The 127,207-nt window shown below is 42.4% G+C and overlaps 1 protein-coding gene and 1 non-coding gene across 2 annotated transcripts; one reads left to right on the plus strand and one right to left on the minus strand.

Annotated features, from left to right (window-relative positions):
* Positions 1–27,802: 27,802 nt before the first annotated feature.
* Positions 27,803–27,886, minus strand: Trnas-gga (transfer RNA serine (anticodon GGA)). The gene is given in 2 exon segments: positions 27,803–27,837; positions 27,847–27,886. It is a non-coding gene; the product is annotated as a tRNA-Ser (tRNA).
* Positions 27,887–30,310: 2,424 nt separating this feature from the next.
* On the plus strand, positions 30,311–121,057 carry LOC126242201 (uncharacterized). The gene is made up of 3 exons (XM_049948069.1): positions 30,311–30,440; positions 107,616–107,768; positions 117,577–121,057. The coding sequence occupies exons 1-3, from the start codon at positions 30,380–30,382 to the stop codon at positions 117,873–117,875; spliced, it is 513 nt and encodes a 170-aa protein (XP_049804026.1). The 5' UTR covers positions 30,311–30,379; the 3' UTR covers positions 117,876–121,057.
* The last annotated feature ends 6,150 nt before the right edge of the window (positions 121,058–127,207 follow it).

Here is a 127,207-nt window from a genome sequence, read left to right on the forward strand (position 1 = left end):
CAGTGGTGGCTGTTGAGTATAGACCGCCATTCCTGTGCATATCGTGTGATGCCACATGATCTAGCAATTTGGTATCTGGATCAACTCTAGGCGATGGATGCTGGAGGCTACCACGATGGTTAATGTCCAGCATGGTCAGGCTCTGAGTATGAGGGTCTTTATGAGGTTTTCTGGATAGTAGCAAACAGATTATCTGCAGTAAGACGCCTGTGGTTATGCATTTATTAGCTGCATTTTTATCCAGTTACTTAAGGTGGTAACCCTTAATTTGGGCTTGCCATTTGGTAATGGTTGTCACTACAAGGCACTGTAGCTCATTTTGGGAAACACGAATGAAATTTGAGAAAAATTGTCTTTAACAATACACTTGGGATCCTTCAATGACTAATATCTTGCCAAGAATGTTAACTGTGGCTTGGGCTGTTTTAGAAGTCATACTAATAACAGAGGAACAGTTTCACAAAGCATCAAATACTGTTAATCAGTGGCATCTATTAAAGTGTGGGTGGATGGATTTAAAATTGTTGGGAACTAAACAGTGTGGTCATCAATGCCCTTTTACAAGTTTGTGCTATTAGCCCATGAAAGTATGTGTGATATCAGGACGCACTCAGTCTTAAGATTGATGAGAGTGGAGTGAGTGGATTTCATGGGTAGAACTTCTTGGTGTTGGATTCAGCTGTCCCACTTGTGCACTGTTGTCTGCCCAATATCATTGCTGATCCCTAGCTAGTACGTATGTAGTCATGGTAGTACTGTCATACAACCTATTCCACAATGGCCCCTGTGAAGGAGGTTTTGGGATCTCATAGTAAAAGGAGTAATACATCTGTCATCACTGTTTTCTGCATGCAACTGGAAAAAATTTATCCATCAACAATGAACAATGGCACAAAGAAAATTATCTGTGGGCATTAGTTTATGTGTTCAAAGGCACACAATGGGACCCACTCTGTTCACTATAACTTCTTACTTTTTGTGTTACACAACACATGTTAGTGACTTAAGTGATACTTTGAAATGTAATAGAAAACAACTGTGTGATGTGGTATGGTTGACAGAACTCCTTCTCAATCTGAGAAATAGTTCTTTTTTGTTATTGACAGTCTTTTATGTAAAAGTTATCTTTTCCTCTGTCCCATCGAGATGTCTACGTGCTTCAACTCCATCATGCTATATTGGGAGTTTCTAGAGGTCAAAACTACAGATATGAACAATAATAATGTAGCTAAACATCAGTGCTATAACCCCATACATCATACTTGCATACACACTGCAGGCGTGATCACCGGTGTGCTACATCCAAACACTCTGCCATCAGCATCTGCAAGGGCCAGCCATCAGAGCCCACCCACCCCACCATCCACCCGAGCTTTTCCTTATAAAAGGCCAGTGAGGCAGGCGAGTGTCTACATATGTGTTCTGCTATTGATTGTACTGTTTCTACGTTTGTTTGTACTTGAATGTGGATTAATGAACTCTTGTTCTACATGCCCACACTATTAGTTGTGTCTTACCTTATGACACAATAGGCAACGGATGTGGTGTTCAGTTCAATGTGCTCAGTTTCTTTGGTTGTTCCCCTATTTCTCATGTCTATGAAATCAGTGCTCAGATCTCTCCTTGAGTAGCAACAGGCTCTTATGGTTACTATTACAAATTTGTTGGCCATGTTGACTGTGCAGGATTCTACACCATCGGTGAACCTGCCACACTTTCACCCTTACGATGATTCCAAACACTAGAAAGCTTATGAGAAGTGGCTTCGGCAACACTTGCTCACTTCACTGAAGCTAACATGTGTAAGGTTTTATTTCCTTCTTGGATTTCTCCTCAGATTTACAAATTGTTGTGTCAGTTAGCCCCAGTCCAGGCACCAGTGTTACTTTTGTTCACTGAAGTGTGTAAGTTGTTGTCTAATTATCACTGCAAATGCACTCGTGTCACAGTGGCGCATTTTTGAGTTGTATCATTATCATAAATGGCCCCATAAGTCTTACCAGTCTTAGGCAACCGAACTCCATGGTCTCAGTCACAGATGTCCGTTTGTTATCAATGCCCATCATGGTTCATATGCTGATTCTATGGTCCTTGCCACCATCATTCAGTTGGGTCCCAACGATTATGTGCATCAATGCGCCCTACAACATGAAAATCCGTCATTGGTTGAAGTGTTAAATATTGCCCAATCTTTTGAGTTGACACATGGTGCTGGTGATCAGATTCAGGCTTGGTGTGATATCACCATGGTGGCTTCTGTTCCTGGTCATCAGGTGTCATTTAGTTCTTAGGGGGAGGGGGGGAGATGACATGGTGGTAGTAAAAACATGGGCTCTCTGCTGTGCTGAACAGCAATGTGCCAAATGACAACAAAAACAACAACGACAACCACAGCAGTGGCAGCACTCGGCCCTCCCATCTTGCCCTTACTGTTTTGTGCAACGTGACAGAATCTGTGCTCTAAGTGCAGGGTGACCTACAACAACTGTAGGAAATAAAGACATACACCATATGTGTGTCATTCCCAGCTGTCTCTTGCAGATATGGACAGGGATGTTAATTGTGTCTCCAGTGCTTACACATACTAAGAAACTATTTATTGAAGTGTGAGTGATGGACTAAGTGCTCTGGCTACAAGTGGACAGTGGTGCAGTCGTGACATTGCTGAACTCACAAACCTATGTAGATTTAGAATCTCTGGTGCTGCTCCTTCTCTCAACAGTTGGTGAGTTACAACAAGCATTATATTCAAATTTTTGGGCAAGTTACAGCTCCCAGTGCCAACGGCCTTGCTGCAGTGGTAACCGGTTCTTTGTCACTGAAGTTAAGCACTCTTGGGCTGGGCTAGCACTTGGATGGGTGACCACCCGGTCTGCCTAGTGCTGTTGGCAAGCGGGGTGCATTCAGCGTTTGTGAGGCAAAGTGAGGAGCTACTTGACAGAGAAGTAACGGCTCTCGTCTTGTAGACTGACATATGGCTGGGATAGCAGTGTGCTGACCACATGCCCCTCCATTCCACATCCAGTGACGTCTGTTGGCCGAAGATGACGCGGCAGCCGGTCAGTACTGTTGGGCTTACAGGCCTCTTTGGACAGAGTTTAGCTTTTACAGTTCCCAGTGTTTCATTCCTTGACTTTTTTGGTGGTAGATGATGCTGGCACTGACAATTCGTTTGGTCAGGATGCTTTCAATGCTTTTGGTTTTTATATCGCAGATGCCGTGCACCTCATTTCTGAATAGATTAGAGATTATATTAGATTAGATTAGTACTTGTTCCATAGATCATGAATATGACACTTCGTAATGATGTGGAACGTGTCAGGTTAATAAAAGGTGTCTATACAAGATATTACATTACACAAAATATTACATGACACTCAATTTTTTTTTTTTTTGTGGTTGCGAAATTACCCACTTACTATATCCAAAAATTCATCTCATCAGTAGAAGGAGTTGCCATTAAGAAATTCTTTTAATTTCCTTTTAAATGCTATATGGCTATCTGTCAGACTTTTGATGCTACTAGACAAGTGACCAAAGACTTTCGTGGCAGCCTAATTTACCCCCTTCTGAGCCAAAGTTATATTTAACCTTGAGTAGTGAAGATCATCCTTTCTCCTAGTGTTGCAGCCATGTACACTGCTATTACTTTGAATTCGTTCGGATTGTTAATAACAAATTTCATAAGTAAATATATATATTTTGAGGTTACAGTGAAGATCTCTAGCTCTTTAAATAAGTGTCTGCAAGATGATCTTGGATGAGCTCCAGCAATTATTCTGATTACACGCTTTTGTGCAATGAACACTCTTTTACTCAATGATGAGTTACCCCAGAATACGATGCCATACGAAAGCAGAGAATGAAAATAGGTGTGATAAGCTAATTTACTGAGATGTATATCGCCAAAATTAGCAATGACCCTAATAGCATAAGTAGCTGAACTCACAAATTTCAACCCCTCATCAATGCATGCACCTAGAAATTTTGAATATTCTACCTTAGCTACCGATTTCTGATCAAAGTCTATATTTATTAATGGTGTCATTCCATTTACTGTGAGGAACTGTATATACTGTGTTTTGTCCAAGTTTAATGAGAGCCCATTTGCAGAAAACCACTTAATGGTTTCTGAAAAACGTCGTTTACAATTTCACCAATTAATTCTTGTCTGTTGGGTGTGATAGCTATACTTGTACCATCGGCAAAAAGTACGAGCTTTGCAACTTCGTGAATATAGAATGGTAAGTCATTAATAATATTAAGAACAGCAGAGGACCCAAGACCAAACCTTGCAGCACCCCATTCCTTATTGTTCCCCAGTTTGAGAAATCGCCAGTTTTTTTGCATATTAGGTGAACTGCTTATTTCAACTTTCTGCACTCTTCCAGTTAGGTATGATTTAAACCATTTGAGCACTGTCCTATTCACACCACAGTACGTGAGCTTATCTAGAAGTATTCCATGATTTACACAAGCAAAAGCCTTTGAGAGATCACAAAAAATCCCAACGGGTGACTTCCGGTTACTCAGAGCATTTAGTATTTCATTAGTGAAAGTATATATAGCATTTTCCGTTGAAACCCCTTCTGGAAAACAAACTGGCATTTTGTTAAAACTTTATTTTTACAAAGGTGTGAAGCTACTCTACAATACATTACTTTTTCAAGAATTTTGGATAAGGCAGTCAGAAGAGAGATTGGACGGTAGTTGTTGACATCAGACGTATCCCCTTTTTTATGCAGTGGTTTAACAATGGCATACTTCAGTCTATCGGGGAAAATACCCTGCTTCAGAGAGCTATTACATATGTGACTAAGAATCCCACTTATTTCTTGGGAACAAGCTTTTATTATCCTGCTGGAAATGCCATCAATTCCATGTGAGATTTTATTCTTGAGAGAGTTTATTATCTTCCTAATTTCAAAAGGAGAGGTGGGTGGAATTTCAATTGTATCAAATGGTGTGGGTAAGGCCTCTTCCATTAACTGCCTTGCTTCTTCTAATAAACATGTAGATCCTATTTTCTCCACAATATTTAAAAAAATGATTATTCAAAATGTTTCTGACTTCTGGCTTGTTGTTTATCAAGTTTCCATTCGCTTTGATGGTGATGCCATCATCCTGTACTCTTTTTTTTTTTTTTTTTTTGGTTTGGTTTTAGGGCGCAAAACTGCTATGGTCATTAGCGCCCAACTATCCTGTACTCTTGGTTGCCCTGTCTCCCTTGTAATAATATTCCAAATTGTTTAGATTTTGTTATCAGAGGTATTAATCAGGTTCCTTACCAGCAGCTAGATTCTCTATGTTCTGAATTCTTGTCTCTTTTTTTGGATGGGATAGGTTGTGCCATTAATTTTACACCCCCTTTACTCTGAAACCTAAAGTGTGGCTGCATTTCTTCCACGCATGCCCTATTCTAGAGGATTGCGTGATCAAGTGAAATCTAAGTTGGACAGATTAATGTTGCTGGGCGTCTCCAGCCTATTATGTCAAGTGAGTGGTCTCCCGCATCATGACTGTCAAAAACCAAATCGTCAGCTTCACATCTGTGATGACTTTGAAGTGTCCTTTAATGCGCAGTCTATCATTGGCACCTAGCGTTTACCCTGTTAGAATTTGTTGGCCAAACTTGCTGAGGGCCTATTTTTAAATTTATATATATGCTGCCTGTTTGCAGGTTCCATCAAATGAACCCCCAAAACGGCTTTGTGTGATTAACATGCCCTTCAGGTTGTGCCAATACCAGCACCTTCTGTTCGGCGTGGCTAGCACCTCTGTGATTTTTCAGCAGTTTTTGGAACATTTGATGATGACTATTCTGGGAGGCATAAAGTATCTCGACATCACCGTGATGGGTGCATCTGCCATGTCATACAGTTATCAAAGAACTCTACGAGTTTTTGGGAAAAATTGCCTATTATTATAAAGGCATTCCAGGTGTTGCTATGTTGGCCCATCCTCTCCACAAATTACTCCACAAGGACATTCCTTTTCATTGGACACCAACCTGCAAGTGTGCGTTCAGCCTTTTGAAATCTAAATTACATTCTGCACCCTGTTTGACTACCTTCCATCATGGTCACCACCTGGTCTTGGCTATAGATGCCTCTAAGCAAGGCCTCGGGATTGTTCTTGCACATCGCTATGAGGATGGTTTCAAACACTCGATAGCTTATGCATCAAAAACGCTTAACTCTGCTTAGCAGTGATATTGCCATGTTAAAAAAGGAGCACTTGCTAACGTCTATACCTTCAAAAAGTTTCAATTATATTGTATGTTTAATCCTTTTGCTTTGTTGCTTGACAAGGCAGCACTTCATCTCCAGCTTCCAGCCTTGTTTCTGTCTCGCTGGAACTATGAAATACATTCTCAGCCTGCTGCACAAATATCAATTCCCGATTTCTAGTGGGGTTGGATCCTACTTTTGATCAGGAAGAGCTTCTTTGCTTTCACTTAGACACTGAGGTGCAATGTAGAGAGGAAGGCTTTCCTAGTATGAGCCTCCGGGCAGTGCTTCTGATACTTTACGTAACTGTTTTACCCTCCATCCTATCAGTGTTTGAGGGTGATGCTCTCTTAGCTGCAGACAAGCTGTCACCCAGGGTTGTGATCCCAGCCACCCTCTGGGAGGACATACTTCAGCTCTCTCATCAGAGATGTAGGGGGAGTCTCCACACCAAGTCATTGACCCACCGGCCCGTGTTTTGGTCCAACATTGATGGTGATATGTGGCTTGTTGTGGCTTGCTCTCAGTGTGCTGCACAATAGGTGGGGCCACGGGCATTGCTGTCTCCGAGGCCTATACCGCGGCGACCATGTGAACATGACCATGTTGATTTCATGGGGCCTTTCCTTACTTCTTGTTGGTTGTTGATGATTTCTCTAAATTTTGATACGTCGTCTATTGTGTCTTGATGTTAGCTGCAGCTACAGTTCAGGCCCTTTCTAAAATTTTTCTATTGAAGGATTGCTGCATACAATTGTTACAGGTAACAGTCCACAGTTTGTGTGTCAGACCTTCCATGATTTCTGCACCCATCAAGGCATTTGCCATGTGGCTGCTGCTTTTTCGGCCCTCAGTTAAATAGCAAGGTTCAAATGAAGTAGAACATTGCTGACTCTTCCACAGACGATACCTTGACAAACTTTTTGAGTTCCTACACGTTCATACCAGTCCATCTGATATGCCCCATGGTCGCCAACTCTGCACCCTCCTTCACGTGCTCATGTTGTCCCACGAATGGATTCCAGTCATGGTCCACAGCTGCTGTGGCTGCTGCCTCTGTATGGTGCACCCCGGTGATAGGCAGGTGGTGCACCACCACGATCAGCTGCATCTTCACACCAAGGAAAGGTCCGTGGGTGCGCCACTGCCTCCACCTCCTCCCTCAGTGCCTATCCAGGTCTCGTTGACGTTCCTGGTGCAGTGTCAAACACACCCTACTTGTGGACGTTGTCAGCTTCTGCCTGTCCTCTGGGGTCTGACACCATGATGCCTGTTGTAAGCCCTTCCGTGTAAGGCTTTACCACCTTCTGCACTTCCGTCACTGGCTGGTTGGTGCTGTCAGGTCCTTCAACACCAACATCCTTGGTGCCCCCACCCAAGCAGCCAGTGCCTTAACCATCGGCATAGTTTCACTTTGTCGAGAATCTGGATGTCGAGATGTTTCCTGCACCTTCGTCACCTGTCTTTTCGTCTGGTACTTTACGGAGGGGTGTGGCTGCCACACAAGTGTCCAACGTCATGCCACTTCCACCCCTGCTCTCCAGGTCTGGCCCAAATCCCTTTCTGCTGCCACTGCCATCACCTGCAGCGCCCGCTGCAGATGTCATGAATGTATCAGCTAATATCCCGATGCCTGCATTGGAAGAGCGTCCTTTCCCTAAGAGGGAGATGTCCTATATAGCTGTACGTCATACTCTGATACGCACTGCTGGCATGTCCACTGGCGAGCTACATTCAAACAGTCCACCATCGGCAACTGCATGGGCCAGCCACGAGAGGCTGCCCACGACTTGTGCACGCAGCAAGGCATGCATTGTGCTGTTTGATGGAGCTTTTCCTTGTACAATGACGAAAAAAATTGCAACACAAAAAATAATTAATGTAGAGTAATTAAATTTCAGGAATATATTTGTCTAGGTAACATAGTTAAGTTATTAACATTGCAAGATCACATGTAAATGTAAGCATGACATAAGCGAATGCAAATGTGAAATGCTGGTACATTAATACCTGATGTAACAGCCAGAGTATTTAATGGAAGTAGGCAAACATGCTTTCACTGTTGTACAGGTGCTGGGATGAAGTTCCATGGCTATTGCACTTGGTTGGTTCATACAGGGATGGTTAACGCTGTTTGTGGATGATGCTGGAGTTGTGCGATGATGTCCCACGTGTGCTCGATTGGAGACAGATCTGGTGATCAAGCAGACCAAGGCGACATGTCGACACTCTGTAGAGCGTGTTGGCTTCCAACAGCGGTATGTGGACGAGCTTTATCCTGTTGGAAAGCACCCCCTGCACTGCTGTTTATAAATGCCAGCACAACAGGTCAAATCACCAGAGTGGCAAACAAATTTGCAGTCAATGCTGAACTCTCCCCCTGGCACTTTCACCTGCCTGAAGTGTCTCCTGACATCAGTCCTGTCTGTGTTGCTGTCTTCTCTGCTTGCCGTCCCCCATTCTTCCTCGCCGCCAGAGGCGTCACCCCGTACACTCATATTCTTGCCACACTTCCTGCTCCTCCTGCTTCTCTGTGTTGTGAATGTTTGTAAAAAAAATTCCTCTTCGTCGTCGCTGGTCTTCTTGTGAATAGGTTCTGCCTATTGAGATGTTGGATGCAATGTTTTTCCTGACTGTATTGCGTGCTAGATCTGGTAGTGGGTGCTGTATTTTAAATTCTGGTGTTGACTGTGTCTTCTCTTGTGCCACACGTTAATTGCTAATATCTAATTTGATGTGTGCATACTGCCTGTGCAGTAGGGCTATGGTCCACTTGAATCAGTCTGTGTCTTCACTGTGGTTCCCTAAACGCTGTATGAGAGCATTCAGTGAATGTCCCGTCTTACTGTAAAACTGTTCTGTGTGCTCCTTGAATCTCTGGATCACTTGTTTCTCGCCTGCAGCTTCGGAAAGATACCATGCCGGGAAATTACTGGGACATGGTACGTGTGCCAGAGCGCTTTATATTCTGGATGTGTTGGACTTTATCAGTACGAGTTTCAGTTGCAGTTGCTCCTACAGGACAGGCATAGCTATGATTGATCATATCGTCCCTCAGAAGTTCCTTAGTCTGCTGTCTTCAGAGAGGATAGATCTCTCATTAAGCCACTGGTAGAGGGCTGCTAAGATGCCATAATTTTTCTTCTAGTACCCTCGATGTGGTGTTCCCACGTGAGTTGGAGATAAAGCATGACCCAAAATATTTTACTGTCGATGTCCACGGTATGAGCAGGTCGAAGAGAGTAATGTCTCCTATAGGTCTGAGCCTCCGCTTGGTGAGGAATGTTGCTTGGTTCTTAGCAGCATTAAACTTGATGAGCCAGTTTTATGCCCATGCTTCGATGTCTCTGCAGGCGTCCTGTAGCCAGTTGTGTATAACATCTGGTCGTCAGTGTGGATGTATTTACTAACGTGGTGGCGATGGAAGTCTGCTGTCTTGTCGCTGTATGAGACAGGGCCCAGCACCGAGCCTTGTGGCACTCCAGCAGGTACATTTCTGCGCAATGAAGTTGTGTCTCTGGCCTTAACGACGAAGGAGCGGCCGTCTAGACACCGTGTCTTGTCTATTAAACTGACAGTGTTCCGAGTGCTGAAACATCGTAGGTATGTTTATGGAGTATGCTAAAAAAAAAGATAGTTCCACTTTTTGCCAACAGATGAAAATATGGCACTGTAAGCACTTGTAACGTGAAATGTTTCCTGTTTTGACGTCAGTATGCTGTTCGTCGCTTTGTGACGAATGTTGATTTCTTTTGTGACGTGACTGTTGGGCGTAAAGGGTTCAGAAGGTTGAATTTTCCCGTACGAAATGAAATGGCTATTGAGAATGAAAGACCGTGCACCACTGGTAAAGTTGTTTTATCGGAACGGCAGCAATAGCATCGATGCATTGCGGGAATATCGCCGACAGAAACAGCAAGAAACAGGTGAATCAATTGGTCCTGCAGAGAGAGGAGGGGCGTCTCATCCCCAGGGCGGTTGTTGATGAAGACCGCGCAGCACATGCCTCAAGTTCTGCATCCAGTGCTCGAACTGTGTCATGAGAATTATCTCTCCTCTGGTCAACAGTTCAAAAGATTTTGCGACGCATTTTGCACTGGTATCCCTACAAGATTCAGATGTGCACCAAATGAGCCCCCAAGAAAGGCTATAACATCATGACTTTGCCTTTCCTATTTGCCGCACACGGAAATGGCGGACATGTGGCTGGAAAATATTCTTTGGATGGACAAGGCACATTTTGCTCCGTAGCACTGGCTTTGGTGAAGTATAGTGGCGGAGCAAGTTCCAGATGCAGACAGCAGTTCCGCCTCCAGCTGTAGGGCGGTCGGTGCGGTAGCACACATAATTCGCAACATTGGTTCGTAGTACCGGTTTTAAGCGAGTCTCCGACACTAAACAGATGTCAGCATTCTCGTCCTGCAGGAATTGCGGGAATTTCAGAAGGCGTTGGCGTTCCAAGTTGCAAAAGCGACATTCTCAATGTTTCTATTTCTGAGCAGGTCTGATCTCGGTCGTTCCACTGGTGATAAGCTACATGCTTCTGACCTCTTCTTGTACGGCCACAACGGTGATTGGTGGTAGGGTGGCAAGGGTTTCCTTAATTTCAGTAATAGTCTGACTTGCTGCATGTACCAGTTTAGAAACTTTGCAATGCTCTGCCGTGGTCCGTGGCACGACATGAGGTTGATGTCTTGACAGTTGCTCCAGGCTGATTCTCAGTTCTGTTTAGTCGCAATGATTGCAGCTCGGATAACATCAGACTCATTTTAGCTGATCCAGTCTGATCTGTGCAGAGTGTCACCCCATAAGTGGAGGCTGTGGCTGCTGGATGCTACTTTACTGTCTCGGTGGCGCGATGATGATTTAAAGCTACTGATTGTTATTGTTGAATGTTGTCTTCTGGGCAATGTCTTTGGACTTGAGTGGCTCAAGACCCATCTGTCTCGTCTGGCGTTTTGTATTTTATGCAGCCCCTGTAATTCGCTGGGTGGTTGCTTTTCCAGTTGCATCACACCGCTGGAGATTCCCGTTTTAGTGAAAATTGTTTTCTGTTGTGTCCTTGGACACATTTCACACGTCTTGTCGGTATTACAGAATGACGCGTCACATGATGAAGCTCTTGGGAGTTGTAGTGGGCCTATGCTAGAACGTAATTTTTCACAGTTTTTTACGTTGTAAAATCTTTCCACGTGGAAAAATTGTCTTTGCTTCTATTTATCCGGGAGGACAACAACTCTCATCAGCAAAGTCTTCTGTTAGCCTGGAATTTTGAGCCAATTGACGACTGTGGCGGCGTGTCCCACTTGCTCCAGGTCTGCTTTTACGTTGTCGTGAGGGACAGACGTGGGGACGCCTCTGAGGACAGCGTTCATTCATTTTGGCTTCACTGTTGGGAACTTTTAACATGGAATCCCTTCAGCTCCGAGAGTATCTATTATTTTGGCGTAATCAGCAGCGCTAGAAAGGGGAAGCTTCACTTCATTCCCGCCAGTCTGCTTGGCGGTAAAATGTCCTGTGCAGTTCTCCTCTAGCCGAATATTCAGCTTCCTGTAGTTGTCCGAGTATTGCTGCACTATAGCCAGCATCTTCTGCCGCTGGCGTTGCTGACGTTGTTGCTGCTGCTGTAGCTGGTATATCCAAAGCTGTATTCTTGTTGAGGTGGTTCTTCGTCTAGTAGGGCGCTGAATGAATTATTTGCTTCTAGCGCAGGTGATGCCATCGCTTTCGTCAGTCTCATTTGCTTCTCCCTAGGTGGCTTCATGTAGCGTTCATCGCTGACGCCTGATGCTACCGGTGCGACACCCGTGGCGGCTACTTCGGAATGTTTCCTCTCGGAGTCGTAAGTGAGTTGTCCCACCTGCGTCTTTCCTTCGGTGACAGAGTCAGTTTCAGATAACCTCCCACAGTCTTGTTCCGTATTCCGTTTCTTCGTAGCTGGAGTGACCGATGGGGCTGCCGATATAGTAAACCACGCCATTCGGCGATCAGCCGACTCCTGCGCGGTTGAGGCAGCTGCCTCGGCCGCGCACGTAAACAGCACATCCGTTTGTCTCGACATCGCGACAACTACTGCTCTGCTGAGCTTTGCTCTGCGTCTGTCACTGGAGTTGTGATATTCATATCGTTGCCCTTGCTGCTTACATCTAGTTGGTCCTGACTGGCATTTCACGTGTTTGCTGACCTTCATTGACTGTGTCAAATGGGACAAACTGATGGAAATCCTAAGGAAACATGGAGGTGACTGGAGGGATAGACGGCTAATTAGAAATTTATATTTGAACCAGAGAGCAAGAGTAAGAATAGCAGGTATGATGAGCGAAGAAATAGAACTGGGAAGAGATGTAAGACAAGGTTGTTGTTTATCACCATCACTGTGCAATATGAATCTGGAGGAAATTATTAGTGAAAGTTTTGATGGAAGGAGAGGAGCTTTTATAGGGGGTCGGAGAGTGGAGTATTTAAGATTTACAGACGACATGATTGTGATGGCAGAGAGTGCAAGAGAGCTGGAACAAGTGTTAAATGATCTAAACACAAAATTAGAAGAATATGGAATGAAGATTAACAAGAAGAAAACGAAAAGCATGGTAATTGGAGGAAAGGGGAGAAAATGACGTATGGCTCTGAGCACTATGGGACTTAACATCGGAGGTCATCAGTCCCCCAGAACTTAGAACTACGTAAACCTAGCTAACCTAAGGACATCACACACATCCATGCCCGAGGCAGGATTCGAACCTGCGACCGTATCGGTCGCGCGGTTCCAGACTGTAGCGCCTAGAAAGGCTCGGCCACTCCAGCCGGCCGCTGTGATCGAGTGGTTCTAAGCGCTTCAGACCGGAACCACGCGGCTGCTACGGTCGCAGGTTCGAATCCTGCCTCGGGCATGGACGTGTGTGATGTTCTTAGGTTAGTTAGGTTTAAGTAGTTCTAAGTCTAGGGCACTGATTACCTGAGATGTTAAGTCCCATAATGCTTAGAGCCATTTGAACTATTTGAATAACTTCAGTTACTTGGGAAGTTTAATAATGGATGATATGTATTGCTCAACAGAAATTGGGAAAAGAATTGCAGTGGCAAAAGAAGGATTCAAGAGGAAATAGAAATTGCCTTGTGGACCACTAAACAAAGATATGAGGAAAAGACTTACCAAATGTTACATCTGGAGCGTGGCACTATATGGTACGGAGACCTGGACATTGAGGAAGGAAGATGAAAGAAGATTGTAGGCACTAGAGATGTGGATAAGGTTGTTGTTGTTGTGGTCTTCAGTCCTGAGACTGGTTTGATGCAGCTCTCCATGCTACTCTATCCTGTGCAAGCTTCTTCATCTCCCAGTACCTACTGCAACCTACATCCTTCTGAATCTGCTTAGTGTATTCATCTCTTGGTCTCCCCCTACGATTTTTGCCCTCCACGCTGCCCTCCAATACTAAATTGGTGATCCCTTGATGCCTCAGAACATGTCCTACCAACCGATCCCTTCTTCTGGTCAAGTTGTGCCACAAACTCCTCTTCTCCCCAATCCTATTCAGTACCTCCTCATTAGTTATGTGATCTACCCATCTAATCTTCAGCATTCTTCTGTAGCACCATATTTCGAAAGCTTCTATTCTCTTCTTGTCCAAACTATTTACCGTCCATATTTCACTTCCATACATGGCTACACTCATTACAAATACTTTCAGAATAAACTTCCTGACACTTAAATCTATACCTGATGTTTACAAATTTTTCTTCTTCAGAAACCTTTTTTTCTTTTTTGCCAAAGCCAGTCTACATTTTATATCCTCGCTACTTCGACCATCAACAGTTATTTTGCTCCCCAAATAGCAAAACTCCTTTACTACTTTAAGTGTCTCATTTCCTAATCGAATACCCTCAACATCACCCGACTTAATTCGACTACATTCCATTATCCTCGTTTTGCTTTTGTTGATGTTCATCTTATATCCTCCCTTCAAGACACTATCCATTCCGTTCAACTGCTCTTCCAAGTCCTTTGCTGTCTCTGACAGAATTACAATGTCATCGGCGAACCTCAAAGTTTTTATTTCTTCTCCATGGATTTTAATACCTACTACGAATTTTTCTTTTGTTTCCTTTACTGCTTGCTCAATATACAGGTTGAATAACATCGGGGACAGGATACAACCCTGTCTCACTCCCTTCCCAACCACTGCTTCCCTTTCATGTCCCTCGACTCTTATAACTGCCATCTGGTTTCTGTACAAATTGCAAATAGCCTTTCGCTCCCTTTATTTTACCCCTGCCACCTTCAGAATTTGAAAGAGAGTATTCCAGTCAACATTGTCAAAAGCTTTCTCTAAGTCTACAAATGCTAGAAACGTAGGTTTGCCTTTCCTTAATCTTTCTTCTAAGATAAGTCGTAAGGTCAGTATTGCCTCACGTGTTCCAGTATTTCTACGGAATCCAAACTGATCTTCCCCGAGGTCGGCTTCTACTAGTTTTTCCATTCGTCTGTAAAGAATTCGTGTTAGTATTTTGCAGCTGTGGCTTATTAAACTGATTGTTCGGTAATTCTCACATCTGGCAACACCTGCTTTCTTTGGGATTGGAATTATTATATTCTTCTTGAAGTCTTGAGGGTATTTCGCCTGTTTCATACATCTTGCTCACCAGATGGTAGAGTTTTGTCAGGACTGGCTCTCCCAAGGCCGTCAGTAGTTCCAATGGAATATTGTCTACTCCGGGGGCCTTGTTTCGACTCAGGTGTTTCAGTGCTCTGTCAAACTCTTCACGCAGTATCGTATCTCCCATTTCATCTTCATCTACATCCTCTTCCATTTCCATAATATCGCCCTTGTATAGACCCTCTATATACTCCTTCTGCTTTCCCTTCTTTGCTTAGAACTGGGTTGCCATCTGAGCTCTTGATGTTCATACAAGTGGTTCTCTTATCTCCAAAGGTCTCTTTAATTTTCCTGTAGGCAGTATCTATCTTACCCCTAGTGAGATAAGCCCCTACATCCTTACATTTGTCCTCTAGCCATCCCTGCTTAGCCATTTTGCACTTCCTGTCGACCTCATTTTTGAGACGTTTGTATTCCTTTTTGCCTGGTTCATTTACTGCATTTTTATATTTTCTCCTTTCATCAATTAAATTCAATATTTCTTCTGTTACCCAAGGATTCCTACTAGCCCTCGTCTTTTTACCTACTTGATCCTCTGCTGCCTTCACTACTTCATCCCTCAAAGCTACCCATTCTTCTTCTACTGTATTTCTTTCCCCCATTCCTGTCAATTGTTCCCTTATGCTCTCCCTGAAACTCTGTACAACTTCTGGTTTAGTCAGTTTATCCAGGTCCCATCTCCTTAAATTTCCACCTTTTTGCAGTTTCTTCAGTTTTAATATACAGGTCATAACCAATAGATTGTGGTCGGAGTCCACATCTGCCCCTGGAATGTCTTACAATTTAAAACCTGGTTCCTAAATCTCTGTCTTACCATTATATAATCTATCTGATACCTTTTAGTATCTCCAGGGTTCTTCCATGTATACAACCTTCTATCATGATTCTTAAACCAAGTGTTAGCTATGATTAAGTTGTGCTCTGTGCAAAATTCTACCAGGCGGTTTCCTCTTTCATTTCTTAGCCCCAATCCATATTCACCTACTACGTTTCCTTCTCTCCCTTTTCCTACACTCGAATTCCAGTCACCCATGACTATTAAATTTTCGTCTCCCTTCACTATCTGAATAATTTCTTTTATTTCATCATACATTTCTTCAATTTCTTCGTCATCTGCAGAGCTAGTTGGCATATAAACTTGTACTACCGTAGTAGGTGTGGGCTTCGTATCTATCTTGGCCACAATAATGCGTGCACTAAGCTGTTTGTAGTAGCTTACCCGCGTTCCTATTTTCCTATTCATTATTAAACCTACTCCTGCATTACCCCTATTTGACTTTGTGTTTATAACCCTGTAGTCACCTGACCAGAAGTCTTGTTCCTCCTGCCACCGAACTTCACTAATTCCCACTATATCTAACTTTAACCTATCCATTTCCCTTTTTAAATTTTGTAACCTACCTGCCCGATTAAGGGACCTGACATTCCACGCTCCGATCCGTAGAACGCCAGTTTTCTTTCTCCTGATAACGACATCCTCTTGAGTAGTCCCCGCCCGGAGATCCGAATGGGGGACTATTTTACCTCCGGAATATTTTACCCAAGAGGACGCCATCATCATTTAATCATACAGTAAAGCTGCATGCCCTCGGGAAAAATTGCGGCCGTAGTTTCCCCTTGCTTTCAGCCGTTCGCGGTACCAGCACAGCAAGGCCGTTTTGGTTATTGTTACAAGGCCACATCAGTCAATCATCCAGACTGTTGCCCTTGCAACTACTGAAAAGGCTGCTGCCCCTCTTCAGGAACCACACGTTTGTCTGGCCTCTCAACAGATACCCCTCCGTTGTGGTTGTACCTACGGTACGGCTATCTGTATCGCTGAGGCACGCAAGCCTCCCCACCAACGGCAAGGTCCATGGTTCATGGGGGGGGGGGGGGGGGGGGTGGATAAGGTGAAGAATGGAAAAGTGAAATGTAAAGACCGAGTAAGGAATGAAGAAGTAATTAAGAAGAGTCGGAGACGAAAGAAACATGCTGAAAGTTATCAGAAAGAGAAAAAGGAACTGGATTGGACATTGTTTGAGGAGGGACTGTTTATTGAAGGAAGGAATAGAAGGAATGGTGGAGGGAAAAAGGGGAAGAGTAAAAAGAAGATATCAAATGCTGGACAGTATAAAAGGAGACAAATATTCAGAAATGAAAAGACTGGCTATGGACAGACAACAGTGGAAGAGGCTTAACCCATGACAAGACCTGCCGTAAGGCAGAGTACTATACTACTACTACTACTACCACTGCTACCCACACGTTATCCAGTTTTCCTATTCACTTGTGTTCAGACCTCTTGCCCTCTCGTCCTTTTCTTCCGTTGTTGCCTCCGTGGCCTGATCTCTCTCAGACGCTTTAGCCTCGATCACCCCATTCACTGTAACTGCTTTTTCTCGTCGTGCCATTCATATAGTTCATGTGTGGTTTTGAAACTGCCTGGTTGTTGAGGTGTCACTCCACCCACTGTATTTTCCTCAGAAAACTTTGTCCTTCCACGACCCACTTTCAAATATATTTTGGACTGACATTGGCAGTTTCTTCCATAAAGCTGAAATCTGTAGTTCATCACTACCATACGTGTCAGTGTAACGTAATGCTCTAAGCATGTTTTCACAATATGCACACACTTCCCCTACTGTAACCTCGACCCAATGTGAGCTCCATAAATACATTAGCTTGAATTTCTCACAAAATTAAACTCTTCGAACGTTTGACAATAGTTTCTTATTTCGTTTTACAATAGTTTCTTACTTCGTACACCCACTGTCGACTATCGTCCGAATGAAACTTCAAGCCTCATCTGTTTTCTTCGGTTCGTCCCAATATGTAGGTATGTTCCTCCGTAGTCTGTCCACAAAGTCTGTGAGATGCATAGACCCTCCTTTTCTAAATTGCTGAGTTTCACTTTCTCGCAATTCCACTCGAAATCCTGGTGGTGCAGAGCCCCGTACATCACATTTCAGGGACCTTCTTATATTTCCTCACCTGTTTTGCTTGTATACTGTTCGAGAGCAGTAACCCGTTACTGTAGCTTGCCTGCCATAGTCCTGGCTGCTTCATGTTTTTATGCTTTCTCACACTACCTTCCAGTGAGTTGTTCAGTGACCTTCGTTTGCACTTTTCCTGCAACATTTTCCGTTTTGTTACTTAACAGTCCCGATTTCTGATCAAACTCGTGTCTTAAAATTTTAAAGTTCGTTCTTCAGTCCCACCTCAACCACGGCTATAAGAACATCTACTTTAGTCTGGCCTGGTGGGATCTTGTGTTCAAGTTAGCTTTGAACAGTTCTTATTTTTGTTACTGTTGTATCAAGCTTCTCTAATTTACTTTGACCCGCTTGCACTCCACGTATTTTTATTTTCTCTTCGGCTTTCAGAGTGTCAAACATCCTTCGATTTGCTTTCATCATATTGAATAACTGAATTGTATTTCATTAGACCTCACTTTGCGCTGCCCCCGCCCCACTGATGAGTTTTATTATTTGCGTAGTTCGGCTCTGTCTTAATGTTGACTAAATTCGTCGAGTGAAAGAGGGGACGGCGCAGCTGATGAAGAAAATGTCGCCTATGGCGATCATTCACCAGTAACTGACGCTGTCTGACTGCTTCTCGTAATAACTCTTATTCAGAACTCCTTTTTTACAATAGTTACAGCGATTTATTTCTGATACCTATGTACAGTCGGTTCTGCGTTACCGGCCGTTAAATTGCTTCTTACTTATTTCGCTGTTATACACAAAGTTCCTCATTGTACATTCTTCGTTTTTTTTGTTTTCTCCGAAGTGCAACAACCGCCTCGGAGTATCCCGCCGCCGCGACTCTGGACCTCCATGGAGCGACGTCATCAGCCTCACTGTGTTTGCTCCATGGCGACCCGCTACTTGCCGCGTCAACGAAAGTCCGCGCCGTTTGCTGGCTCGGTGTTTGAATTATCTGCACATATAAAAACCAAATACTTCCGCAGTATTTATGCACATAACTAACAAATCCTAGCCCGCAATTCAATTTTATTATTTAATTAGAATTTGTGCTAGGCCAGGGGCGATAGATGGCGCATGCAACAGACCACTTGTCGTCTGTTACACCACAACTTGTCCTGAAGAACCAGCTTCTACCACAGTGCCTATAGCTGTTGATTGTGTTTCTGATTCGGTTTTTTTTTTTTTTTTGCCATCCTGCCCTCTACTTGTGCAGTGCTGTTTCTCACAACGTGCTCAATTAATAGCGTGCCTCGCGTGTTCCGCCGAGCTCTTGTTTCAGTTTTCTGCAGAATACGACGACTTCAGGTGCTGCGAGTTTTGCTGATATGCGCGCTCGCTGCCTGGACACCAACCAGACTGTGAACTACTGGTGGTCTCATGCCGTTATTTACAGCCGTGTTATTCCCGACGCCCACTATGTCCTTTGATGGTCTTTTGTTTCTCAGAGCTCGCACTGGTATTGCGTGAAAAGAAAATTCTTTCAGTGTTTTCCTACTTTGATGGATGTAGATTTTAATAAATTGACTGCCGGATCTCAGGCATTATTTAAATTGAAAGCTCCAGCCTATTTATTATGTTTTCTGACAGTTGTATTTCGATAGACTCCTTAATCATGCAGCCCTAGAAACTAGGCGTTTGCACCACTATACTGGTCTCAGCTCTAAACGTAGAAAAATGTAAGTTAATGCAGATGAGTGGGCAAAACAAATCCGTAATGTTCGATTGCAGCATTAGTAGTGAGCTGCTTGACACAGTCACGTCGATTAAATATCTAGGCGTGACGTTATAAAGCGATATTCAATGGAACGAGGGAATTGTTGTTAGAGATGGGTCGAACTCGTTCATTCCCGTGAACTACTTCATTTCACTCTTTGCCGTGAAGCGTTCAAATGAAGTAGTTCATTCATGAAGTACGGAAGCCTGGCAAAGTTGCCCAGTTCACCGCTCAGCCGCGGCTACGCTCGCTTCGCTTCGCTCGTACAATAAAGCTTCGTAATACTTCATAATTTTACCAACAGATGGCCGAACTATGCAGTAACGTGCACGCAACGTTTTACGCTCTTACAGCGTCTGACAATGAGCTAACTTAAATAGGGCATGGTCGAAGGGGACAAAGGAAAGATAAACAGAGAAGCCTGTCACATATAAAGAAGATATTACATTTAATCTTGCTCGACATTTTCTCATGAAGCGCCCAAAAAAGTCTTTATCTGCCAAGTGAAACATCATTTGTTATATTCATGGACTGAAAACTAGGGCTACCAACGAAATGCAGTCCAATTTTATGTTCCTTTTAAAATTTAATTCAAAATAGAATGAGTATGTTAACCACTGTCACCAAGTCTATATATCTACGTTAAGTAATTATTCAGAAGTTTTCCTGTGGATTTTATTCTTGTTGAGAATAATAACCCTCCAGATTCAAAACGTAAACTGTCACCTGTAGTCATTGGTACGATTTCAGGTAAAATCCCACTTTCAGTGTTATTAACAAACCTTTTATTTTCATGTTGGCTGTGCGTGCTCAAACAGTCAGCCTCTTCGTTTGTATCTGTAATATTCATTTGTCCGCAAGCGCTGCCAACGGTAGGCTACCGGTAGACGCGAAGTATAACTGAACTGCATAAATAGTCACGGGTAAGATGTCAGCACTGCAGGAAGCAGCTGACGCTGCCTTCCCGTCACCCTCTCCACCACAACCCATCGCAAACCTACCGTTTCCCACAAACGGCGCGCGATTCGTCGACAGGCAGTAGAGGGGGGACTGAAGTGAAGGGAGAATGAGTGACGTAGCACCGATGTAATGGATGAGGGAGAGGGGAAGGGAGTGAGTGAACTAGAAAGAAGTCTGGAGTGTGCTATCTGTGAAGATTTTGAAGTACCAGTTCATTGAAATTGAGTGGTTAGTTCACACTTCACTGGAGTGAAGCGTTCATTTGAACGACTCGTTCACGAGCTCCCCATCACTAATTGTTGTAGGGAAGGCGAATGGTCGACTTCAGTTTATTGGGACAATTTTAGGAAAGTGTACTTCATCTGTAAAGGAGACCGCATGTGGGACACTAGTGCTCGAGTGTTTGGGATCCGCACCAGGTCAGATTAAAGGAAGACATCGAAGCAGTTCAGAGGCGGGCTGCTGGATTTGTTACCGGTCTCTTTTTTTAGGAATGCTGTTGAGAATCAGCTTTTGAAGGTGACTGCAGAATGATTCAACTGCCGCTAACGTATATTTCGCGTAAGGACTACAAAGGTAAAAGAAATTATGAGGCATATACAAGTTTTGTTCAATGTGCTGGGGCGAAAAGAGTTTGGCATACCTGCACACGCCTGTGTTTAACGTGTAACTAATGGAAGTTTCATTGTTGTATGTCAGTTATTGTTCAGCGCTGTACTGAGTAAACCGTTGTGTAGCACAGTTTGCGAATTTCGAGATGGCCGAATTAGAGGAGCAACGCGTCTGCATTCAGTTTTGCATGAAACTCGAGAAAACCTTAACAGAGGCACACCAAATGATGCAGGAAGCCTACGGTGATGAGTGCTTAAGCCGTACTCGGTGTTACGAAGGAACAGGAAAAGAAATTACTAGTAGTGATACACGATACCCTCCGCCACCACCGTACGGTGGCTTGCGGAGTATCTACATAGTGACAATTATAGAACCATATTGAATAAAATCGTCATAACTTCAGACCAGTTTGCGTTAGGACATTGAAACTGCAGGGTTCGTCGCGGGGCGTGACGAGAATTTGTACGCGTGTGTATGTTTTGGTTTAGCGACGAAGCCCACTTTCATTTGGATGGGTTCGTCAATAAGCAAAATTGGCGCATTGGGGGGACTGAGAACCCGAATTTCGCGATCAAGTAGTCTCTTTATCTCCAACGGGTAACTGTGTGGTGTGCAATGACCAGTCACAGAATAATCAGTGTGACATTCCTTGATGGCACGGTGACTACCGAACAGTATGCGAAAGTTTTGGAAGATGATTTCATCGCCATTATCCAAAGTGAACCTGATTTCGACAAGATGTGGTTCATGCAAGACGGAGCTCGACCCCATCGAAGCAGGAGAGTGTTTGATGTCTTAAAGGAGCACTTTGGGGACCGCATTCCGGGTCTGGTGTACCTAGGGGCCACTGGCATGGGCCTCGATTGGCCGCCATATTTTCCGACTGTGAACACGTTGGACTCCTTCTTGTGGGGCTATATTAAAGACAAGGTGTACAGCAATAACCCCAAAACCATTGCTCAGCTGAAAACAACCATTCAGGAGGTCATCGACAGCATCGATGTTCTGACACTGCAGCGCGTCATGCAAAATTTCGCTATTCGTCTGCGCCACATCATCGTCAATGATGACAGGCTTATCGAACGTGTTTTAACCTAAATCAGAATATCTGTAAGACGTTTATTTGTTGAAGAAAGTGTATGCACGCCGTAGTTTGTAACTAATTTATGTTTTCCTCATATAGTTCAATAGTCACCCTGTATGTAGATGTTGATATAGACCGCATTCCATTCAAAGACCATATTCGAGGCAGTGCTCGACGACAGCTGATTTGCTTTGTTGATTTAGTCAGGTGTGTCGCTCATATTTCTTGCATTTCTTCTCGACTGTTCTGATAGTCTGGCCCACGTAAGACACGGCACATTCGCAAGGAATGCGGTACACCCCCCCCCCCCCCTGTCGGAGACCAAATTCGACTACAGCATTGCAAAGAATAATTTTTATTGTAATCGAATTATGTGGGAGTCTACCGGTTTTTTCGAATATTGAGCCAGCATAAGATAGATAAGCGATGTTTGGCTTCAGTCTCAACCTCCTCCTCAGGCGTTCTTGATTTTGACTGCATAGTCCGTTCAATTTGATGGTCTTGAGTACCCAATCGTTCGGAACACTATTCATAGTTGTTGTAATTCTTCAGTGAGGCTGGCTTTTGTTTTGCGCATCAGAAGTGCCAACACTGTGCGAGCAGGCAATTTCACCGTACACCAGTGTGCAGTGAGGGCGGCAGCAGTACAGGCTGATAGCTGCGAAAAGCCAGCTACTGTAAGTCAGACTATAGTTTGTTGCATATTTGAACAGTTGTAGAAACATCAGGCGATAAAGTTTCTGGACCCCCAAGGCCGCAATATAACTGGAATAAATTAATAATTGGTTCCTTTTACCGATCTCCTGACTCAGATGATAGTTGCTCAATAGTTCAAAGAAATTTGGAAATTTGTGGTAAGTTGCTATGGGACCAAACTGCTGAGGTCATCGGTCCCCAGGGCTTACACACTACTTAATCTATCTTAAACTAAATGACGCTAAGGACAACACACACACACACACCCATACCCAAGGGAGGACTCGAATCTCCGACGGGGGAAGCCGCGCGAACCGTTGCAAGGCGCCTTAGACCGCGCGGCTAGTCCGTGCGGCAGTTTCACAGGACATCTTACCACGCTCACCACTAACAATACAGTAATTTTTCTTATTAATTGTTGGATGATTTAAGTGTCCACCGAGATTACTCTATGACTGAGGAACTTACGTACAAGCGAACTGAGATTTTCTGTCAAGTTTTCGGTCACATCAGGAGATGAGTCTGGTGGGCGATAGAAGGATCCAATAATCATTTTATGCCCAACCCTGACACTCAGTCTTGCCCAAACAATCTCACATGTAGATTCAATTTCAACCTCAGTCGATTTTAGTTTCTTGTCTACTGCGACAAATCCACCACCTCCATTTCCCATTTGCCTATTCTTTCGATATACACTTAAATTTTCCCCGAAAATCTCACAGTCATCAATTTCAGGTTTCAACGAGCTTTTGTACCCAGTGAGCTTCACTGCTTTTCAAGAGTAGTTCAAACTCTGGCACTTTGTTGCGAATGCTTCGGGATTTTCCCATTAGAATTTTAATACTATCAACCATGAGAGGCATTTCTTTCGATCTTACATTGATACTTCTGTGTTTCCTACAGCTATCGTTATATGGATTGTATGGAGAGTCGCCTAATCTAAAAAACCCTTGTGTGCACCCAACACACAGTCAGCTACCTGGGTAGCAGCCTCTGATGTGTAGTGCACACCTGACCTATTCAGGGAAAACCTAATGTTCTCAACCCTACGGCGCAAGTCCAGGAAATCGCAGCCTAGCTTGTCACAGAACCTTCGAAGTCTCTGGTTCAGAACCAAATGGGCACGATTAGTTCTGGGGACAATTGTGCAAATTTTGAGCTTCGTTGAAACTCCACACCCAAGGCTGGTCTTCCCATCTTTCTCTGCCAGTCGCTGGAATGACCCAAGACTGACGTCGGAGCCCAGACGACAGCCACCATTTGTTCCAACGTGCGCCACAATCTGCAGTTAGTTGCACCCTGTCCCTCAGTGGCTGCCGGAATAGCCTCCTCAACACGTTGAATGAGGCCCCCAGTCATACACACTGAGAGCAATTTCCTGTCCCTTGCTGCCATTTCCCTAAGGGGGTACCAATATTCGCCGTATGTAACTGCCAACGATTAATAGAGCCCTACTCTTTTGTGTTTGCTTCCGCCTGACACTGGACAAAACAGGTTTCCCCAAAACAGATGGAGTGAGTCCCACTGGCTCAGTTTTAGTTTCAGTGAAGGATAGCACCTCAGACTTGTTGGTTAGGGGGACTGATACAACACCCTGAGTCCTCCCCGGTCCCCGTCCACGCTGTACAGGAAGTCTAGATGTACCATTGACACACCACTCGCCGTCAAATTGTCGAGTAATGACAGATGGCGTACTTTATGCGGAGGAGACAGGAGCCACAGGAGATGGTAGTACTTGAGGTACCTCTGGTACAGGTATCACAGGTACACGACTCTCGGGAGCTCTTCCAACATATACTGATTCGAAGCAGCTGCCAGTCATTTAACAGTAGTCAGCACGATTTCCAGCTGCTTACGAACGTCAACCAATTCATCCTGTGTTTGAGAACAGCATTCACAGTGCGGCTGCATTTTGGCTGGTGCAATGTACGAGTGTTACAAGGCAGTGAACAACAGATACACGAAAACGACATTTCTATTAAGGCAACACAAAAACCTGTAGTAAAAATTACTAGTTTTCTAAAACGTTTTGATGTTAAATATGGTCGTTAGCAAAATCGAAAACAGAGTTAATTTACGACAAATGCAGATAATATATAGGGCTACTCCTCTTTAAGGATAAACTAGATGTCACACAATATGTTAGTTAATCTGCTGCAATAACTAAATCACAAATACCTATTTGCTATAAACTGCTCGTAGATTATGCAAAGGAGAATGGTAGCTTCCGAAAAATCTCAAAAACACTCACTTATTTTCGTTGATATACAATGAAATTCACGGATGATGTATTCTTCGGCTAAGTCTAAACCACAAACGCTGGTTTGCTACGAAATAAATTACGTATCCAAAACACCCCTACCGGTAACGTACGAATATATAGTTTTGTAGGCATCCGCAAATCCTCAAACTACCCTATTTCTCAGGGAAATGTACAATTAAATAAGAGAACGATTGTCTTGAACGAAGACAGGCCTACTGTTCTGAAAATTTTTTAAAGAGCGCATTTTAGTTTAGGTCTACAATTGACGTTAACAATACTAGTTTATCACGGCACTCGCAAATGTTAGAAATTTCACAATATATCACAATACAGACGGGTATTGATACAACCAATGAAAGTGCCGCAGAAGCGACGTGAACAGTAAAATATGCGAATCTAGAACTTTAAATCGGCACACGATCTTGTACACGCGGTCTCACACAGGGGTAAATTCCTAAGTCGGTTGTTATAAATAAATAAACGTGCGTATTGCACGGATTCTTCACTTAGCTGATTCTTATATAGCGGAAATCAGCACTAAGATTTGCCAAGAATAATTTTGTTGTGCTTTGGGTCGTACTTCATGACTGATAGTCAACAATCTAGATATGAGATACGGACTCATTTGCAAAAGTTCCCCAATTCCTTAGTTTTGGACAAGTTTAAATGATGTTGCAAGGAGCAGGGAAAAGAATGTCCGCCCTTGCACGTGACCGCTTTAAATGACTGGAGCATAAAGTCATGAATTTGCGTAAGGTTTCCACTGTCAGTGTTCGCAAAATTCCTTTCTATTCTTGCTTCAAAGCTGTAAATGCGCTTTACATCACTAAATAGGTAAACTATTTGCAGGAAGAGTACGTAAAAACCTAGCAACTTCAGCTAACAGTCCTGTAACACACGTATAGCTTCGTCTTAACTTCTACTCTGTGATGTCATCAGAGCTTCAGCCAATAACAGAGCGTTTTCGCTCACCTGACCAAATCTTGATATTTAATGATTTTTAAGTTTTAATCAAATAAAAATAAGTGATATTTTCTGAGAAAATTGACCGTAAATGTGATCTGAATGTTATAACCACTCCAAATAACAATAATCCGAACCATACTTTTAACATAGGAAAATAGAACTAATATCTGGTGTTCCCCAAGGTAGTGTTACAGTCCGTCTGCTGTTCCTGATCTACATAAAGCATTTAGGAGACAATCTGCGCATCCCTCTTAGGTTACACTGTACGAAATACAGTAAGCAGCCACAGTCGCCACTTGTGGATGGTTGCCGTATTTCATACAGTGTAATTCTCGAAAACAGTTGTGGTGTTCTCCAATAAAAATGGATAAAATAACCTCTTAGATTGTTTGCACGTGATTCTGCCATTTCTTGTCTTATAAAGTCATCAGGCGATCAAAACACATTGCATGACGATTTAGACGAGATATCTGTATGGTGCGAAAAGTGGCAACTGCAGTTGCCTTTAAATAATGGGAAGTGTGAAGCCATCCACATGAGTATCAAAAGGAAATAGGGGGGAGACTGCCACGGGTATGAAACGTGAATTTGGGGATAGTCATTAAAACAAAAGCGTTTTTCGCTGCGGCAGAACCTTCTCATGAAATTTCAATCATCACTTTCTCTTCATAGCGTGAAAATATTTTGTTGGCGCCCATCTACATAGTGAGAAATGATCAGCATAATGAAACGAGAGAAATCAGAGCTCGCGCGGAAAGATTTAAGTGTCAGTTTTTCTCGCGCGCTGTTCGAGAGCGAATCGGTAGAGAAATACACTGAAGAGCCAAAGAAACTGGTACACCTGCCCAGCATTGTGCGAGCACGCCGAAGTGCCGCTACACGACCTGGCACGGACTCGACTAATGCCTGAAGTAGTGCTGGAGGGAACAGACACCACGAATCCTGCAAAGCTGTCTGTGGAGTAAGAGTACGAGGGAGTGGAGATCTCTTCTGAACAGCACGTTGCAAGGGATGCCAGATATGCCCAAAATGTTCATGTCTGGGGAGTTTGGTGGCCAGTGGTAGTGTTGAAACTCAGAAGGGTGTTCCTGGAGCCACTCTGTAGCAATTCTGGACATGTGGTATGTGGCATTGTCCAGCTGGAATTGTCCAATCCGTCGGAATACACGATGGACATGAATGGATGCAGGTAATCAGACAGGATGCTTACGTACGTATCACCTGTCAGAGTAGTATCTAGATGTATCAGAGGACCCATATAACTCCAACAGCACACGCCCCACGCCATTACAGAGCCCCATCAACTTGAACTGTTCCCTGATAACATGCAGGTTCCTTGGATACATGAGGTTGTCTCCATACCCGTACGCGTCCATCCGATCGATACAATATGAAAAGAGACTCGTCCCCGACCAGGCAACATGTTTCCAGTTATCAACAGTCCAGTGTCGGTGTTGACGGGCCTAGACGAGGCGTAAAGCTTGTGTCGTGCAGTCATAAAGGGTACACGAGTGAGCCTTCGGCTCCGAAAGCCATATCCATGATGTTTGGCTGGCTCTGAGCATTATGGGACTTAACTGCTGTGGTCATCAGTCCCCTAGAACTTAGAACTACTTAAACCTAACTAACCTAAGGACATCACAAACACCCATGCCCGAGGCAGGATTCGAACCTGCCACCGCAGCGGTCCCGCGGTTCCAGACTGTAGCGCCTTGAACCGCTCGGCCACTCGGGCCGGCATGATGTTTCGTTGAATGGTTCGCCCGGTGACACTTGTTGATGGCCCAACATGAATCCTGCAGCAATTTACAGAAGGGTTGCACTTCTGTCACGTTGAACAGTCGTCGTTGGTCCCGTTCTTGCAGGATCTTTTTCCGGCTGCACCTATGTCGGAGATTTGCTGTTTTACCGGATTCGTGAAATTTAGGGTACACTCGTCAAATGGTCATACGGGAATATCCCCACTTCATCGCTACCTCGGAGATGCTGGGTCCCATCGCTCGTGCGCCGACCACAACACCACGTTCAAATCTGCCATTGTAGCAGCAGTAACTGATCTAACAACTGCGCCAGAGACTTGTCGTCTTATAAAAGGTGTTACAAAAAGGTACGGCCAAACTTTCAGGAAACATTCCTCACACACAAATAAAGAAAAGATGTTATGTGGACATGTGTCCGGAAACGCTTAATTTCCATGTTAGAGCTCATTTTAGTTTCGTCAGTATGTACTGTACTTCCTCGATTCACCGCCAGTTGGCCCAATTGAAGGAAGGTAATGTTGACTGCGGTGCTTGTGTTGACATGCGACTCATTGCTCTACAGTACTAGCATAAAGCACATCAGTACGTAGCATCAACAGGTTAGTGTTCATCACGAACGTGGTTTTGCAGTCAGTGCAATGTTTACAAATGCGGAGTTGGCAGATGCCCATTTGATGTATGGATTAGCACGGGGCAATAGCCGTGGCACGGTACGTTTGTATCGAGACAGATTTCCAGAACGAAGGTGTCCCGACAGGAAGACGTTCGAAGCAATTGATCGGCGTCTTAGGGAGCACGGAACATTCCAGCCTATGACTCGCGACTGGGGAAGACCTAGAACGACGAGGACACCCGCAATGGACGAGGCAATTCTTCGTGCAGTTGACGATAACCCGAATGTCAGCGTCAGAGAAGTTGCTGCTGTACAAGGTAACGTTGACCACGTCACTGTATGGAGAGTGCTACGGGAGAACCAGTTGTTTCCGTACCATGTACAGCGTGTGCAGGCACTATCAGCAGTTGATTGGCCTCCACGGGTACACTTCTACGAATGGTTCATCCAACAATGTGTCAATCCTCATTTCAGTGCAAATGTTCTCTTTACGGATGAGGCTTCATTCCAACGTGATCAAATTGTAAATTTTCACAATCAACATGTGTGGGTTGACGAGAATTCGCACGCAATTGTGCAATCACGTCATCAACACAGATTTTCTGTGTACGTTTGGGCAGGCATTGTTGGTGATGTCTTGATTGGGCCTCATGTTCTTCCACCTACTCTCAATGTAGCACGTTATCATGATTTAATATGGGATACTCTACCTGTGCTGCTAGAACATGTGCCTTTACAAGTACGACACAACAGGTGGTTCATGCACGATGGAGCTTCTGCACATTTCAGTCGAAGTGTTCGTACGCTTCTCAACAACAGATTCGGTGACCGATGGATTGGTAGAGGCGGACCAATTCCATGGCCTCCACGCTCTCCTGACCTCAATCCTCTTGACTTTCATTTATGGGGGCATTTGAAAGCTCTTGTCTACGCAACCCCGGTACCAAATGTAGAGACTCTTCGTGCTCGTATTGTGGACGGCTGTGATACAATACGCCATTCTCGTTCCCGGGTTCGATTCCCGGCGGGGTCAGGGATTTTCTCTGCCTCGTGATGGCTGGGTGTTGTGTGATGTCCTTAGGTTAGTTAGGTTTAAGTAGTTCTAAGTTCTAGGGGACTGATGACCATAGATGTTAAGTCCCATAATGCTCAGAGCCATTTGAACCATTTTTTTGAACCAATACGCCATTCTCCAGGGCTGCATCAGTGCATCAGGGATTCCATGCGACGGAGGGTGGATGCATGTATCCTCGCTAACGGGGGACATTTTGAACATTTCCTGTAACAAAGTGTTTGAAGTCAGGCTGGTACGTTCTGTTGCTGTGTGTTTCCATTCCATGATCAATGTGATTTGAAGAGAAGTAATAAAATGAGCTCTAACATGGAAAGTAAGCGTTTCCGGACACATGTCCACATAACATATTTTCTTTCTTTGTGTGTGAGGAATGTTTCCTGAAAGTCTGGCCGTACCTTTTTGTAACACCCTGTATAGGAGTTGCCGACCGCAGCGCCGTATTCTGCCTGTTTACGTGTCTCCATATTTGAATACGCGTGCCTATACCATTTTCTTTGGCGCTTCAGTGTAGCTTGAAGGTGGTTTGATGAAATCTTTGCCAGGCACTTAGCTCGAATCGCAGAGTAGTCACGTAGATGTAGAAATGCGACGCTGCCTGCCGTACCTGCTCATCAGAGGCGCCGCCCACAGTACGTCTATCGCTGGCGCTATCGTGTCGTATCGCGCCATCAGCTGCCTCCAACACGGGTCGCGATAAGGCTGAGAAGGTCCCCGGCGCAGTCGGGCGTGCAGGAAAGAGCGGGCGCTGACCGTCGGCTGTGGCAGCGTTACGTACTGCTGATGGCGCGTGCGGCTCTGCTGTGTCTGCTGCTGGTTGCAGCTTCGCTGCCCTTCTCACAAGGTTCGTTGCTCTGTGCTCTGCTCCGTGTATTGTAACGCTGCAACTTCTCGAACGCTGTATGCGAGTAGTACTTATTTCAGTTTTGGGCCAGCAGCGTATTTACGTCACCCGTGGCACGATTATTTCGGTTTTGTTTGTCTTAATTGTTGGTCACCATGGTTCTTGCGGCGGCTTTACTCAAACAGATGCAAGATGATGTTATCTCCCAAGTTTTCTCGGCGTGATTGGTTATACTTCCTGAAGTTCAGCCAAGCTGGAGTCCAGGCAGCGAGCACACAACAACAGCACATGAACAACACGACAGGGTTAGTCGTGGAAATTTTGTGGATAAAGTGGAAACATTAACTCGGTTGTACACCTGAAAGCCCCCGTAGATGCAACACGTACTTTGTCACTGTTAACTCTCTTAACCAATGGGCGTCACACGACTGGCAGAAATGGTTAAAACAGTTTTTAATTAAAATAATGACTTGCATTCCGAGCACTTACTGAGTTGTGAGAAACGTATGAAAGCTTCGCACCTGCACATGAGACCGTTTGTTACTTTGTGTGTGAGTTGCGTTTGGCTGTCTGTGTGTTTGCCGTCTAATTCTGACGAAGGCCTTACTGACCGAAAGCTAATTTGTGACAGTTCTTGTTGTGCCTTTCTGCGACTCAGCATCTCCGCTATATGGTGAGTAACAACTTTCCTTTTCACAATATAGTTACATTTCATCCTGGAGTTTCCATTGTTTGATGTTTTTTACTAACTAGCCTTTTACCCGTGGCTTCCCCCCGTGTACGCGTGTGCCTCATTTATAGCTAACAAATATGTCTGACCTTCTGCTGTTTTACACCATACGGCACCCAGGGAGGATGCTAAAATATATCTGTGATATTCAGCCATGTGGCACAATACTAGTTCCCGAAACACGTCGACAAAATTATTGGCTGCTCGCTGTAGTGTTCATTCTCGCGATCTAGTTAACAAATTGAACAGACTAAAATAAGAGATAAACTGCGCTTGATACCTTTAAAGTATTCCAAGTCAACTAAATACAGAAACGAAACAACCAACAGGTAGTTTTAGGACATTTCTTATCCCCATCCTCATCCCTTGAATTAGTAGGAATATCAAACTCACACAGTACTTTCATTTATTTATTTTATTTTTTTACAGCTTATTTGGACTGATCATATTAAGACCTTAAGGTCCTCTCTTACATTTAACGTGCAAAAAACACATATACAAAAGATTACATAAGTCACAATAATAATGATTTGCATTATTAATAAAAATAATAATTCGCAATACTACTACTACTACTACTACTAATAATAATAATAATAATAATAGTTACCCTAATAATGATGACAAAATAATGGAAGAATTAACAATGATACTAATTAGTTACTACATAAAACTCAATAATAATAAATTCCAATATTAACAAAAGTAATGATTTGCAATAATAACAATAATAGTAAGAATAATAATAATAAAATAACGGATGAATTAAGAATGATATTGATTAGTTTAGCACTTTTGAAGCCTTGTTTAGTATTAGAAGAAGTGAAGTGGATAACGAAAGAGGAGAGGATTGAAATGAAAGTGATAACGGTTGCTAGGAAAGAAGAGAATTTCAATAGAGAACTCTGCAGGCAATGGGAAGGAAAAGTTGGGGGGGGGGGGAGGGAGAATTGGTAAGAGTGAGTTGCATGAGGAGATAGCTATTGTGATGGAAGAGAGGCCATTAGCAATCTTCTGAAGTTTCAAACAGTTTTAATTTCTCTAATATTTTGAGGAAGATTGTTACAAAGTCGGATTCCTGATACCGAAAATGATTTAGAGAACATGCAAGTGTTCGTAGTGATACAGAGATTATTTTACTTTGTTGTGAACGAGTGTTTCTGCTGTGTTCAGATAGTAGTGTAAGGGTTGCACAGGATGGAGTAGCGTGGAGAGCTGCATCAAACCGGTCTCTGGACTGAAGACCACAACAACAACATGGGTTACAAAAGTGCAACATAATTTTATGTGAACACTTATAGATTGTCGATGTCGGTGAAACGATAGCATCGGCGTCTGCGAGAATGCTCCATTAGTTTCATTTATTACGAGAAAACTGTGGTTAATTTCAGTCGATTTAGGCTCAGAAAGTTGATGCAATTTGGAGCGTAATTCTTCTCCCCACATACGTCTCTTACATGGACATAATTCTCATCTTGCACAAGATCCACTCTGTAAGGAGTGCCCATCGCGTAGACCCTGGCGTAACAAGTTTACTTTCCGACAAACATAAAAAACAATTAACTTCCCCTAACATTTCTCTGCTGAGAGTGGCCCATTACAAAGAATGTTAAAATTCACTTCACAAATTGCATATCAGTTACGAAACACATACAAGGTTTCACTCACAAGTGAAATTTCGAAGTTATAGAAAAACCAATGAAATGAAAATGATCGTATGGCATTGTTCCCCGGGAAGCCCCTTGAGGGGGAGTTCGGCCGCCGTATTGCAAGTCCTTTTTAGTTGACGCCACTTCGGCGACTTGCGGGTCAATGATGATGAAAGACACACAACACCCATCCCCTGCCAGGAATCGAACACGGGCCCCTTACGTGGTACGTGGAAACGCTACCCCTACGCTACGGAGGCGGACAGAAAAACCAATGTTTTTGGTAGTACAAAATTAGACTGCTAATGGTTTGATATTAATTTGGAATAAGGCACCGAATCCGGTGTTAAAGCATTACCCGGAAGAAGTCAGGTGCTGTCGTAACTTAATCGTCATTGTGCAATTTATTTCGCGCAATAACGATCGGCAGAAATAAAAAATGTACCAAATAATACGGAAACTAGTGAAATTTTGGTCCGAAATGATGAGTTAATTTTGACACTGTTTGGAAATTACTTTAAATGAACGGTTGCCAGCTCACTTGGTGTGAGCGAAATCAATTACAACTCTTGACTTTGATGTTAAATTACGTTACTATTGTAACATACTGGCAAGCATGGACAGTCGCAAAGTCACTGACTCGCATTCATTATCAAAACACAATGATCACCCAGAAAAACTTTCAATCATGGACAAAAGCAAACTTGTAACTACTTCATGAAATTAATTCCTAGTTCCTTACACTACCAGTTCAGTAACAACTGAACCACGTTTTTCTCTGTAATGCTAACTGATTGTGGCTATTACGTGTCATAGGGTGGTAATAATACACTTTAGACATCGAATATACATTTATTTAGCACAGAAGCAAGCGAGTACTACATGGCAGTACAAACGTAGCGCTCCGAGAGAACAGAGACAAAGGTAAATCAAAGATGATCGAGTCCAAAGATGGCGCTTTACACCAGAGGCGCCAGATGCTATTAAACTGTTTTGCAAAAGGTAAACTTTTCGAAAAGAATAATTTTAGTATTTAAATTTACTGTTTTGCAATAATAACTGGTTTTTAAAATGATTTCGGAGTTCGCTACTTCGAATTATTGTTACGTAAATTACTTCTCATACAGAATTGTATGAACACGAAGTATTGTGAAATAAACTGCTTTGTCAGATAACTTGTCAATAAACAGCACTTAATTAGTAAGTCCAAAAAAAACTAACTTTTTGTTACGTAAATTACTTCTCACAGAAAATTGTCCGAACATGAAATATTGTTAACTATACTGCTTTGTCAAATTACTTGTCACTAATCAGCACTTAATTATAAAGTGAAAAAATAAACTTTTAGTTCACTTTCATAAAACTATTAATCAATTCGATAAACTTTCACTCTTCGTATCATTTACATTCACTTCATTAATGACACTCGGGTAATTATGGGTACGGAGAGGATCCTGTCAGGTTGTTGTTACTGAGGATTACACAGTTTCACGCACGCAAGTTGCTAACGTATTTATTATTGTACGATTCGCAACTGACACTGGCAAGCCTTTTACAATTCTAAGTGATAAACTCGTCGGGTCTTACTTCGTAGCGGTGCAGTCGGTGCGGCGAAGTCTGTAATACCACGACAATGTAAGGCCACAGGCTGTTCACCACGCTGAACTTCGGGCCCCTCAGCGCTCTTCTTAAGCACTGGTTAACCTTGATGCTTTGCGCTGTGCCCAATTACTTCTCCACATTATGCCTGGCCACACCGTACGCGGGATCTTGCGTCCTCTCGCAGCAGAATTCCTCCTTTGCGTCCAACCCACTCACTCGCAACTAACCGACTGTCCATACCACCTGACAGACACTGCCCGACTGACCGCGCTGCTGCGCTCGGGGACAGTACGACAGTAACTATAATCTCTTTGGTTTACATTACGGTATTCCCTGACTTGGCCAATACGTCTACTACAATTCCTTACATTATATTTCAGTGGTTATTTGCACACAGAAAATTATTAAAACATATGTATACCACAATAATATTCACAATATATTTATACACTTCATTTAAATGTACATAGTTAGTAACGCAGGAAAATAATTATATGCGGGCACTGTGTTGTGTTGCAAGATGAGCTCAGTGACTTCGAACGTGGACTGGACATTGAAACGTCCGTGATGAACTTTTTTTTTTGCTCAGACGACATCCAACCATTCTAAAGCTGCCGAAGTCGATTGTTGGTGATGTGATTGTGAAGTGGAAGCGCGGAGGAACCGCCAAAACTGAACTAAGAACAGGCAGACCTGCGTTCCTATGGAATATCGCCTCAATTGTGCGACTGAATTCGTAATTCCCTGTCAGAAAGGACACAGTTCGTAGTAATATACGTAAAGTCATCGAGTGAAACAGAAGTAATATCCGGCGTTCCCCAAGGAAGTGTTACAGGCCCACTCTTGTTCCTGATATACAGGGTGGTGGTCCATTGATAGTGACCGGGCCAAATATCTCAAAAAATAAGCATCAAACGAAAAAACTACAAAGAACGAAACTCGTTAGCTTGAAGGGGGAAACCAGATGGCGCTATAGTTGGCCCGCTAGATGGCGCTGCCATACGTCAAACGGATATCAACTCCGTTTTTTAAAATAGGAACCCCCATTTTTTATTACATATTCGTGTAGTACGTAAAGAAATATGAATGTTTTAGTTGGACCAATTTATTCGCTTTGTGATAGATGGCACTGTAAGAGTCACAAACGTATAAGTACGTTGTTGGTTGGTTGGTTTGGGGGATTAAAGGGGCCAGACTATAAGTACGTGGTATCACGTAACATTCCGCCAGTGGGGACGGTATTTGCTTCGTGATACATTACACGTGTTAAAATGAACCGTTTACCAATTTCGGAAAAGGTCGATATTGTGTTGATGTATGGCTATTGTGATCAAAATGCCCAACGGGCATATGCTATGTTTGCTGCTCGGTATCCTGGACGACATCATCCAAGTGTCTGGACCGTTCGCCGGATAGTTACGTTATTTAAGGAAACAGGAAGTGTTCAGCCACATGTGAAACGTCAACCACGACCAGCAACAAATGATGATGCCCAATTAGGTGTTTTAGCTGCTGTCACGACTAATCCGCACATCAGTAGCAGACAAATTGCGCGAGAATCGGGAATCTCAAAAATGAGAATGCTACATCAACATAGATTGCACCCGTGCCATATTTCTGCGCACCAGAAATTGCATGGTGACGACTTCGAACGTCTTGTACAGTTCTGCCACTGGGCACAAGAGAAATTACGGGACGATGACAGACTTTTTGCACGCGTTCTATTTAGCGACGAAGCGTCATTCGCCAACAGCGGTAACGTAAACCGGCATAATATGCACAATTGGGCAAAGGAAAATCCACGATGGCTGCGACAAGTGGAACATCAGCGACCTTGGCGGGTTAATGTATGGTGCGGCATTATAAGAGGCAGGATAATTGGCCCCCATTTTATCGATGGCAATCTAAATGGTGCAATGTATGCTGATTTCCTACGTAATGTTCTACCGATGTTACTACAAGATGTTACACTGCATGACAGAATGGCGATGTACTTCCAACATGATGGATGTCCGGCACATAGCTCGGGTGCGGTTGAAGCGGTATGAATAGCATATTTCATGACAGGTGGATTGGTCGTCGAAGCGCCATACCATGGCCCGCACGTTCACCGGATCTGACGTCCCCGGATTTCTTTCCGTGGGGAAAGTTGAAGAATACTTGCTATTGTGATCATCCGACAACGCCTGACAACATGCGTCAGCGCATTGTCAATGCATGTGCGAACATTACGGAAGGCGAACTACTCGCTGTTGAGAGGAATGTCGTTACACGTATTGCCAAATGGACTGAGGTTGACGGACATCATTTTGAGCATTTATTACATTAATGTGGTATTTACAGGTAATCACGCTGTAACAGCATGCGTTCTCAGAAATGATAAGTTCACAAATGTACAAGTATCACATTGGAACAACCGAAATAAAATGTTCAAACGTACCTATGTTCTGTATTTCAATTTAAAAAACCTACCTGTTACCAACTGTTCGTCTAAAATTGTGAGCCATATGTTTGGGACTATTACAGCGCCATCTATCACAAAGTGAAAAAGTGGTCCAACTAAAACATTCATATTTCTTTAAGTACTACACGAATATGTAATAAAAAATGGGGGTTCCTATTTTAAAAAACGCATTTGATATCTGTTTGATCTATGGCAGCGCCATCTAGCGGGCCAACCATAGCGCCATCTGGTTTCCCTCTTCAAGCTAGACAAGTTTGGTTCTTTGTAGTTTTTTCGATTGACACTTATTTCGTGAGATATTTGATCCGGTCACGATCAATGGACCACCCTGTACATTAGCGACATAGGAGACAACTGAGTAGCCCTCTTAGATTGGTTCAAATGGCTCTGAGCACTATGGGACTTAACATCTGAGGTCATTAGTCCCCCAGAACGTAGAACTACTTAGACCCAAGGCAGGATTCAAACCTGCGACCGTAGCAGTCGCGCGGTTCCAGACTGAAGCACCTAAAACCGCTCGGCCACCAGCGACCAGCTCTTAGATTGTTTGCAGATGATTTACCACCTCGTCAAGTCATCAGATGACCAAATCGAATTGCAAAGTGGTTTAGATAAGATATATTTATGGTGTGAAAAGTGACAATTGACCCTGAATGAAGAAAAGTGTGAAGATATTCACATGATTACTGAAAGAAATCCGCTAAATTTCGATTAGGCGATAAGTCACACAAATCTGAATGCTGTAAATTCAACTAAATACTTGGGGATTACAATTAAAAATAACCTAAATTCGAACAATCACATAGATAATGTGAGCAGAGCAAACCAAAGAGTGCGATTCATTGGCAGAACACTTAGACGGTGCAACAGGTCAACTAAAGAGACTGCTTACACTACACTTGTCCGCCCTGTTCTGGAGTATTCCTGTGCGGTGTGGGATCCTCATCTGTTGGGACTGACGGATGACATCAAAAAAGTTCAAAGAAGGGCAGCTCGTATTGTATTATCGCGAAATAGGGGAGATACGCGAATTGGAGTGGCAGTTAATAAAACTAAGGCGTTTTTCGTTGCGACGGGATCTCCTCACGAAATTTCGATTACCAGTTTTCTCCTCCGATTGCAAAAACATTATGCTGGCACCCACCTACATAGGGAGAAATGATCATCACGATAAAATAAGAGAAATTAGGGCTCGCACAGAAAAATTTAAGCGCTAGATTTTCCCGCGCGCCTTTTGAGAGACAGCTTGAAGGTGGTTCATTAAACCCTCTGGCAGACACTTTACTGTGAATAGCAGAGTAATCACGTAGATGTAATCTACAAAATGATGGCCAGGTCCTGCAAAAAGTGTCATCACTTCTGTCTCTATGCTGTTCATTTTTGGAACACAACCTACGACCAGCTTAGAGACAGAACTGATGACACTTTTTGCAGGACCTGACCATAATTTTGCAGAACAATGCTCAAGCAGGTACAATGCAAGCTGTTACTAATTTGTTTGACTGGTGGGGCTGCTAAGTGCTATACCACCTCTTGCACTCTCCTGACTTAAGCGCTCGTGAGTTCAACTCGGTTTCTAAATTGAAGGAAACACTTCACGGCATTCGCTTCAGAACTGCTACAAATTCGTCCGGCAAGAGACCGCGCCGCTCGAACTGTCAACACAACTGGCACTGCTAATCCTACGACATCCACATCGCTGGCAACGGGTTATACACAATGCTGGTGACTGCTTTAAAGGTTAGTAAAACTTTGAAACATGTATCCATTTTGTACGAGCTGTAGATAGTTGCCACTATAAAGTTCCAACTCTCGTACAACCGCTCGCTCGTAGAAAGGCCCATACCCGAAGACTGGAAAATTGCACAAGTCACACCTATACCTAATAGAAAGGAAATAGGATTCAGAGAAAATAGTTCTTGTGCAACGTAATTACCTCTTTTAATAATGAGTGCTATCGACAGGGGACGTCAAATTAATACTATATTTTTAGATTTCCAGAGGGCTTTTGACATCGTTCCTCACAAGCGGCTTCTAATTAAATTACGTGCCTCAGTTGCGTGACTGGGTCCGTGGTTTTCCGTCCGAAAGCTCACAGTCCGTAACAATTGACGGAATGTCATCGAGTGGAAATGGAAATGCCGTGTGGCTAGGGCCTCCCGTCGGGTAGACCGTTCGCCTGGTGCAAGTCTTTCGAGTTGACGCCACTTCGGCGACTTGCGTGTCGATGGGGATGAAATGATGATGAAAGACACACACAACACCCAGTCATCACGAGGCAGAGAAAATCCCTGGCCCCGCCGGGAATCGAACCCGGGACCCCGTGCGCGGGAAGCGAGAACGCTACCGCAAGACCACGAGCTGCAGCAATATCTGGCGTTCCCCAAGGAAGTGTTCTGTTGTTCCATCTATGTAAAACATTTAGGAGACAATCTGGGCAGTCCTTTTATACAGTTCGCAGATGATGCTGTCATTTACCGCCATGTAAAGTCGTCAGGTGATCAAAACAAATTGGAAAATGATTTAGACGACGTATCTGTATGGTGCAAAAAGTGGCAGTTGACTCTAAATCATTAGAAGTGTAAAGTCATCCACATGAACATCAAAAAGACTTTTCTTTTACACGGTAAGTCACACAATTCTAAAAGCTGTAAACTCACCTAAATTCTTTAGGACTACAATTACGAATAATTTAAATTGGAACGATCACATAGATAATGTTGTAGAGAAAGACTGCGATTTGTTGGCAGAACACTTAGAAAATGTAACAGGTCTACTAAGGAGACTTTATACACCGCACCTGTTCATCCTCTTTTAGAATACTGCTGTGCGGTGTGGGATCCTTACCAGATAGGATTGACGGGGTACATCGAAAAAGTTCAAAGAAGGGCAGCACGTTTTGTATTATCGCGAAATAGGGGAGAGAGTGTCACTGAAAAGATGCAGGATTTGGGGTGGACATCATTAAAACAAAGGCGTTTTTCGTTGAGGCGGAATCTTCTCACGAAATTTCAATTTTCTCCTCAGAGTGTGAAAATATTTTGTTGGCACCCACCTACATAGGGAGAGATGATCATTATAAGGGAAGGTTTAAGTGTTCGTTTTTCCCACATCATCTTCTTGTTGAAGATATGCCAGTATCTCAGGGATAACAACCTGTGCAATGTAGTCGGCACTGGTTACCTTGTCTTGCAGAAACACAAATTGTGAGCCCGAATTGTAGCTGATGGCCTCTCAAACCGTGAAGCCTGAGACGGGAGTTATGTGTCGTAGCCAAATGCACTCGAAAAGAGGCCGTTCACCAGGGCTACGCTGTACACATGTACGTCCATCAGTCATATACAGACTGAACTTACTGTCATCATTGAAGACAACAGAGCGAGATTCCGCAGTAGCTGAGCTTGGTGGTATCTCGGTGTCAGTGGTAGCCTGGCCAGAAGCTTCCCTGATCTTAGTCCTGCTACAAGCAAACTGTTCCAAATCGTCGTTGGCGACAAAGCAGGTGCAACACGTGCCTGGATTTCGTCCCTGGATGATGTTCATTTGGGCATGCTGCTCGCACAATTTGTCGATCTGGATGTGCGTCTGTAGTAAAAGTCTGCGCGGGGTGCAGTGGCCGATGCGTAATGACTAGTTTTCGTCCAAAGCGCTGGGAGAGTTCATTCGTTTGTTTGGAAGGGGAGGCCAGTCGGCGATGATAGAATCTAGGCGCACGTGCCGTACTTTTTCTCAAACGATTTTACTGCAACAATTAGGTAAAAAAAATCATTTCTGCTTTACTTGTAGCTTCATATGTCAGGTTCATTATGATGTGCTCATCATTTCGTTAATGGTCACAGTTATTGTGATATTTACGTGGAAGTAAGACATTGCGCGAAATTCGAAAAAGTTTCAGTGAAAAATAGGGGTCGCTATGATTTTGCGTTGGTGCATATTAAAATGTTGAATATTTCTTTGGACTTGGTGGAGGTCTCTATCTGTCACCAGTCTCAAGAAAACTGATCCGACGTAGCACACTCACGTACGACCGCGCTGCGGCTGCGATAAAGCCAGAGTGAAATATCCACAACATTCCTCATAGTTCTTAAATGGTATGAGATAGCGAAATGTCAGTTTGTCAAATGATAGCACACAATGAGGAGAGTATTTTGCCATATGGGTATTATTCAAAACTTCATTATCTACAGTATTATTCCACTAACTACAGACTTTTTTGACGAAAGAATGTAATTTTGTAGGGCCATCGATAGCTGGTGAAACGAGAAATGCTACAGGTCTTGGAACAACGTAAGTGAAGACATTACATATGTATTTTTTAGTGAGGACGTGTTTGTTCATAAAATACTGACCTTACTTTTCCTCAGCTCCTCACTTAATACACTCATTAAACTACCGTTTCGGAATTCTCTTGCAATTGTGTCAGCACGACATACTAGCGAGGTGAGACAGTGTAAATTTCGCTATGTTTTGGCAAAAGACGCAAATTTTAGCATGGCAGCAACAGAAATGCGTATGTTTTACTGAAAAGTCGCCATTCATGACACTTCCTGAAAGTTGCAAATGGCTAACAAGCCAGGTGAAAATAAGTCGCTGCATTTTTGGCGAAATTCTTTTTAGATACTAACACGTGCACGGAGGGGGCCACTTAATATTTACGAAAAAATGTGAGCGTAGGCTTCAGTTTAGAATGGCACTTCCCCTCCGCTCTTGAGCTCTTGGCATTTCTCTTATAGCCCCCACCAGTACGGCTCTCCCCCCACATGCCCTGCCGTCCGTGCATTTGCCGACCACGGCATACTGAGCTGACTGTACACGGACGTCCAGAACCTAGACAATGGGTGCGAGAATGTTCCACAGACCGCAGCTGAAAGCACCATCGCCCGCATCTCGTGGTCGTGCGGTAGCGTTCTCGCTTCCCACGCCCGGGTTCCCGGGTTCGATTCCCAGCGGGGTCAGGGATTTTCTCTGCCTCGTGATGGCTGGGTGTTGTGTGCTGTCCTTAGGTTAGTTAGGTTTAAGTAGTTCTAAGTTCTAGATGTTAAGTCCCATAGTGCTCAGAGCCATTTGAACCAGTTTTTTGAAAGCACCACCACTCCACAGATGCGTTGTGCCCAACATGTACAGCAGTCCCTCGATACATCAATCCAGCTTATTGCATGTCCACAATGTGGCTCCATTCAAATGGCTGAAGTTGTTCAGCAGGAGTACGTACTCGTCGCTGGGGGATGGTAGTACCCTAGAATGAATGCTGTAACACTGTTAACCTCTAAACTCAGTACAGTTACAGCCTGCAGAGTCAAACAGAGGGCTCACCGAGAGGTCTACTGAGCGCCATCCGATACCCGATGACTGAAACAAATCACTAACACTACAACTCCATAATATGCACATGTTACGAGTATATCCTGGTGCCACAGAACATAGTCCATGAGGCTGTTGTAGTTTATCTTTCCGGCAGCATATAACTGAAAAATAAAAGATCAAAAAATGACTTCCATTATGTTAAGTAATGCTCTTTCACTACCACACACATTTTAAATTTACCTATTTTGAAACTCACTGAAGAGTCACACATGGTTCCATGAACCTAAAAAGATCCTCCTTGTTTTCGCGTGAACCTGACATATTGAAAGCTAAATTTCTGTTTGAAGAGTTATTTTATCAGGATGGCAAATATGGAGAAAAACGTAACAAATTGGTATTAGAAACATTTATTCTCATGACAACGAAAAACATGAAGTATTGCACACGAATTTTCAACATAAAATTTCAAGATAGTTTTGATATTCATAATCCAATGTTTTCTAAATAATGTGAACTTTGCTAGGGCATAAACGTTCCACTACAGAATTATTGAGAGTTGTAGTAATGTTACAAAATAATTTATGTGATGCATAAGGAAACACAATTAGTTACTTCTGCTGCTCTTGGAACGGAGAAGAAGGTGATTTGGTCGGTAGCATTTTTCTCCGAGTTCCGGAAGCATCTCGCTATTCGGTAACACTAAAAAGGAGACTAGAATGGTGGCCTGAAAAAAGTAATTTGTTGCCTCGAAGTCAATACGGCTTCAGAAAAGGCAAAGGGATCATGGATAACCTGTTTTTGTTTAATATGGGTATCACGTCAGCCTTTCAAACGAAAGAGACAGTAGTGGCAGCTTTTCTTGACGTCAAGGGTGCATATGATCACGTACAAATACCGATACTCTTGGACAAGCTGGCAGGATTCGGAATTCCTTCACGGATGATCTACGGTATCAGTACTCTGATTACTCAAAGAACGATCTACGTCCGTTTCAAAGGTACCATGATCGGACCTTTTTATGTCTCCCAGGGCTTGCCGCAAGGTGCAATTTTAAGTCCTCTCCTGTATACTCTATATACGCACGACCTAGAACGCATAATTACTCCCCCCACAAAAATCCTGCAGTATGGTGATGATATATGTGTTTATTCTACTGCTGCTTCATATCTTCAGGCCAAAACGGCATTAACCACAACCATCGCACACATCGATGAGTGGCTCTCTATCAATGGGCTGGAGATCTCGGCTGAGAAATCAGCAGTCGTTCCCTTCTCCAAGTCGACGACAGCTCGCACTGAAGATCACATTACCTGTGGCAAGTACACCTTCCAAATAAAATCTCACGTTCGATTTCTGGGGATGATTTATGGCTCTCGGTTAAGCTGGGCGCCCCACATCCGATCCACCGTTACCAAGTGTGAAGAAGGTTTAAATGTAATCAGATCACTCACTCGTATCTGGTGCGGAGCGCACCAGAGTGTTTTACTCACCATGTACCGACGGATAATTCGATCTCGATTAGACTATGGCTGTCAATTCTACCACACTGCGTCAAAGATTCATCTCTCCAAATGAGAGACTCTTCAATACAGAGCCATTCGTACCTGTCTTGGAGCCATGCGATCGACGCCCACCAACGCCCTTTTAATAGAAGAAGGGGAGATGCCCTTGAGCATTAGGCGCCAAATGTTATCGGACAAATTCTACATTCATGGCATGGCCATTATGGACAGTTCCGTCTATCAAAGTAGAGACTGCATTTATCGACTGTGGACTGCATCCCACAGAAGGAATAAAGTGCCAGCCGTTTGTGCCAGCTTTGACACTTGGTCATCCGCCCCGGTAGCTGAGTGGTCAGCGTGACGGACTGTCTATCCTAAGGGCCCGGGTTCGATTCCCGGCTGGGTCGGAAATTTTCTTCGCTCAGGGACTGGGTGTTGTGTTGTCCTAATCATCATCATTTCATCCCCATCGACGCGCAGGTCGCCGAAGTGGCGTCAAATCCAAAGACCTGCACCAGGCGAACGGTCTACCCGACGGGAGGCCCTAGCCACACGACATTTACATTTACTACCTGTCATACATTCTATACGACGTTCAGCGCATCTACCTGTTTTTGAATATGATCTTCAAACGCTCTGCTCCCAGATCCCAGTCCATAATTTAAGTACGACCTAGCTGGACAGTACTAATGTCAACGTTGTCTTCAATCGTCTCGCTCAAGCACAATGGCCGGGATTTCTCTGTGTATATACCGATGGCTCCAAAATTCCGCAAGAAGAGTGTACAGGATGCGCTTTTTTCTGCCCTCAGATCCAGATCCGCAAAACCTTCAAACTGCTTACGAGCACTTCTATTTTTACGGCGGAGACAGTGGCAGTTTTGGAAGCACTTAAGTTTGTCTATAGCACTTACTTCCCCAAGATATTGATAGTATCTGACTCGCAAAGCGTTCTTAAAAACATTCAGTACAGTCGATGGATCAAAACAACCAACAGTTATATCTTGGATGTGATATCTGAATATATTCGCAGCACACGCACGGGCCGGACGATCCATTTGTTGCGGGTACCAGCCCATTCTGGTATCCTCTATAATGATGAAGTTGATGCACTAGCCAAACAAGCGGCAACCTTAGGCACCGTTCTGGATCTGCACCTTCCTTACACAAACTACTTACGTGAAGTCAAGGATCACGCAAGATAACAATGGCAGGAAATGTGGAACGTTTCTCAACAGACAAAAGGCGGTTATTACGCAGTGCTACAACCTCGGATTTGTTCACAGCCGTGGTTCATGAGGACACATCTGGACCGATCCACGATTTCTACCACCATAAGACTTCGCTTCAATCATGCCTCTTTCCCACAACATCTACATCGGATCAACGTTTACAGTTCACCAGCATGTGAGTGTGATCCTGAGTCGGAAGCTGATGTTAACCACATCTTATTTATGTGCCCCAAATTTGACCGTGAACGGTTGGTCTTTCTGAAGACATTGCTGAGTATGGGCTACCATCTTCCTCAATCAGCTTCTTCTCTTTTGTGTACTAAAGACGTTCGTCTATATAAAGTGATAGTTAACTTCATCAAGAGTACTGGTCACAATCTGTAGGTTTTAATGGTGTACGTAAATTATAAATATGTCTTGCTGATGAAGATATTTCAGAATTGGTGTGAATTGTAAGCCAAGGCACTTTTAATTATTTTCCAATTCAATTCAATTCAATTTTTAAAACGTTATGTACAAACCTGCAACAGTTAAACTTTTTATTCTTGTAAATATGCATTTCTGTATTTGTTTATTCAATTATGTGTACAATGTCACTATATGTTGCCGATGGCTAAATTGAGTACGCACTCAAAGGCCAAATAAAAAAACAAAAATAAAAAAAAACACTAAAAAAATATGGGATATAGACGTCTCAACGCTCAAGACTGCTTATAACGATTAGTAGCAAGGATTTATAGAATAAAAATCCGCTTCAGTTGCCAGCAATTTTCTTAATGTATTCCATGACGGGTTTAGAAGCTTAAAGCTTGAGATGAGTGTGATCCAACGTGACTGATTGACCAGAGTTTCACATATTTATGTTCTCATAATTATTAGGTGGCACCTGTAGATGAAGCTTGAAGCTTCGAAAATCATTGTGCAATAAATTAAGAAAATTACTGGCAACTAAAGCATACTTTCCTCCGTTGCAGATGTTCGCCTGATCGAATACTTTGTAGTAGCAAGGACAATATGTTACTATATTTAAACAATAAAATTTTAATAGCAATATTCGGTCTTTCTTTAAGCAGTTCTCGTAACTACTATTTTTCCTATTTCACGCCAGTCTTAAAGAAACGTAAATATGTTAATGTAAACTATTAGTATTCAGTATTTCACTGTTACGGCTTGTGTTGTCACTGTGCGCAAGTGAAGTTGGTTACTATTCAATGTTTTTTTAATCAGTATAAATTTTTAGAGTGGATGATTACGAGTGTCATTTTTTTGTTTTTGTATAAGCGGTTATTTCTCGTGTATGTAATTCGTCATACTCGTAGTGTTTTGATTCGGTGTTTTGTTTTTCATTACGGCAAAAAAATGTAACTCTCTTTTCTTGAAGTAATATCTGCAACAGTCCCCGTGATTTATCACGTCTAGGGATGAGCCGTTGTTTACATTTTGTGCTGTTTACCGCCATGACGTTTGCAAACGACGTAGTGGATAAAGCTATGTTTCAAACCATGTGGATACAAGAAAAAAAAACAGCAAGAAAAAGTTAAATGTGTGAATAACAATAAAAAATGAAATGAAACTCATGAGGTGATAAATTCTGATTTCCGTTTTACATCGTTTACTTTACAACACAATTTGCCAAAAAGCTGCGCTGACCATGCGAATCACCTGTTCAGATTAGGTGAATTTTACAGATTCCTTTAATGACATAGTTTCCCCAAAAAAAGTGCAATGCCAGTTAATACGGAACATACGGAGATATGTGTGAAATCTTATGAGGCGAAAGTAGGTGCTACGGTCGCGAGCGTATGTTTACAATTTTCCTGTGTTTGTCGCGGACTACATGGCGGATATCGTTTTGCAGCAATACAGTTTTACAATTAAAACCGAAAAACATCCCAGCATAGTAGCGATTACCTGGGCTACGCTGCTGATAGTGGGTACGGAATTAAAGTTCTGGGTAGTTCTAGCCGTTTCATTTATGTTTTCATATCCTTTATATAGTTTTGTGACGTCGTAGGGAAAGACTCACATCAGTTGTCTCGGACAGTACTTAAAATGAGCCGCTGTTCTTGACCATTTGAACCTCTTGATTTTTGAAACTGGATCTCCTGATTTTTTGTTTTTAATGGTTGGCAGTTATGATAAAACTACTTTTATTATGAAGAATCTTGTGATTTAATTTTTCTGAGACTGAGGAATTGCTGCTGACTTAGGACACTGGAAATATTCAAGTTATAGCAGAAATTCATAAGGCAAAATTTCTGCCTTAGGTTAGGTAAAATGGCGTCAAAGACCTCATGTTTTTCAGAAAACTTTCCTTTAGCTTTCAGACAACTGCTCTTTTCAAAAAGACAGAGCAAGGTACCATGGTGTAAAAAATAGCTTTTAAAATTATTGAACAACCATTTATTCTAAGTTGTTCAACGCTTGTGCAAATCATTTAAGAGGGATGTCGCAGTTTCTGCTATTTTCGAGAAGCTGAAAATGAAGAAATCGGTTAAGTTTCGAATAACTTCCCTGTACACTTTGCGGACCAAGCTATAATCAACGAACAGCGTGACTGATCCAGACTCAGTAAGAACTGCGTTTAGTAAAAGGAGTTAATAGTAAAAGTGGATGACCTAAAATAGTAACTATAGGGGTTGGACAAAAATATGGAAATACCGAGGGAAATGCATGCCTGAAAATAAATGCAGGTGCTAACCAAGCCTGCAGGTTGCGCTGCTGTATTTGACGTCCAGATTCGCCTGTGCATTGTCGTCAGTACGTTGCAGCTGTCCGTCTTGGTCAGAAAAGCAGTCTGTGTAGTTGCTTGTGCATTATGTCGGAGCTTCGTAAATTCGAACGTGGGCAAATTGTTGGCACTCGTGTGTGGATGCCATAAAGCCTGGAGTATGCAGCAATGGAAGCATGTCATTGTCCAATGAGTCTTTTTCACGTTGTTTGCCGGCCGGAGTGACCGAGCGGTTCTAGGCGCTACAGTCTGGAACTGCGCGACCGCTACGTCGCAGGTTCGAATCGTGCCTCGGGCATGGATGTGTGTGATGTCATTAGGTTAGTTAGGTTTAAGTAGTTCTAAGTTCTAGGGGACTGATGACCTCAGAGGTTAAGTTCCATAGTGCTCAGAGCCATTTGAACCATTTGAAGGCTTTTCGCACACTGTCCCCAGTTGTCACTATCGTCGGAAGAGACGTTAATTTTTACATTTTTGAGAATGAAGAAAGAGTGTGGTGGACTTAAGCTTAAGCATCATTTTGTGAGATTCATTCATTCCGTCACTTATAACTCTGTGGGCAAAAGGTAGAGATCAGGGTCGGTTCCTGATTCGACATACATTTACTCCTTCAAAGACAAGTTAAAATTCTTTTCTACCTGCTGTACACCCACCTCGCCTCTTATTGTCTGTTTCTCCTCTCCCCATCTTACACCTTTCTGGGCGTACTGATGCCAGAAATAGGGGGAAGGCATTGTCCGAAGCTTTAGTCTCACTGCTCATCTCAAAGCAGCCGATATGTCAAAATGAAAAGGAACGCCCATTAGCCAGCAAGATATTTTCTTTGTAAGCGTACAAGACATTAAGCGTTCTGCGTCAATGCACGACCGACGTAATTTCTTGTCACTCACGTTGTCAAATCTTATCTCGATAGGCTTCAGCTGTCCACAGCCGTATCTTGATGCAGCAAGCCAGCAAACTGGGAGAAAATAAAACTGTTCTTAGTTCTTCTTTTAACGGCTGCTCGTACAAGAAAACAGATACATTTGACGCACGTCATTGAGAATGATGCAATATTTCCTCCAAGTAAAAGGAGAGCAGTCATTAACCTGCGGTTGTATTTGAAACCATTATGTTTCAGTAGGTGATGTCCAACTATAATCAATATGTCTCGACCTCAGAACCGTTTGAATTAAGTAGTTACAAGGGGATATAAACTTCATTGTGAAAGGCGCAATTTATCGTTGGCTAGATTCTTCACTTAATGGATGATTAATGTTGTTGGCTGTATGGAAAACAAGGTGCTTATCACGAAATTGCGTAACACTGTATCAGTTTTGTGACTTGGTTTGTTAACAAACGTATTTGTTTTCTTAAATGCTTTATAAACACATTGCGATAGGTCTTAACGTTGTTTCATTCTCTCGTCTCAAGAAGCCAGATCTAAAGCCACCTTTCACGGGACGCGGCATTAAACGTGCTAACGTTGATATGGTCTGCACCATACGGCACGCACAACGCGATGTGATCATATGCTATCGCAGCAATTCCAGCCGACGCGTGCGATTTACGCGAAATGGACAAGTGTAAGCTAGCTTTCCGCTTTGTCAAAGATACAGCATTGAGCCTCTGCGCGACAGTGGTAATTTGTACTTTTGACGTTGTACGGGAACCGCTCTTCTTGAAACGCATCAATCGATACACACAATTCTTCCCTTGTGCAAGCAGCCATGATGCTCTCTATGTCCCGAAACGAGAAGCATTTCGCGCTCTTCCATTTCAATGGTTTACATTCGCATACTCGTTCAGAATGTCTGACATGCTAGGTATTGCCCTGCACGTTCGTAGAGACTCAGCGACATGAATTTTCCCAAACTGTTACTCCTAAACTAGTCATTTAGCACTTTGACATTGCCTTGTGAAGACGGCATAACATATGCAGTACTGTAGGTACTCGACGTCAATTCGCGAGGTCTTCCCTTGCGCACTTCGTTTACACATAATTACTCATCTCCTTGTCAATAACTGATTGTTTCTTGACTACTATTCTATGATAATCGATTGGATGGATTTGATTAAGCGCAACTGACTGGAATGTAACTATTAGTTTGTTATATCCTTTATGGAACCGATTATTGAACTGTAGTAACAAAATTATGCCATTATATTCACATAAAACTTTAAGTTCCATGAATGCTTCAATCTTCGACGACATTTGCTACTTGCGAATTACTGTTCTGTATCATTATTGTATTTCACACGGGATGCGACTGTAAAAATCAGTGCACTTCTCTGATACCATTCAACTGCTCCTCTGAGAGACAGTTTACTACCCGCCACATCTGATGACTCTGCTCTAACGACTTTCGAGCTAATGCGCTGAAAACAAGCAACCGCTTAACGTATCGTTGAGACCAGAGATGCGTAACCACAAGTTGCGGTACCTCCCACAGGTGCTATCTGTTCTCGTATCGATCGACATGCACCATTGGTGAACCCACAAATTCCATGTCCTTAGCGCCATTTTGTCAACATTTAGCTTCCTGAGTGTTGTAACTATAGCTGAACAACAGCAGCTGACGTCAGGTAGCCGGTTGCTAGTCATGCGGAACAAGTTGACGTGAGCTGTCACAGAAGCGTGCGCACATTCGCTAGGGAGGCATGCAGTGTGACCTTGCAGAAACAGAGTTGCCTACGAGTGCTAGCTGTGTAACACCAAGGACTCTTGTTATTACGTCGTGCAGTAATGTGATATAAACGCAAGAGTAAACAAATAGAACAACGATTGACACGTAGAGCCACTTTGCTTTGAGTTTCAAGGCACTTTGTCCGATTCCAGAAAGTGTGACATAAACACCCCACACATACAGTGGTGGAAATATTTATTGCATCACCTCTTACAATTGACAATTTTTGTTACAATCATTGAATAACTGAGCTAAATCTGCCTGGTTTCTCTTGATTTCTATCAGAAATCAATATACACAATATTTTTTTTTCAATTTCTTTTTATTCTTAATTTCTGTTTCTATAAAAATGTTTGTTTTTTTATAATGTAACACTTTCTTGAAAAATGAGTGTAAGTGGATATGTGAGCTATTGTGTTTGCTATTGCCCGCATCTCGTGGTCGTGCGGTAGCGTTCTCGCTTCCCACGCCCGGGTTCCCGGGTTCGATTCCCGGCGGGGTCAGGGATTTTCTCTGCCTCGTGATGGCTGGGTGTTGTGTGATGTCCTTAGGTTAGTTAGGTTTAAGTAGTTCTAAGTTCTAGGGGACTGATGACCATAGATGTTAAGTCCCATAGTGCTCAGAGCCATTTGAACCATTTTGTTTGCTATTCTGAAATATGAATGCTGATGTTGAAAGAAACACTCCATATTAATGTTGTAACATAACACTGATGGATTTTAGTGTTTGTATTGCCTCATATGAAAACACTGTTGCATTTAATACTTTGTTGCTCCACCACGCGCCTTAATCACCGCATGGCATCGTGAACGCATTCAAAGAATTAACTCAATTCATGAAACCACACAAGCAGAAGGGTCTCCAACAGCTCCCGTTTATTCTGTGGCTTCTTTTTGGTGATAGAATTTCCCATAACTTTCCAACAGTTCTCAATAGGATTGAGATCAGGGTTGTTTCCAGGCCACTCTAATACTCGAACCCCATTTTGGCGAAGGAAAGATTTTACCTGAAATGTAGAAGTACGTGATAATTAACCACGAAAGTAATCTGCTTCGTGTTTGGTACAAATATTAATCTCAGGACTCACCTTCAAAGCTCTATGGCAAGGAGCGGAGTCATCCTGAAAAATGCAATTGGAAACCTCTCCAAACTGGTCTCTAATGGTTGTCATAAGCTTCCTTTCAAGGATGCCTATGTAGGCATCTGCGTTGAGAGTGCCATTGATGAAGTCCAGACGACCTACTCCGTGACTGGAAATGCACCCCCAGACCATCTGTCCTTGTGAGTGTTTGACTGTAAGTGTTAAGCATGATGGCAAAAATTCTTCACCTTTTGTTCCACGCACGAACACCTTTCCATCTGAGCCAAGCAGATTAAATTTGGACTCGTCTGAAAAGATAACTTTGTTCCACATCTCTGGTGTCCATGTCGCATGTGCCTTTGCCCATTGTAGTCGCTGTTGTCGCATTATCTTGGTCAATAAAGGCTTCCTTCTAGGACGATGGGCTGAGAGTCCAGCCTCCAGTAGTCTGTTTCATACTGTTCTACTGGTTACTGAGATGTCACAGTCTCACGTTGGTTCAGTTGATGACAGGCGACGATCGTTGAGCGAAAGCTTTTTCAATACCCTGTCCTGTTTGGCAGTAGACGCCCTTTTCTGACCTCTTCCTTCCTCACGATCAACATTTCCTTTTTCCCTGTATTTTTTCAGGAACTTCGAAATCGTAGACTGATTAAATCCAGTCTTAGAGGCTATCTCTCTTTTGCTGAGACCAACAGACGGATAAGGAAGTCTAGCAGCTTTCTTTTCTGGCGTTAATTCAACTGACCTGCCCATCTTCTCACTACAATGTTTCAACTCAAAATGGCTGTATAAACACTGGTTTCATTGTAAAACCAAACGACAACAACAAAGAGTTGTGTATTGTTGGAAAACATGCGTGAAGAAGTCAGATTATTAAGGCAAGAATATGTCAACAAAGTTTAACAACAATGGGACTGGTATAACCTGAAGCAAACTGCTGCAAAAGACAAAAAGACAAAGTAATTCACGGTGTTACAATAAATATTTCCACCAATGTATCGTACATTGTTAATATCATCTGATATTATATTGTGTTCATCACATTCTTATGTAAACATTACTCCATGTATTCTTCCGCGTTTGCTGGAATCTAAATGGATTTCGTTTCACCTGGAGCGGAAGCCAAGCTGTGTCCAGTACAGTTAAGGTCGATCATAAGGATACGTTTTATGCTGTGATACATGCACATGAGCGAGCGATAATGCGGGATAACAGCTTTACCAGCGTATGCAACATGGACAGCACTGTCCAGCCAGCTGGTCCAACTAGCTTGCAATGATGGAAGAGCTGCAGTTCAGACATAAAAAGGAGACGAGCAAAGAAAAAATATAACTTCGAATGTCACTTAATTTTTAAAGAGAATGCAATAGAATTCGTCAGAACTCCAGCACTGCCACACGCTTCTTAGGTGACCAAACGGAAAGCATAAAATGCTTTCGTTCTCACTTCACATGGTATTCTAGTTACAAACAAGAGTGATGAAAATTCCTACCCTAAACACAGGGTAATTTTTCTGAGCGAGCTATATGTGATTCAGAAGTATACTACAGGGATTTTACCATATTGTTGACTACTGAAGCCACTGAAGGTATTAATTACAGTCACTCGTCTGGTAATCTCCTAGCTCCTTCCTTATCCGAATCCTAGAAATACGTTTCAGTTCTGGAACTGTCATCTGCTACGTTGATAATGAGTCGATCAACAACAGAATCCACGAAGCAACCCAGACGCCGCATTTTTTTCTCTTCTTTTTAATACGTGCTGTTGTATTTTCCGCCAGCGTTCAGCAATGTCATGTGAAAAAGCTGCGTGCGTTAGTTCCAGTACGTCTGGCAGCTTAACAACAGTGTTATTTCTCGCGACAAATCCCTTAACTTGGCTCCAAGTCCTGTTGGCTTCATATTGTAATGGTATAGTGACAAATGTAAAAATGCAGCATTTTTGTGGTGTGCTCGATGCTGTAAAAAATGATAGTTTTTCATGTTCCTGCAACATTTATCACTCTGATTCGTGTGAGACTACAACTGTGGTATAAAACAATGGACATAGTGCAATTAAAGAGGATTTGGTTTTTCATCTTTGTCCTAAAAATTAAACTGTTATGTTTTCTTAATTCAGCAAGCCTTATTAACAATCTTTCAATAAATGTCGATAATTAAGAATTTCAAATGAAAACAGGAATTTCGCGTGCAATATGTTCAAATGGTTCAAATGGCTCTGGACACTACGGGACTTAACTTCTGAGGTCATCAGTCCCCTAGAACTTTAGAACTACTTAAACCTAACTAACCTAAGGACATCACACACATCCATGCCCGAGGCACGATTCGAACCTGCGACCGTAGCGGTCGCGCGGTTCCAGACTGTAGCGCCTAGAACCGCTCGGCCACCACGGCCGTCGCAATATGTAATTAGAAACAAGAAGACCTGCGTTATTCATAAAAAAATCATCATTTTTTATGAATAATGCAATAATACAATTTCGAGATGTGGGTATTTCAAATTGAACGAAAAAAAGAATGGCCAAAGCGAGACTTGACCCAGCGATCCTTGAACTGCATCGTTGCCGGTTCCATTACACATTCATCAAGTATGTGTATCTCATTTGTATCAAATATATAGTCCCTCGCAAAACTTCAAATCCGATTTTTTTGTGTAAATTTATGAAAAACATTAAGAAGAAGCCATTTCTCGGCCCTTTTTCACCGTGTTCCACACGCGTGTTTCACTACGGAGCAGGAAGTAGCCTTAGCCATTTTCAGACTGCTTAGCAATGGCTTGTCAATCAGAGCACAACACTGTAGAGGCTGTGACTGTACACGATTTTTGAAATATTACATAGCACACGCGTGATTAAGAAAAACGTTGATGCTGTTAATACATTAGAATATCTTAAAGTTTCATTTAACGTAGCTTATTAATGAGATATTTAATACGTAATTAGGACCTACTTCCAAAACCGTAATGACACCAGTGTACGTGTGCTACGGCTTCTGACCAAACATCGCGTTTGTGTTTGTTTACATCAGGTTTATGCTTATGATGTACAAAATATAGTCCTTCAGTACTGGGTAGAGGCATGTTACACACTTATGCACGCAATATAAATGCAACCATGTTCAGTTTGCATGTTTTCTATCATCTCCTCACCATCTACTAGATCCTTGTCTAGGTCATTTCTTGTCTCTTAGAATCCAGCAAAGAACTTCCTTCCTTTGTCCATCTACGATCTAATCAGCTGGTTGCATGTCCTACCCGTCTTCAGTTAGTTATGATTGTGAATGCGTCATCACCTCCAAACTGTTATTTGACCCATTTCTTTGCTTTCCTGTTGCTCCCAGTAATTCCCAATACACATTTCTCTATCCCTCTATAAGGAACCCTAAGATCTAAATGATCTTCGCATTAAAAGTTCATATATCACTGTCATGAGTGGAAATTGATAATGCACGCTACTTGTTAACGTTCTTTTGTAAATATTATATGCTTAGTTTTGAAACTCATATTTGATTTACTCCTCTCTTTATTATTTCTGGTGTCCATCTATTCGTTGTTTTCAGTTTCCTTGAAAACAAATCACTATCCACTAGTTCTGTGACTACATTGTTAATTGTCATAAATTATAAAATTTTTATTCTCAATTTAATGTAATCTCTATATACAATATAAAAAGCAATCTCCAGACTGATTGACTCAGTCACTGATTCATCATCTCGCAGCCCAAATCGCTAAGGATGAAAACTTGAAATTTGGAGTGTACTGATCTTACACTATAGCGGTCGTTCAAAAAGGGATTTTTCGAAATTCCACGCCTAAGAGGGTGAAATAAGGGACGAGAAGTTTCTTGAAAATATGGTGCTATTAGGGCAATTTTGAAGGTAGCCTGCGAAAATTGGTATTTGGGTACTCGACCAGAAGTAAGGAAATACGTGTTCAGCATTTTTGGAAATCTAACCCCTGTGGGAGTGAAATAATAGTGAGCGACCATTTTTTTAATGTAAATAATTATTAAAGAACTGCTTATACATTTTTAAGGCTACAACTGGTACTTGATTTCTCAGTTACAAAATAAATAAGTAAATAAATAAATAAATTACGTGTTCACTCTTTTTGGAACTTTAGCCCCTAAGGACGAGAAATAGGGGATGGAATTTTTTATGAAATAGTTCAGAATGAAAACATTTTTAAAGTTAAATCGATGAAAATTTGAATTTAGCTTCTCGGCTGGAAATAAAAAAATATATGTTTCACTGTTTTTGGAAACTCACCCCACTGAGGGAGTGAAATAGGGGATGAAAAGTTGTATGAAATTATTTCATTATGAAAGCATTTAGAAAGCTACATCTATCAAATTTTAATTTGGCTTCTCTGTTAGAAATAAAATATACGTGTTTCACAGTTTATGGAAATTCAACCCTTAAGGGGGTGAAATAGGGGATAAAAATATAAAATAGAAAATATTTTGTTATATTAGAAAAGATTTAAAGTTAAATCTATGAAAACTGGCGCTTTACTTCTCGGTTTGATACAAAGAAATATGTGTTAGAAAATGAAAGCTGCTAAGGAAATATCTCCAAAATAACGCAAAAGGCATAATTAACAATAACCTTGGACTCGGAGCTACCAGAATCGCTTTTTGATCAAAGGTACATTCAGAAAAGACTGTGCTCAGTGCCCCTAATTAACGTGAAAAGTTTTTAGACTGTATTGCAATTTGTGAACAACGCAAAAATTCGATTAAAGAAAACAGAAGAACGCCATACAGCCTACGTGAGTGAAGCAACAGGCGCTAAGCTAGTCCGTACACATTATTAAACTGAATTCCTTTGCCGCATTTTTTTATCTGTATGTGAAGGCTTATCTAAGCATGTACTGTAGAGATTTTGATCCTGTTTTCATTAATAGACTGATTCACAAAGGAGGTATGTGTAAACATAGTTTATTATCGCTACACCACATAACTCGTTCTGGACTGAGATGCTTCCGGCTACCTGTGCGAAGGCGGGCCACGTCGCTAGTAACAACTAGACGATAAATGGTTTCGCTTGATCAGCAACCATCCTCAGATTTACGGAAAAGAAACAGAAAAACTGTCTTTCAGTTAATATCAAGCGCCCTAAGAATTTTTAAAAACATACGTTCTTTAAAAACGTATCAAATCATTAAAAATAGCAACAAAAAACACTGCCATGCTTACACTGATTGGTATCTACACTGAAGCGCCAAAGTAACTGGTATAGGCATGCATATTCAAATACAGAGGTACGTAAATATGCAGAATACCGCGCTGCGGTCGGCAACGCCTATATAAGATAAGAGTCTGGCGCAGTTGTTAGATCGGTTGCTGCTGCTACAATGGCAGGTTATCAAGATTTAAGTGAGTTTGAACGTGGTGTTACAGTCGGCGCGCGAGCGCATCTCCGAGGTAACGATGACGTGGGGATTTTCCCGCACCACGATTTCACGAGCGTACTGTGGATATCAGGAATCCGCTGAAACATCAAATTTCCTACATCGCTGCGGCTGGAGAAAGATCCTGCAAGAGCGAGACCAACGACGACTGAAGAGAATCGTTCAACGTGACAGCAGGACAACACTTCCGCAAATTGCTGCGCTTTTGAATGCTGAGCCATCAACAAGTGTCAGCCTGCGAACCATTCAGCGAAACATTATCGATATGCGCTTTTGGAGCCGAAGACCCACTCGTGTACCCTTGTTGATTGCATGACACGAATCTTTACGCCTCGATTGGGCCCGTCGACACAGACATTGAACTGTTAATGACTGGAAACATGTTGCCTGGTCGGACGAGTCTCGTTTCATGTTGTATCGAGCGGATGGACGTGTACGGGTTTGGAGACAACCTCATGATCCATGGACCCTGCATGTCAGCAGGGGACTGTCCAAGCTAGTGGAGGCTCTCTAATGGTGTGGGGCGTGTGCAGTTGGAGTAATATGGGGCCCCTCGTCTAGATACGACTTTGATAGGTGACACATACGCAAGCATCCTGTCTGATCACCTGCGTCCATTTGTGTCCATTGTGCATTCCGACGGATTTGGGCAATTCCAGCAGGACTATGCGACACCTCATACGTCCGGAATTGCTACAGAGTGGCTCCAGGCACACTCTTCTCAGATTAAACAATTTTGGTGGCCACCAAACTCCCCAGACATGAACATTATAGCAACGTGCTGTTTAGAAGAGATTTCCACTCCCTCGTACTCTTGGGGATTTACGGACAGCCCTGCAGGATTCATGGTGTCAATTCCCTGCAGTACCACTTCAGACATCAGTCGAGTCCATGCTACGTGCGTGCTCTAGGGTGGGGAAGCGGGTACGGGGAGGGGAGGGGGTGCTACACGATATTAGGCAGATCTACCAGTTTCGTTGGCTCTTCAGTGTAAAAACAGTGTTAACACCCACAGCATCATTACTAAGCGAAACGTAACTTGTCAATATCCAAAGGCTGGTCGGAGCATGATTGTTAGTGTCGAAAACCAACAGGATACTAACTGCTGCGTTTTTTTTTTCCCGCAACCATCGTAGTCTGTCAAATATAACTTACAGGTGGCACATAAGGACACACAGGTACAATTTAAGATACAAGTAGATGAAAGGACCAACGTTATGATGACATTTATTAAGTTATGGAGACAAGTACGAAAACGTACATCTCCTCTGCTCCCTTTTCTTAAAGGGAATTGGTTTTGGCTTCTTTTGGTACAGTATGAACACAACAAGCGAATTTCCGACGTGAGTTCGTGTCACAGTTTTGTTGGTTGCCCTTTTTATTTTGGGAAAGTCTTCTACATACTTGGCAGTGACGTAGTTGGGTCTCGTACCAGATATGTGTGGTACATCCCCTCGCTACCTCACTGGAATAGCCTTGATCTGTAACAGGTAACTGCCACGAGTAGATCAGGCCATAGAATCCCGCGCCGCCACTGCAGTCGCCGATCCTGTGTGCGTTTGTTGTTATTGGTGGTAGCGTCGTTCTCGGCCAAGAACGAGCGTCTAGTGCCCTTGAATCTTTCTCGCAATGGCCGCATTCCAGCGAGGACATGCTGCTGTTGACTTGGGTGGATCGAAGGGAAATAGAGAGCCTATCGAACGGCCCTGTTTTTGATCCTCTGAAGTTTATCGGCGTGGTTTTCAGCATCGACTCCCTGAACAAGAGCTCCCTGAACGTTCAGCGGGCGCTGTATGCTGACAACACGGTGCTCCAGACGTGCATAAAATTGTTAATCCCAATGTCAATATGAAATATGCAACATATCTGTTAAGATTAGATAAGAACAGAAATAATTGTAGGACGGTAGCTACCGGGTGGTTATAACTAAACTTTCCATATTTAAAACGTTGTGACACGGAAAGTAGTTACCGTACGGGTACCAAACTTGGAAGCATTAATCTCCAGAGTATGGGGTGCATCGTTTCCAGGCGTCACAGTGCCACCGTCCAGTTCCAACTATGGCCACCAGATGCCGTGATCAGTCAACGTGATTCATAGTCTCACACTCCTGACCAGTCGCAGTGCACTTGGACGTGTCAACATGAGCCTGGACAGTAGGGGCAGAGCATTGTTGGTGAAGCTCTGTTATCAAAGCAACAGTAACGCTGCAGCTGCGCTTCGAGAATATCGTCGTGTGAAAGGATTACAGAAGGGCCCTCTTTCTCCAGCTGCTGTGCGGAGCATGATGAAGAAGTTCGAATCAACTGGAGAACTGAGCCTCTGTACAGTCGGTGGGCGTTATGGAATGACAGGGTAATTTTTAGAGAAAGGCCATTTATTGGCTAAAGCATGTTGAAAGGGGCCACATAGGCCTAGGGAGGTGAGGGTGAGCCCTCTATTAGATTTTGGCGAAACATTGTTCGCGAAGCTACCGAAAGTGGTTGTCTGCCGAAACTAAGTCCACAGTGCCACAGCACTGGGAGAAGGGGAGATATTCACTGCTACAGGGCGCGCATCCGACTCGCGGGTGAGCAAGAATACAAGAGAGGGGGCCCGGCGACGGGCGGCCGGTATGTTCGCGGCACCACGCGGCTTCCTCCGCACTGATTGGTCAGGACCGAGCAAACCGTGCGGGCGGCATGGAACTTTCCAGAGCGTTGCCTGCTAAGCGACGCCTGGTGCGGCGTTACCTCGTAAGCACATGAGAGAGGCGCGTGAACAAGGTGCCCTTCGTCGGTGCTGACTTCCTGTTACTAGACCGTGGGACGAAAGAATTTACAGGCAGCTAACACTGCCGGCCGTGGCTTGGCCGCAATGGAAAAATGAAGTAACTGTTTGGAAGCACATATAATAAAGTAAAATCTCTTACTGTCTGGCTCATCCTTTACACCTCGCTCCGGGAAGAGACCGACTGCCGGTTGAACCATAGGTGGTTGATGAAGTCATTGTTGCTCTGGCAGACAATTCTCGATCGTCAGGCAGTGCGAGTGCTGTGTCACGACAGTTGAACACCCCGTGGTCCACTGTAGGGAAGGTGCTTCGAACTATTCACGAATGGCACCTGTACAAGATCCATATCGTACAGCAGCTTGCACCACAGGGCGCACAACGGCAGGTTGACTTTGCTCTCCACTTCCTCGCACGGATTGAAGTTGGCAAGGGCTGGCTCTGGACCATCCTATGGACAGTCGGAGCTCATTTTTCTCAGACGGAATTGCCGAGTGTGGGAATTCTCACCTCCAGTCACTGTGCATGAAGTCCCTCTGTATGGTGAATGTGTCACCGTATGGTGTGAATTCGTGGCTACCTTCATCATTGGCCCATTATTTTTTGAACAGGTTGGCACTCAGGGACCAAAGACGTGCAGTGTGACTGGCCTGCGTTACTGCGATCGAATTATCAGCTGATCGTTTGCAAATGCTTGGGCAGCAGGATCACCAGATGTCATTCCCTGTGATTTCTGGATGTGGGAATACCTGAAGGACAGGGTTTACCAGGGGAACAGTCACACATGTGCTGATCTGAAGAGCAGCGTATCAAGAGAGGTAGCCAGCATACCTGCTGTGCAGAATGCAGTCCTGCCCTTTCAGACTCTTCTAGACACTGGTGGGTGCCATACTGAGCTCCTTTTGTTCAGTAATGGTGCCAGAGCGTAATGGTATGATGTACCCTAGCAGAACATTAAAAGTGTTTCAATCTAATTGTTTCTGCATTATTTATCTTCCCCATATCCTTGGCATTAATACTACCAAGTTTGGTACACGCACGGTAATTAGTTTTCGTTTTACAACGTGTTAAATAGGGTAAGTTTAATTGTAGCCACTGGGTATTTAAAAAAAAAGGGTAAACCAAGAGATTTAATTTCTATATTTCGAGTAAATAAAAACTGTTAAGTGCTTGAAAACGACATTAAAATTGTTGTTAATTGCCAAAGGTCTTCCATCGTGGCTGAGGTACCATCTTACTGCAGGCGTGTTTACCGAAGCCGACGACGCAGTTTTTAAAAAGAGATGGGGCCCCTCCACGCCCGCACCAACGTGGTGACCAATCCAAAAGTTCTACTGTCACCTCCATAAACATGTTAGTTATCTAGTAAGTGGATCACAGGATGCTGGGCTGTGATGTTGTCCGTGCGTCTGGGTAAGGCTACGCATTAACACGGTCCATCAGGTGATAGATAGTGGACGAAACGCGAGTGAGGGTAGCGATTTGAAGAGCAGAGGGAAAAAAGTGCCATGGCTCGTGCCGTGGGAAAAAAACCTCTGCGACAGTGGGATGGGTAGTAAGAGCAGTAGTGGCTTACTAGCTGCGATAGCTCATGCAAAGTTGGATTTGTTAGTATAGCTATCATGCATCATTACCGTGGCAAGCGATGGCGATGTGTCCCAGTTGCTGCAGCTGCTACATTCCTGGAACAATCAAGATCGTTATACAGTAGCGGGAGATCGGCCATAGATCATCTCACTGTGTGGGGGATGTGTGGAGCTTGTTTGCATGCTGTGTACGGTACGGCTTCCCTGTGTGGTGCCAGTTATTCGGCAGTGTATTTCAGCTGGATATCCAGTAAATGCGTCTGATTAACAGGGGCTCGCCTGTGCCGTTATGTTTGCGTATGCTTGGCCATAGATGTTAGGTCCTTGCAAGTATGTCTTTTGGTCTTTTATGTTTCCATCTATTGTTGTGGTCGTAGTTCCCCAGATTCAGAATAAACGGGTTCTGCGAATGTCTGGAGTTTCTGTATAGTCTTGTGGTGAGTTTGTGGATTACCTCCGTGAGAGTCTCAAGTCGGTATTCCCAGTGAAGGTCCGCGATGCGTGTGTATCGTGGAGCATTGCTTATGATTTTGAGTACTTTGTTTTGTATGAGCTGCAGACGGCGCAGGCGTGTAGGCGCAGCGTATCCCCAGACGGGAGCTGCGTACGTCATCAGGGGTCGGATAAGTGTCATGTACATGGACCTCGACACCCTTCTGTTCAGTGTGCTACGCCTGTTGAGCATAGGATAGAGCTGTTTGTACGAGCGCGCTGGGCCACGGGGAAGACGGCGAGTATGTGTTGGCAGTATTCCGTGTACAGGGGGTGGATAAAAACATAGAAACACCAAGAACACAACCCATTGTCATCCCTAATACGGGTAGGAAAACCGCTGCCATTCAAAACAGCTTCCAGCCGTCCTGGTATGGATAAATAAAGGTCCTGTATGGTTTTCAAGGGGATGTTGTGCCATTCTCCCTGCAAAATAGTAGCAACCTTCTCTCCAAAGTAGGACAGAAAGACTTGTTAATACCGAGACCTGGCGAATGGTGGCCAGGGGAGATGAAATTCACCCTCATGCTCACAAAGTCAGTTCTGGACGACAGAGCTGTATGAACAGGGACCCTCTCGTCTTGGAACACAGCATCACCATTGGGGAACAAACACTGTATCTTGGGATGGACTTCGTCAACCAAAATGGTCCCATAGCTCTCAGCAGTAATGCGATCGAACAGAGTAACCATCGGGCCCATGGAATACCACGATAAGGCTTCCCAAAGCATCACCGAACCCCCTACATGTTTCACTCTCGGCAGCAACGAGTCTGCATCATAGGATTGGGACGGCGACACACGCCACGAACTCGGTCAGACGTTGGAACTGGTGTGCAAGAAGGCTTATCTGACAATATAACTCTCTTCCATTGTTCCATGGTCCAGGTTTTATGGCATGGGCACCACGTTTTCCTGTTACGGGCATTTGCATAACTGATCAGTGGTTTTGGAATTCCAGTTCGCTTTGCAAATTCTCTGCTTATATAACTCCCTTCGTGTTGTTTTGGTACTGACAGGCTTCGCGAGCGCGACATTCAGTTCTGGAATGACTTTTGCAGCTGTCGTCCTGTTATTTTTCGTCACGGCTGTCTGCCACTATCACTCAACACACAGGTTCATCCACGTTGTGACTTAGCGGGTCATGTCCTTACGTTTTCCCTGTATGAAAGTACATATCTTCGACACGGTGCCTCTTGAAACACTATACACTTCGGCTACCTTGGTTACAGAAACACCCGCCATACGCACACCAAAAATTTGTCCACCCTCGAATTGTCCTAGTTACGTAGTGAAATACAAAAGCGCAACATGCAGGATTGGCTAGCATTTGCATTTGTGTTCAAGCACTCATCTCTCGTTGTGTTCGATATTTTTGTCCAGTGCCCAAGGCAATCCTGTTCCTTATTTATATAAATGATATGCTCTACAGCATTACAGGTGATTCTAAAATATTTCTGTTTGCTAATGACACTAGCTTGTTAGTAAAGGAGGTTGTGTGCAACATTGGCACTGTTTCAAATAGTGAAGTTCATGACAGAAGTTCATGGGTTGTAGAAAATACACTAACGCTAAATCATAGTAAGTCACAGTTTTTACAGTTTCTAACACACATTTCTAAAAAATTGACGTTTTAATTTCACAGAATGGGTACATGATTAGTGAAACTGAACAGTTCAAATTTCTAGGTATTCAGATATATTCTAAAGTGTCGTGGACAGCCCACGTTCAGGAGCTTGTTCAAAAACTTAATGCTGCCATTTTTATTTTTCGATCGGTATTTAAAGTAAGTGATAGTTCGACACGAAAAGTAGTCTACTTTGACTGTTTTCATTCGTTTATGACGTATGGTATTTTATTTCGGGGTAACTCTTCACATTCCCAAAATATATATTTTGGCTCAGAAACGGGCGGTTCGGGCAATAAGTGGTGTAAGTTCACGAACCTCTTGTCGACCCCTGTTCACTAGTCTGGGTATTCTGACATTGGCCTCTCAATATGTATATTCCTTATGGTCGTTGCTTGTTAACAATATCGACCTCTTGCCAAGAATTAACAGATTTCACTCAGTTAATACTAGGCAGAGATTCAGTCTGCATTTGCAACGCACTTCCTTGAATCTTGTGCAGAAAGGTCTGCAGTATACTTCTGCATCCATTTTCAATAAGCTACCATAAGAATTCAAAGATCTTAGCAGTGATATACAGGATTTCAAATCGAAACCGAAGAGGTTCCTCATGAGTCTCTTCTTCTATTCTGTCGAGGGGAGTTTCTTGAAAAACTAAGTTGAGTCCTGTGTTATTTTGTTGATCGCGTTTACATAACTATGGCTTTTTTTTGGGTTCATAAACATTTTATTTTATCTGCTATTACATTTCTCTTGTAATTAAATGTACTGACACATTCCATGACCTCGGAGAATTATCCACAATTTGGTCCTACGGAACTAGATGAGTAAAATAAAAAAGAAAATTTTAAAAAGACAGATTCAAGATTTGGATTTTCCTGTCTATTGACACGTTAGTGACATTAATACATTACATTTGCACTATTTAAAGTAGATCATCAAAAATATTAGATAATCATCGTGAATGAAATCACGTTGCTGATTATAATGTGACCAAGACTATAGAAATTTATAATAAATAATACAGATGACAGTTTTCCTCAGCTGACGATAACAGGTCTTACAAAAGCAGTATATTTTTACGGTTTTCCTTTCATTGTTGATTCTATGTTAGTTTGGACATCCTAATATTATTAATTTTGAGATCTACTTTCGTACTTGCTCTGTTAACATGTTCAGTTGATGGTTGAACTTTTCCTATGCTGGAGATAAGCAGATGAAAACACCAGCAAAACGACGGTCGTTCAGATATATTCGATTAAACAATGTTGCTTCTTCGTCTTCCCAGCTTAAAGATCAGAAATTTGCTCTAGGACTCCCAGCTCGTCGTTAAATTTTGAATTTCTCCCAGCTGCGATAAAGTCTAAGGGAAGCTGTATAATTGGCGTCTAAATTCTTCAGTTTGCTTAACAGCATATCTTAAATTAATGCCGTACATCTCAAAGGCTGTAGGTACTTATTTTACTGAAACTGAGACAAGCGCATTGTGAAGAGGAGGTTTATAGATTTATTATCTCTTTTATGTTTTGTATGTCCCCTTTCTTGTGAAGTAGGCCAATTACAGCATCTTTCCAGTTGCTCAACTTAATCTGATGTATCTCATTCTTAAATTTCACATGAAGGCTTTCGTTGGATAATTGTTTCAACTGCTTCAAAGTCCTTCTTTCAACTTTTGTTATCAGTCACCTGAAGAAAATACTGTTTAAAATTGATTTGCAGAATGTTGTCGTTGTCGTACTTCCATCAGTGATGAATTTCGAGCAGGTCAACTAAAATCGGTAGTTGTTGCAAAAATGATCGATGCTGTGCACAGCATGATTGAAGAGGGTCGTGATGTGTTCTACAAAGGTCACGAGCAGCCTCAGGCCTACCGAGGACTGCAGTACATTCTATTTTCCACGAATATTTAGCTGCGAAAACGATATATTCCCTGTGGATTCCGCACATTTCGAACGAAATTTAAAAACGGTTTCGTGTCTATTGTGAAACGAATAAACTCCGTATACAACATCGCAACAGCAGACGAAACTCGGAGTACGAGCCGGAGATGAATCGAAACCATCAAAAGTGGTTTGTTCGCGAAGCACTTCCCAGAAAAAGAGCGTTTGTTTCGTTGCTTACATTGGATATGTCGTGAATATAGCTTTAGAGAATCGAAGAACAGTTAAGGCTGAATGGTGTGTAACTATTTGTTTCTTACAGGTCATTGATGAAGGCAGGAAAAACAAGCGTAAACATCGCATTATTTTTCGTCATGACACGAGCAGTAGTCGACCAGCGTGTCAAACAATGGATTACGTGAAGGAGAAAACACCGAATTCATGTCTCATTCTCACCAGATTCGTCGCGTAACGACTTTTGTTACTTTACGACAAACCAAAAATATCTGGGCAACCATTTTTATTACCTCAAGAAGCTGCTGAAACCTTCCAGCACCATGTTTTTTTAGGGACTAACATCACAGTGGAAAACTCGTTCCCAGAATTAGTTCGACGCATGCAAAAGAATTTATATTAAAAAGGTGATAATTCTGAAAAAGTCGTTTGTGTGAAAAATATTGGTTTTAATTGTTTTTGTAAAAACTTAAAAGATAACCCTAGTACTACATCTCAGTCTCTTAATTTTTGTGACGTAGTTGCTTAATATGCCTTAACTACATGTACAAGATGTACAAAAAGTTAGTAGTTAGTTAGTTAGCTAGTTACACGTTCCACAGATCATTTCAAAGTTTCTTTCATCGAAATGACGTGTAACGAGTCAGATTACAGGATATGTACACATGATTAGAGTTATCGTTAGTGAATGCATTGTTATTTGAGTCCTAATCATTTAACTTAGACCTAAGACAGCCCTAATGCTACATCTGAATCTCTTAATTTTTGTGATATAGTTGCTTTACGACCTTTAACTATATGTAATATATGCATAAAAAGTTATCAGTTAGTTAGTTATATGTTCCATAGATCATTTGAAAGACTCTTTTGAATAAGATAGCAGCAAGGCACAGTCAATGCCTTCTCTGCGCGATAGCAATGGAAATACTATAGATGACAATGCTGCTAAAGCGGAGTTACTAAACACAGCCTTCTGAAATCCCTTCACAAAAGAAGACGAAGTAAATATTCCAGAATTCGAATCAAGAACAGCTGCCAACATGAGTAACTTAGAAGTAGATATCCTCGGAGTAATGAAGCAACTTAAAACACTTAATAAAAACGAGTCTTCCTGTCCAGACTGTAAACCAATTAGGTTCTTTTCAGAGCATGCTGATGCAATAGCTCGATACTTAACAATCATACACAGCCGCTCGCTCAACGAAAGATCCATACCCAAAGACTGCAAAGTTGCACACGTCACACTAATATTCAAGAAAGGCAGTAGCAGTAATTCACTAAATTACAGACCCATTTCACTAACGTGGATTTGCAGCAGGATTTTGGAACATACATTGTGTTCGAACCTTATGAATTACCTCGAAGAGAACGACCTATTGGCACACACTCAACGCGGATTTAAAAAACATCGTTCTTGTGAAACACAAGTAGCTCTTTACTCACACGAAGTGTTGAGTGCTATCGAGAAGGGATTTCAAATTGATTCTACATTTCTAGATTTCCAGAAGGTTTTTGACACTGTACCACACAAACGCCTTGTAGTCAATTTGCGTGTTTATGCATAGCGTCTCAGTTATGTGACTGGATTCGTGATTTCCTGTCAGAGAAGTTACAGTTCGTAGTAATTGACGGAAAGCAAGGAGTGAAACAGAAGTAATTTCTAGCGTTCCCCAAGGTAGTGTTATAGGCCCTCTGCTATTTCTGTATCTACATAAACGGTTTAGGAGACAATTTGAGAAGCCGTTTCAGGTTGTTTGCAGATGATGCTGTCATTTGCCGTCTAGTAAAGATATCTGTATGGTGCGAAAATTGGCAATTGCCCGTAAATAAGAATCGTATGAGGTCAACAACATGAGTGCTGAAAGAAATCCGTTAAACTTCGATAACACGACAAATCAGTCAAATCTAAGGCTGCAAATTCAATAAAATACCTAGGAATTACAATTACGAACAACTTAAATTGGAAAGAACACAGAAAATGTTGTGGGGAAGGCAAACCAAAGACTGCGTTTCGTTGGTAGAACACTTGGAGAATGTAACAGATCTACTAAAGAGACTGACTACACTACGCTTGTGCTTCCGCTTTTGGAGTACTGCTGCGCGGTGTGGTAGCCTTACCAGATAGGATTAACGGAGTACAGCGATAAAGTTCAAAGAAGAGCAGCATTTTTTGTATTATTGCGAAATAAGGGCGAGAGCGCTGCGGACATGATACAGGGTTTAGGATGGACGCCTTTAAAACAAAAGCGTTTTTCGTTGCAGCGGAATCTTCTCACGAAATTTTAATCACCAACTTTCTTCTACGAATGCGAAAATATTTTGTGTATGCCGACCTACATAGGAAGAAACGATCACCATAATAAAATAAGGGAAATCAGAGATTGCAAGGATGGATATAGGTATTCATTTTTTCCACAAGTTGTTCAAGACTGGAATAATAGAGAATTATTTTGAAGGTAGTTCGATGAGCCCTCTGCCAGGCACTTAAGCGTGATTTGCAGAGTATCCATGTAGATGTAGATGAAAAACAAGTTATTTTCTGGCTAACAGTTTTTAAGTGGAAATTCGACAATGGAATAGAAGATGTTGTCCAGGAGAAATGATTTTAAATTGGATTAAAAACTTGCTTTGCTACCTGTCAGACATCTTATGTTATTGCGCAAATGATCAAAACTGCTGTTGCTGCATATTGAACTCCTCTTTGAGTCACTGACTGCTTTAACAATGGGCAATATAGGTCATTTTTCTCTTTAATGTTGTAGGTACGGACATTGCTGTTCTTCTGAAATTGTGATGGATTATTTACAACGAATTTCACTAGCGACTGTATGTATTGTGACGGCCCATTTAAATCGCGTAGCTCCTTGAAGAAATACCTACATGATGTCCGCGGCTGAGGACGATGTATGATTCTTACCGTTCGCCTTTGTGCAATCAGTACTTTCTACGCGACGAGTTACTCCAGTAAATAATTCCGTAAGACAAATGTCAGAAACTTTAGGGATTTATTCTTGATATCAAAACAGTACAAGAGGGTCATATAAAGATGAGCTCAAAAAATCTTCGATAAGGAAGTATGAAATATCTCAATTGTGCTTGTTTACTCACTTTCTGGTTTACAACTGGTCATGGCCTTTGTTATGTTAAGTCTGATTGTAGTTTTTTTTTTTTGGAGTAACTTACGTCACAACATGACAACAATGTATTCTGTGCTGAAACGATGGATATACAGTACTTGCAGGTCCTACTAGATGGGAATGCGGACACAGCGCGTTAAATTTACTCTGAACGTTACCTTGGGAGGCAGTTATCTTGTGCAACAACGTTTGGTGGACTCCATCAACAGGCTCATTTGGGAAGAGGGTTACAGATGGGAGACCACTCTATGTACGTAAACCTCAGTTAGTTGAACAGGTTTTCGTACTGTGGATGAAACTGCATCAGTTATTACAAACAGAATTGTGAGAGGGAAAGGCGTTTCTGATATGAAAATCTGGAACTTTCTGCATGAAAATCTTCTGTAACTGTATTACCTTCAACGTGTACCACGTGGCTGACTTTCAGGCTAGAATAAGTTTCTGTAAAAATATGCTATGGCAGTGCGCTGCGTTTCTGCAGTTGTTACCATGTACGTTATTCACTGATGAGGCTGGTTTTTCACGTGATGGGCTCTTCAGTTATCAAAACAATCACGTCTGGGCTTTTGAAACCCTCATAAAGTACAAGACAGACATCAACAGTGTTTCAGCCTCAACGTGTGCGGTGGAATGATTCATGGTCGTCTCATTGGCCCCTTCTTCTTCCTGCAAAGTCTTACTGGACAAACGACCGCCTGCTTAGCTGAGTGGTAACGTGCTTGCCTCCCATGCACTGGGCCCAGGTTCGATTCGTGGCCAGACTGGAGATTTTCTCCGCTCGTGGACTGGGTGTTGTGTTGTCCTCATCATAGGCCGCAAGTCTCCCAATGTGGCTCCGACTGAAGTAAGACTTGTACTCGGCGGCCGAACCCTATTGGAACTTCCCACCCAACAATGCCATACGACCATTTCAATTTATACTGGACAAACGTGTGAACAGTTTCTCAGACATGAGTTGCTTTATTTATTTAATGATGTATCTCTGTGCGTGGATTAAGCACGATGACGATCCATCTCACTTCACACAGATAGTTCGCCAGTATCTTGGTACCCAGTTTCCGAACAGTTGGATTGACTGCGTGTAATCCATTACATGCCTGATTGATTACTCGGTTTGACCAGCGTATTTTTTTTTTCCTTTAGGGACATTTAAAATCCTTGGTGTATTCAAGTCCAGTATCCAGTGAGCATATCCAAAATGGATTTGACCGTATACGGAACACACCAGGAGTTTTCCACAACGTATGGAACGCAGGCTCAGGGGATACCAAACCGTGAATAATAAACCCCGTCATATGTGTAAATGTGTCATTTTTGTGAAATATCTTCCTAACGAAGGATTTTCGGACACATGTCCATATTAACTTTTTATAGCGTTATGATATCAAGAATAAATCCCTAAAGTTTCTAACACATGGTTTTATGCACCCTGTATATTTCGGCACTGAAAAGGTCGAAGTTTTAAGGAAACTGGTATGTGTGGGGCTATGTTCACATAACTGATTAAGAATATATTGAAATCTCTTGACGTTTGAAAGTGAAACGTTGCGCTCTGTGTGATTGTCCACACTTACTTTATTGCCGGCCGCTGGTGGCCGAGCGTTTCTAGGCGCTACAGTCTGGAACCGCGCGACCGCTACGGTCGCAGGTTCGAATCCTGCCTCGGGCATGGATGTGTGTGTTGTCCTTAGGTTAGTTAGGTTTAAGTAGTTCTAAGTTCTAGGGGACTGATGACCTCAGAAGTTAAGTCCCATAGTGCTCAGAGCCATTTGAACCATTTACTTTATTATTTCGGTAAACGTTTATTGCGCTTTCATTCTCAAATGGAAATAAATTTCTTTACCGTTCCAGCTGGTTATGGTTACGTGATGCAGTAATAATTACAACTGAAACATAGCCCTGCATAAGGAGGGATAGCAAGACTGGGCGCTTTAACCCCCCCTCCCCCACCTCCGTCATCTCCTCCTGAGATTGCAGAATTTTCAGCCATTTCTAGAAATAATTTACTAAGCACCAAATAAATCGAAGTTTTACAACTGACAAAGTTTTCCACATTCATATAGCCGAATACTGACTCCAGGTTACTCTTACACAAACAACCCAAAAAATGCAGCTTAGAAAACACGTTTTGTTTAACTTTAATTATGACAGTCAATATAAGAAAACAGAATGCATGAGAATAACTCAAGACATGCACTGACATGATCGGATGTGAGGTTTTGTGGGTGAAATATTACAGATAACATTCAAGTTGCGTAAGTATTTATTTAAAATTCCGTTTCTTAACTCTTCACTCTGTGAAGTTTTAATCAAAGGCATTCTTTGGGGGTCACTTTTCTTGATACCCAACAGAATTTCCTCACGTGAAGAATTATTTAACAGTATACAGCGACAAGCAGTATGTGCAAACGAAAGAAACGCTGTCATTAATTCTTATTTTTCCTTCTACTGCAGATTTTTAATTTTACTACTATCTTTTTTACCTTTACTTTCCAACTCGTTCGATACGGTTGGTTGAATCGGGTGTGGATGTTATTTCAGATCATTAATTCAGAAAAAATTGATACTACATATATGTAATATGCTTACCTTTTAGATATCAAAGTAATATATCTTCAAAAATTTGTTGAATGGATAACTATCAAACGTTCTGGATACAGTAAGTTTTGTGTGCAACACGCCAAATTTAGTTCTTCACGCATGATACATCTTCAGATTCACCGAATAATTTATAAAACAAATGACAATTTTAGAATCTCATCTCCTCTTCGATAATTTTTTTCTTGAAGCTATGCTGTACATAACTTTACCTTCTTACAGCGGAAGCAGAGACAGTACGATTCGCTTATTTCAGTTTCACGGATGGTACACTGCTTTAAAGATGCGAAGGACCATTCATTTATTCTGTTGCTGTTTTTGTTAAAGTGGATACAATGACGTAACTACGCGAATTAATACTATATAAGGGAAAAGATATTTGAATTCTCTTTACTTTAAGGTCAGCACAGTGCACACAGAAAAATTCCGGTCTGAGAATGTCTATCTTCACTTAGCTGGTCCACGCCAATGAAAAGCAGAACGGATGAAGAGCTTTATAATGCAAAATAATGTTATTGCGAGTTATAAAATTGCGTTGATATGATACATGTCTTTAAATATGAACATTTCAGGTTAGGCTCGACCATGACCGTTATAAACATCAACTGAAAATACAAACTGCTGTACCAGTCACATTTATTATGGAATTCTGTCTATAACGTCTGTCGGAGGATTGTTCCTCCAACATCTGGTGGGACCGATGTGATGTAATAAGGGATAGATCTATTGTTTGTGTAAAAGAAACCTGTGACCACCGAGAGGTATTGAAATTTGTATTGTTGTTCACCTGTGTAATCAAAACGTCCGAATAACTTTGATCTTTGTAGTAAAGTTTTTTGTTTTCTCCTGCTAGATGGTCCAATAGGTTACATGAAACTTCGTGCTTACTAATGAGTTATGCTTTACTAATTCGTATAAAACCCATCTAATGAGGGAGAATTAATCTTCCGAAACGAGTAGTGGAATGTATTATATGCTAAACGTGACTGCTCACTGCAGTTCGTGTTTGCATTTTATAATATAAGTTTGATCTTCAAAGAACATATCTCATAGTGTCCCTTCTGGAGTTTACTGAGCCCTTGGTAGATCCCTATTGGATAGTGGAAACAAAGAATCGGTGTATGAAAATGAGTATTCCACATAGATGAAAAACACTTCAAAGTCAATGCCAATTAACCATTTGTGTACGCCATTAGGTGCACGTAAACATGTATTGTATGACAGTTGTGTAGTAAGCGATCCACAAAAGTAGGCACTTCATTTGCTGTTCAACTGACTCACACTATGCGCAGTTTTAGGCGAGTGAATGGAAAGTGGTACGAAAGCAGTTCGTTGAGTAATCCAGAGACTGAAACGCACAGTTTATGGGTTTTATAATGTCACATGGTTCAAATGGCTCTGAGCACTATGGGACTTAACTTCTGAGGTTATCAGTCCCCTAGAACTTAGAACTATTTAAACCTAACTAACCTAAGGACATCACACACATCCATGCCCGAGGCAGGATTCGAACCTGCGACCGTAGCGGTCGCGCGGTTCCGGACTGAGCGCCTACAACCGCTCGACCACCCTGGCCGGCTATTATGTTACATTTCCGGTGTCTAAAGCTGTATGAGTCTTTGTTATTTTTTAATTGCAACATAAAAGTTCACGCTATTCTTACACCTATATTTGGAATAACGAACATGATGAACAGCAGTGTTGTGTTTCTTCTTCAAGAGCCTCAGCTGCTGTTCTTATGACCCTGGTTGCTCTCCTTACAATATCCTACCCAAGAGAAACCCATAGTATACCAGGGATCGAACTGAGCAGCTACGTACGCTGACCACTTGGCTACGAAAAGGAACAAGTGGAATACATTTTTGCAAGAAATATGTCTCTACGATTTCGTAAGACATGTTGAACTGCAAGCTATATAAAGTAATTAAGGAAACGTGGAATTGATTGTAATGGCATTATCGAACATTAAAATTAGGAGTAGAGAACTAGGATGAATGGATCACCCTACCTATTCGGCTGTTGTACATTCATGGAGCTAGCATGTGGACTAAATATCCTTCTGGTCGAAATCATTGTAGCGTTATTACCAAACAGCTTTTCTTTCGATAATTTTCCGTCAAAATGCGTATTGAACAAAACTTCGCTAAAGAAATATCTGCCATACATGAATTACTGTTTACCTGATATAAGAAAAAAAATTATACACGACCATAATATCGGTTTTTATCTGCGCAGTCGTTCGCTCTTTCCTGCAGCTTAATTCAAATAAAGTAACTGGACGACAGATTACGATTTGTTGGCCGAGTTGTGGGTCACTGGCACAGCGTTCGCAAGCGAGACAGTAGCTAGGGAGCAATTTCCCCACAGTAACAACAACGATCCACCCCACCTCTCTTCCTCCCCCCCCCCCCCCTTTCTTAAACTGTCTTCGCTCCGGCACCGGCAGTCATATTTTCATCTGCTTGTGATACTTATCTACAAATAGTTTGTTATCTGTGTCGATTATCTGATAAGTTCACCGACGACAACAGGAACTGATGAAAGCGCTTTTGTTCATAAGATACACCGTTTTATATCCAATAATGGGGAGGGAGAGTGCCTTTCAGTGTAAAAATGTGCATTAGGTTTATTCAGTCTGTAGCAGTCAATGTGAGTAGGTTTTAGTGTCTTGTTTATAGATCTGCCAAAAATTCCGTTGTCTACAGTGCAAATTTTACTCAAGGGAAACAACGTATTAAAAAAAGTAAATGCATGTTAAACGATGAAACAACCCCGTTATAATTCCTTTATTGAGTTATGTGTTGTTGTTCTCTTGCCACCAGACATTTTCATTATTACAGCATTTGGGAAGGACAGAATGGAATGTAACAACTCCGTAGCAGTCCAATCCGATTGCCAGCCCCATTAGGTACACGGTCACATTAATTAATACTTATGTGGGCTGCTATTCAGATCCCGAACGAACGGGCTATAATAGAATATATCGGGAGTGTTACACCCTTGGCTTACCGTGAAAGGACAAGTGCAATTTTCGGACGAATAATAAAGAACAATAGGTAATTTTACCTTGCTTAACGCGAGAAAATATTTTTCAATGTTGGATCGGGACAGTGCATAAACTTTAAAATCGCGACAAGGAACAGTGCATTTTTGAACAATACGAAGTAATAATATCTTACGATTGTGACTAAACTTTTTCCTTGCCATATTAGATAAGAACAATAGTGTCAATAAACTGTGTTATAATGTGCAAACGCGTAAATCCGCGTGAAAAACTGTGAAAAGTGAACGCCAAAGAAAGACACGTGTGAACAGTAAAATAGCAAAACGAACTAAGAATTCGTCACGAAAGTTGTTAAAGAAGTGTTTAGTGGTAGTATTTTGACTGAAATTGCTTTTTGAACAGTGAAAATCGGACAGCTTCGTGTGGACCCATAAACTGTTATACGGACGACAATGTGTTGTGGCGAAGCAATTATTGAGTGACGTCACGCAGACCCGTGTAGCAGTGGCGCCAAAGAGCTTCGATCTGCGAGGTGATTCCACACGTCATCCCAACTACCTGTGCAAAGAGTAGTTCAAGCACAGACGCACTACACCGAGCGCCGTCCCGGCATCTAGCGGCCGAACTACAAACTACGCCCGCCTGCAACGCCACGGAGCGGCCGACGGAGAACTATGACGACTTGCAACAGCAGCGCAACCTCACGCAGCTCCAGCGGCAGTACAGCGCCACGCCCACCTCAAACGTCAAAACATCGCGACTCGCGGTAACGTCAGCTGGTGAGTGAAGACGACTGGTTGACATAACATTAAATTGCAGTGTGCAGTCTTCGCGATAAATAAACAGTTTTTGACTGATATTTAAATTAGGAAAAGTGCCCGGTTACAGTAATTTCCGAAAAGTTTGCAAAAAATACTCTGTTATATAGCATACTTATTTATGCACACCGCACTGTCTAAATGGTAGTTATACAGATATGCTCATTGTTTTTGGGGATTTTACATTTATAGATTTTATGAGTGGTGTGATTTATCTTGTTTAGAACATTTTGCATAAGCTGTGTATGCGAGAATTGATATTTGAAGTTATTAGGTTTTGAGAGTTGTGATGTTCAGTACTCATGCTTGTTGTATCATTTTGGGGATTAACTGAAAAGACTGCAGGTACTGTTGACTAGTTTCATGGTAATTAGGAATGTTTTGGATTATTAGAGGTTATTTTGTATTACTTGCCTGTGCATTAATAATAAACCAAACATGTCTACTGAAGATAAGCAGGTCTGTGAGGCAGTAGTTGAAAGGAAAGGGATAGGACAGGAAGACAGAGATGATTCAGGAATCAGTGATTATGGATTGTCATTAGGAAGCCCATCAGCACATTCAACTAATTATCCCGAGACACTGGGACATACGACGAGAGCTAGGCTGGTTTCAGAGGATGCTGATAGGTGGTCGATGTTGATAGACTTGATAAAGAAGACTAACGAATCGTTAGAGAAGAATTCACAAGAAACAAGAGAATCGTTAGAGAAGCGTTTACAAGAAACTAACGCATCGTTAGAGAAGAATTCACGAGAAACAAGAGAATCACTAAAAAGTTTACAAGAAAATAACGCATCGTTAAAGGAAGATTTACAAGAAACTATAGCACAAGAGATCAAAACATCGCAGATGAAGATGGAATGTAGTCTGAAGAAGGAAATACAGGAATTAGAAGAACGACTGAAGATGGACATCAACGAGAAAGAGAAGAAGCTACAGAAAAGCATAGACCAAGTCCAGGAAGATGTGGAGAAGGTGGAAGGAAAGTTAACAAAAAAGATAGAAGACGATATTGAAGAAACGAAAGCCGATTTGGGAGAAAGAATCAACGAAGTGGAAACAAATTGCAATCATCGATTCGCCGAGGTGACGCAGATGCAGAAACAATGCAATGATGCAGTTAAGGGGATAGGAGATAGGCAAAACCAACTGGCTGTCAATCTGAGAAATGCTATAGCCGTGCAACGAGAAGAGGATAACAAGAGGGTTGAAATGGAGGTCAGACAATTACAACAGGGAGTACAGCAATTAGAGAGCAAGACAGAAGAAATTGATAAACGAATTAGCAATGCCACTTTAACCGTTGGGGGAGGTAAGGTCGTTACCTTGATGAGCAGTGATAATCGGTACGTCCAAAATAATACAGGGCAGAAATTTAGACCGAAAGGAGGGTTGCACCCAATGATATTTATGAAATGGCTAAAAGGAGTTTTCCCAGCATATTTTAAAGACTCAGACAAGATTCAATTTGCAATAGATAGGATGGAAGGTGAGGCCTTCACTTGGGAAGTCAGGAAGAAGGAAGGGACTACTAGTTATGATCAGTTTGAAGAGGAATTCTTGAAGAAATACTGGTCCAAAAGTCATCAGTGTGCAGCAATTGAGGACCTACTCCACCGCAAGTCACTTAGTACATGGAGAGGAACATTGAGAGAGTTTGCCGAACATTTGTGGGAATTGAACGAGACCTTGGAACAACCCCTGAGTGATGACGTAATGATATCAGCGATAAAAAGAAGAATGAGCCAGAGAATGCAAGAAACTGTATCCGGAAGCCAAATTAAAGATAGGGGGGCCTTGATGGAAATACTGGAACAGTTGGAATCTTTCGATCACAGGGACACAATCAAGCTAATGATCAAAACCGAGGGGGAGGTAATGACCCAAGGAATCATTTTGGTAATTCGTCTAATTATAGAGGAAGAGGTGGTGGTCATAGGTACAGGAACCATGGTGGTGAACGCCAATGGAGAAATGATTGGAGAGGGAGTGAAGAACCAAGAGATCATGAGAGAATATGGGATAGGCGAATGAATGACACAGTGCATATCGAAGAGGAAAGTAATGACCCAAGGAATCATTTTAATCATTCATCTGATTATAGAGGAAGAGGTGGAGGAACCGAAAAATCTGAATGACACTCCAGGTGAGGTCCGGTCCAGAGTGAGGGCTACAAGGACCCGAATAAACCTGCTAAGATATATTTAGGACATTTTGTTATAAAACAGACATAAAAAAGGGGAAAATGTTTATTTACATTGTGTCTGGTGATGTATTATAATTAGAATTGCATATTTCATATCGACGATTACCTGAGAATGGGTATAAAACCTGTAACAACTAATTTGTAGTATAGTAATTCACATGTCATGTGTTTAAGTAATAATTTTTGGGTGTATATGTTGTGTGTTTCATTCAATATTGGACTAGAGAGAACTATTGCTGCTTGATAAAAAAATTGTAATTTGGACAATACCATATTTATGTGATGTATAACCTTTTGTAAAAATTATTGTGGAGGCAGCCCACTACCGGAGTCGAGGGATTATTTAGTGAATTGTAATTTCATTATTTACACTGTGTGTTTTGTTCAAATGTAGCAATGTTTGATTTCCTTGCCGATTCTTTTTCGCCTGCGGCTCTAAAGAAGTTTTCGAGGGCGGGGATGTAAGGGGTCCGCAGGCCCTTACTACTAAGTTTGCATCAGCACGGGTCGACAGGGCAACTATCGATAGTGTGTTGGGTCGCGAGAGCGAGAGTCAGTTGAGTTTTAGTAGTGTGTGTTGTGGGTTCCCGCGAGGCGAGCAGAGCTGTGCAGTAGCCAGCAGTGGTTGATACAAATTACCGACAAAGGGAGTGGCCATCGCCGCGGTTTAACCCCTTTGTGTTAGTATTATACGGGAAAGTGAAACAGTATAATTATTAGAATGCTTCAGTGATATTTGGTGTGCCGTTATTGAGATTCCGCGTCTACCGCGCCGGCATTATTTGGATTACAGTGTTGGATTACAGTGATTGTATTTTGCGTGTGACGATTATGAATAACGAAGAAACCTGTGCTGAGATTAGCCGTTATTAACAGTGTATGACGAAGGCAGTGGCTGTCTCCTTATCTTTGTGGTTTTTGAGATGAATATAGGTCTTGATTAGTGAAGCTGTGTTGTTGTTCTCTTGCCACCAGACATTTTCATTATTACAGCATTTGGGAAGGACAGAATGGAATGAAACAACTCCGTAGCAGTCCAATCCGATTGCCAGCCCCATTAGGTACACGGTCACATTAATTAATACTTATGTGGGCTGCTATTCAGATCCCGAACAAACGGGCTATAATAGAATATATCGGGAGTGTTACAAAGGCTATCGGTTTTTCTGCTGTGGCTTCGGGGGTATTTCAACCGAGTGCGGCTGTTCTGAGACGGAATAGTTAATGATTGAAAGTTTGTCTATTATTAAGGACCACAAAGGTTGCGATATACAAACTAATATATATTTTCTGCTAACACACAGATTCTGAGGCAGTTGCTACCTTCGCCTTACACGTTTAATTGCGGTTATATCTTTAATTGGTTGCTGATTTTAGGTACTTCGTCACGCGCAATGATGATGGATAACATTCACAACAATCCTCACTGCAATCCATGGTTGTCGCTGACCGACGCGAAACACAAAATTCGGCACTTGTCACTTTTGGTTTTATATCATTCGCGAATCGGTGTCGATGAGGGTCCACCCCACGACCATCAGGGGGACGCGCTTATTTGTCATTCTCCGGTGAATTTACCGTTTACTACTCACTCGACCGCCATTCTTGTCCGTCTCTCCAGCACCACTTCTCACTCGACACTCTCCAGTACTACTGCTCACTCGACACTAGTCTCTAGTGGTGGGCAGGAAATCGCGTATCTGTTAGAAATCACAGTGACTGAGAAGTCACAGATATCACAGTAGCAACTTTACAGAATCTAACTGCGATTTCAGTCACAGTTAGCAGTCGCAAGTAGTATTTCACATTCAAAGACGTGAGCCATCTATTGGTCGAATTTAGCACTGATTTCTGCGATTTCAGTGACAAGTCGCAGCTCAGAGCCGCAAGTAGCAACTAAAAAGCGCGGTTAACAGTGGCATCTGTTGGCCAAAGTTCGTACTACGTCCATCTCTGCGGTACGCTATGGAGTCCAACTGCGATTTCCGTGACAAGTCGCAACTAAGAGTCGCAAGTAGCAACTAAAAAGCGCAGTTAACAGTGCCATCTGTTGGCCAAAGTTCGTACTACGTCCATCTCTGCGATACGGTATCGAGTCTAACTGCGATTTCCGTGACAAGTTGCAACTAAGAGTCGCAAGTAGCAACTAGAAAGCGCGGTTAACAGTGCCATCTGTTGGCCAAAGTTCGTACTACGTCCATCTCTGCGATACGGTATCGAGTGTAACTGCGATTTCCGTGACAAGTCGCAAATAAGAGTCGCAAGTAGCAACTAGAAAGCGCGGTTAACAGTGCCATCTGTGGGTCAAATTTCGTACTACGCCCATCTCTGCGATACACTATTGAGTCCAACTGCGATTTCCGTAACAAGTCGCAACTAAGAGTCGCAAGTAGCAACTAAAAAGCGCAGTTAGCACTGCCATCTGTTGAGCAAAGTTCATACTACGCTATTCGCTACCGAGTCAAATTGCGATTTCTGTGACAAATCGCAACTAAGAATCGCAAGTAGCAACTAAAAAGCGCAGTTAACATACTTTTCCTAGTGTCATCTGTTGACCGACGTACGTACTTCGTTATGAGAGCCTTGTGCCTCACGAGATCGATGTGCTGTGTCTGCATATGAAGGGCTTATTTCAATAGTGGTACAAGTCCATTTTTGTTCATTTTGAGATACAGAGTCGTAAAGTTAAATGAGCGCTGAAAAATCTGCAGTTGAGATACCAGAAATATTCAAGCATATGGCTTCTTGCTAGAGATGAACCTTTATTTATATTTGTTTGGATCACTAATTTCAGACGCATTATAGACAGAAAAGTGGAGGTAATGGACTTGTACCACTATTGAAATAAGCCCTTCATTTTATATGACGACATGCACATTCAGCATCAGTTATGGTTGGTCAAATACTGCTGTAACTCTGAATGTATTATATTAATAAGAAGCAACATTGCCTTTTTCTCCTGAAAATATCAAGTTACGTAACAAATGTGTTTGATTCTGCTTCCAATATGACAGTTTTGGTTAATACCCCACTTGCCTACAGGACTTTGCAATGTTAACACAGCAGAACTCAGACATCTGTATAAGTGTAGAGAAATGAAAACAGTCATATGAATGCCTCACTTTTGTTCCGCCACAGTTCAAGACTCGGGAGAAAAGTTTTACACCTGGTGTTCTACATGGCAACTTCACACACAAGAACTTTTTGCCGACACTACTACCACCTACATAAGTAAGCTTTTCCTGTGTTACTTTCAAGTAATGCACTTAAGCTATTCCTGATTTAACTGGAAGATCTGTACTTCCCACTTTCATATCAACAACCTCAAAATGCATATTGTAGACTTCGGGATATGTTACAGGTCAGTGTCACACCAAGGTTGTGGAGAAAGGGGGGGGGGGGCATGTCACTCTCCAACAAGTGTTTACCAATAAGTAAGTGGCGGAAAATTATGGGTATAGGACAGCTTAAACATGTGGAAAATGAGATTTTTATTATTCACTCACTGTATTTGACATTTATTATTCCTTTAAAATCGCACAACAACTTCAATAAAACACAGTTTAATCAGTCACACACTTATTTCACAATTATTTCACTTTTAAACTGCAAATCCTCTAAGAGCTGTCTTGAATCTTCACGAGTCTCTCTCAACAGCCTTAATGTGGATAGATACGTACAGCAACCAGTAATCAGAGTCAGAACTGTGTCTGCAAAAACACAAGGATTATTAAACAATTGTTGCTATCATTAATTACTAGCAATATAATTGACAGAGTAGATTGCTAATATTTGCTATAATGAATACCACATTTGCAAGAACGATCTCACTGAAGTAATTAAGTCCATCGAAACGCTTAGAAACTAACCTCTCGTCTGGCGAAAACGGTCTAAAGACGCAGTGGCAATTTCTTCAGATCTGTTGACAATGATTTTTTGAGTTATCACTTTACTGAGTGACTGAAATGTAGTTCAGGTACCTGTGAACATAACAATATGTTAGAATTCATTTTCTAAATACGAACTATTACGGTACTGTACGGCTACTTACATATTAATTACACTATTAATATTTTCACAGTTGTTTCTTTAATACAAAATTAAAGCCAACGGAAGAAAAAACGGAAAACATACTTGCCAATGACAGTTTTGTTGAGATGCAATTTTCTGTGTTGACAGATGTAACTTTTTCATACGGTGGTAAGTCGCAGGAATCACAGAAATCGCAGAAGTAGCAGAGGTCACAGAAATCGCGGAAGTAGCAGAAATCGCGGAAGTAGCAGAAATCGCAGTGGCGGAGAGATACACGACCTATGTTCCTTAACTGCGACTCTTAACTGCGACAAATCACAGTTAAGAATAACAGATACTGAAAAGTAGCATTCACAGAAACCACTGATATCGGAAAATCGCAGTTTAGCCCATCACTACTAGTCTCACTGCCTCCTGCAGCGCTCGACAATCGACTCCTGTCTGCTATCGACCTGGGTATGGGATTCTAATATCTATGATCGTGGGATCATGGATCCCTCACAACGACCAGTAGTATTGTGAAAATTACCCTATTTAATAAGAGTTCTCTTGAATCCCCATGGGATGTTATTGTAATTGCTTTTGTAGAAGATCATAATTTATGGGGAAATTGTCGTTAAGTATCGCTAGGATTCTGCAAGTAACGAATCTTGACCCTTGTTTTAAGCTTTATTGTGTAGTTAATGAAGCTGATAATCGATAGTGGATTATTAATATAAAATTTACGAAAAGTTACAAAAACAACATTATGACTAAACAAATAAGTTACTTTGTTTAGGGCAGGGGTCTCCAAACATTTTAGTCCGCGGGCCACATTGACTCCTCCACGAAGTCATAAGGGCCAAGATCTATCTAGTGGTATTAAAGCACCCTAGCACTCCATGATCACCATAATGTAAGGCTAAAGGAAAGATGAAATCGCAAAAATCTAAGGTTGTGGGAATAGCTAGCACTGAAAAGAACTACGATTTTTATTTAATTACATAATTTTGATTGGTGGACGTACCCGACCGAAATTGTGGCGTATTTTATTCTGGCGAATTTCACCGACAAAAAAGTATGTCACTGCACATTCCTCACGAAAGCGTCCTGCAAAGTTAACGAAATCTCAAAATCATTGTTAGCAACACTATTACTGCAAGACGTAACACAGGTAGAGTATGTCAACGCATTGTTAATTCAAGCGGCACAACAATAAGTTTAATTATGTAGTCTTGTAGCGAGTAGCAGAGCCAGAGCATATATTTGATAGAATCGCCCTCTGGCTGAGTTACGGAATGGTGAGTGGTTGTGGAAGCTAGCATTTTATACAGACTTAACTAAATATATGAATGACCTTAATTTAAAATTGCAAGGTGAAACCAGCTTCTGTCTGATTTATACACCCATGTTAAGTCCTTTCGACAAAAGATTGCTTTGTTTCACTCTCAGTTGAACAAAGTATGCTTCACGCATTTTAATACATGCCAAACATTCAGTCAGCAAACTGAGATTCCATTTCCTGTAACTTTCGCAATTGAAGCTTTGGGCGCTTTAAAAATTAATTTTGAATCACGTTTTTCAGATATCGATGCAAATTCAAACGATATCAAGATATTTCAAAATCCCTTTGACGTCGGTATAGAAGCGTTACCTGCAGAACTTCAGTTTGAAATTATTGATTTGCAATGTAGCGACTTTTTTAAAGAAAAACATTCAAAGTCAACATTACTGGAATTTTATAAGTGTCTTCCATCCACACAGTTTCCAAATTAACATAAATTTGCCCGTGGCTTTTTTTCCGCTTTTGGCACTACTTATTTGTGTGAAAAACTTTCTCAAAAATGAAACATGCAAAAAATATTTACAGATCAAAATTAAGTGATGATCATTTGAAGTCGCTGATGATTATCTCTACCAGTAAACTTGATCCGCAACTGGAGGTAATTATGAAAGGAAAGTTGCAGCTGTATAAAAGTCACTACTTATCACTAAGATGTTAAATTTCTTTGTGTGAATGCTCTAACACTGTGAGTTTTCATGATATAAATTAATTACAATTATTTTGATACATCAGTTACAACTAAAATATCCAATATCATTATGTTCACCAGGTATTGTATTTTCTTTAAATTGCCTTTAAATAAAAATATTTTATACGATTTACTTGCTATGTGTATTTTACAACGTAATCAAAAGAAAGTGAAACCTCGCTTAAGAAGCATCTCCCATAATGATTGATTACTAAGGCTAGTCGCCGAAGTGGCATCCATTTGAAAGACTTGCACCAGAGTCGGGAGTAGAATAAAATGCAAAGAACTTTTTTTACTTAAAATGTTTTCGCAAAACTAGAAGGTTAACCGTTCTTTTTTTTATCACTATTGCACAGAGAATGGCCTGTCTGTTTATTGTGGTTAGCCACAAGTTTAACCACGAACTTCCGCTTTGTAAAGATACAGCTCCGACAATGTCGCGGTGTATTGGTCTCGATAGGCCTCGAAACTCAGTTGTTGGCAGTATAGATACCACGTCAAATATTTGGCGGGCCGGATACCGGGGATGACCGGCCAGCTAACGCGGGCCGGTTTGCCGGCCCTCGCGGGCCCATTTCGGCCCGCGGGCCGTAGTTTGGAGACCCCTGGTTTAGGGGATAGAGCTGCGCTTATTGTCACATATTTCTTGTTCTTAACTGACAGTTAATAACAGCCTTATTTCGTTTAGGTATCACATGGCACGTGTGCCTATGAACTGTCTGCGTAATGTTAAGGTACTCCTGTGGCCATCAAGATGCCTGGATCTGTCCCCGATAGAACGTGTGGGGCGAGATAGGTCGTCAACTCCACCCCAGTGCCAAGATATGAAGGACCAGTTACAGCATCTGTGAGCCACCTTGCATCAGGACAGAATCAGCAGCGTTAGGACACCCTTCCCAACCGGATTAATGTTTCTGTCCACGCAAGAGGAGACGCCGCATCATACTGATAAGTGGCCTCGTACTGCCAAGTTCTTTGTAAATTTGACGCGATTTTGCAATCACTGCTATAACGTAGATCCTCTCGAACCGCCAAGTTTCATTTCGTTTCCTCCTGCAATTCTGGTGCTTGACTTCTTTTGTCAGACGATGTATGTTACATTCTGAAGTTACCACTCGTAAATGATTAAAATCAATGTCTTGGTCACAGTCCTCCGGTTCTTCCGCTACCGAGTACACTGGACTCGCATTCGGGAGGATGACGGTTCAAACCCGCGTCCGGCCATCCTGGTTTAGGTTTTACGTGATTTTCCTAAATCGCTTCAGGCAAATACCGGGATGGTTCCTTTGAAAGGACAAGGCCGCCTTCCTTCCCCACCGTTCCCTAATCCGATGAGACCGACGACATCGCTGTTTGGTAACCTCCCCCAAACAGCCAACGTTATTTCGCTACCCCGGATTTTACACTTTGTTTTAAATATGAGTGGCGCACTTGCTCTTAAATGCATTCTTTTATTATCGTTCCACATTCGCCCATATACGCTACACCACATCCAAACGTTACTTCACAGGCTTCATCACTGTGAAGGAGATGAAGTGCATTGGTTGAAGGCTGGGAAAATTCTTTTACTTTGTCCTGAATGAATACGTATTTTATACAATAATTCCGAAGAGTCTTACTTATGCGGCCCGTGAGTCTAGTGACAGACTTAGTGTTGGTGGCAGCTTTCGTTACTGCAGCGAAGCACTGAAGCACACTTTTTTTTTAGCTGACACAGCTTCTCATAAGAGGCGTCGTGATTTGAATTCCCCCCCCCCCCCCCCGTTCTTTAGTTTAAACGCCTAAATTTCTTGCATGTTTCTGTATGTACCAGGCACAGTTCCGCGTTTTATTGACTTTAGTATGAATAGGAACTGTGACTGCTGTGTTCAGATGCTCCAGGAACTGCTGGCTTCGGTCACACAGATTGAAGTGGGAAGGAAGGGAAGGGGAGGGGGGCGGACGTGGGGACCCAAGAGACGACCAGAACGTCCCACGTGTCCACCTATCGATCCACTACCGTGGCCTTCCCGGGTACTGCTCACACTGAAATTGACCCCTCACCCGTGGTCAGACAGGCAGCGACAGACTTTCCCTGACGAGCAGGTTTCAGGCAATGTCTATGTCTGATAAACTTTCTGAGCCAGATAGAGCCACTGGCCCTGTTTCAGGATAGGCGTCTCAGCCTGTAAGATTTGCGCAGTCACAGTGGATGGGCTTACTGGTAGTTGGGAGCTCCAACGTTAGGCGCGTAATTGGGTCCCATAGAGATATGGCTGCCAAGGAGGGGGAAGGGACCCATGTGCACTCTGGGTGCATACCGGGAGGAGTCATTCCAGATGTGGAACAGGTGCTTCTGGATGCCACGAAGGACACAGGGTGCAAACAACTGCAGGTGATGACACATGTCAGTATTAACGATATGTGTCGCTTTGGATCGGAAGAGACTCTCTCTGGTTTCATGCGGCTAGCTGAAGTGGTAAAGAGTTCTAAACCTGCTTGTGAGGTGAAGCTGGAGCTCACCATCTGTACCATCGTCGACGTAACTGACTGTGAACCTTCGGTACAGAGCGGAGTGGAGGGTCTAAATGAGAGACTCGACGGTTATGGGACCGTGTACGCTGCCGATTCCTCGACTTGCCTCATAGGGTGGTGGATTTTCGTGTTCTGCTTAGAAGTCAGGGGTCCAATACATACAGGAAGCAGCTAGTTGGTGGTGGAGTGTTTATTGCTGTCATAAGTAGTTTACCTTGGAGTGAAATTGGAGTAGATAGTTCCTTTGAGTTAGTATGGGTAGAGGTTGTACTTGACAACCGGAGTAAATCAATAACTGGTTCCTTCACCCCCCCCCCCCCCCCCCCCACGACCCAGACGGTACAGTTGCTGAACTGTTCAAAGATATGTTGGCGAAAATTCATGTTTAAAGTCGGTACTGGACATAAAATGTCATTGCAAAATGAGTTAGACAAGATATCTGTATGATACGAAAAGTGGCAATTGAACCTAAATAATGAAAAGTGTGATGTGATCCACGTGAGTGCTAAAAGGAATGTGGTTTTTATTTATTTCGAGTCAAAAACATTACAACAATATTTACAATATATACAATATAACAAATCAGGTCAAATCATAAAAGAACAAACTAAACGGTATTAGCCCAAAATTGTGCAACGGCAGCAGCATTGTCTGAAACATCAACAAGCTCTTGTGTGGAACATGATACAGGACATCTAGGACAGTTAATTAAATGTTTGGTTGTCTGTTCTTCTCCGCAGTCACACAAGGTGGAAGATTCCTTCATGAAGCCCCATTTAAACAGGTTGTCCTTAGTTCGTCCGACGCCACTCCTGAGCCGATTTAGAGACTTCCACACTGTCCAGACTTGATTTCCACCAGGAGGAAGGGTCTCAGAAGGAGTCATCCAATCATTGCTGTCAGATTTTGCTGTCCACTGAGATAGTCTGGCTGCTCCAGTCCGACCGGTGAGGGGTGTAGTAGTTCTCATAAAGCTCCTCCTAGATTTGAGTCTACTAATTGGTGGCTGGTATCCATGTAGCAGGTGATCGGTGTTATGATCTGCTTTATGTCTCTCAAGTTTGGCTGCGACTTCACGCCTTATGTCTGGAGGAGCAATACCTGCTAGTTTATGGAGTTTATCAATAGGTGTAGCTTTGAGGCATCCCGTTACTGTCCTGCAGGTTTCGTTCAGTGCCACATCAACCTGCTTTGCATGAGATGACTTGTACCATACAGGACATGCGTATTCAGCTGCGGAATAGCACAAGGCCAAGGCTGATGTTCTTAGTAGTTTGGGATCTGCACCCCAAACGCTGCCAGTGAGCTTCCGCAGGATGTTGTTACGAGCAGCAACTTTCTGCTTAGTGTTAGTGCAGTGTTTTCTGTAGGTCAACGTTCGATCTAAGGTGACACCCAGATATTTGGGGTAGAAACAATGTTCAAGCTCTTGATCTTCCCAACACACTGTAAGTTTTCTGTAGGCCTCTCGATTGCGTAGGTGGAAAGCACAAACTTGAGTTTTAGTAGGGTTCGGTCTTAAGTTATTGACTCTGTAGTACTCAGATAGGTCCTTGAGGGCAACAGTAAGCTGGTTTTCTACTGTGTCAAAATCTCTGGCTTGTGTGACTAAGGCAAGATCATCTGCATAGATGAAACTCTTTGTAAGAGAAGGTTGAGGCTGGTCATTTGTAAATATGTTGAACAATATGGGGGAAAGGACACTACCCTGAGGCAAGCCATTCCTTTGACTTCTCCATCTACTCCTTCTTCCTTGGAACTCCACATAGAATCGCCGGTTTTCCACAAGTGTCTGCACAGTTCTGGTGAAATTAATGTCTCTAGTGATGTAGTAGACTTTGTGCAATAATTGTCGATGTTGGATGGTGTCATATGCTGCTGTAAGATCCACGAAGACAGCCCCGGAAATGTATCCTTTTTCATATCCCTCTTCAATATGTTCAGTCAGATTAAGGACTTGTGCTGTACAATTCTTTCCAGGTCGGAAACCTGCTTGTTGAGGTATGAGTTGTTTTTCAACAATGGGAGTGAGTCTATTTAGTAACATTCTTTCATAGATTTTATACAAATGGCAAAGGAGCGAAATCGGTCGGTAGTTCTTGGGATCAGCTGCACCCTTTCCAGGTTTTAGTAAGGGAATAACTTTAGTTTTCCTCCAGATGGCAGGGATCTGTTTCCGCTTCAGGCAACCATTATAGAATTGTAGAAGCCATCCTTCCGTGATGGGACCAAAATGTTTAATTTGCTCAATCATTAGGTCGTCTAGACCAGGCGCTTTACCATTTTTGCATTTCTGAATTGCGGTTCTAAGTTCTTGTAAGGTGAAGTCATTGGATAGGTGGTTGTTTTCACGTTCAGGTTCTCTTTTGAGTTTTGTTCTATCCTTAGAACAATTGACCCTGCCATTCTGAATTAGATGATGAGCAATTTGATCTGGTGCAATGTTTGCATGGCCATGGTTGTGGACAGGGTCGTTGTTCAGGCGTCGCAGCAACTGCCAGGCTTTCTGACTGCTTTTAGACATATCAAGGTTCTCGAGTAACTCTATCCATCGTTCTTTTTTGGATTTGGCTAAGGCTGAGGATAAATTTTGGCCAGCAGTTAAAGTTTCAATGCTGTAAGGATTATCATTGAAAAGTTGGATATAGTTATGTAGATGCTTCACGGATTCTTCTGTCAAGCCAGGTATGTAGTTAACTCGACAGCCTCTGGGAGTTGAGAGTCTTGAGCATCTTTTCACGGCTTCTACAAACTCATCATAGTTGGAGACTGAGGGTTCTATGCGTGAAACTTCTGAGTCAAGGAGATCAGCAAACTTCTGCCAGTCTGCTTTCTTGAAATTGTATCGCCTTCGGAATGATGTGATTCTAGGAGTAATGGCTGCAAACACTTGGCAGCCTATGGGGCGGTGTTGAGTATTTGGTATCGGATTTAGAACAGTTTTTCTGCATTGGTGAGCTATGTTCTCGCTAACAAAAATTAAGTCGGGGTTATACCCACGTTTCCAACGCCCACTGTTAAAAGATGGTGGGAGTTTATTATCATGGACAAGATTAAGATGGTTGGTTTCAGCCCAAGTCAAAACTGCTTCACCATTACTGTCGTCCTCAACATAACCCCAAACACTGCTATGACTATTGAAATCTCCAACAATAAAGTGAGCTTGTTGATTGGAGTAGTTGTCTGTAGGTGAAAATTGGAAATCTGTTCCTGGGGGTTTGTAAATTGACGACACAATACAACCATTCAGTTCTACAGACAGTATTTCAATATTGTTGAATTCTGTAAGTGAGGTAGAGAGAACAGCTATATCGTTCCTCACAAAGATAGCACTGCCATATTGTCTATGGGGTCGCTCAACTGCCAGTTTCATCCCAAGGATTTTTGGTCTTCTCATGGTGTCATCTCGATGGGTTTCTTGTATACATAAAATATCACACCTAGGTTCCTTGGCAATATGTTGCAGGAGTTCTTCTTTGGCAACAGACAATCCTTCTATGTTAATTGATACAATCACAAGGTGAGGTCTTGATAAAGACCTTTGGTTTCCATTCATAGTGAAACCTATAATGCAATGCTTTTGGAATGCTGACGTTCAGTTCAGTACTGGAGAATCTAGTCCAGTACCTATGCAGGGGCACCACGTGCAGGAGTCAGCTTCACCCCCAGGAATGTGGTAAATTTCGATAACACGGTAAATTACACAATTGTAAAGGCTATCAATTCAGCTAAGTACTGAGGGACAACAATTACGAAGAACTTGGAACGATCATATAGGTAATGTTTTGGTAAATGCGAACCAAAGATTGTGATTTATTGGCAGAACATCTTGAATATGCAACAGGTCTCCTAATGAGACTGCTTACACTGCGCTTCTCTGTCTCATTCTGGAATATTGCTGCGTAGTGGTGGATCCGTGCCGGATGGGTTTAACGGAGGGCATCGAAAAAGTTCAAAGAAGGGCAGCTCGTTTTGTGTGATAGCGAAACAGGGGAGAGAGATTCACGGATGTGATACGTGAATGGGAGTGGCACTCATTACAACAAAGGCATTTTTGTTTGTGGAGTTTCTCATGAAATCTCAATCACGAACTTGCTCCTCCGAATGCGAAAAGATTTTATTGGAGCCCACCAGCACGGAGAGAAATGATCATCACAATAAAATAAGAGAAATCGGAGCTTGCACGGAAATATTAAAGCGGTTGTATTTCCCGCGCGATGTTCAAGAGTGGAACAGTAGAGAAGTAGCTTGAAGATGGTTCGATGAACCCCTTGCCAGTCACTTAGTTGTGAACTGCGTAGTAATCATATAAATGTAGATGTAGATGTACAGAATGAGAAGGAGCTTCATCGTACTTCTTCTTTGCACTATTCATACAACTTCTTTTCAAAGCCCCATCTATGGGACGGCCCTAATAGCCGTTGACTATCACTGTTTCCCGGAAGAAATCCAGCTCTAATTCTAAGCTGCAGCTATCATTGATGCGGAAGGCACAAAAGACGGTGTTTAGTACTGCTTGTTCCTGCGCTGGGAGGAGATGCGAAGCCCCTAAGTGCCTGTTTCTGTTGGTAGGCCTCCTATACGCTCTGTGAGTGAAACGTTTGGAAAAAGAGCCATTAAGTAACGCCATATGGATGATACATGGATTACACGATTACTGAAATGACATTAGTCCGAAAATCTACGTCGCCTTGCCGGCCGAAGTGGCCGAGCGGTTCTAGGCACTACAGACTGGAACCGAGCGACTGCTACGGTCGCAGGTTCGAATCCTGCCTTGGGCATGGATGTGTGGGATGTCCTTAGGTTAGTTAGGTTTAAGTAGTTCTAAGTTCTAGGGGACTGACGACCTCAGAAGTTAAGTCCCATAATGCTCTGAGCCATTTCTACGTCGCCTTGGAAATAGAGAATGAGAGTAATCTCGCGTTCATAGATGTGTTGATGTTTGGAACCCCTGAAAACTCTCGAGAATAGCGGTGGTAACCAGAATAGTTGTACCCAGTAGCTCCACTTCTTTGGGAAAAGCGCAGGAAAATATTATTTTGTAAACAGACGCGTCACCGGTTCGTGCAACCAGGGTCACCAGACCACTCCCAAGATTCCAGCAATAGGATCAAAACGCTGAGTTGTGCAAAAGTTTGAAGGAGAAGCACCCAGAAGATTTTACCTTCATTGACAAGGGCCCTGAAAATCTGAGACATACACTAAAGCGCCAAAGAAACTGGTATAGGCATGCATAATCAAATATAGACATATGTAAACAGACAGAATAAGGCGCTGCGGTCGGTAAAGCCTATATAAGACAACAAGTGTCTGGCGCACTTGTTAGATCGGTTACTGCTGCTACAATGACAGGTTATCAAGATTTAAGTGAGTTTGAACGTGATGTTATAGTCGGCGCACGAGCGATAGGACACAGCATCTCCGGGTAGTGATGAAGAGGGGATTTTCCCGTACGACCATTTCACGAGTGTATTGTCAGTATCAGGAATCCGCTAAAACACCAAGTCTCCGACATAACTGCGGCCGCAAAAGACCCTGCAAGAACGGGACCAATGACGACTGAAGAGAATCGTTCGAAGTGACAGAAGGGCAACTCTTCTGCAAATTGCAGCAGATTTCAATGCTTGGCCATCAACAAGTGTCAGCGCGCGAACCATTCAACGAAATCATCGTTATGGGCTTTCAGAGCCTTGATTACTGCACGACACGAAGCTTTTCGCCTCGCCTGGATCCGTCAACACCGACATTGGACTGTTGGTAACGAGAAACATGTTGCCTGGTCGGACGAGTCTCGTTTCAAATTGTATCGAGCGAATGGACACGTACCGATATGGGGGCAACCTCATGAATCCTTGGACCCTGCATGTCAGCAGAGGACTGTTCTAGGTGGTGGAGGCTCTATGATGGTGTGGGGTGAGACCCTGACAGGTGACACGTACGAAGCACTCTGTCTCTGTCTCATCGCCTGCATCCATTCATGTCCGTTGCACATTCCGACGGATTGGGCAATTCCAGCAGTACAATGCGACATCCCACACGTCCAGAATTGCTACAGAGTGTTCCAGGAACAGTCTCCAGAGTTTAAACTCTTCCGCTGGCCACCAAACTCCCCAGACATAAACATTATTGAGCCTGTTTGGGATGCCTTGCAACGTGCTGTTCTGAAGAGATCTCCACCCCCTCGTACTCTTACGGATTTAGTGACAGCACTGCAGGATTCATGGCACTATTTCAGACATTAGTCGAGGTCCGTGCCACGTCGTGTTGCGACACTACTGGATGCTCCGAGGGGGGGGGGGGGGGGGGGGAGAGGCTACAAGATATTAGACAGGTGTACCAGTTTCTTTGGTTCTTCAGTGTATATCTATCCTGTCCTTCAATTATTGCTCTCTCGTCTTACACTTCAGCTGAGCGTGAGGTGCCCACGTTGTGTGGAGACTAGGTCGTAGATTTGTGAGATCTGAATATCTCCCGACGTATACAATGTTTAAATAACTTACGGGAATGCACCTGGGTGACATTGTCGGCAAACGTCGATATTTCGACAGATAACCATCCTGTCATCTTCAAGGCAAAACTGCATCAAGTCAGTTGATTTACACAACGGTGACTTGCGCAGTTGTGCCTTGAAAGTGACTGGGTAGCGATCTGTCGAAATATCGGCGGTTCTCGACGACGTCGCCCAGCTGCGTTCGCTTGAGTTATTTGAATATAATTGATTTCCTTGAATGCATGCCAAGAAAAGTGACAACGTACGTAGTGATCATGATAATCACAAGACGTAAACGTGATTTTACAAAAACTACCACAACTAATTTTTGCAAAACGAGATGGTCAATGTGTAGGCACATGTTGAAAGACTCCTCGGATACGGTAAAGTTAAAATTTATTAAAAATGAAAATGAAACAGCGATCGACCATGAGCGTCGGCAAATACATAAATTATGAATGCGCGTAAGGTGAAGACAAACGAACGAAAAACATCATTTACTTTTCTTTGTACATGATTTTGCTTCACTCTCTCGTCTGTAGAGGGATGGTTAAGATGTATTGCTAGAAGTATGACGTGCTAAGAGTGCTACATATTATTTGTGATTCTGAATAAGAGAAGACTTTGCAACAGTATTAAGTATTTTTATTGAAGTGAAATGGAGCCAAGTTGGGAGGATGTTCTTTATTTTTTGAGACACACTGGTGTCCTTGGAGTCGGCTGCCTGCATCTACAATTGAAATGTAAGAGAGGAAGTCCGAATAGCACAATTTCATACGAGCAGAACTTTTACTAATAATGCAATTGTACTGTCCTTTAAATTTTTTCCATTTATAATTTTATTTTATTTTATTATAATACATCTACTGAATACCGTTGTATTTTGTGTGGGAAGTAGGTACTCAAAAATGGTTCAAATGGCTCTGAGCACTATGGGACTCAACTGCTGAGGTCATTAGTCCCCTAGAACTTAGAACTAGTTAAACCTAACTAACCTAAGGACATCACAAACATCCATGCCCGAGGCAGGATTCGAACCTGCGACCGTAGCGGTCTTGCGGTTCCAGACTGCAGCGCCTTTAACCGCACGGCCACTTCGGCCGGCCGAAGTAGGTACTGAATAAAGTTAATTACACAGTGATTGCAACAATTACGAAATGATTTTTAATAGTACCATGTATGCATTTTTAAACAGGACAATGTCTATTTTTAGTATTAAACTGATAATAGAGGTAATCGGAATCGAAATAGAGTTTAACAAATTGTTGTACCGCTCGCATTTTATGAAATATCGTCAGAAAGTTACCAGAACCTTTGAAACCATAATTAGAATGACCTATATGAGTCTTTTTTTTTTATCAGAGTGTGTCTAAAACGGTGTTCGTTAGCTGCAATACACGCGTCCAGTCTTTCAAGCAATGATCGCTGCACACTGCCTAATATTTGAGACAAAATTTAAGCGCATGCTCTTTTGGTACGGCTTTTCATTTATTCAGTACACTAAACAGGACTGCGTCTCCCGTTGGCTCAATACGGCACGAGGTCCGAAGTCCAGAGGAGCTAAGGTTTGTACTTTTAAACGTAAAATTCTAAACAGCACTTTCCATCAAGGAATATTACTTAAAATGGCAATTAACAGTGCATGTTGAGCAATCCATTGAAGCATTACCGCCGGCCTGGTGGTCGAGCGGTTCTAGGCGCTACAGTCTGGAACCGCGCGACCGCTACGGTATCAGGTTCGAATCCTGCCTCGGGCATGGATGTGTGTGATGTCCTTAGGTTAGTTAGGTTTAAGTAGTGGTAAGTTCTAGGGAACTGATGACCTCAGAAGTTAAGTCCCATAGTGCTCAGAGCCATTTGAACCATTTTTTTGAAGGATTCGTTAGATGACACAGGGTGGAGGTTTGGTAAAATATGTAACGCAAACAAACAATAATAATGATGAATGAGATTTTCACTCTGCAGCGGAGTGTGCGCTGATGTGAAACTTCTTGACAGATTAAAACTGTGTGCCGGACCGAGATTCGAACTTGATTCTCGGTCCAGCACACAGTTTTAATCTGCCAGGAAGTTTCAATAATAATGACAATAAAACATCTACCATCCTACATAACACTTTCACACTATATTTTTCCTTCTTTTTTCTGAGTAACCAGCTTTTAGAACGCGGATCGCTGCGAGACGTGCGGGAAGAGAGTCAGTGTGGTTCTGGGAAGTATCGACAGGGATGTGGAGCCATGTTGACTCCAGTGCTGTTGCCAGCTGCGCTGGATTTCTCAGTTGAGGGTCCAGGGCACGAACAGCTCGATCGGGGTGGTCGGACGGATTTTCGATTGGATCTGAATCCGGGGTGTCTGGCGGCCAGGGAAGTATAATAGAGTCTCGATTATCCGATCTAAACCGCCCACGGCAAGGTTGGATAAGCGGGAGGGTCGGATAACACGGAAAATAATACAAAAAAACCCCTACAAAAATTAAACTAATGTGGGCCAAATGAGTAAAACATTGAATACAATACAAATCAAATTAGACTGAACAGATATTTACTGGGTGAAGAAGTTAGTAATTGTCTTGTTTTCCTGCTGTTTTGCCGTTTTTTTTGCCGCTAAATCACGTAGTCTCTTAAGAAGTAAAACTTCGGTAGACGATGATTCCTCCAGTTGCTCTACATATCTTAAAGCAGTTTCTAAGGCCTTGTGTCCTTCGTTGTGAGAAATCTTGGGCGCACTTTCCTCCACTACATCCGCTTCTTCGTCTCCTTTTTCGTTTACCATGTTGACTATTTCTTCATCTGTCACTTCAAATTCTTCATCTTGGACAATCCATTCATTTATGTCATCTTCTGTGGCGTCAGCACATCCCGGAACGTTTCGTAACAATGAAAGCAGAGTAGTAGTTTCTGCTTCGGTCTGCTGCTGTACATTTTCATCATCTGGAGAATTTTCTTGATTTTATGTAGCAAAATTTTTCAGGATTTTGCAATTGTATTTGCTCCCCCCATGGAACCATGGACCTTGCCGTTGGTGGGGAGGCTTGCGTGCCTCAGCGATACAGATGGCCGTACCGTAGGTGCAACCACAACGGAGGGGTATCTGTTGAGAGGCCAGACAAACGTGTGGTTCCTGAAGAGGGGCAGAAGCCTTTTCAGTAGTTGCAAGGGCAACAGTCTGGATGATTGACTGATCTGGCCTTGTAACACTAACCAAAACGGCCTTGCTGTGCTGGTACTGCGAACGGCTGAAAGCAAGGGGAAACTACAGCCGTAATTTTTCCCGAGGGCATGCAGCTTTACTGTATGGTTAAATGATGATGGCGTCCTCTTGGGTAAAATATTCCGGAGGTAAAATAGTCCCCCATTCGGATCTCCGGGCGGGGACTACTCAAGAGGATGTCATTATCAGGAGAAAGAAAACTGGCGTTCTTCGGATGGGAGCGTGGAATGTCAGATCCCTTAATCGGGCAGATAGGTTAGAAAATTTAAAAAGGGAAATGGATAGGTTAAAGATAGATATAGTGGGAATTAGTGAAGTTCGGTGGAAAGGAGGAACAAGACTTTTGGTCAGGTGACTACAGGGTTATAAACACAAAATCAAATAGGGGTAATGCAGGAGTAGGTTTAATAATGAATAGGAAAATAGGAAAGCGGGTAAGCTACTACAAACAGCATAGTGAATGCATTATTGTGGCCAAGATAGATACGAAGCCCACGCCTACTACAGTAGTACAAGTTTATATGCCAAGTAGCTCTGCAGATGGCGAAGAAATTGAAGAAAAGTATGATGAAATAAAAGAAATTATTCAGATTGTGAAGGGAGACGAAAATTTAATTGTCATGGGTGACTGAAATTCGGCAGTAGGAAAAGGGAGAGAAGGAAACGTAGTAGGTGAATATGGATTGGGGGTAAGAAATGAAAGAGGAAGCCGCCTGGTAGAATTTTGCACAGAGCACAACTTAATCATAGCTAACACTTGGTTCAAGAATCATGAAAGCAGGTTGTATACATGGAAGAACCCTGGAGATACTAGAAGGTATCAAATAGATTATATAATGGTAAGACAGAGATTTAGGAACCAGGTTTTAAATTGTAAGACATTTCCAGGGGCAGATGTGGTTTCTGACCACAATCTATTAGTTATGACCTGTAGATTAAAACTGAAGAAACTGCAAAAAGGTGGAAATTTAAGGAGATGGGACCTGGATAAACTGACTAAACCAGAGGTTGTACAGAGTTTCAGGGAGAGCATAAGGGAACAATTGACAGGAATGGGGGAAAGAAATACAGTAGAAGAAGAATGGGTAGCTTTGAGGAATGAAGTAGTGAAGGCAGCAGAGGATCAAGTAGGTAAAAAGACGAGGGCTAGTAGAAATCCTTGGGTGACAGAAGAAATACTGAATGTAATTGATGAAAGGAGAAAATATAAAAATGCAGTAAATGAACCAGGCAAAAAGGAATACAAACGTCTCAAAAATGAGAGCGACAGGAAGTGCAAAACGGCTAAGCAGGCATGGCTAGAGGACAAATGTAAGGACGTAGAGGCTTATCTCACTAGGGGTAAGATAGATACTGCCTACAGGAAAATTAAAGGGACCTGCAGAGAAAAGAGAACCACTTGTATGAATATCAAAAGCTCAGATGGAAACCCAGTTCTTAGCAAAGAAGGGAAAGCAGAAAGGTGGAAGGAGTATATAGAGGGTCTATACAAGGGCGACGTACTTGAGGACAATATTATGGAAATGGAAGAGGATGTTGATGAAGATGAAATGGAAGATATAATACTGCGTGAAGAGTTTGACAGAGCACTGAAAGACCTGAGTCGAAACAAGGCCGCGGGAGTAGACAACATTCCATTAGAACTACTGACAGCCTTGGGAGAGCGAGTCCTGACGAAACTCTACCATCTGGTGAGCAAGATGTATGAAACAGGCGAAATACCCTCAGACTTCAAGAAGAATATAATAATTCCAATCCCAAAGAAAGCAGGTGTTGACAAATGTGAAAATTACCGAACTATCAATTTAATAAGTCACGGCTGCAAAATACTAATGCGGATTCTTTACAGACGAATGGAAAAACTAGTAGAAGCCGACGTCTGGGAAGATCAGTTTGGATTACGTAGAAATGTTGGAACACGTGAGGCAATACTGACCCTACGACTTATATTAGAAGCTAGATTAAGGAAAGGCAAACCTACGTTTCTAGCACTTGTAGACTTCGAGAAAGCTTTTGACAATGTTAACTGGATTACTCTCTTTCAAATTCTGAAGGTGGCAGGGGTAAAATACAGGGAGCGAAAGGCTATTTACAATTTGTACAGAAACCAGATGGCAGTTATAAGAGTCGAGGGACATGAAAGGGAAGCAGTGGTTGGGAAAGGAGTGAGACAGGGTTGTAGCCTCTCCCCGATGTTATTCAATCTTGAAATTGAGCAAGCAGTGAAGGAAACAAAAGAAAAATTCGGAGTAGGTATTAGAATCCATGGAGAAGAAATAAAAACTTTGATGTTCGCCGACGACATTGTAATTCTGTCAGAGACAGCAAAGGACTTGGAAGAGCAGTTGAATGGAATGGATAGTGTCTTGAAAGGAGGGTATAAGATTAACATCAACAAAAGCAAAACGAGGATAATGGAATGTAGTCGAATTAAGTCAGGTGATGCTGAGGGAATTAGATTAGGAAATGAGACACTTAAAGTAGTAAAGGAATTTTGCTATTAGGGGAGCAAAATAACTGATGATGGTCGACGTAGAGAGGATATAAAATGTAGACTGTCAATGACAAGGCAAGCGTTTCTGAAGAAGAGAAATTTGTTAACATCGAGTATAGATTTAAGTGTCAGGAAGTCATTTCTGAAAGTATTTGCATGGAGTGTAGCCCTGTATGGAAGTGAAACATGGACGATAACAGTTTGGACAAGAAGAGAATAGAACCTTTTGAAATGTGGTGCTACAGAAGAATGCTGAAGATTAGATGGGTAGATCACATAACTAATGAGGAAGTATTGAATAGGATTGGGGTGAAGAGAAGTTTGTGGCACAACTTGACTAGAAGAAGGGATCGGTTGGTAGGACATGTGTTGAGGCATCGAGGGATCACCAATTTAGTATTGGAGGGCAGCGTGGAGGGTAAAAATCGTTGAGGGAGACCATGAGATGAATACACTAAGCGGATTCAGAAGGATGTAGGTTGCGGTAGGTACTGGGAGATGAAGAAGCTTGCACAGGATAGAGTAGCATGGAGAGCTGCATCAAACCAGTCTCAGGACTGAAGACCACAACAACAACAACAACATTTGCTCCAACACTCTCCCAAGATTGGGCCAAGTCATAAGCTACGTCTTTCAAATTAATACGGGGCAACTGCTCTAGCATGTCTTCTCCGTTGTCCATAGCGTTAATTAAAGAGGAAAGCAAGTTTCTGCGGTAGTTTCTCTTCAGTGTCTCTAAGGTCCCTTGGTCCATAGGCTGACATAAGGATGTGACATTTGGAGACAATAACATGGCCTTTATATCTTGATCTTGAAGTTCATCTTCATTTGGATGACAAGTGGCATTGTCTAGAAGTAACAGTGCTTTGCGGGGCAAGTTGTTGGCTTTCTAAAACTTTTCAGTTTGTGGCACGAACTCGTTAAAAAACCATTCTTCAAAAATGTCTGAGCTCATCCAAGCATTTTTTTGATTGTAATATTTCACCGTTAAAGCATTTTTAGATATATTTTTAAATGCTCTCTGTTTCTTTGGCTTACCCATCATAGACAGTTTCATTTACAAATTTGCTGTGGCGTTACTGCATACAAGAATTGTCACTCTTTCTTTGCTTCGTTTGTAGCCTGGCGCTGCCTTTTCGGCCTTTGCCGCTAATGTTTTTTCCGGTAACATTTTTTAATTGAGACCAGTCTCGTCGCAGCTAAAAATTTGATCGCCTGTTAAGTTTTCCTTGTCCAATACCTTGTGAAGTTTATTCCTAAACAATTGAACAGCTTCAAAATTTGCTGAAAGCTTTTCACCACAGACATTAAGTTGCCGAATTCCATATCTTTTCTTCCATCTATCGAGCCAGCCTACACTAGCTGTGAAATTAGGTTCACCTTCGTTTAGTTCGTTACGAAACTTTAAGGCTTTTTCCTGCAAAATAGGTCCCGACATGGGTACGCCTTTATCTCTATGTTGAGTAAACCATAGGAACAAAGGTTCACTTACTTTTTCGTAATCACATTTTTTCATGGTTTTCCGATCTTCCAAAACAGCCGAGGTTGCTTGTTGAGAACACCACTTCTCAATTTCATTGTGGTTCCTTTTCCAGTCTCCAACTGTTGTTTTCCCGACGTTATAATCTTGCGCCACTTTTAATAAAGTTTCACCATTGTCTATTCTTTTTAAAGCTTTAAGTTTTTCTTCCATTGAAACGACCACTTTTTTCCGATTTGAAGCCATCACCGCAAATTTTTGCAATAAACAAAGTGCAACACGTCCACTCCACTACAGATGGAGTAGCAGACGGCGACAATGAACTGAGTATCAACAAACAACACGTTAGTCACTGACCTGTCGTTGGCTGGCGCACGGACGGCGCGGTGAAAGCGTCGGATAGCACAGAAGGTCGGATAAACGAAGATAAGATAATCGAGACTCTACTGTACAATAAATTGATCCTGTGCTCTTCGAACGACGCACGTACTGGTTCAAATGGCTCTGAGCACTATGGGACTTAACTTCTGAGGTCATCAGTCCCCTAGAACTTAGAACTACTTAAACCTAACTAACCTAAGGACATCACACACATCCATGCCCGAGGCATGATTGGAACCTGTGACCGTAGCAATCGCGCGGTTCCAGACTGTAGCGCCTAGAACCGCTCGGCCACTCGAGCCGGCTACGCACGTACTCTGAGAGCTGTGTGACGCATTGCATTGTCCTGCTGCCGAGGAGAAACAAACTACATGTAGGGTCGGCATGGTCCCCAAGGACAGATGCATACTTTTGTCGATCCATTGTGCCTTCCAGAATGACGAGATCAACGAGGGAATACAATGGAAACATTCCCCAGACCATAACGCTCCCGCCTCCGTCCTCGACCCTTCCGACGGTTTCTGCAGGTTGTTTGGTGTAAGACGTTTCGTGCCGTACACACCAAAGGGCATGTGTCCGATGGAGCATAAAACGTGATTAATCTGAATAGGCCACCAATCGCCACTCGCTCGACGTCCAGTTGCTGTATTGGCGTGCAAATTCCAGCAGTCAGCAAGGTTACATGAATCAGACCCTGCTGTGGAGGCCCGCACGCAGCAAGATTCGCTGAACGGTCGTCGAGGGAGCATTGCTGGTAGCTCCTTGTTTCACCTGGGCTGTCAGTTGCTCGACAGTTGCACTTTTATTCTCCCATACATATCTCCGCAGCCGTCTTTCACCCTTGTCGCCTATGGCCTGTGTTGCATTGCAGTTGCCTTGCCGCTGTTGGATAGAGCCATTTTGACATGCACAGTGTACTTTAACCACTGCGGTATGCGAACAGTTTACGAACGTAGCTTTTCTGAAATGATTCCACCCTTGGTCCGAAAACCAGTCATCATGTCCTCTTGGATGTCAGATAAATCGCTCCGTTTCCGCATTACGACGACAACTCCGGTGCGCTTTATATGCCCTGCACTGCTAGTGCTACCACCTGCCGTTCGGTGAGTGGTTATTGCATGCTGACACGAATTAGGCACTGGTCCACATGAATGTGACTGGACCATGTATAATACTAACATTTTATCCTCGTTCTGAGCTCAATATCTCATTCGTTGTAGAGGGATACGTGATCAGTTTTCCAGGCTACCAAATGGGAAGCTGCAGCAGACAAAACGGCCTTGAAGTCTGCTGATAGTGTGTGTAGTGTTATGAAACATTGTGTATACAGAGTGTTACAAAAAGGTACGGCCAAACTTTCAGGAAACATTCCTCACACACAAAGAAAGAAAATATGTTATGTGGACATGTGTCCGGAAACGCTTACTTTCCATGTTAGAGCTCATTTTATTACTAATCTTCAAATCACATTAATCATGGAATGGAAACACACAGCAACAGAACGTACCAGCGTGACTTCAAACAATTTGTTACAGGAAATGTTCAAAATGTCCTCCGTTAGCGAGGATACATGCGTCCACCCTCCGTCGCATGGAATCCCTGATGCGCTGATGCAGCCCTGGAGAACGGCGTATTGTATCACAGCCGTCTACAATACGAGCACGAAGAGTCTCTACATTTGGTACCGGGGTCGCGTAGATAAGAGCTTTCAAATGCCCCCATAAATGAAAGTCAAGAGGATTGAGGTCAGGAGAGCGTGGAGGCCATGGAATTGGTCCGCCTCTACCAATCCATCGGTCACCGAATCTGTTGTTGAGAAGCGTACGAACACTTGGACTGAAATGTGCAGGAGCTCCATCGTGCATGAACCATATGTTGTGTCGCACTTGTAAAGGCACATGTTCTAGCAGCACAGGTAGAGTATCCCGTATGAAATCATGGCGGTGAATCGAGGAAGTACGGTACTTACTAACGAAACTAAAATGAGCTCTAACATGGAAATTAAGCGTTTCCGGACACATGTCCAGATAACATCTTTTCTTTATTTGTGTGTGAGGAATGTTTCCTGAAAGTTTGGCCTTACCTTTTTGTAACACCCTGTATAGTGCGTGCAGTGACTGGGGAGTGGGGGGAATGAATGAAAAGTGTAACAGTAGCCTTTTATTTTTTTAAATAACTTATTTGTACAACAATATTGTACACTAAGGATAAACCGAACGAGAGACAGCACTGTCTTAAACAGAGTGGTTTTGTGCTCTGGAGAGTGGAGGCTCCGATCCTCACCTGGACATCCTGATTTAGGTTTTCCATGGTTTCCCTAAGTTAATTCACAGGAATTCTAGGATGGTTCCTTATATAAACCCACAGCCAACTACGAGTCGCATCCCTGTCACGATAGATCTGTAAATGCTTAAATATCTGATATGTGAATTACTTAATTATTTTTGTTCTTAAATTGTAATACCAGGACATTTCCAACATACTTGTAAAAGAGATGTGCAGATGAACAAAACTAGCTACTACTACCGTGCACTTCAGCTTCTGGATACAGGCTGCAGTCTTACAGCCCTTCATATCAGGATTGGCCAAGTCAGTAAACATAACACACACCATCTGCATTGCAATAGTTGGGTTTCCTGCTCTCTTCTCCAGCCCTACTCCCTGCCCCGTCCTCCATCGGCCCAGCCCCCCTCATGGTTGAGTTTCCCTTCTCTACATTTATTTATTTATCGTATGAGGACACATGTACAAAGAATACAAATTACTACACACCAACTTTTAAGCACAGCTGTCCAGGATAAAATAACACAAATAACAACAGCTATGGATGTACACCAAGGCCTTTTATGTATTTTATAACATCACTCGTCGTTGTGAGGAAATTTTCGAAAGGACCGTTGTAGGCACGTGCGAGGAATGTCGATACAATATGAGCAACTGTCTGTCGCTCCGTACCACAGTCACAGGATGCTGATGAAGATTTGCCCCACTTGCAGAGAGTGTCTGCGCATCGTCTGTAGCCCGTTTGGATGCGGTTCAAGATAGTCCAAATTGCCCGAGACTGGTCGAAGCCAGGCGGTTTCTTCTGGATGCAGGACAGCTTTAGGCTTTGTGGGGAACAGTTTTGTTGTCAGCAGCGTTTCCATTCATCGATGAGATTGAATTTCAGTTTCCATGAGAGTCCTGGCCGTGATGAGAGTGGCATTTCTTGATCTTAGTGTTTTTCTCTCCGCAGGGAATACGTCGTCCACCATTGAAAGATCAGTGTTATTAGCGATCTTCTGGTATTCACGCAGTAGCGCGCTCTTCCATCTGACATCGGGAGGTGGAATGTGGCTCAAGATAGGTAGCCAATGTGTGGGAATAGATCGTATTGAGCCACTAACAATGTGCATGGCCTCGTTAAGTTGTGCGTCTATCTTTTTGTGTGGACTATTAAGCCAGACAGGCCCCCAGTACTCTGCTGCTGAGTATACCAAACCGAGTGCTGATACCCGGACAGTTTCGTTGACGATTCCCAACGTGAGCCGCAGAGTTTATGGAGAATGTTGTTTCTGGTTTTGAGCTTAGCAGAAGTTCGTGTCAAGTGCTCCTTAAAAGAACGCGTCCTATCTAACGTGATCCCAAGGTATTTTCGGTGCATATTTTGATGAAGTTTGTCTCCTTCGAAATAGACATCGAGGGCTCTGTGAGCCGATCTATTGGACAGATGAAGACTTGAAACTACTGTTTTATTTAAGTTTAGTTGTAACCTCCATTTGCGGAAATAGTGGCTTAAGATATGTTGATCAGAACTTAGGATTTCTTCAGTTCTTTCAAAAGCTTTGTGTTAGGCAGCTATTGCCCAGTCCTCTGCATAACCAAACTTTCTGGACTGTGTTGGAGGGATATCTGATATATAGAGAGTAAACAAGAGAGGAGCAAGGACGGATCCCTGTGGCAAACCTTTATTCAATACTTTTGGGCAGTTGGTGTCTTTTTGCGTAATCGCAGTAAATGCCCTTCCAATTAACATGTTGTCAATTAGTTTTGTTGTCTGTTGGCATGGGACAATTTGCAATAATTTATAAAGCAGTCCATGCTTCTAAACTTAGTTCGACGAAAGCAACTGATGTTTTTTTTTGCTTCATTTAGTGTCCTGCTTCAATAGATGTTGTTAATGATAAGACTTGATCAGTGCAGCTCCGTCCTGAACGGAATCCAGTTTGCTCAGGAGGAAGGTTCTGAAAAATTACTGGACTAATCCGATTCCATAGAATTCTTTGACAATGACTCCTCCCAGCTCTACAATATTAGTCGCTAAATATCTATTGTTAACAGTTCGTAGATTTTTCACATCCCACCAGCAGAGCTATCCTTCGATATATTTGGCTGCGTAATTTTTGACTTAGGCGTTTCGTTTCCTAACTAGAGTTTTTTATCGCACTAGGAACCCCTTGAGTGCAAAGTCGCAAAAGACCAATGTTGTTTACGGCATTCGACGCCCCTCATATTGTATACCGTGCAACCACAATATTGGCTGCTATTGGCACCGAGGGTGAACACGGTATGAGGCTACGTAGCGTAGTTGAACTTCTTACTCGGCGAGTAACTCACAACAGTGCTGTAGTGCTAGTGGTGTTGGTGTAATGCACAGCAATGGCAACGATAAACAAAGGAGACATTTCATTAGATCTACAACAGTAGCTGAAGTTGGTATTTCGTCAGAAAGAAACCCAAGGAATTTTGAGAGTGAGAAAGAAGTGGCAGATGAAATATTAGCGTTTCTGCAAGATGAGTCAGTGGTGTTGTATACGCTCGACTGTGCGGACAATGAACATGAGCGGTACAATGATGATGACACGTACTTACCAAGTGAAAGTGATACTGAAACAGGTGACTAGGCACGTAGTTCATGATCCTTGGCGGCAGAGAGCCACAAATCCCGTCTCTTGTGAGACGTATTAAAGAACAATCGTTGTCCAAAGTACGGGTTCTACACATAATTACGTGCAGGGAAGGTCAACCGCAGCACAGTGAAAAAACAATTACGATCAGATTTCGAACATGTCCGCAGCAATATGACCGTGTAGTGCATAAGGAAAACTACGGGTATTCAAGGGAGAACAAGGCGCACTTGTTACAAAAACTGGTGTATGGGCGTTTCAAGGGTACTCGATACAATTTACAGAATGTGCCTGTTAGTGACCTACTAACGTTATGCACATCAGATTGTGCACCACATAGATTACAGTGATTCCAAGGCATACAGAGGATGGTTGCATAGCTTCAAACAGTGCAACACACTTGGAAGGCGAAAGTTAACGATATTTCAAACAAAGCATCAACTTGGCGATGCACAGCAAACTGCGGAACCAGCCCGAAATTTTGTAGTTGAGATATACAGACTTATTCCGTCGTTCAGTACCAATTTTTCTTTCAACTGCGACCAATTGAGATATGAAGAGGAAACGCATGTGAAAGGACACCTAGAAATTAGACGCACCAAGTGAGTTGTATCAAGATTGACTAGCATGAGTCTCTTAATGCGTTCGTTTAACGTTGTGTCGACTGTTAATCTGGAGGGTAAATTGGCTGTAAAGTTATTTACTATGCTGCGAGAAGTTGGAGGTGTTCTGACGCACACGATTCTTTCTCGTATGCGTTATCTTGCAAGGGCAGTAGGGAATATTTACGACACAGCAAACAAAAGTGGGAAAATGGGCGTGAGAGAACTACAACTACGGTATGAGCCCTGCTCGCTTGATTTCCTGGTCTGCGTATAAAAATCATACCTCTTTGGAGCAAACTATACATGCTGAAAAGTGTGTGACATTTCAATTCATACCAATTAGAACCACTAGACAAATTCCGCCACCGGATGTTTGTTTATCGCACTAGCTACAGCTACGCCTTAAGGGCAACCAGTTTCACGAGAAGTCCCACGACAGGCTGTTTCGCATTCGGTTGCATGCCATCACATTTCATTAGTTCTCATCACCCCGTTAACCAGTATGATTCTATGTGCTTGTTCAAGACCAGATACCTAGCTGAGCGTCCTACACGGATCGTATTTCCCAAGAAATTCGTTTTCGATCTTGATGGCGCGAACCTTTGTGATCACTGTGGTTCACTACTTTTTTTGTGGTAAGTTCCTATGGGGCCAGACTGCTGAGGTCATCGGTGCCTAGGCATACACACTACCTAATATAACTTAAACTAACTTACGCTAAGGACAACACACACACCAATGCCCGAGGGAGGTGTTCATTGTGCAAGTTAATGCTTTGTTTTGAACATTTCTTGATTATCGACGATGTCCATTTCGTGAAGTGTAATACATACATCCCATACAAGGTTGATCTTTACACCTCTCGGACACTCAGTTTCTGTCACCGTCCTAATACACATTGTGAGTCATTAGAAGCTAATATTTCTCCTGTGATAACTGTTAACGCAACACTTTCAAATGAACCTTAGTAAAGGCAGAACTTTCAACCACGCACTCAAGGGGTTCCTTGTCAGTTTGAAAATCACTGAAGTGCCAAAGAAACTGGTACACCTACCTAATATCGTATAGGGGCCCCGCGAGCACGCAGAAGTGCCGCATCAAGACGTGACGTGGACTCGCCTAATGTCTGAAGTAGTGCTGGAGAGAACTGACACCATGAATCCTGCAGGGCTGTGCAAAACCCGTAAGAGTACGAGGGGATGGAGATCTCTTCTGAATAGTACGTGGCAAGGCATCCAAGATATGCTCAATAATGTTCACGTCTGGGGAGTTCGGTGGCCAGCGGAAGTGTTTGAACTCAGAAGAATGTTCCTGGAGCCACTCTGTAGCAATGCTGGACATGTAGGATGTCGCATTGTCCTCCCGAAATTGCCCAAGTCTGTCGAAATGCACAAAGGACAAGAATGGATGCAGGTGATCAGACAGGATCCTTACGTACGTGTCACCTGTCAGAGTCCTAGCTAGACGTATCAGAGTTACCATATCACTCTCAATGCACACAGATCACACCATTACAGAGCCACCACCAACTTGAACTGTTCCCTGCTAACATGCAGGAACCATGGATTCATGAGGTTGTCTCCAAACCCGTACACGTCCACCCGCTCGATATAATTTGAAACGAGACTCGTCCGACCAAGCAACATGTTTCCAGTCATCAACAGTCCAATGTCGGTACTGACGGGCCCAGGCGAGGCGTAAAGCTTTGTGTCGTGCAGTCATCAAGGGTATACGAGTGGGCCTTCGGCTCCGAAAGCCCATGTCGATGATGTTTCGTTGAGTGGTTCACACGCTGACACTTGTTGACGGCCGAGCATTGAGATCTGCTGCAACTTGCGAAAGGTTTACACTTCTGTCACGTTGAACGATTCTCTTCAATCGTCGTTGGTCCCGTTCTTGCAGGATCTTTTTCCGGCCGCAGCGATGTCGGGATTTGATGTTTTACCGGATTCCCGATATTCACGGTACACTTGTGAAATGATCGTACGTTAAAATCCCACTTCATCGCTACCTCGGAGATGCTGTGTCCCATCGCTCGTGCGCCAACTGTAACACCACGTTCAAACTCGCTTAAATCATGATAACCTGCAGTAACCGATCTAATAAACGCGCCAGACACTTCTTGTCTTATATGGGCGTTGCCGACCGCAGCGCCGTGTTCTGCCTTTGAATTTGAATACGCATGCCTATACCAGTTTCTTTGGCGCTTCAGTGTATTTGCCCTAGGCCTTGATGACAATATAAGCTTGTCAAGTGTCATGGTTGTGGACGGTTGTTGATTTGTTTTTGAACTTAAAATTTCTTCGTGACGTTTGAGACTGACCAGAGATCTCCATTACAGGACTCATCTGTTACTCGTGCGTGTACTCCGCGGGAGACAAAAGCAAGGCGTGTGTGGACAGCCCAGACATGGTCACGTCGGGCAGTCCCAAGGTCACCTGCAAGACCGAGCAGAAGTACTGCACCATCCAGCGGCAGGAGATCCGCTCCACTGGTGAGTACAGCTCTCACTGTGCTGTTTTCATTCATTTATTTATCGTTTGGTGCACATCGTAATATATATATATATATATATATATATATATATATATATATATATATATATATATATATATATATATAACGTTAAGGCTAACAGAGTTCGTATGTACATACATTGAGGTGACTAAAGTCATAGGATACCTCCCAATACCGTGTCGGATCTCCTTTTGCCTAATGAAATGAAATGTCGTGTGGCTAAGGCCCCCCGTCGGGTAGACCGTTCGCCTGGTGCAGGTCTTTCGATTTGACGCCACTTCGGCGACCTGCGCGTCGATGGGGGTGAAATGATGATGATTAGGACAACACAACACCCAGTCCCTGAGCGGAGAAAATCTCCGATCCAGCCGGGAATCGAACCCGGGACCTTAGGATTGACATTCCGTCACGCTGACCACTCAGCTACCGGGGCCGGTTTTTGACTAATGTAGTGTAGCAACTCGATGTGACATTGACTCAACAAGTCGTTGGAAGTCCCTTGCAGAAACATTGAACCATGCTGCCTCTATAGCCGTCCATGATTACGAAAATGGTAAATGGTGCCGGTGCATGATTTTGTCCACGAACTAATCTCTCGACTATGTTCTGTAAATGTTATGTGGGACTCATGTCGGGTGCTCTGGCTGACCAAAGGGAGAAAAGGATAATGCAGATAATTTTAGACCTATTTCTATGCCATCAGTGTTTGCAAAAGTTATCGAAAAGGCTGTGTATGTAAGGTTAATTGTTCATTTTATATCACACGATTTGATATCAAATGTACAGTTCGGCTTTAGAAGTCGTTTGACAACTGAAAATGCTGTATTCTCTTTTCTCTGTGAGCTATTGGATGGGCTAAACAAAAAGTTTCGAACGCTTGGCGTATTTTTTGATTTAACAAAGGCATTTGACTGTGTTGATCTCACAATATTGCTCCAGAAGTTGGACTATTACGGAATAAGGGCAGTAGCTCACAATTGGTTCACCTCTTATTTTAGCAACAGGCAGCAAAAGGTCATTATTCACAATGATGATAATGGCTGTGATGTGGGATCTGAGTGGGGTACTGTCAAGTGGGGGTGCCCCAGGGATCAGTGTTGGGGCCACTCCTGTTCCTTATTTATATAAATGATATGCCCTCTAGTATTATGGGTAACTCTAAAATATTTCTGTTTGCTGATGACACTAGCTTGGTAGTAAAGGATGTTGTATGCAACATTGACTCGGTTTCAAGTAGTGCAGTACATGACCTCAGTTCATGGCTTGTAGAAAATAAAGTAACGTTAAATCACAGTAAGACTCAGTTTTTACAGTTTCTAACACACAATTCAACAAAACCTGACGTTTTAATCTCACAGAACGGGCACATGATTAGTGAAACTGAACAGTTCAAATTCCTAGGTGTTCAGATAGATAGTAAGCTGTCGTGGAAAGCCCACGTTCAGGATCTTGTTCAAAGACTTAATGCTGCCATTTTCACTATTCGAACGGTATCGAAAGTGAGTGATACTTCGACACGTAAATTAGTCTACTTTGCTTATTTTCATTCACTTATGTCGTATGGAATTATGTTTTGGGGTAACTCTTCCCATTATAGAAGGATATTTTTGGCTCAGAAACGGGCGGTTGGGGCAATAAGTGGTGTGAGTTCACGAACCTCTTGTCGACCTCTGTTCACGAGTCTGGGTATTTTGACATTGGCCTCTCAATATGTATATTCCTTATTGTCGGTTCTTGTTACCAATATTAGTTTATTTCCAACAATAAGCAGCTTTCACTCGGTTAATACTCGGCAGAAATCAAACCTCCATTTGGATCTGACTTCCTTAACTCTTGTGCGAAAAGGTGTGCTGTATACTGCTGCATCCATTTTCAATAAGCTGCCACTCGAATTCAAAAATCTTAGCAGTAATCCACGCGCTTTCAAATCGAAACTGAAGAGTTTCCTCATGGGTCACTCCTTATATTCTGTCGAGGAGTTCCTTGAAACATTAAGATGATTCTCATTGTATTGCTGATAGAGTTTGCTTAAACTTATGGACTGATTTTCTTTCAGGTTCATGAACATTTATTTTTATCTGTTATTACTTTTATGTTGTAAGTTCATGTACTGACACGTTCCATGACCTTGGAGATTTGCCCCTCAGTTTGGTCCTACGGAACTTGACGTGTAAATAAATAAATCAATAAATAAAGCCTTTGCTCGAATTGCCCAGAGCCTTCTTCAAACCAACTGCGAACAATTGTACCCTGTTGACATGGCGCATTGTCATCTATAAAAATTCCATAATTATTTGAGGACATGACGTCAATGAATGGCTGCAAATGGTCTCCAAGCAGCTGATCGGTTCAGTTGGTCCAGAGGACCCAGTCCATTCCATTTAAACGTAGTCCACACTATTATGGAGCCACCACCAGCTTGCACAGTGCCTTGTCAACAACTTGGATCCACGGCTTCGTGGGGTCTGCGCCACACCCGAATCCCACCATCAGCTGCTACGAACTGAAATCGGGACTCATCTGATCAGGCCACGGTTCTGCAGTGGTGTAGGGTTCTAGTAGCATGGTCAGGAGCCTAGTAGAGGCGCTGCAGGCGCTCTCGTCCTGTTAGCAAAGACACTCGCGTCGATGTCTGCTGCCATGGCCCCCTAACGCCAAATTTCGATGCATTGTCCTAGCGGATACCTTCGTCGTACTTTCCGCATTGACTTCTGCGGTCATTTCACGCAGTGTTGCTTGTCTGTTGTCACTGACAACTTTTCGCAAACGCCGGTCGTTAAGTGAAGGCCATCGGCCACTGCGTTGTCCATGGTGAGAGAGAATGCCTGGAATTTTGTATTCTCTGCACACTCTTGACACTCGGAGTATTGAATTCCCTAACGATTTCCGAAATAGTATGTCCAATACGTCTAGCTCCAACTGCCATTCCACTTTCGAAGTCTGTTGATTTCCGTACTACGGCCATAATCACACGTCCGAAACCTTTTCACATGAATCACCTGAGTACAAATGACAACTCCGCCGAAGCACTGCCCTTTTCTACTACATGTATGCAATACTACCGCCATCTCTATGTGTGTGTATCGCTATCACATGACTTTTGTCACCTCGGTGTATTATGAATAAAACTTAGTTACAAATAAATATCTAAGCTGTGGATATATTTAAATACCTCTTCTGTTACTGCAGGGAAATCGTTGAAGGGTCCATGTACGCTCTGTTTGGACAGTCTTCCACTAAGTGTCGAATTGTTTCCTCCGCAGTCACATTTTGTAGATAGCTCATTTCAGAGTATGCTGATATAATACGTCCATACTTAACAAAATGATACAGACTCTCGCTGGGCGAAAGACCCGAACCTAAAAGCTGGAAAATTACACAGGTCAAACCAATAGTTAACAAAAATCTGTTGTTCTGTATATACATAAATCATTTGGTGGACAGGTGGGCAGCAACCTGCGGTTGTTTGCTGATGATGCCATGGTGTACGGTAACGTGTCCAAATTGAGTGACTGTAGGAAGATACAAGACGACTTAGACAAAATTTACAGTTGGTGTGATGAAATGCAGCTAGCCCTAAATGTCGAAAAATGCAAGTTAATGCGGATGAGTAGGAAGAACAAACCTGTAATATTCGAACACACTATTACTAGTGTCCAGCTTGACACAGACAAGTCGTTTAAATCTCTGGGTGTAACGTTGCAAAGCGATATGTGGTGGAACGAGCATTTGAGGACTGTGGTAGGAAAGGCAAATGGTCGACTTCTGTTTATTGAGAGAATTTTAGGAAAGAGTGGTTCACCTGTAAAGGAGACCACGTATAGGACGACCTACTCTTGAGTACTGCTCGAGTGTTTGGGATCCGTTCCAGGTCGCATTGAAGGAAGACATCGAAGCTATTCAGAGGAGAGCTGCTAGATTTGTTACTGGTAGGTTCGAACAAGATGCAAGTGTTACGGGGATGCTTTGGGAACTCAGATGAGAATCCCTAGAGGGAAGGTGATGTTCTTTTCGGGAAACACTATGAAGAATATTTAGAGAACCGACATTTGACGCTGACGGCCGAACGATTCTGCTCCCGCCAACGTACATCGAGCATAGGAACCAAAAAGATAAGATACGAGAAATTAGGGCTCATACAGAGGCGTAAAGACAGTCATTTTTCCCTCGCTCTATTTGCGAGTGGAACAGAAATGGAAATGACAAATAGAGGGTACAAGGTACCCCCCGCCACACACCTTACGGTGACTTGCGGAATATCTATGTAGGTATAGATGTAGATGTAGAACTACTGTATTTGTTGTTAGCAGTTTAGCTGTGCTTCACAAGAAAAGAGAGAGACAATACATTAAAAGGATTGGCCTCTTTGCCATAAAATACAAGACAAAAACAGTGAAGCTCCAGAAAGGGAAGAGGAAAAGAAATGAAACTGCAGGAAGTTTGAATAAAAACGCCTTCTGTCACAATTTTTTCGTCTTTTAATCAATTACATGATGCATTTCGGACCCTGTGGGTCCATCTTCAGTGCACGTCGCATGACGTGATGTGCGACAACAGTATGAACAGTATGAACGAACCAACGTATGCTGACCTCAAAATGTTAAAAATGTTCTTTCTTGTTTGTTTGTAAAATGTATTTCACCCCACTCAAGAGCTAAAGTAAATTATGTATTAGACGATTTGCGCCTGAAGATTGATCCGCAGCGTCCGAAACGCACTGTGTAATTTAATAAAACACGAAAACGTCGTGACTGAAGGCGTTTTTGTTCGAAGTTCCTGTGTGCTGAACACAGTCAGGTTCTCAGCTGCAAAATATGGATAACATTAAATTGAAACTACAGGGTTTGAGAGGGTGTGTGATGTAATTTCGGTGAGTACAAAATCGAGTCAAAATTGCAAAGAACTTGCCAATATGAGGCCACTTGTTGGTATGACGTTGCACCCCCTCTGGCCTGGATGCACGCACTGATTCGATCTGGAAGGGTGTCGTAGAGCCATAGCATACCCCTCCTGATGCAAACTGGCCCACAACTGTTGTAGACTGTTCTCTGGTATCCTTGATACTTGCGGTGGGACAGAGTTGATGTTTGCGATGGTTCCCACATGTTCTACTGGGGCAGCTCTTCTTATCTTACTGGCGATGGAGTACCTCAGCATCACAAAGACAATTCGTAGATGTGTGGGCCATGTGTGGAAGAGCATTGTCCTGTTGAAAACTGGCACAACGGTGCTGTCGTTCGTGAGGTGACACATGAGGGCCCAGGATGTCTGTGACATAACGTTTTGCCATCTGAGTTCCTTCATTCTCTACCAGCCGCGAGCTGAAGCCATACCTGACGGCCCCTCGCAACATGATGCCAGGAGTAACTGTGCTGTAACTCTCCTAAAAATTGGAAGAACGAGGCACATACACTGGTCGCAGTCACACCCGCCAACGTTGGTCATACGGCGTAGTGAAGAATTTCAAATCATTGCTGAATACAGTTAGCTGTCCATGCTTCCCGGTCACTCCACCGCTCCAAGCGCAGCCGTTTACCTTTTGGTGGTAACTGCAGCCTAGATATAGGACGGTAACTGCCAGTTCACTTGCTGCTACTTTCAAAACTGTATGTAGGTAGTCAAATAAATTTAGAGAAATTTAAAAGAACTGATAATTTATACGTAAAATGTCCTGTACTAAAGGAATTTTCAGTGATTCCGAAACTGCTCTCAGATTATTCGAGTGAGTAATACTTCTGAAGCTTTGGAGGATTTAGTATTCTAATTTACCTTTTAGTAACATCAATTCAGCTGATGTGTTTGGGTTACAATTGTATGCATAAAAACATGGTCTTCAGTTCTCTAGCATCCGCTGAATATATGCTGCTTTTACAACAGTCTTTTAATTGCATCTGAATATTATACAACTGGTTCTCTTGTTCACTTGTTCATATGTGATTCAATTTTGGAAATAGCCAAATGAGTTGGTTCTCAAGAAACCTCTTATCTTCTATTGTCTTTAGTTGCTACTAATTCTCAATTCATATTAGCAAAATATGGGATGATGAATTAAACTGGTTTCAGCATTCGAAATACTTGCATGGATTTTTCACAGGGATCATAAAGAACAATTTCGGAGGGATTATATGGTATTAATGGTATCAGCAAGCAGTCAACAATATTGTTCTGTTGTCATAAATATGTCTTAGTTTTAAAGAAATGGAATTCACTTGTTATAAATTTCTGGTTAAGTTAAAAAGTATGTTGTTAGGTGTTGCAATTGGCATTGGTTCGATAATAGATTATGAAATTGTACCACAAGCCTTAAGACTAGGTACTACCTACTAGAAAAACATCAACCAATATAAAGTTAAACTAAATAAACCTTCGGTCACAATTTTTAGTCTCTTGACCAGCTTTCAACACTTTGATGAGTGCCTTCACCAGAAATTAAATATTCAAATTGGCGTGTTACATATAAGATAAATATCAAGCCAGAAAGGAGTTAGTCACAAAAATTTTAAAAAGAATACATGAAAGGCGAACCACTATGGGCTGCTCATATCTATAAAGCCACAGGTAGCAACAGACCTTTATAGGTATGAGCAGCCCATAGTGGCTCAGCTTTCATGTATTCTTTTTAAAATTTTTGTGACTAAAGCCTTTCTTGCTTGATATTTATCTTATACATGACATACCAATTTGAATATTTAATTTCTGGTGAAGGCATTCATAGAAGTGTTGAAACCTGGGCAAAAGACTAAAAATTGTGCCCGGGGCTTATTTAGTTTAACTTAAAGTTATACAATGGTCACTGAACTAAGCAACCCATGTTCAAAACTCAATCAATCTAAGTATTTCTAGAAATATCGAATGCCATTATTTAAATCCATTTGGAAAATATTCGAAACTCTTCCCGATAATAAAAATTACACAATGAGCTGTTGATGGTCATCACTGTGAAGACTGGTTTAAAGCAGCGCTTCATGCTACTCTATCATGTGCAACCCTCTTCTGCTCTGAATAACTACTGAAAACTACATCCCTTTGAACTTCTTACTGTATTCAAGGTCAGTGGTCCACACCTCCCCCCCCCCCCCCACCCCTCGTCCCATACACACACTTGGTGCCATTACCAAACTATCAATTCCTTCGGAGGATGTGTCCTATCAATGAATTCCTTCTTTTTGTGAAGTTGAGGCATGAAGTTCTTCTTTCCTCAGTTCGATTCAGTAACTCCTCATTAATTATTCGATCTATCTATCTAATCTTCAGTATTTTTCTATAGCACCAAACTTCAAAAGTTTTCACTCCCTTGTTGCCTGAACTGTTCATCGTCCATGTTTCACTATCATACAAGTCTACACTCCACAGAAATACCTTCACAAAAGACGTCCTAAGACATACATTTATATTAGAATTTAACAAATGACTCTTTTTCAGAAATGCTTTCCTCATCATAGCCAGTCTGCACATTATAGCCTCTCTACTTCAGCCACGATCAGTTATTTTACTACCCAAATAGCAAAACTCGTCTACTGCTTCAATTCCCCGTTTCCTAACCTAATTCGATTATAACCCATTACATTTGTTTTGATTTTGTTGGTATCCATGTTAAAATCTGTTTTCAAGACACAATCCATTACATTCAACCATTCTTTCAAGTCACTTGCCTCCCATGACAGAATTACTGTGGCAGTCGCCGGCCGCGGTGGTCTCGCGGTTCTAGGCGCGCAGTCCGGAACCGTGCGACTGCTACGGTCGCAGGTTCGAATCCTGCCTCGGGCATGGATGTGTGTGATGTCCTTAGGTTAGTTAGGTTTAAGTAGTTCTAAGTTCTAGGGGACTAATGACCACAGCAGTTGAGTCCCATAGTGCTCAGAGCCATTTGAACCATTTGAACTGTGGCAGTCACTGGCAAACATGAAACTTTTTACTTCTTCTCTCTGACGGTTAACTCCCTTTCCTAACTTCTCTTTGGTTGCTTTACCCTGCTTCAGTCCCTTCTCAACTACGCTTTCCCTTTAATGTCCTTTCACTCTGGTAATGGCAATCCGTTTCTGTACAAGTTGTAAATAAACTTTCGCTCCCCATTTTTATCCAAGCTATCTCCAGAAATCCAAAGTGTGTAGTTTAATCAGTATTGTCAAAAGCTTTCTCCAAATCATTTCTTCAGCCTGTCTTCTAGGATAAGTCATATGTGCCTCGAGTGTTTGTACATTTCTGCAACGCGAAGTGATCTTCTCCGAGGCCTGCTTCTATGTTTTCCTATTCTTCTGTAAATAGTTCGAGTCAGTATTTTGCAACCACGAGTTATTAAACTGTTGGTTTAGTAACATTCACACGTGTCAGCACCTGCCTTCTTTGGAACTGATTTTGTTAAATTCTTCTTTAAGTGTGTGGGTATTTTGCCTGTCTCACATATTTTGCACACCAGATGGAATAGTTTTGTCACGACTCTCAAGGATCTCAGAGGAATGTAATCTGTTTAGGGGCTTTGTTTCCACTAAGATCTTTCAGTGCTGTATCGAATTTTCTCACAGCATCATCTCTCCCACTGCATTTCCACCAACTTCTTCCTGTTTATCCATAAAATTGTCCTCAAGTTTGTTTCCATTTTATAGACCTTCTATACCGGGTGATTTAGTGATGACGATACAAACTTTCAGGGATGATGGAAAAGGGTAAATGTGACAAGGATAAGTAACAATCGTTCTGGTACTGGTACTGCTCTTCCTGAGATTGTACTGTTCTTGCTATGGTGGTAGGTTGGACGTCTTTCAGCGATGGCAATATTGACCAAAACAGGTAAAAAGATGTCTAGTAAACATGGGCTTCAAAATACATACCTAAAGGGGAATAAGCACTTGTTCACCTTCGATACTGTGGAGCACATCCTTCTCCTGCAACCTCTTTCGTTTCCATATTTTTGAAGGAGTTACTATGAATGAAAACAACCTGCCAGGGTAGCCGAGAGCGCTAACGCCCTGCTTGCTGGACTCGGTTAGGCGCACCAGCCCTGGATCGAATCCGCCCGGCTGATTAACGACGAGGGCCGATGTGCCGTTCAGCCTGGATGTGGTTTTTAGGCGGATTTACACATCCCGCTACTCCATAGATTCCACTCGATGCAGACAGTTGGGGTACACTAATTCCATCCGGGGGGGGGGGGGGGGGTACGGGGTGGCGGCAGGAAGGGCATCCGGCCACCCCTTCAACATTAACATGCCAAATCTGATTAACGATGGCTGACCCTGCGTAACTGCGGGACAAGGCTCAAGCGATAGAATAATACGAACGAAAACAAGAACTAAATCTCCAGTAAATATGGACTCTAAAACGTATGTCTTCAGAACTATGAGCACTTATTCATCTTTGTCACTGTGAAACACATCTCTTGTACCGAACATGTGTTCATAGCTCAGTAGGTATGCACTTTAGACGCCTTGCTTACTAGACTTTTTTTTCTAGTTTTGGTCCATACTATCACTTCTGAAAGTTGCCTACCCTACAATCTTAGCAACAACTGTACCATCTTAGCAATAATAGTGCCGGTACATGTATTCCACTGTCAGAGGTATCAGAAAGATTTTCGCTTATAACCAGTGTCCCTTACCTGACTGACTCATTTACTCTTCTCCATCTTCCCTGAAAGTTCGTAACATCGTCACGGAATCAGTCTGTATATTCCTTTAACTGTGAATTGCGTCTGCGCTACACCAGTAAAGAGCAGTCCTTTGGAATTCGACGATGTGTAATAAAAACAAAGTCGAGGACGAGCCCTTATAGATGGCGACGTGTTGCAGGTGAAGTGAACTCGTTCTTCCGCGGCTGTGCGGAGGAGCCCAGCTTGAAGGACACAGTAATAGAGGACGACTCGTTCAAGACGTACTTCCGCTCCTGCCAGACCAACCTGTGCAACGCCGGGGACGGCCTCAGCTCACTCGGCGGCGGCGGCGCTATTCGCGACCCGGGTGCGCAGGGCTCGCTCATCGTGCCCGGCACAGGTAGCGGCGCAGGCGCAGTCGCGCCGGCCTACGGCCGCTGGGTGGCGTTGCTGGCGGCGGTAATGGCGGCGGTCGCCGGCCGGGCACTCGCCGCCTAGCCAGAGGGGCCGGAAGTCGGTCTTGCCGCCTAGCGCGGGCAGCTGCAGCAGCGCCACGAAGCGAGCGCTGGCGGCGGCTGCGGCTGGACACCACCTCGCCGACTAACGAGAGTAAGGACATGCCGTGTTGCCAGATCATGGACGCTGAGTTCGATTTCATCGTCGATATCGAAACATCGATAGCTAATAATAAACTCTGTGTTTTTAATATCAATATAAAATGACGAACATACAGAACGGCGTAAAGAGCAACATGACAATACGTGTAATATCATATTCATTAATCTACAAATACAGCAAAAATTAACGTTACATATCCCACAAGTCATTGTCTACAGCCTGTAATGCTTTTTTGTTACCTGTTTGTTATATCAGTGACGATCGAGGTACAAACCGATTCTTACTGCTGCTTCTATATTTAACGTACCACAGAATTCTCCCCCTTTATTGTAGTGAACTTCGCAAAAAACAAAGTGTTATAAAATTGAAAGGTAATAAAGTATTAACAACCACTGACATTGCTCAGATGCAAATACGACTTTTGTACACCAGTGTCATCACTTTGTAATCATCATTAACGTTGACATAGCCTGTGTAAAAATAAAAGAGTTTCAAAGTAAGAAACGGAAAAAGTAAAATTATTCGAGAACTAATAAAAAGAAACACCGGAAGAACCTTAATTGTGAATATGTTGTTTTCTTTAATATAAGTAGTTACATTTGCGAAGCTCAAATGTAATCCTACATTATTAACGGAAAATTCAGTTGCATAATTAGACGTATTATTTTTAGCAATTTAAAAAATCGAAAAATATGGTGGGCACTCTAGTTGACACCATGGAATCATGAACTGAATGGATGAAAGACATTATTCCACACTTATTTACATCAGTAGTCCATATTCCTGCCTTTTTTCCTTCGAAAATATTCAAATACAGCTCCCCAATAACACATCCCACGGTCGAAAAGGCGTTGCACTGGAGTTGTTAAGGGACATGTTCAGAAAAAAGTTCGTTTAAATGTTGAAAAAGTTAAGTCTTAGTGGCAATATCGAAGGTCGATTTTTTTCTCTTTGATGTCGATGTTATGTTATTTCAAAGACTTCATTATCGATGCTGAAACTAATTTGCAAACACCCGTCATCGATATTTTCTAAATAATGATGATCATCTAACGTACCTAACCCAGACTGATGTGCACACGGTGATGGGGCACTGACCACTAGCGAGAGAAATAGCGATCGTACAGAAGGGTGAACCATTCATCAATAGCTGTTGTTCATTACTGTCTTGCATTTTTTTCTTTACTTCCATGCCTTTATCATTTCCTCCCTGACACTGTCCATTAGTTTCTGTCTTGTTCTTCCTCTCCTTATCATCGTTCGCCTTGAAAGTACATGTAACGTTCCACTCATTATTGCTAAAATTTTATCATTACTATTTTTGTATTGCACTCATAATTTTTCTTTCAGTTTCTTCTCGCATCTATACTCTAATTTATAAAGCATTATTAGGCGTCCAGATGCACATACTTCATTTATTTTGTACATTTAAGAAACAGAATTTCAATTTAACCATATTACATATTCAGTTTACTCAGCTGTTTTTTATAATTTAAAAATTCTTGTGCTGCATAAAGGTACTGTTTCATCAGAAATGACTTAAGGTTATATTTAAATGTATCTTTATTTCGCTGCAATTTTAACTCACTAATTGGGCTGTTGAATACTTTAACTGTTACCTGTGAAACACTTGCATGATGCAATAGTGTTCTACACTGAGACATGTGTATTACTGATGTTTCTTGACCGAGCAAGGTGGCACGGTGGTTAGCACACTTGACTTGCATTCAGGAGGACGACAGTTCAATCCCATGTCAGGCCATCCTGATTTAGGTTTTCCATGATTTCCCTAAATCGCTTCAGGCAAATGGCAGAATGGTTCCTTTGACAGGGCATGGACGACTTCTTTCCCCATCCTTCCCTAATCTAATGAGACCGATGACCTCGCTATTTGGTCTTTCCTCCAAGTCAATACCCCCTCCCCCAACTGTCTGATGTTTCTTGCACTGTGGCCATGGACATGTTTATTTTGTTATAGATATCCAGTACTGTCTAAAGGATACTTTTTTTGCAAACAGGTTCTGTTCATATATCATTATTTTCAGGTATATGAAATGTGGTCTACATGTTTCCAGTCTCTTTAGGTCGGAGATAGCCCTGACTGCTCTTTTCGCATCCTAAAGATTTTTATGCTGGTGGCTGAGTTTCCCCAGGAGATAACCCCTTATTGGGGTAATGAACTGAAATATGTGTTATATGCGAGAATGACTATTGTGTTGCTTGCACTTTTGCTTAACACAAAAAGAGCCTACCAAGCTTTTAAAACCTTTTTTCCAAGTTCTTTCACATGGCAATTCAACTTTAAAGTGTACCCTTATCACTAGAACGTTTGTTTCAGCAAATGATTTCAGTAATCTGTTGTCAAGATACGGTGTTGTATCAAATTCTTGTACAAGTGGAGATGAGTGGAAATGCATAAGTACAATTTCTTATTTATTATTATTTTATTTTTTTGAAACAAGCTAGTAACTAGGGACATTGAGGTATCTGTTACTACTTTCATAGAGATTTTGTCAGCAATTGTTATTAAAATGCTGGTGTCATTAGCAAAAAGCCATTTAAGTGATTGATGTAAAGGAGGAACAATAGAGGTTCTAAGACAGAGCCTTATGGCACTCCATACATTATTGGTAATTTATTGGATAAATGTGTTGTTACTGTAATAACATTTTCTTTAATGTCACCAAGCTTTTAAATCACCAGTTGCTGTCTGTCTTCTAGGTACAATATTATCCACTTATTTGGGATCCCTCTAACAACTTTTAAGCTAATTTGTGGATAAGAGACATTGTGGTTTACTCTCTATAGAGCACAATCTTTCTTTGATATTTCTAAAGATACATTTCTCACTTCTGTATTTCAATGTAGCCAATTAAACAGATTGTACTGACATATGCCTTTACTAATGTCATTTTACTTGTCACCTGTTTGCAATGTGTATGCATTGGCTAATATATCCTAAATATTCTGTCACTATGTGCTGATTCCTGTAATTTCAAAGTAAATATGTAACATAATTGATATTATATTAGTTTTTAGTTGAAACTGTCGACAGATGTGGTTTGCCTCAATTAAATAAAAATAACTTTTAAATTCAATAAACCGCAAGTACATTCCAATGTATCCCTGCCTGAAAGAATATACCTACTCTTTGTTCAGAATGCTATTAGAGAAGGGAGCTATGAGCGGAGGAAGTAGGCTCAACCCAACACATATAGACTGCTGCAAGGGGAGGAGGTGTGTGGAGAAACAAGCTTCAACAACCTTGCACAGTGTTGGCATTACACACGTGCTATTTTTTCATACAAGTGTCAATACATAAGCACAACTGACACAGGCAACTTTACAAACACTCAACCATTTTGTGTAAGTGCTTTATTGGTATGTTAATTTTCTATAGTAGTACTTACTCACAGAAATTCCGTTTAAGTTCTTTAAAACAGTCTTCAACAACATTTTAAAACATTTTCCTAATCAGTCTGTGTTGCAAAAAACCTTCTCAAATGTGTTGGAATGCTTCTTCTCATATTCTGAAACAAACACGTCTGACAGAACGATACAACATTCACTACCTGCACTACTGGCTAGTGTGATGTTGCGCATAATACTTATTGTATCCATACTGCGAAGCACTATTGGCCAGTCACAGTGGACACATACATGTTAGAGAACAGTAAGTGTGATTGCTTAGGTCTCAGAGTTGTTACTGCATTGCAGTAATTCACTCTGGTGTTTGGAGTGATATAAACACGAATTACAAAGCAGTATGATGTGCTAGAATATTATTCTGTATCTGAAAGTACATCCTCATATGTTTCACTTCGGAGTGAATTATTAGATTATTTTTATAACTTTTATTACATGTCAGATGCTCCCCTAACTATTTCGACCAGTGCTGTAATACGATACGTGCAGATATGCAGGACCGACACAGTTCTCCTTCATTAATGAAGAATGAATCTTCATTCTGTTTCTCCTTCCATCAAATGTTAGGATCTATTAATATGGTCTTTACAGATTCTCTGTGTATGAGACATAATAATGTTCCTGAATAGCTACATCAGTATGCGATTTATTCACATTCTAGGTAGTTCTATTGTGTGCTATCTCTTCTATGTGTTTTGTATATGAAATTCTGTACTCCATTCTACATTCATTTCCCTATCTTTTCTTGTGTGACCTGCCGTCCTTATCAGGCTCATAAGATCTGATGTCTGTTATCTTTTTTCTGTTTTTTTCTCTCATTTGTGGGGTTTCCTACCATACTTCCATACAACAGAGTCTGGGGAACCAACAGTCTGGTAAAAATTAATCATAGTATCTCTGCTTACTTTATTTTTTAAAATTTATGTGAAATCTTCCATAACATAATTAAATATTCTTCTTTTATTTTTATAATTCTGTGCATCTTGGAAAGATACGGTTTATTGTACTAAGCTAAATGAATTAATCCTTACTATCTGTTTATTTTCATTCACTACTTTAGAGGTTCAGGTCATGTAAATATAAAGGCTTTAGTTTTGTTGGAAGAAGTACCTAGACTCTATTCCGGTTCTTTGTTGGGGTACCTCGTTGTCACCAGTAAACGGAACAGTCATTACATATTTAGTATAATGCAAATTGAATGTGTACTTCCATGGCCGTAATGTATCACTGAATTTCAATTGTGATATTTCAGTTATGGCTGGGTATAAAACAATGTAGAGATGTTCTGTTTTTTCCCATATGGTAATTATTATTTATATTTGTAAATGCTCATCCTCTTGGTTACTTTCCCGACTTTTTTTTTATCAGAAACAAGATGGACAATAAACGCTTTTTGTTTTAGTTCCTTGGAATATTACATTGACATAACGTTGTTGATCATATTGATAGATGACCATTTGGGCAGTATGTACTAATTTACACTTACAGTTTCTAAGATAAAGTTTAAACTGTTTTACTACAGTAATAATTACTAATTTGTCACTTAAAACAACCTACCGACTAATGCTATAAAATGAGTGTTGTCATAAATCATTTGCCAACTGTATTCTAAATACGTCGGCGATATAATCTAATCGGTTGTCTTGTTCTCATCGCAGTGTCGTCAGTGTAGCGAGCGATTGTGGCTGGTGTGAAGAAAGAACCTTCTGGTGGCGATATGATGCCGATAGCGTACCCGATAGCGCCGGAATGCGCGAGTGCTCTCACGCCGAACAGAACCAGCCACGCCTGCGCTATCACTATCTTGTGACGCATAAGAATTTTTTCGTCCCTCTGCAGTCGTGATATAAGCTATGACATTTCGTAAAAACGGAGAGCAGCCAGTAATATACTTCGAAGTATAGGGAAGTCACCCAGTAAATGGTCGTAGTGTATCTCTTCTCACTTCTCTTTCTTGAGTTTTTGTTGTTTTAGTGGTATGTTCTTCCCTACCATCCTACCAATTTCTTCTTTCGAAAACAATAAGAATTTATCTACATCTACATCTATATGTACATCTACATCTTCGTGATTACTCTGCTGTTCAGAATAAAGTGCCTGGCAGAGAATTCAACGGATCACCCTCAAGCTGTCTCTCTACCGTTCCACTGTCGAACGGCGCGAGGGAAAGACGAGCACTTAAATTGGTCTGTGTGAGCCCTGATTTCTCTTATTTTATGGTGATGATCATTTCTCCCTACGTAGGTGGGTGCCAGCAGAATGTTTTCGCAATCGGATGAGAAAACTGGTGATTGAAATTGCATGAGAAAATCCCGTCACAACGAAAAACGCCTTTCTTTTAATGATCGCCACTCCAATTAACGTATCATGTCTGTGACACTATCTCCCCTATTTCACGATAATACAAAAGAAGTTGCCCTTCTTTGAACTTTTTCGATGTCTTCCGTCAGTCCCACCGCACAGCAGTACTCCAGGTTAGGGCGGACAAACGCGGTGTATGCAGTCTCTTTAGTAGACCTCTTGCACCTTCCAAGTGTTCTGCCAACGAATCGCATTCTTTGGTTGTCTTATTTGTAATTGTAATCCCTAAGTATTTAGTTGAATTTACAGCTTTCAGATTTGTGCAACTTATCGCGTAATCGAAATTTAGCGGATTTCTTTAAGTACTCTTGCCAATAACTTCACACTTTTCTGCATTCAGGGTCAATTGACACTTTTCGCATCATACAGATATTTTATCTAAAACATTTTGCAACTCGTTTTGGTCATCTGATGACTTTACAAGACAGTAAATGACAGCATCACCTGCAAAATCTAAGAGGGCTGCTCAGATTGTTTCCTATGTCGTTAATATAGATCATGAACAATAGAGGGCCTATAACACTTCCTTGAGGAACGCCGGATATTACTTTTGTTTTACTCGATGACTTTCCGCCTATTACTCCAACTATCACTATTACTATTACTTTCTGATAGGAAATCACGAATCCAGCCGCCCAAATATGGCGATATTCCATAAGGACGCAGTTTGGTTGGAAGACACTTGTGAGGAACGATGTCGAAAGCCTTCTGGAAATCTAAAACTATGGAATAAACTTGCCAATAGCTCTCATTACTTCATGAGTATAAAGAACTAGTTGTGTTTCATAAGAACGATATTTTCTGAATCCGTGCTGACTGTGTGTCAATGAATCGTTTTCTTCGAGGTAAATCATAGTGTTAGAACACAGTATATGTTCCAAACCCTACTGCAAATCGACGTTAGTGATATGGGCCTGTAATTTAGCGGATTACTCCTACTTCCCTTTTTGGGTATTGGTGTAACTTGAGCAATTTTTCAGTCTTTAGGTACGGATCCTTCTGTAAGCACAACGTCTTAATTGCAGTTTGTAATTATGGCTTTGTGGACTCCAGAGCACCGAGCATTCGCTGTCGAGGCGTATTTAAAAAATAAGGAGTCTCCCATCAAAGTTAAGCGACTGTTCCGTCGCCATTTAGACTTGGAACGACATGATGAAGTCCCGGGTCATCGGACGATTGTACGTGGGTGCAACTACTGCATCTACATGCAAAGAAGGAAAGTCCACGGCTTCGTAGGACATAGCGAACTGCGTAACAAGTGGAGAAGGCGCGTCAAGAATTCAATCCAAGCCCTCGCCGTTCTCCTGTCAGACATTCCTCGGCGCTAACAGTGTCTGACAGACCCCCAGCACTCCCATCCATACAAACTGCATGTCGCACAGTAAATAATCGAACAAGATAAAGCTGCCCGACGAATCTTCGCCTAACGCTTCCTGGAACTTTAGCAGCCGATCCGCAGATGCGAAACGATATTCTGATGTCGGATGGGCCCTTTTCCATCTAGACGACGGTGTAAATAAACAGAACTGCAGGCACTGAGTGCCACGTAATCACGGTAATCCTCGTCGGTTGCACAAGAAACCACTGCACTGTGTGGCGTGGATTCTTATGGAATCATCGGTACGTGTGTAGTGTTATTTACAAAACCCAGTAAGGGATGTATATGATAAGTAATGGAACATATTTTTCTTTATTTTCAATATGTGCTTCGACAATTTTGTCACTTTGTTTCGAAGTTCTGTCCTCCTTAAATCCAAGTATTCATTCTGTCAGAGCCTGTACGTAACAGGCCAAATATAGTTTGTAACACTATATCCCGATCTTGCAAATTTCTTTAGTTCAGACACGTTCAAAATGAAACTAAAAACGTCGAACTAAACATAGGAACGCAACGGACCACAAATAAATAATAAAATGAAATAATAAAAAGTAAGAGCTTGCAGAAATTATACATGGACATGTTTCATTATTATTTTCGAAATTCGTTACTGCGTTTTGCATTAAATTTATTACAACTTTAGGTGTTGGCAGTCATAGTTCAAACTTTACTCCTAGCCTGGTATCTTTGTTAAGGGTACCACTTGCTTTGAAGGTTTCGAACCTACTGATAGTCTTAAGACGAAAAGGGATGACGTTCAGTTCATTCAGTAACTATCTGTACAACATTCTACAGTATTTTTTCCCCGATGCTGTACATTAATCTTGACGTTTTGAACTGGCAGTGTTTCACTCCGTAACTATGAACCGTCAACCTACACAGGTATCCACTAAAATTGAATCAGCAGGAAGAATAGCGAACAACAAAATTTTACGTGTGCAGTATAGTAGGAAGAACATCAACAAATTTGTGCTTGATTTAGAGTTGTACAGGGGGCAAGATTCAGTCCACACAGCTGCCATATCTGGCAGCAACATCAGCTCTGACTCGGGTGGACACAGAATCGAACCGAGCGTTGATAACATAATCCAAGCTGTTCAAACTTTGTGCCAGAGTTCATCAACCCATGACGAAATATTTCCAACCGTGGAGAACGTACTGGTCAGGGCAACGGAACGCTCTACATTGAGGTAGGGCAAGAAAGCACTGGCAACGAGCGACGTGTGGCTACTCGTGCGTCCAGTACTGTCTTTGGGAACACCACCGTCAGTGCAGCTCTCTGCTGCCTCGTCAACGGAAACCGCCAACAGAGGCTGATGTGCAACTGTCTGTGGTGTTCTAGATGTCGCCTCACTGTCCGTTTGGATAAACTAAAGATAAAATAAATGGCGAAACAATAAGGTGTCAAAATGTATCCTAATACGTGGATGTCAATCTCGATCAAAAATTATCCTTGGACACAGATATCGAGCTAGCTTGTAATAAGAGCTTCGCATTGTGCAATAAACTTGTAAGTATTTGGGTTAGGTTTCACTTCCCTGCAGGTGTCATAAAACTGAATAATAACAGTTAACTTGCGTCGACAGTTGTGGTATGGAGCGAATGTTTTGGCCCATTGGCTCTGACTTGTAAAGCCTTCTACAGATCTGCGATGTGTCCAAGGAAATGTTATTGTGAGGTCCAGAGATGCTTTTGGCACAACCCCAATCGACTGTTTATTGGTAATGATAGGCTCTGACCCACTGATTTAATAATCAATGGGCAGCAATATATTGACTTAAAAGTCATGATTTCATAAAAGTAGAAAAGATAATGTGTTCTAATTGTCAAAATGTAAAAGAGATTAAGAATCAAACTCTAAACCTATGGCAGGAAGATTGGGATACATCGCAAATCACACACAAAGTTTTCCTCTGTGAGGGAAAGAGTGACAATGAGGTACTTGACACCTACAAAAGGACTAGTGCACTTCCTGTTGGGCCACAGATCATATCAGGTGTAAACACACTGGATAATGGAAGCCTAATCTGAGTGCGAACGTTGGCAT

This window comes from Schistocerca nitens, chromosome 1, assembly GCF_023898315.1.
Source record: "Schistocerca nitens isolate TAMUIC-IGC-003100 chromosome 1, iqSchNite1.1, whole genome shotgun sequence".
Lineage (NCBI taxonomy): Eukaryota > Metazoa > Arthropoda > Insecta > Orthoptera > Acrididae > Schistocerca > Schistocerca nitens.

What these genes read in the sequence shown, in the direction of transcription:
- LOC126242201 (XM_049948069.1), top strand. Translation starts at nt 30,380, where the DNA reads ATGGCGCGTGCGGCTCTGCTGTGTCTGCTGCTGGTTGCAGCTTCGCTG. An exon ending in TTCGCTGCCCTTCTCACAAG is followed by an intron (nt 30,441 to 107,615) that starts GTTCGTTGCTCT and finishes TCTCCATTACAG; the next exon opens with GACTCATCTGTTACTCGTGC. An exon ending in GCAGGAGATCCGCTCCACTG is followed by an intron (nt 107,769 to 117,576) that starts GTGAGTACAGCT and finishes GACGTGTTGCAG; the next exon opens with GTGAAGTGAACTCGTTCTTC.